The sequence below is a fragment of the Stomoxys calcitrans genome, chromosome 4, assembly GCF_963082655.1.
Source record: "Stomoxys calcitrans chromosome 4, idStoCalc2.1, whole genome shotgun sequence".
NCBI lineage: Eukaryota > Metazoa > Arthropoda > Insecta > Diptera > Muscidae > Stomoxys > Stomoxys calcitrans.
This window is the reverse complement of record NC_081555.1, coordinates 60,632,128-60,776,306: the sequence shown is the minus strand read 5'-3', so window position 1 is coordinate 60,776,306 and position 144,179 is coordinate 60,632,128. Positions and strand designations below refer to the sequence as shown.

Genomic DNA, 144,179 nt, shown 5'->3' with positions numbered 1-144,179 from the left:
TGACCAAAGAAGTCTACTTCCACATATTTATATCAATGCTCAAGAAATGGAAGAACGATCCAGAACGTTACTCCTACGTTGCTCATAACTGTCAGACTGGAAATATGGGCTTTTCAAATCAACATCCAATGCCTGCTGTATTTAGAATTTCTCCATATATATCCTCGACGACAAAATTCAGCGATCCTTTACGGTGCTGGATATCAAACTCAAAACTTTAAGCTCCACCTCGCCAGCCTTCCGGACAAATCAGTCTGGCCCATAAGCCATTAAAGGCTGGCGTGGTCCGTTATCACAGTAAAGTCCGTTATCCGTTATCACCCTTCAATCTCGAAAAATCTCCGTTCAAAATCCAGGTTTACCAGTACCGGTGCTGACGTCAGACTCGATTTGAGCCTGTCGAATGACCCCAAGGCCTCATTCGAAAGTGAAAACATCCTGACCTTCTCCTTACTCAAGCATTCGTGCAGTGGGGGGCAATAGACGCATAATCGCGAATAAATCGGCGATACCACCCGCACATTTCCAAAAATCTCCTAAGTTGCCGATATGTTTTTGGAACTGGAAAAGTCGTTATGGCCTCCACCTTCGTTTCGTCCGTCCGAATACAACATTCTCCGACCACGAAGCCCAAATAGCGGACCTCCTTATAGCAAAATTTACTTTTCTGTAGATTTATAGTAAGACCAGCACGGGATAAATTCTTGGCGACATCAGAAAGGAGAATCAAAATCGACAGATACCACCAAAAAATCGTCGAGGTAAACGAAGACGTTATTCCTGATCGCCGCAGGAAAAACTTTGTCCAAAAGCCTGCACACTCTCTGAGCGGCATTGAACAGTCCAAACGGCATGACCGTAAACTGGTACAACGGCCGTCCAGGGACTGTAAAGGCAGTCTTCTCCCTCGACGTCTCTTCAAGTGGAATGTGCCAAAATACGTCCTTTAAGTCTATCGCCGATATAAATATCGTGTCCTGTAGCCGATTCAGTATACCCTCTATGTGGGGTAGAGGGTAAGCATCCTTAATGGTTCGCGGGTTAACCTTGCGAGAATCGAGGCAAAGCCTGTTCTTTGTTTCTTTCCGCTGCTTTATGGGAATGTCCTTATCGGTTACCTCAAAAATGTGACTTTGACTTAACTTCCAGTAGCCTCGACTCCTGCTCCGTTGATAACACATGTCTGTTCTCGGTATCTGTAACTGCCTCAGTATCAATAATCTCGGAGATATCCACATGCCTCTCATTTTTTAACCCGACTTCACCAACCACGAAATAATATTCCTGTTCCAAGCCAGGTACATTAGAAAGACCACACATTCCGTTCGATTGCTCCATACCACTGGTAATGTGGTGTAACGATTTTTGTGCCGGATGGAAGGCAGTGTCATTCGGGTTCGCGGTTTTCTCTCTTTCTAATATTTCTATTTTGTGGTATCCGAGACTTGCGCCGTCTGACAGGGGTTCCCAGACAACTCTGCCACATTCTGATTTTTTTACACGAATTCACAAAAGAACTCATCTTTACCGCGTGTAAAGCACTTAATCTTTTGAAAGCTGGATCGACAAACATTCTCTGGTTTAATAATTTGAACATTTTTCTTATAAAAATCTCCTGGCATTCCACACGTAAAGCGTAAGTTAAGGTGAAATGGCGAGGAACGAAAACTTCGCCTAGAATTCATGAGTTCAGGTTTTCGTTCCAATGGGGTAATAAATGGTCTCTCTGCCGTATTTCCGGTATTGGAATTGCCGCTCTGAAAAGTCTTAGGCTGTCCTTCAAGTGTTGGTCTGGCTCTATCCATACTTCGACTTGGAATATTAATAGCGTCGATGGCCAGATCCTCTTCACATTAATTAGTTATTTCACTTACTTGTCTAAATTTCTGTCGACCTTCTTTTAATAACTTGTCAGCCCGCTTACATTCTTTTTTCAAGTCCGCCATAGTCGAAATGGTTGACTAAAATATAAGACTAGCTATGTAATTACGTATATTACCTCTAATAATCTTTACTAACTCTCTTTCGGGAATCATTTTACGTAATCGGAATATCAAGTCATGGATGTCTGAGTAAAACACTTCAAATGGTTCTCCTGGTAGTTGCTTTCGCTCCATAATTTCTCTAAATATCTCGTAATACGAATCGGACGATGTAAAGTGACTAAAGAGCTCCTCTTTAAGCGAAAAATTTCTGAAATCGACATCATCTGCGTTGTCTCCAAGGATCTGCCAGTACCACTGTACAGAACTTCCGGTTAATAGGGATGAAAAACAGAATAATTGATCAAAAGAGATGTTGTGGTTCTCCCTCATCCTCTCAATTCTCAATATGAAACTCTCTACAGTCATATCCCGTCCAGAGCCGTCAAATTTACTATGCCACTTATTCAGATCAACAGGCTTTCGACTATATAGTTCCCTTTGACTGTAAGAAACACCTAGGCACTTATTAGCATGTGATTTTGTCGCACCCCTTGCATCACAGGGCTCAGGACGATTATTCGCACGATCAGTACCGCCAGTACCACAATTACCGTATAGAAGTCTACGTAACTTCTGTTACCAGGGATATCTTAGTTCCAATCGGTTCTACCAGGAATAGTGGTACTGTAATTTTTATCAAAAAGCGGCTCAGGTAGGGTATAATCCACACTGCCTGTAACTTCCGATATTGTATTATGTATAACTTAGTGTCCGTGGGCGCCACATCACTAATGAGAAAGCTCCCTTAACCTCACGGCAGTAGTCGTTGCAAATTGGGTAGCCACAATGTCCAGAGGCATAAGAGGTAGCATTAAATACAGTGCATCAGATGGTGTCGTCCTCAGTGCGGCTGTGATGCACAAACAAGCCATCCTTTGGATCCGGTTAAGTATTGAGTAGGTGGATTTTTGAAGCGCCGTCCACCAGACCACAACACCATATAGCATTATAGGTCTGACGACTGCAGTATATACCCAATGCATGACACGCGATCTAAATCCCCAACTTTTGTCAATGAATCTCTTGCAGGTGTATAGGGCAAGAGTGGTCTTTCTTTCACTTTCCAAAATGTTGGATTTAAAGTTCAGTTTCCTGTCCAGAAAAACACTCAGGTATTTTGCGCTTTCTGTAAATGGAACATTCTCTCCACCCAAGGGGACAGGTACTACTGTAGGCAACTCGTATCTCCTGCTGAAAAGAACTACTTCTGTCTTGTACGGATCGGTAGCCACTTCGCTGTTGCACGTAGAGCTTCCTGAAGTATATCTTTTACGAGTGTTGGGAAACTTTCCCCTAACCCCAATTGCCACGCCATCAGCATACGCGACCACTTTTACACCTTTTTCTTCCAGAGACAATAATATATTGTTAATGGCTATATTCCTCTATATTCCTCTGCTGACCCATCTTTTTAGATCCACAGATCCCAAGCCTGCCGTAATGCATCTTTTAGTAAGTAAGTTTTTAATAAACTTTCTTACGGTAGAGTTGATGCGTAGAAACTCAACCTCCTTCATGATTGTCGTCGGTTTTACATTATTGAAAGCACCTTCAACGTCAAGAAATGCTACCATTGTATATTCCTTGACAGCGAGAGAACGCTCTATGTAGCCGACTAGATCGTAAGGGGCTGTTTCAGTGGATTTACCTTTACTATATGCATGCTGCTGCCGCGACAGGCGATCTCCAGGGATCTTTGCCCTAAGATATGTTTCTATCAACCTCTCAAGGGTCTTCTGCATAAAGGATAACAGGCTTATAGGACGAAAATCTTTCGCCTTCGTGTGGTAGGGTTTTCCTGCTTTCGGAATGAAAATTACCTTCATGTCCCTCCATCCCACAGGTACATATGACATTCTGACACAAGCAGAGTCTATCTCTCTACGCCAGGGAACCAGTCTATCAGACACAGCTTGTAATTCAACCGGTGATACATCATCAGGGCCTGGCGACTCAAAGGAGTTGAAACTGCTTATCGCACATCAGGGATATTCTCAGACACAATATCCATAATGGCCTCCAACGAATGCATATCAGTTACAACGTCTTCTGGCTCCACGTTGTCCGTTGGAGAATTTACCGGAAAATGTGTATCAACGAGTAGTTCTAGTGTTTCCTTACTAGACATTGGCCATTTATACTCTGATTTTTGGTTATACCCCACCGTAATAGGTCTCGAGGACAGAATCTTCCTTAGCCTAGAGGCCTCAGATATTGGGTTGCCCAAAAAGTAATTGCGGATTTTTCATATAGTCGGCGTTGACAAATTTTTTCACAGCTTGTGACTCTGTAATTGCATTCTTTCTTCTGTCGGTTATCAGCTGTTACTTTTAGCTTTCTTTAGAAAAAAAGGGGGAAAAAGTACAATATATTTGATTAAAGTTCATTCTAAGTTTTATTAAAAATGCATTTATTTTCTTTTAAAAAATCCGCAATTACTTTTTGGACAACCCAATATATCTTCCACTAAGCTGCAGAATTCCACCCAGGATTTGTTCTGAGCTTTTCTAAGTTCGCCCATATATTTTCTTTGCTAATCCTTGTAGATCTCCCAATCGTGTGGTGCTCTTGTGGCTTTTACTCTGTTGAAGTTTTCTGCATGCTTCCTTAGACCAACCAGCTCTGGGGTCCACCATGGCGGTCGCTGTTTGCCCTTGGCTTGGCACTAGGGCATGCTGACACAAACGAGTCATTCGGAGCCTTCGTGATCCGCTTGACCACTATGGCTATATCCTCCGTAGTTTGCTCTTCTTTTCTAGTCTGGAAGGGAAAATGGTGCCGAATTTGTGCCGAAATTTATCCCAATCCGCCTTTCTTCTGTTTAGCCGAGGGACCACTACTCCAGTATTTTCTCCAAGGCTAAAAATTATAAAACGATGATCAGAGAAGCTTTGGTCATCCAACACTTCCCAGTCGCATATTTTTCCACTTATATCTTCCGGTACAAAGGTAATATCTAGTACCTCCTGCTTGTTCCTGGTAATAAAGGTCGGTTTATCCCCTTTATTACAAATCGCCATATTGTATCTTATTATATATAGAATAAGCAGCTCACCCCTTTCGTTGACAACCGTGCTTCAACCAGCCACTTAAGGTTTGAAGGCGGCATCTCTGAATCGTGTGCCATATATAGGGAAGCCAGCCAGTAATGAGACTTGTTTAATTCAAGGCTGGCTACTAACAAATCTTCAGTGCTTAGGGACGGAAGAAGAAAAACATTTAGACTAATCTTTGCAAGAATACATTCTCTGTTTCTACCATTGCCCGTACCCTTGAGAAGTTTAAATCCCGAAATTCTTAGTCCACGTCAAATACCCTAGCCATCAGGAGGACCTTTAGTGCCGCCGAAGCGTGGCGGTGGAGATTTATCTGTAGAGGCCACCGTAGCGCAGAGGTTAGCATGTCCGCATATGACGCTGAACGCCTGGGTTCGAATCCTGGCGAGACCATCAGAAAAATTTTTCAGCGGTGTTTTTCCCCTCCTAATGCTGGCAACATTTGTGAGGTACTATGCCATGTAAAACTTCTCTCCAAACAGGTGTCGCAATGCGGCACGCCGTTCGGACTCGGCTATAAAAAGGAGGCCCTTTATCACTGCTTAAACTTGAATCGGACTGCACTCATTGATATGTGAAAAGTTTGCCCCTGTTCCTTAGTGGAATGTTCATGGGCAAAATTTGCATTTGATTTATCTGTAGAAACCGGACCATAGTCAGGATTCAGAACTTCCACCACTGTCGTGTTAGCCTCGTCTTCGGACTCCACTAGGAGTTTATCCTCACAAGATTCGTTAGAACTTGTCATGATGAGCTCATGAAAGCTCAGGACACTGTGCACTTGCGGTGTGGATGTTTTCTCCTTAGATTCTTCACTAATTGGTGCTGTCGAAGTACTTTCTGAGTTCCGTGCTTCCCCGCTGGCACGTCTTTTGAGCCCAGTCCAACTTTGTGACCCACCCATTTCGATGCCATCACCTCCTGTCTAGATTGTGGCAGGGGGATTTACAGTCTCCTGCAATCCGCCAGACTTTAGCGATGTGATCGATAATTCCTTAGGCAAGTGTTCAGCCACAACTGCGGAGTCGTCTCCTGATTCCCCAACCCCACCGCTTCTATAGACCTTCAGTTTCAACTTGTTGAATCCGTAGGATACAATCGCTTCAGACTTGTTGAGGTCTACGGGACAGCCAGAATTTGTTATGAATACTGAATGTCTCCGGTCAACATCAGCCTCATCCAATCTACCAATCTTCCAGTCGGTGGTTGAAAGATTGCGATTACATTCCCTTAGACTTCCAAATATCGCTTCAGGATCTAAGGGAATCCTTGGTATCCAAACATGCGCCATTGGCCGAGAAGGAATATCTTCCTTCTTGACTAAATCCAGTGCTGGACCTGGCCAGATCTCACCAATCTTTTTTTAGCGCACAACGATACATTCCAATTGAGCGTTGATCGCCGAAGGCAATTAGTTTGTATCGGCTTCGATACCAGCCTGCATCGTCACAAACTGGAGGAGACCCAGGAAACTCCGCAAGGACATCGAAGTATACTGATGTCAGTCCATTGACTATCCCACTCCAATTATTCCTAGGTATGCAGCTCTGTTCTTCTCCCTTGTCGACAACTGCCATCACCAAACTGTCCCTAGCGACATTAGCAAAGGTTCTTGGACCCATCTTACTGTAGTTTGCCTTAGTTCCTTTAGGCATGGGATGTCTCCAGGTAACCGCAGCCTTTTGGATGACTGCGTTGCAGTTTCCGAATCTAGACGTGTAATCTTTTTGGTAGCCTGTGCAGCAAATTCCAGAGCCCAATTTAGGAAATAAGCTATCCTTGAGTGACTTTAATTGTTCTTCCAAAAATAATGACCTATTACAAGTTCAGGAAAATTCTTGCGGAGTGAAATAACAATACGTCCTAGGTAGTAGGTTATAAATCTCCAAGGTGTAGTTTTGGCACGGTGGCTGAACCAGCTACTCGTCAGCATTGGGAGTTTCTTCAAAATCTGAGATTATTTCAACCATAACATAAACTATCGTGCCATAAAAGTGTAAATTCCTTTTTGTCTCATGCGACAAAAAGATTTGAAGAAAAAAAGAAGTAAGAAACGAACAACAAACAAGAACCTGTTCAAAGAAGATAAAAGAGAAGTAAACAGAGACCACTCAAGTAGTGTCTTTTTATCTGTTTGTCTGTGTCACTATGCCTCCCACTTCTCCTGTATTTCAGCGAACATACAGCCTACGTACTGTCTGGCCCAAAGAAATAAAACGATAGTAACCTTTCACACATGCTATCGATCACCACCTCACATGATGGTTAGTCTAAACAGGTTTATTATATATTACCCTCTTTTGACATCTACCATATGCAGCACCCCCTCTTTAACCAAAGAAGTCTACTCCCACATATCTATCCCAATACTCAAGAAAAAGAAGAAGACATAATTTGGACAGTCAATGTCATTACATATATATTTAATTCATTTAAAGTAGACAATATGATTATTGATAGAAAAAAATATGAGAACAATAGGTAAGTATATAAAATAACAATAAAAAAATATGCAATTTCCTATTGTTATGGTTCTTGTTCTTTTCCCATCCAAATGGGAGAGAAATCCCTTCTTTAAATTCCTTCTCTTTTCTTAATTTTTTCTTAGTACAGATTCTCCACTTCATTTTTACATTCTTTCTTCAGACTTCTTTATGTAAACAAATCTCACTTGGTGTCTTTCTCTTTTCTTAGACTAAAATTATAACTCACCAACAATACAGCGCTATATTATGTGAGTTTAGCATGCGCCCTCTAAAGGCTCAACAACTCAAATCGGAAGATGGCTTTATGTGGCAGCTATATCAGGTTATGGACCGTTTTGAACAATACTTAGCACAGTTTTTGGAAGTCATCACGAAAAACGTCATGCAAAATGTCAGCCACATCGGATAGGAATTGCGCCCTCTAAAGTTTTGGACCGATTTCAACCATGTTTGACACTGTTGTTGGAAATCATAACAACACAGGTCATGTATAATTTCAACCAAATCGGATAAGAATTGCGCCCTCTAGTATCTCAAAAAGTCAAGATCAGAGATCTGTTCATATGATAATAAAAATAGCAAATTCTCTTTTTTCTTTAATATATTCTTTTTTGTTATTTCTTTTATAGAATTTTTACTTAGATTTGATGCATGCAACCCTAGTTAATAAAAAAATGTGTATATAAATATGAAGATATAATTAACACTTTTTAGTAACAATTTATTTTTTTTTTTTTTTTTTCTTTTTATTGTTTCCATAAATTCAGTTCTGCGGATCTTCGTAAGGCCTTGAATCATCCCAATACGGGAAGGGGGCACAAGTTAGACATTAGTTTCGGGTTTTATATCTCGTCAGGTTGGGAATAGTTTAGTTTAAGTTGTGTATGAGTAGTCTAATGCTTCTTTGTGTTTTTTTGCTTTGATAACTTATCTTGTTTCTTCTCTTTTTCTTTAAATTCTTTTTCATATTTTTTTAAGTTACTTTAAAAACTACTTTTGTAACTGTTTTGTTTGATGCCAAAAGCTCTTTAACGGTGTTTTATATTTTTGTTCTGTTCCGTTATTTGTTAACTTTTAGCAGTTATTAGGTGGTGAAACAAACTATGGTGCTGATTGTTTCAGGCAATTTTTTGTTTCATGGGGGGAGTTTATACAAAATTTTTGTCCACTCTTTTTTATCTCTTTTACTTAATTTTTTTTTTCTTCTATTGAGATATTTTCCTTTCAAACACTTGAACGTTGTATTTATGCAATATTTCTGTTTAACGAGGGGATTTTAACTTGCATTGCATGTTTCTCATGTGCTTAAGTAATGTTTTCAACATTTTTTTGTTTGCAGTTTTTTTATAGTAAATACGTGTATTTGATTTATAATGTTTAATATATTAATTTAATATTTTTATAATATTTTTTTTGTAAGGTTATATGGGTCTTCGTCTTTTTCTTGATTTCTATAGAGATTCTATCAAACTTCTTTTCGTAAAATCTGCGCTTGCCTCATTTCCGCTTATAATTGAATTTCTTTCTCAACAGCAACTCCCAACAGCAAATTCCACTTTCCAAAAATCAGTTTTGCTCTCACTTCAATCTCAATCGATAACATCTCAGAAACTGGATTGTATTTTATGGGAATTAAAGTACTAACGTTCCTATTACGACAACGCTATGTATCAGAATGTCGAATGCTTTCGATAGGTCCAGTGCCACGATGACCGTCCTATTTCATGGCCCTATTAAAACCACGGCATGCAAAACAGTTGTTGTGCTATGCAGTCTTCGAAATCTATGCTGATGATCGGAAAATGGAAATTATCCAACGAAGCTCGAGAGGAATAGTCCCAAAAGCGTCCTGGCTACTGGTGAGAGTAGGGAGATCGGTCTGTACGACTTCCCATTACTCGGGTCTTTCCAGGCTTCAATAGCGGGATCAATGTGACCTTTTAACAGACATCGGGTACTATAAGAGTGTTCAAAGACAGATTGAGGACAGTTGTAAGGTAAATTGCGTCGGGGCTCAACGCATTGGATGATTTGGCGCTACAGATAACATTCGTAACTTCTTCCATGATAAATTTTGATGGGTGTTCTTCGTCACGGGGACCACGGGGATGACGAATGGTTCTCCTCCTAGCCATATCACTCTCAGGATGCACTATAAATTGACGATTGAACAACCCGGCGCACCCCTTTGGATCAGTCTCAGTTAAGTCGCCAAAAGTGACTGGGGTCCTGTCGTCCCGTCTACCGGGGTTCGAGAGTGACTTATTAGTCGACCACAGCTTACCTAAACCGGTACCTAAGCTACACTGTTCAAAGTGTTCCACCCACAAAATCCGCTTATGTTCTTTGACTACCCAGTTAATTTCCAGATTCAGCTGGTTGATTTTGGGGTTAGTGGGATTCATTCAACGAATCCCATCACTTCGTCTACGGGTACCACTACCCGTTAAAAATTTCTTGGAATTTCCTTTCGACAATTAGCAAATCCGAGAGGGGTGTCAGTTCACGGAAGCAGCAATTGCTGTTTTCTGTGAAGTCGACCAAATCGGCCTTCTTCTAATTGATTAACGTCCGGCGCTCAGAGGGGTGGTCGGTCGATGGTGAGAATTATGGGGAGATGGTCTGATCCCAAAGAAATGACGGCTTGCCATGTTACGTCACTCAGGAGAATAGGGGATGCAATGGAAATATCTAGCGAGCTGCTGCACCTCCTCGTAATCCTAGTGGGGCATCCTCATTCACCGTGCAAAACGTGGAGGGGAGAATGCCATGAAACTAGATGCGGATTAAAGTCTCCTAGAACCAGACGATTATGGCCAGGCGGAAGCCCTATTATGTCGGACTTGTAAGCCTGGCCATAAACTGGGTCACAACTACCAACCAGCATGTTCCTTAGGCAAATGTTCAGCCACAACTGCTGAGTCGTCTCCTGATTCCCCAACCCCACCGCTTCTATAGACCTTCAGTTTCAACTTGTTGAATCCGTAGGATACAATCGCTTCAGACTTGTTGAGGTCTACGGGACAGCCAGAATTTGTTATGAATACTGAATGTCTCCGGTCAACATCAGCCTCATCCAATCTACCAATCTTCCAGTCGGTGGTTGAAAGATTGCGATTACATTCCCTTAGACTTCCAAATATCGCTTCAGGATCTAAGGGAATCCTTGGTATCCAAACATGCGCCATTGGCCGAGAAGGAATATCTTCCTTCTTGACTAAATCCAGTGCTGGACCTGGCCAGATCTCACCAATCTTTTTTAGCGCACAACGATACATTCCAATTGAGCGTTGATCGCCGAAGGCAATTAGTTTGTATCGGCTTCGATACCAGCCTGCATCGTCACAAACTGGAGGAGACCCAGGAAACTCCGCAAGGACATCGAAGTATACTGATGTCAGTCCATTGACTATCCCACTCCAATTATTCCTAGGTATGCAGCTCTGTTCTTCTCCCTTGTCGACAACTGCCATCACCAAACTGTCCCTAGCGACATTAGCAAAGGTTCTTGGACCCATCTTACTGTAGTTTGCCTTAGTTCCTTTAGGCATGGGATGTCTCCAGGTAACCGCAGCCTTTTGGATGACTGCGTTGCAGTTTCCGAATCTAGACGTGTAATCTTTTTGGTAGCCTGTGCAGCAAATTCCAGAGCCCAATTTAGGAAATCTCTATCCCTATCAGTGAGAGTCTTAGGATCATTCGCACCAAGTCTCTCAATAAACCTGAGAGCGATGCGTCTTCTATTATTCCAACCTCTTAAAGAGCATGTTGGATTGCCGGGGAAGGACGATGGCCTAGGCAAATTATGGGCATGCGAAGAAGGAATAGTTTCGGCCTTGTCCTTTAGACTCGAACCAGGTATCTTCGTTGAAAGCCCCTGCTGACCAGTCGTGTGTCGGCTAGTGGAGCCTGGAGCAGCCGCTCCACCAGCCGAGGTTTCAGTAGCAGACAACATGCTACGGCCTGATACCACCAACGCAGCTGTTGGGTCTTTGGAGTCCATTCTAAGCCTACTCCCGGTCTCTGCAGCTCCACTGGAAACAGACACTGATCATCAACCGTCTAATAGATACCTCTATCGCAGCTATCCTTGAGTGACTTTAATTGTTCTTCCAAAAATAATGACCTATTACAAGTTCAGGAAAATTCTTGCGGAGTGAAATAACAATACGTCCTAGGTAGTAGGTTATAAATCTCCAAGGTGTAGTTTTGGCACGGTGGCTGAACCAGCTACTCGTCAGCATTGGGAGTTTCTTCAAAATCTGAGATTATTTCAACCATAACATAAACTATCGTGCCATAAAAGTGTAAATTCCTTTTTGTCTCATGCGACAAAAAGATTTGAAGAAAAAAAAGAAGTAAGAAACGAACAACAAACAAGAACCTGTTCAAAGAAGATAAAAGAGAAGTAAACAGAGACCACTCAAGTAGTGTCTTTTTATCTGTTTGTCTGTGTCACTATGCCTCCCACTTCTCCTGTATTTCAGCGAACATACAGCCTACGTACTGTCTGGCCCAAAGAAATAAAACGATAGTAACCTTTCACACATGCTATCGATCACCACCTCACATGATGGTTAGTCTAAACAGGTTTATTATATATTACCCTCTTTTGACATCTACCATATGCAGCACCCCCTCTTTAACCAAAGAAGTCTACTCCCACATATCTATCCCAATACTCAAGAAAAAGAAGAAGACATAATTTGGACAGTCAATGTCATTACATATATATTTAATTCATTTAAAGTAGACAATATGATTATTGATAGAAAAAAATATGAGAACAATAGGTAAGTATATAAAATAACAATAAAAAAATATGCAATTTCCTATTGTTATGGTTCTTGTTCTTTTCCCATCCAAATGGGAGAGAAATCCCTTCTTTAAATTCCTTCTCTTTTCTTAATTTTTTCTTAGTACAGATTCTCCACTTCATTTTTACATTCTTTCTTCAGACTTCTTTATGTAAACAAATCTCACTTGGTGTCTTTCTCTTTTCTTAGACTAAAATTATAACTCACCAACAATACAGCGCTATATTATGTGAGTTTAGCATGCGCCCTCTAAAGGCTCAACAACTCAAATCGGAAGATGGCTTTATGTGGCAGCTATATCAGGTTATGGACCGTTTTGAACAATACTTAGCACAGTTTTTGGAAGTCATCACGAAAAACGTCATGCAAAATGTCAGCCACATCGGATAGGAATTGCGCCCTCTAAAGTTTTGGACCGATTTCAACCATGTTTGACACTGTTGTTGGAAATCATAACAACACAGGTCATGTATAATTTCAACCAAATCGGATAAGAATTGCGCCCTCTAGTATCTCAAAAAGTCAAGATCAGAGATCTGTTCATATGATAATAAAAATAGCAAATTCTCTTTTTTCTTTAATATATTCTTTTTTGTTATTTCTTTTATAGAATTTTTACTTAGATTTGATGCATGCAACCCTAGTTAATAAAAAAATGTGTATATAAATATGAAGATATAATTAACACTTTTTAGTAACAATTTATTTTTTTTTTTTTTTTTTCTTTTTATTGTTTCCATAAATTCAGTTCTGCGGATCTTCGTAAGGCCTTGAATCATCCCAATACGGGAAGGGGGCACAAGTTAGACATTAGTTTCGGGTTTTATATCTCGTCAGGTTGGGAATAGTTTAGTTTAAGTTGTGTATGAGTAGTCTAATGCTTCTTTGTGTTTTTTTGCTTTGATAACTTATCTTGTTTCTTCTCTTTTTCTTTAAATTCTTTTTCATATTTTTTTAAGTTACTTTAAAAACTACTTTTGTAACTGTTTTGTTTGATGCCAAAAGCTCTTTAACGGTGTTTTATATTTTTGTTCTGTTCCGTTATTTGTTAACTTTTAGCAGTTATTAGGTGGTGAAACAAACTATGGTGCTGATTGTTTCAGGCAATTTTTTGTTTCATGGGGGGAGTTTATACAAAATTTTTGTCCACTCTTTTTTATCTCTTTTACTTAATTTTTTTTTTCTTCTATTGAGATATTTTCCTTTCAAACACTTGAACGTTGTATTTATGCAATATTTCTGTTTAACGAGGGGATTTTAACTTGCATTGCATGTTTCTCATGTGCTTAAGTAATGTTTTCAACATTTTTTTGTTTGCAGTTTTTTTATAGTAAATACGTGTATTTGATTTATAATGTTTAATATATTAATTTAATATTTTTATAATATTTTTTTTGTAAGGTTATATGGGTCTTCGTCTTTTTCTTGATTTCTATAGAGATTCTATCAAACTTCTTTTCGTAAAATCTGCGCTTGCCTCATTTCCGCTTATAATTGAATTTCTTTCTCAACAGCAACTCCCAACAGCAAATTCCACTTTCCAAAAATCAGTTTTGCTCTCACTTCAATCTCAATCGATAACATCTCAGAAACTGGATTGTATTTTATGGGAATTAAAGTACTAACGTTCCTATTACGACAACGCTATGTATCAGAATGTCGAATGCTTTCGATAGGTCCAGTGCCACGATGACCGTCCTATTTCATGGCCCTATTAAAACCACGGCATGCAAAACAGTTGTTGTGCTATGCAGTCTTCGAAATCTATGCTGATGATCGGAAAATGGAAATTATCCAACGAAGCTCGAGAGGAATAGTCCCAAAAGCGTCCTGGCTACTGGTGAGAGTAGGGAGATCGGTCTGTACGACTTCCCATTACTCGGGTCTTTCCAGGCTTCAATAGCGGGATCAATGTGACCTTTTAACAGACATCGGGTACTATAAGAGTGTTCAAAGACAGATTGAGGACAGTTGTAAGGTAAATTGCGTCGGGGCTCAACGCATTGGATGATTTGGCGCTACAGATAACATTCGTAACTTCTTCCATGATAAATTTTGATGGGTGTTCTTCGTCACGGGGACCACGGGGATGACGAATGGTTCTCCTCCTAGCCATATCACTCTCAGGATGCACTATAAATTGACGATTGAACAACCCGGCGCACCCCTTTGGATCAGTCTCAGTTAAGTCGCCAAAAGTGACTGGGGTCCTGTCGTCCCGTCTACCGGGGTTCGAGAGTGACTTATTAGTCGACCACAGCTTACCTAAACCGGTACCTAAGCTACACTGTTCAAAGTGTTCCACCCACAAAATCCGCTTATGTTCTTTGACTACCCAGTTAATTTCCAGATTCAGCTGGTTGATTTTGGGGTTAGTGGGATTCATTCAACGAATCCCATCACTTCGTCTACGGGTACCACTACCCGTTAAAAATTTCTTGGAATTTCCTTTCGACAATTAGCAAATCCGAGAGGGGTGTCAGTTCACGGAAGCAGCAATTGCTGTTTTCTGTGAAGTCGACCAAATCGGCCTTCTTCTAATTGATTAACGTCCGGCGCTCAGAGGGGTGGTCGGTCGATGGTGAGAATTATGGGGAGATGGTCTGATCCCAAAGAAATGACGGCTTGCCATGTTACGTCACTCAGGAGAATAGGGGATGCAATGGAAATATCTAGCGAGCTGCTGCACCTCCTCGTAATCCTAGTGGGGCATCCTCATTCACCGTGCAAAACGTGGAGGGGAGAATGCCATGAAACTAGATGCGGATTAAAGTCTCCTAGAACCAGACGATTATGGCCAGGCGGAAGCCCTATTATGTCGGACTTGTAAGCCTGGCCATAAACTGGGTCACAACTACCAACCAGCATGTTCCTTAGGCAAATGTTCAGCCACAACTGCTGAGTCGTCTCCTGATTCCCCAACCCCACCGCTTCTATAGACCTTCAGTTTCAACTTGTTGAATCCGTAGGATACAATCGCTTCAGACTTGTTGAGGTCTACGGGACAGCCAGAATTTGTTATGAATACTGAATGTCTCCGGTCAACATCAGCCTCATCCAATCTACCAATCTTCCAGTCGGTGGTTGAAAGATTGCGATTACATTCCCTTAGACTTCCAAATATCGCTTCAGGATCTAAGGGAATCCTTGGTATCCAAACATGCGCCATTGGCCGAGAAGGAATATCTTCCTTCTTGACTAAATCCAGTGCTGGACCTGGCCAGATCTCACCAATCTTTTTTAGCGCACAACGATACATTCCAATTGAGCGTTGATCGCCGAAGGCAATTAGTTTGTATCGGCTTCGATACCAGCCTGCATCGTCACAAACTGGAGGAGACCCAGGAAACTCCGCAAGGACATCGAAGTATACTGATGTCAGTCCATTGACTATCCCACTCCAATTATTCCTAGGTATGCAGCTCTGTTCTTCTCCCTTGTCGACAACTGCCATCACCAAACTGTCCCTAGCGACATTAGCAAAGGTTCTTGGACCCATCTTACTGTAGTTTGCCTTAGTTCCTTTAGGCATGGGATGTCTCCAGGTAACCGCAGCCTTTTGGATGACTGCGTTGCAGTTTCCGAATCTAGACGTGTAATCTTTTTGGTAGCCTGTGCAGCAAATTCCAGAGCCCAATTTAGGAAATCTCTATCCCTATCAGTGAGAGTCTTAGGATCATTCGCACCAAGTCTCTCAATAAACCTGAGAGCGATGCGTCTTCTATTATTCCAACCTCTTAAAGAGCATGTTGGATTGCCGGGGAAGGACGATGGCCTAGGCAAATTATGGGCATGCGAAGAAGGAATAGTTTCGGCCTTGTCCTTTAGACTCGAACCAGGTATCTTCGTTGAAAGCCCCTGCTGACCAGTCGTGTGTCGGCTAGTGGAGCCTGGAGCAGCCGCTCCACCAGCCGAGGTTTCAGTAGCAGACAACATGCTACGGCCTGATACCACCAACGCAGCTGTTGGGTCTTTGGAGTCCATTCTAAGCCTACTCCCGGTCTCTGCAGCTCCACTGGAAACAGACACTGATCATCAACCGTCTAATAGATACCTCTATCGCAGCTATCCTTGAGTGACTTTAATTGTTCTTCCAAAAATAATGACCTATTACAAGTTCAGGAAAATTCTTGCGGAGTGAAATAACAATACGTCCTAGGTAGTAGGTTATAAATCTCCAAGGTGTAGTTTTGGCACGGTGGCTGAACCAGCTACTCGTCAGCATTGGGAGTTTCTTCAAAATCTGAGATTATTTCAACCATAACATAAACTATCGTGCCATAAAAGTGTAAATTCCTTTTTGTCTCATGCGACAAAAAGATTTGAAGAAAAAAAAGAAGTAAGAAACGAACAACAAACAAGAACCTGTTCAAAGAAGATAAAAGAGAAGTAAACAGAGACCACTCAAGTAGTGTCTTTTTATCTGTTTGTCTGTGTCACTATGCCTCCCACTTCTCCTGTATTTCAGCGAACATACAGCCTACGTACTGTCTGGCCCAAAGAAATAAAACGATAGTAACCTTTCACACATGCTATCGATCACCACCTCACATGATGGTTAGTCTAAACAGGTTTATTATATATTACCCTCTTTTGACATCTACCATATGCAGCACCCCCTCTTTAACCAAAGAAGTCTACTCCCACATATCTATCCCAATACTCAAGAAAAAGAAGAAGACATAATTTGGACAGTCAATGTCATTACATATATATTTAATTCATTTAAAGTAGACAATATGATTATTGATAGAAAAAAATATGAGAACAATAGGTAAGTATATAAAATAACAATAAAAAAATATGCAATTTCCTATTGTTATGGTTCTTGTTCTTTTCCCATCCAAATGGGAGAGAAATCCCTTCTTTAAATTCCTTCTCTTTTCTTAATTTTTTCTTAGTACAGATTCTCCACTTCATTTTTACATTCTTTCTTCAGACTTCTTTATGTAAACAAATCTCACTTGGTGTCTTTCTCTTTTCTTAGACTAAAATTATAACTCACCAACAATACAGCGCTATATTATGTGAGTTTAGCATGCGCCCTCTAAAGGCTCAACAACTCAAATCGGAAGATGGCTTTATGTGGCAGCTATATCAGGTTATGGACCGTTTTGAACAATACTTAGCACAGTTTTTGGAAGTCATCACGAAAAACGTCATGCAAAATGTCAGCCACATCGGATAGGAATTGCGCCCTCTAAAGTTTTGGACCGATTTCAACCATGTTTGACACTGTTGTTGGAAATCATAACAACACAGGTCATGTATAATTTCAACCAAATCGGATAAGAATTGCGCCCTCTAGTATCTCAAAAAGTCAAGATCAGAGATCTGTTCATATGATAATAAAAATAGCAAATTCTCTTTTTTCTTTAATATATTCTTTTTTGTTATTTCTTTTATAGAATTTTTACTTAGATTTGATGCATGCAACCCTAGTTAATAAAAAAATGTGTATATAAATATGAAGATATAATTAACACTTTTTAGTAACAATTTATTTTTTTTTTTTTTTTTTCTTTTTATTGTTTCCATAAATTCAGTTCTGCGGATCTTCGTAAGGCCTTGAATCATCCCAATACGGGAAGGGGGCACAAGTTAGACATTAGTTTCGGGTTTTATATCTCGTCAGGTTGGGAATAGTTTAGTTTAAGTTGTGTATGAGTAGTCTAATGCTTCTTTGTGTTTTTTTGCTTTGATAACTTATCTTGTTTCTTCTCTTTTTCTTTAAATTCTTTTTCATATTTTTTTTAAGTTACTTTAAAAACTACTTTTGTAACTGTTTTGTTTGATGCCAAAAGCTCTTTAACGGTGTTTTATATTTTTGTTCTGTTCCGTTATTTGTTAACTTTTAGCAGTTATTAGGTGGTGAAACAAACTATGGTGCTGATTGTTTCAGGCAATTTTTTGTTTCATGGGGGGAGTTTATACAAAATTTTTGTCCACTCTTTTTTATCTCTTTTACTTAATTTTTTTTTTCTTCTATTGAGATATTTTCCTTTCAAACACTTGAACGTTGTATTTATGCAATATTTCTGTTTAACGAGGGGATTTTAACTTGCATTGCATGTTTCTCATGTGCTTAAGTAATGTTTTCAACATTTTTTTGTTTGCAGTTTTTTTATAGTAAATACGTGTATTTGATTTATAATGTTTAATATATTAATTTAATATTTTTATAATATTTTTTTTGTAAGGTTATATGGGTCTTCGTCTTTTTCTTGATTTCTATAGAGATTCTATCAAACTTCTTTTCGTAAAATCTGCGCTTGCCTCATTTCCGCTTATAATTGAATTTCTTTCTCAACAGCAACTCCCAACAGCAAATTCCACTTTCCAAAAATCAGTTTTGCTCTCACTTCAATCTCAATCGATAACATCTCAGAAACTGGATTGTATTTTATGGGAATTAAAGTACTAACGTTCCTATTACGACAACGCTATGTATCAGAATGTCGAATGCTTTCGATAGGTCCAGTGCCACGATGACCGTCCTATTTCATGGCCCTATTAAAACCACGGCATGCAAAACAGTTGTTGTGCTATGCAGTCTTCGAAATCTATGCTGATGATCGGAAAATGGAAATTATCCAACGAAGCTCGAGAGGAATAGTCCCAAAAGCGTCCTGGCTACTGGTGAGAGTAGGGAGATCGGTCTGTACGACTTCCCATTACTCGGGTCTTTCCAGGCTTCAATAGCGGGATCAATGTGACCTTTTAACAGACATCGGGTACTATAAGAGTGTTCAAAGACAGATTGAGGACAGTTGTAAGGTAAATTGCGTCGGGGCTCAACGCATTGGATGATTTGGCGCTACAGATAACATTCGTAACTTCTTCCATGATAAATTTTGATGGCTGTTCTTCGTCACGGGGACCACGGGGATGACGAATGGTTCTCCTCCTAGCCATATCACTCTCAGGATGCACTATAAATTGACGATTGAACAACCCGGCGCACCCCTTTGGATCAGTCTCAGTTAAGTCGCCAAAAGTGACTGGGGTCCTGTCGTCCCGTCTACCGGGGTTCGAGAGTGACTTATTAGTCGACCACAGCTTACCTAAACCGGTACCTAAGCTACACTGTTCAAAGTGTTCCACCCACAAAATCCGCTTATGTTCTTTGACTACCCAGTTAATTTCCAGATTCAGCTGGTTGATTTTGGGGTTAGTGGGATTCGTTCAACGAATCCCATCACTTCGTCTACGGGTACCACTACCCGTTAAAAATTTCTTGGAATTTCCTTTCGACAATTAGCAAATCCGAGAGGGGTGTCAGTTCACGGAAGCAGCAATTGCTGTTTTCTGTGAAGTCGACCAAATCGGCCTTCTTCTAATTGATTAACGTCCGGCGCTCAGAGGGGTGGTCGGTCGATGGTGAGAATTATGGGGAGATGGTCTGATCCCAAAGAAATGACGGCTTGCCATGTTACGTCACTCAGGAGAATAGGGGATGCAATGGAAATATCTAGCGAGCTGCTGCACCTCCTCGTAATCCTAGTGGGGCATCCTCATTCACCGTGCAAAACGTGGAGGGGAGAATGCCATGAAACTAGATGCGGATTAAAGTCTCCTAGAACCAGACGATTATGGCCAGGCGGAAGCCCTATTATGTCGGACTTGTAAGCCTGGCCATAAACTGGGTCACAACTACCAACCAGCATGTACACGTTGTGTAGCTCAATCTTTGCTGTTCCGGACTTGACTGCTATCCCCTTGCACTCCATGTTGGGGTGTGGGTGGTCACATAATCCAAAGTCGAGGGCGCAGATGGCGACGACGGCGACGCTTGTGACACACAGCTCTCTATGACGAAAAATGGACTGAGGCGGCAGTCCTTACCAATGAGGATTTAATCGGTTCTATCCGGTACGTACATCCGGCTGCCATAGGATTATTACTTGTTGTTGTAGCCACGTTTTCATGTGGGGGTGGCGATACTCCTCAGGTAAGAAAGCTCGATCCGGTCGAAAGAACCGCCCGCCGCGGGAACAGGTTGGCTATTTGTTATTTAAAGGCGCCAATAATCCGCCTTGTCGTATAGACCATCATAAGCACTCAGTATTTGCGCAGGAGCCGGTGCCGACATGGATTGTGATGTCGTGAAAGTAGTTGCAACATCCTCAAAAGTGCAATAGTCTAGCCAGCAGTTCTACCAACAACATCAAACGATTGCAAAAGGCAAAGTCTGGATGCCTCCTTTTAAACTCAAAATGTGGATATTTCGGATCAGTTCACACGTCTTACAAACCATACACCAAACAGCCAAAATAAATTTGCTATTCTAGATGTTAGAAATTAAATCTACACCCCAAGTAGGTTAGGTTGAAAAGAGGGTGCAGATATTAAACCGCCCCATGCCACTATGGACATACATCTAAGCCAGTAATCGGCTTGTTGTGCCCTCTTTAAAGTATAAAGTAACCTCTAAAAAGAAAATTTTTAAGTTAGGAATTCCGTGCTACACACAAAATCCTTAATTGTTTTTAATACCACTCCCCTAAGTTGGTTCATGTCTGATAGTACTGGTATCTGTCTTAGTACCGGTATCTGTTGGACGCGAAAGCCGGGCAATGACAAAGGAAATACTCCAACGTCTTATCTTCTTCCCCGCATGCCCTACACATGCTATCACTTGCCGCACCGATTTTACATAAGTGAGCTCGTAGTCCTATGTGTCCCGTTATGATACCAATAGCTATACTGACCTCCTCTTTGCTTCCTTTCAGTAATAGCCTCATCTTCTCACGATCTGAATCCTCCCGTAGGATTTTTGTCGTCCTACCGACCGTTTCGCTGTTCCACAACGTTGCATGTGCATTCTTCGCCCACTCTCTTAACTCGGACGGCGTCGAGCCGATAGGTTTCGGGTTAACCAAGTTTATTGACGGCAGTCCTCTGGCCTTCACCGCCAAATTGTCTGCTCTTTTATTTCCCCCTACTTCATTATGGCCCGGCACCCAAACTATGCGGATTTTGCCATCCTCAGAGAATGCGTTAATTTCCTTCTTACACTGCAAGACTGTTCGTGACCTTACCGTCCTGGTTGTTGTTGCCCTTATGGCAATTTTACTGTCGGTTAAGATATTCCCACTCGACGTCCTCACGTTAGCACCACACCAATGTCGAATACACCCCAAGTAAGCACAAACCAAACGGCAAGTGTTCAAGATGCAGGCAAAAACTCCGTGCCAAACATAAGATCTTGTACAACGTGAACATTAAAAATGACTTGCGTTCAAAAATTCCTGACTCGTCTTTTAAGGTTAATAACATAAGCACGCTTTTCTTTGCTGATATTCAAACTCATGCAACAATGATGGCTTTACTTCGAACCAAGAATATACTGTCACATCCCTTCACTCCAAAAGAAATAAGACAAGAGGCAGTCATATTACGACTTCATTCAAATTCCGAGCTCGAACAAATTAAGGAGGAACTGGAAAATCTGGTCCCAGACACCGTTGCAACTGCAACAAAGTTTAAAACTCCCGGATCGATCAAGAAGAATATAGAAACTGGCCTGTTTCTAGTTTATTTACTTCCCGGAATGAAATTGGGCGATGTTACTCATATTCGCGGTATACTCAATCAAATCGTCACTTGGGAAACACCAAAAAGAGAAGGCGAAATTCAATGCCACCGTTGCTAAAGATGGGGTCACATTTCACGCAATTGTAACTCGGCATACAATTGCGTGAAATGCGCAGGCAGCATAGTCCTGGGGAATGTCCTCGTGTGGAGAACGACCATCTGATCCCTTTTGCGCCAATTGCAATTAACCTGCCTGCTATTACCCCTGTGAAATCTTATGCCAACTTTTTTTATCCGAATAATAACAACAAAATAAGTCATCAATAATTGAACAATTCTTAAAACTTGTCAAGTTTTTCTCAGAGCCTGAGGAGCTCTCTATAGAAGAGGAGATAAATATATTTCTTATGGAATATCAAAAAATGCCAAAGGCCGAAGCAAAAGCCGAATTTTTATGTCTGCTTAAAAAGGTTAAGTCAAATGATCCATAAACATTTAAATTGTTTAACATTCAATGTGAGGTCTCTTGTGAACCGAAGCAAACAAGTTGACCTTTGCAACACACTAGTGAACAACAAGATTGATATTGGCTTAATCCAAGAATGCCATTTGAGCAGGTACAGGAATTCTCTGATTACAACTTTATATACGATGGCTCCCCCCTTGGCGTAGCGATTATACTTAAAAACAATACAAGCTATAATAGAATTGTGTTAACCGATTTGGGGTTCAATTCTTGTTTTGTATCTAATGGTACCAGGAAAAAATCTTAGTTTAAATAAGCTATTGGACTTAATTAGCGGTTTTGATGGTTTTATTATTGGCGGAGATTTAAATGCCAAAAGCCCTTCCTGGGGAGATTTATCGGAAAATTCAAATGGTGAAATACTTAAACAATGGCTTCTCGACCATGCCGTTGATGTCACATGACTTTGCGACTCTACTCCTTCTTACCCAAGGTCATGAAAACTTCTATTATGCGACATGTATAATTTGGAGAAAAACAAACGCTGAACTGATTCGGCTTATATGTCACCTGTTTCTATTATCCACGAACCTTTTAACCCCGACTCAGACCACAACAATATGCCTCAGTTCTATCTTAAAGCCTGTCCTGGATCACACAGAGGCTGACAAATGAAAAAAAAAAAAAACAACAACAAATTAGAGTGTTAATTATTCTATACACGAAATAGAATATATGTACATATGTAAAATATATATAAGAGTAATACTCACTTAGCTTTGTATAGAAACTTATGTACCTGTTAAAACAATTATATCGTATTATTAATCTTTTTTTACAAATTTAATACTAACATGAAATTCTCTGAGATACAAATGTGCTTTTTACATTCATTCAATGATCTTATAATTACGTTTTCATGTTTACTACATCACCGTTACTGTTAGCAGTTCGTTTTATTATCTATTTTTAAGTGTTTGGTAGTTTATTGTTTATTTATTTTTTAACAGACAAATTGCTCTGTATACAACCGTAAACGCCGAGAGAAAGCCTTGTATCTCGTGTTTCTAATACATTATCAATCTCATATAGCAAATAGCTTATATTCATTGACAAAAAAGGTTAGAACAAGACGTAAATTTATTTTTTTTTGTTTACCATTATGTTAACCATTCGATATGCATCGCTAATGTATTTTGACAAAGTAAGAAGAAGTCTCAATAAAAACATTCATTCATTAATTTTTTAATGCATAATTGTTTCTGTTTTGTTTAACTCCACGCTTGTTCAATAGCTGTAAGAGTATGTGTTAACCTGTCGAACATCGCGCTATGTATGCGTGTTTGTCAACGATGGTCAGCTAAGCAATAACCAATGGAGGAATTATCGCGAAGTTACCAAATTGGGTATTCTCGACACATCGATGTGGCCAGCAAGAAGTATATAGGCAGTGGCACAACGCAACACGTGTCAGTCTTACCTAAAAGCGCGTATTGTAAACGTATCAGCAAACAGCAGTTAGTGAGTTGTAAAGCAAATAAGCAGATCAATAAATCATTGTTGAGTAAAGTAATTGTAAAAGAACTGTGTTTTTATTGGAAGTAAAACGCCTATACTAAAAACGTAACAACTAGTGTCAGAAGTGAAATTACGAAATAAACGTATTCAATGAAATTCGCTAATCTACGCGTGGACGACTCGAAGAAAGAGCTTTGTAAAATGGAGCTAGCAACTACCGACAACAAGGCGGAACTACAAAAGCGGTTATTGAGCGCCGTAAAATTAAATAATTGAGTTCGACAGTAAGGGTGATCGATTCGATAAGGGGTGATGCCAGCGACGAGGAAGTTTCGAAAGTTACTGCAGGAGATGTGAGTTTCGCAGTAATGCTAGCCGACATAAGTAAAATGATGGAAGAATTCCAGAAAAATAATGGAAGACACTTCCAGAATTCTGGCTGAAAAATTGGATGCAAAATTCTCAGAAAACTCCACAATTCTGAACGAGGAACTCCAGAAAATATCTAAATTTATGGATAAACGAGTGGCAAACGTAGAAGGCCAAATAAAGGATCTGGATAAGATTAGTTATACTCATGACGAGAAACTTTTGTACATCGAGAAGAAAATTTCGGAACTGGAAATCAAAGATGGTCCATTGCGCGTTATCGACAGTGCCACTAAAATCAAAAATCCAGCGTTTGATAGAACTACAACATTTGATGAATTCGAGTTCCAGTTCGAGACTCTCGCCTCCCGAAATTCATGGAATGACAACGACAAGGCAATTGAGCTCCTGCTGGCGTTAAAGGGAAGTACTTACGAGGTAATACAAAGTATTCCCACTCCCTCTAGAAAAAACAATAGCGAAATTACAGCTGCACTTCAACGTAAGTACGGGGGAGAAGATAAGCAAGACATAAAGAGGATGGATTTGAGAGGACGAGTTCAGAAATCAAACGAGACGCTACAGGATTTCGCAACAGAGGTAAAGCAACTAGTGTTATTCACATACCCAAGAGAAAGCCATCCATTGATGGACCGAATGAAGATAGAGACTTTTGTGAACGATATCCGGGACCCTGAAATTAAATGTGCAACGTATGCGTCGCAAAAGTCTACGTTCGCAGAAACTGTGCCATTCTCGCTTGCACAAGACACGACGAGATTAATTGCAAAACCCCAGATTCACTAGATTGGCATTGGATACGGGATCATCAAAATCTCTCAATAGGGCAGATTTAGTAAAAGGAAGGATATCCCCGTAAATGGAGTCAGGTTGCGTACGGCCACAGAGGAGCCCGCAACAATCACCTGTATATCCTATGAGTTTATAGTGGCCGATATTGTAGATTTTGGTGCCGATTTTATGATCTTAACCTGTTTATGAAACATCGTGTGATGACCTGCAAACATCGAATTACCGTTGAATTTGGGTTATGACGAGAATACCCATATAAGGCGTCTAACTACAAACCATCCAGAGATAATACCTCCAAATGCCGAAACAATAATATGTGTGCCAATGAATGGAAAATGTGAAGCCGGTAATTTGTGGGTGGTTGGACTAGCAGAAATAAAAAACAACAACGTCCTAATAGCATGTGCCCTGGTAACGACCAACGATGAGGGACTAATCCTAGAACGAGTCCTAAACTTGGCAACCAATCATAAGAAAATTTACGAATTCTGCGATGTTGGGCAATAGTAAATTTAAAAAGCAGCTCACCAAATTCATCGTTTAAGGAAAAAAAGCATTTAGAGGAATACATCAAGGGCTGGACAAGCAGTCTTTCTCCTTCTGAGAAGAATTAGGCTAAGCAATTGCTTTATAAACATGTATCCACTTTTGCCTTTACGAATGAAAACCAAGGAAGAACATCGGCAGTAAAATATGAAATATATACCACAGAAGCAAGTCCGATAAAACAGGCCACAAGGAGTGTTTCCTTGGCAAAGAGGGACGAAGTCAGAACCTGTAAGTGATATGGAGAAAAGTGGTGTCATAGAACCATCATCAAGTCCATGGTGCTCCCCAGTGGTGCTGGCTAAAATACAGACAGAAGCACTCGATTCTGTGTTAATTATAGAAAGCTTAACGATGTCACCAAAAAGGACAGATATCCACACCCAAGAATTGATGACACACTGGACACCCTAGCCGGGACAAAATGGTTCTCCACACTTGATTTGCAAAGTGGTTACTGTCAGGTAGAGATCGCAGAAAAAGTCAAAGAGAAAACTGCATTTGGCGTTAATGACGGACCCTAGCAATTCAACGTTATGCCATTCAGACTCTGCAACACCCCGGCCACCTTTGGAAGTCTTATGGAGCGTGTATTGAAGCGGCTTCAATGGAAGTCGTGCTTGATATACCTAGACGATATCATAGTCATGAGAAAAACCTTTGACGACCATCTTAAGAACTTGAAGGATGTTCCCCAACAACTATCAACCGCCGGCCTGAGACTTAATGCGAAAAAGCGCAACTTTTTCCAGCGAGACGTGAAATATCTGGGACATCATGTCACGGCGATGGGTATATCACCGGATGAACACAAAGTCCGGACTCTAAGAAATTGCTCGTATCTTACACGAACTACGGAGCTTTCTTGGTCTCTGTACTTATTACAGACGATTCGTTTCAAATTTCGCCAGCACAGCAGCCAATCTACACAAATTGACACAGAAAGGCCAGAAGTTTCAGTGAAGCCAGACCCAAGAGGAATCATTCCTGGCGAGAAATTTGTTTTGGATACGGACGCTAGTGCATATGATATCGGAGGTATCTTGTCGCAGCAAGTCAACGGTCAAGAAAAGGTCCTCCGATACTACAACTAAGCCTGAAAGGAATTACTGCATAACGAGAAGAAAGTTGTTGGCAGTTGTAGAAGCCGTAAAACACTACCACAAGTACCTTTTTACCAGCACTTTTTGCTAAGGACAGATCATACAGGAAGTGGCAGTTGTCCAACAACAAAATATTGAGTGCACTATCTGTCAAAATCAGTGATAAGTGCAATTCTGATTTTGAGTATGTTCGATCAATTTTTTGTTGTTTTTGTGTGTTATGGTTTTTAACAGTATTACACACACATAACCAAACGAGTTGACAGATAGTGAACTTCGTGAAAAAAAATTGTACTCAGCTGTTCACGGTACACTACCTGGTAGTTATGTCATGGTCTTATCTAAAAACGAGTGTTGTAAACCATGACATAATTATCATGTACCATTAACAGCTAAATACAATTTTTTCTAGGGAAGTACACTATCTGTCAACGAGTTTTTGTTGTGTGTGTGTTATGGTTAAGAACCATGACACCCACAAACAACGAAAAATGGTACGAACTAGTAACATACACAAAATCAGAGTTGCGCTAATCACTAATTTTGACGGATAATGCACTCAATATTTTGTTGTTGGGCAACTGCCACTACCTGTAAATTAATATATCTTGTTGTAAACGTATCAGCAAACAGCAGTTAGTGATTTGTAAAGCAAATAAGCAGATCAATATATGATTGTTGAGTAAAGTAATTGTAAACGAATTTTGTTTTAATTGGAAGTAAAATGCCTATAGTAAAAACGTAACAATATAATAAATATTAGTAATAAATATAACTGATTAAATTATTATTACAAATAAAATAATAAATTTAATTTATAAATAATATACATATATACGGATAATAAATTTAAGTTTAATTCGAAAATTGCGGTTTGCGGAATAGGCCTTTATAATAGTAATAGACAATACCAGTGTTCAATAAAGATGGTAAAGTCACTTGCCCAGTCGATGAAATATTTCAATTTCAGAGTTGTATCCAAATACTCTCTTATGTCAAATGGTTTGTTTAGAATTTAATTGTTTTTTTTTAACATGTTGTGCATTTTTCAACATTTTTAATGTTTTAATTTATAATTTGTACGTTTGTAATCAAAAATCTTTTAATATTTTGGCTGCTGCACATGGCAATGCAAAAGTAATTGCGGATTTTTTAAAAGAAAGTAAATGCATTTTTAATAAAACTTAGAATGAACTTTAATCAAATATACTTTTTCTACACTTTTTTTCTAAAGCAAGCTAAAAATAACAGCTGATAACTGACAGAAGAAAGAATGCAATTACAGAGTCACAAGCTGTGAAAAAATTTGTCAACGCCGAATATATGAAAAATCCGCAATTACTTTTTGGGCAACCCAATATAATGTCAATTTGACAGTGTACAAAAGTTTAAGAGATGAGTGGGAATTTCTAGCCCCATCCCCACAGGATTGTATTGTTGATATCCCTGTTGTTGGGCAAGTAATGATACCTTCTATAATTGTACAAGGGACAATGCCGAATTGGGGAAGGGGCAACTGTACCTCCCCTTTAATACTATTGTATAGGTAAAGTTACATACCTCGTACAAAAAAATAAAATACAATAAATAGGTTGATTTGTATTGTGTGAGTTACACAATAATTGCACACACGCATCTGACGGAATAAGTTAACCAATTCTCAACTTTGAACGCGTTTCGGAGCGCAAAACATATGATTTGAATGTTTTTACTGTTCGAAGATTGTTTTGTAGTTCGTTAATTAGAGACATTCTTTTATGATTTTAATATTGAACCAAATTATTGACAACTTCCATTGAAATTAAATTTGGAAATGACTCAAAAAATGAGATTTTAAGAAATTCATATGAAGCAAAATGCGCATATGTAACTCAACCCAAAGAACGGATGTGGGTGCATTTGATTACTTAAGCACGCATAAGTGCTGCGCATGGTATGTAATTCCAACTTAAAAGCTGGTACTTTATTCGCTTTTCGGGATATTTTTCACCGGTTACCTTTTTTAGATAATAGATTTTAAAGCAAGTAGACTGGCTAATTTCATTCAGTAGGACTAATTACTTATGGTATTGTTATTTTTTTATTGTTATTTGTGTAGTGTTTCAAAAAGTAACCTTGAAAAACATGGGTTTTCAACGGTGAAACACGAACATAGTATCAGCCATAAGAAGACCGTTATTGTTGGTATTCTATTCTGCTCCGGAATAGTCGCGCAATTCTTTAATTGTTCCGCGAGCGGAATTTCACAGTTATGTATTGTTTTTATTTTCATACCAAAAGACGTTTTTTTTATCTGGTCTTATGGTTTTATTATTTTTTTCGCAAATAAATAAAATAACAAAAAAAGATCCATTGAAACCAATAAAACAAAAATGATGCCAACTATGATGTCAAGCGTTGCCACCAAAATTCTTTTCACCATTTTCCTCACTTTAACAGAGTACTACTTTTCCACCTATTTTCCTCCAGCTTTTCGCCGACTTTTTCATATGGAGTTTGACAGCATTCCGCCTGAGAAGCGCAAAGAGCCATAACACCCACCATGGTACAACTAAGAGGTATCATCATTATCACAACATCAAAAATGTACCCCCAACGAAACCTTGAGTGGCAATTGCCGTAAATTGAAATTTCAAAGTGGTTTTAAAATCTTATCTTCTTCAAATGTGTTTCATATTTGTACTTCGATTACTATAATACTGTTTGTTTATGTGTTGAATATCGGATCAAATAGAACATCTTTTTCAGATGTTAGGAAAATCACAGCTGCGTTATCAAGCCGTGCTAGTAACATACTCAAAATCAGAGTGCACGAAACACCGAATTTGACGATAGCAGAGTTCACTTAAGAAGGTTAGTTCATTTGCCCACCTGATGGAATTGTCCAATTATAGAGTTGGATCCAAATCCCACTAGAACGTCAAATGCTTGGTTTGGATTTCAAAAAATTGTTCACATGTTGTTCCCTTTTCACATTTTAATTGTTTTGATCTTGTGGCTGCTACACATGATAATGCAAATAAAACCTAAAACTCAATGTTGTAATTGTATCATAGAGGCGTTTTCGCAACAACCCGATTCAAATACAACCTACCAACGCACGGCCCATGAAGCCTTCACACCTAATATGGTTGAAAAGTCTTCTAACCAAAGACGAAACGCGTTTTATAGTGTTATCTCTGGCTTTCCTTTTCCATTTGCAAAGAAAATCTTCGATCATTGACCTCGTCTCGAAAGAGAAACAAACAAAAAATTGTAAAATTTACTGATCTTCGCCCTAACAGGCAAAAAAATTTGAAAATGGAAAAATTCGGCAGAGCACGTCCGGGATTCGAAACTGGGCACATGGAGGAACAGCGAGAGCCGTTACCGTTTTCTAACGTTCGAAGCCATCAACACAACTTTCAACAGATGCACAGAATCATGCGTACCACGGAAGTAGTGTAATTGTCACAGAAAAATAGTCTGTCATTACACAAAAATACATGCATTGGGAAAAGTACAGCTAATAGACAGGGTTGTTGAGCGTAGTTAAGGTGGTAATTGTTTCATAGATGCGTTTTCGCAATTAATACGACTCAAATACAACATACCAACGCACGGCCCTTGAAGCCATCACACCTTATATGGTTGTAAAGTCTTCTAACCAAAGACGAAACGCGTCCCATAGTGGTTGGTATGTTTTTCTATCTCTGGCTTTCCTTTCCATTTGCAAAGAAAATCTCCGATCAGAAATTTGACATTCTCTTAGGAATTTGCAACACCATCCCACAAGGTTGTTGTTGGGCAAATGAGCCAAATATCTTAATTCAACCACCTGCGTGAAGTTACCAAAGATAACTCGCAAGTTGACAGTAATACAGGGTAACACTAACCCAAAAAATTCAGCATGTACGGAGATTGTAAACCCTTTTAGATACTGCCGCCTGTGAATAAACTAATTCCATTCTGGAGGACGTAAATGGACTTCGATAAAAAAAAAAATTGCACACACCAAATTAAAGGGGAGATCAATATTTATTTTGGTACACCACACAAATCCCAGAACTGTTTTTCCTAAAACAAACCTTCCAGATTTCAATTCTGAAACTGGAGGGCAGGACACAAAATTCAGACTGGAAGCCATAAATGGACTTCGTTTAAAAAAGTGCATGCATCACAGTAGTGGGGAGATCAATACCTTTAATTTGGTATAGCACACTTACCCCAGAATTATTTTTCGTAGAACTAACCTTCCAGATTTCTGTTAAGAAACTAGAGGGGCGGGACACTAAGTCTGGAAGACATAAGTGACTTAGTTCAAAAAAAGTGCGCATGCCAAATAAAGGGAAGATCAATACCTTTAATTTGGTGTAACGCACATATGCCAGAACTGTTTTTCGTAGAACATACCTTCCTATTTCTATTTGCGAAACTAAAGGGGAGGACACAAAATACAGTCTGGAAGTCATAATATGTAGGACTTAGTTCAAAAAGTGCGTACACCAAATTAAAGGGAGATCAATACCTTTAATTTGGTATAACACACATACATATCTCTGAACTGTTTTTCGTAGAACAAAGCTTCCAGATTTCTGTTCTGAAACTGGAGGTCAGGACACAAAATTAAGTCTGAAAGCCATAAATGGACTTCGTTAAAAAAAGTGCATACATCAAACACTTGCCCAGAACTATTTTTCGTAGAACAGACCTTCCAGATTTCTGTTTAGAATCTGGAGGGCAAGACACAAAATTCAGTCTAGAGACCATAAATGGACTTCGTTCCAAAAAGTACGTATACGAAATTAAAGTACGTATACGAAATCAGTGTCCTGCCCTCCAGTTTTAGAATAGAAATTTGGAAGGATTGTTTTACGAAAAGCTGTTTTGGTATATGTGTGGTACAGCAAATTAAAGGTGCTAATCGTTCCTTGATTTTGGTATACGCATTTTTTTGAGCGAAGTCGATTTATGGTTTCCAGACTGAATTTGGTGTCCTGCCTCCAGTTTCTAAGCAGAAATCAAGAAAGATTGTTGTACGAAAAACAGTTCTAGAACATGTGTGGTATACCAAATTGAATGTGTTGATCTTCCCTTTAATTTGGCTTATGCACTTTTTTGAACAAAGTCCGTTCCTGGACTGGCAGGAGGAGGCTGGATTGAGTGTCCTGCACTCCAGTTTCAAAATAGAATTCTGGAAGGTTCTGGGTTATGTGTGGTACATCAAAGTCAACGTGTTGATCTCCCAAGTAATTTGGTATACGTGCTGTTTTGAATGAAGTTAATTTATGGCTTCCAGACTGGATCTTGTCCTGCCCTCCAGTTTCAACAAAAAATACGAAAGGATTGTTCTTCGAATTGTTACGAGGCCCCTATTTGCGGCCAAAAATGACTCGGGCACCTTCTAGCCTTCGCCGCCTTTTCAGGGGAGGTCCCATCCCATCATCTTTCGCCCTGGGGTCGTTTCAATAAAAAATTGCTCTAACAAACAAGACAACACTAACACACAAGCACAGAGTTCTTCCTAAGTGGGAGGTAGATGGAATCCTCCAGTCGCCCTTCCCTACCATGGTCATGTAGATATCCTCTCCCTCAAAACATGACCCCCGAAACCCACTCAAACCACCCTACTTACCTCTCGTAAACACCCCCCTTTTTCCGCAATTTAGCACAACATTATTTTTCTTAAGCAAGTCATAATATAATAAAAATTATTTAATATATGAAGGCCTAACACTAACACAAAATTCGTTTTATTATTTTTGTCCTTACTCAAAATAACTAACAAGAAACAGAGTCTATATATGCTTTTGACAAATCTATAATATTAAAACAATTCCTTAATATCCTGATCTCGCATTTTTTAATCAAATCAAATACCACAAAGAAAACGGTTAAGCCTGGCCTACCTAAGGGAGCTCTCTTAGAAGGGACACACTGCTGGGAATAAATACCCTACAAACGCGTATACATGAAACCTTTGCAAATAAAGGGTGATTTTTTTGAGGTTAGGATTTTCATGCATTAGTATTTGACAGATCACGTGGGATTTCAGACATGGTGTCAAAGAGAAAGATGCTCAGTATGCTTTGACATTTCATCATGAATAGACTTACTAACGAGCAACGCTTGCAAATCATTTTCAGTGAATGGGCCCTAGAAAAGTTGGCAGAAAATCCGCTTTTTTATCGACAAATTTTGTTCAGCGATGAGGCTCATTTCTGGTTGAATGGCTACGTAAATAAGCAAAATTGCCGCATTTGGAGTGAAGAGCAACCAGAAGCCGTTCAAGAACTGCCCATGCATCCCGAAAAATGCACTGTTTGGTGTGGTTTGTACGCTGGTGGAATCATTGGACCGTATTTTTTCAAAGATGCTGTTGGACGCAACGTTACGGTGAATGAACACATTTCGAACCGAACACTGATTTTGGTACTAAAATTCAATGATTTGCAAGCGTTGCTCGTTAGTAAGTCTATTCATGATGAAATGTCAAAGCATACTGAGCATCTTTTTCTTTGACACCATGTCTGAAATCCCACGTGATCTGTCAAATACTAATGCATGAAAATCCTAACCTCAAAAAAATCACCCTTTACTATTACATAAAATTAAATAAAAAATGTCAACGAAAGCAAACTTAAAAACAGGTCAAATGTTTTATAATAAATAAAAATAAAGGTACAAGAAACATTAATTAGTAGTAAAATATATATAATAATAATGTCTACGTCTATATGGACTTTTAAATTTGAAATTGTTGAAGGTATTCAAGTGGTGGTGTCTTTGGCTATCACCAAAACAAAATGTAATGCCGTATTCAGGCGTAGCTTCCGCGTTCAAAACCAATTGGGACAGTTCCCCTAATTTGGGCAACATAGTGACAACAATTGTCCCCCTCTGGATTAACATCGACCAACGATTTTTCATCTAACCAAACTGCTCGGTCTGGATGAAATGGGACTAGATTGTCACTCCCGTCTCTTTTATGGTCACAATAAAATAAAAAGCCAGACGAAAACGGTGGCGTTTGCGGGTATCACCGTTCAACATGGTTTTCCAAATGGGGGGAAATCACACTTGGGCTTAACTCAGCCACTTACACCAAAATAAGCGTTGCCTCCTGTCGTCTGTAAATAACAGGGTTTGAAACACCCATTGGCTATCGAAAAGTGACCTAAAAACTTACTTTATCTTTTTCGGTGTCTTCACTTATCTTCCGCAGTGTTGATTAAACAGCAAAATGACATCCTTTGATACACAAAACACCCACGGGAATATTCTAATACCAAAAAAAAACATTTCTTCAATGACCGTTGTTCAAGACTTTATTAAAATAACCAACACTAACCTCTTTTTTTTACAACTGGGAATTTAAAATTAGTTTTTTCTAAATACACGAATCTTAGTTATGATATCGCGCACTTTACTTCTCCACTGACGCCAAAATGCCTGATTAACCCTCTTTTATTACCTCGTTCTCACTCAATCATAAAAATTAGCCATCTTGAGTCAATAGTCATATTGATTTTATTGCATTAACTCTGGTTTTAGAACATTCGTAACCTTTAGATAACATTTCAATTCTCTAAAATTATTTGTATTTGGAGCGGTTAGTTTATCTGAATGAAACCCGCTTTATCGTCGTATAGCCGTCTACGCGCCAGCTGGGCAAAAAAAACAATTTGTTCACATCGTGGCTCCTGGCATAAGGTAATCGTTCCCGTATTTTTTTTTAATAATTTTTTAACATTTATTCTTTTCCCTTTTTCTAGGTACCCGGAAACCTGCTGCGGTGGCCTGCCTGATGTTGTGATTGCGGCTGCATGAAACACATCCTCTTGGGTATGGATGTTTTTCATAAATCCTGAAATCACTTGTATCAGGTCTGCAGTTTTTCAGCAGGTTCCCTCGCGGAGCTGGGGGTTAGCCATCGGCCACATTTAAAGAGGCAGCCTCCAGCTCTCCAACTTTCGCCCGGGGAAGCCGCCGTGAAATAAACACCGCTTCCCCTGTAAAAATGGGATCCAGTGATTGACCATTCCAACGAGGGACAATAATAAAAATAAAAATAAAACAAAACTTGCGCATGGCAGATCACACGTCCAACATTGTTGTCGCTGGTCTGCCGAACGGTGTGCGCAAGTTAATCCCAACTCCTCCTGTCCCAGGAAGGCATTAGGAGTAGGGAATGTAACGTGGATGTTTGGCCGCCACGCAGGCGCAAAGGCGTCTATATAGGGGACCCCCACGGTCATTTTTTTTTTCCTTTTTTCCCTCTTTAAAAACATCGTGGGCATATTGGGGAGTCCCGCAGCGCATTTTAGTTCCGTTCCACAAAAGGAACTAGTTTCTTTTCTCAGTTCCTTAGCTCCTTTTTCATTTGCGATTCCCTTTTTTGGTTCCTATATACAAAACGAAAAAAAGAGCTTTGAATTTTGTTTTGTTTTGAGATATATATACATACATAGATACAAACTTTCCGACTGCATATGTAATTGAATTTAAATTCATTTTTTGTACTTTGTTTTAACAAGTATTAAGTCTCGATGCTGAAAAAAAAAACACTAATCGAATCCCAGCAAAACAATTTAGATTTGCAGACAATAAAAAAATATTCTGTTTTGTTTCACCTAAATCACAACGTACACAATTGTTATCGATTAAAAAAGGTGACGCTTTTATTTATTGTTGTATGAAACTGAAAAATATGGCATGTCAATTAGTAAGTAAGCTTTTTTTTCTTCTTTACTGTGATAAATGAAAATATTTATAACGAATAGTTGTAATAAATAAATTTAGAACTGTTGTTGTCTTATTCTAATCCATTGATTTTGTGGGTATGGCATTATGTTAAATATGTATGTATGAAAGAGAATGCGCTTAGCTTACAGGCAGGTGCTGTCCATAGAGATAAACAAAGAGGCATGTCAATTAGCTGGTCTACAAATTAACAAAAGGGAGCAAAAGAAAATTGTACATGCAAAAAAGGAATTATGGAACTATAAGAAGGAAAGAAATGGAACCAGTTCCAGTAGTTCCTTACTTGGATAAGTTCCAATGAACTATTGTAGTTCCATCCGGAACTACCCAACTCTTGTTGCAGCCAAAACATTCATGTCGCCACTGAAAAATACTTGTGTAGAACACAAGATGGCGACAAACATCGATTTTGGCCGAATTCTATTTATTTTTCGCTAACAAAGGACATGTGTACTAAAATTATTATTTTTATTTGCAAATAACTCAATTGCACGTTGTATGGGCCCATCAAAAAATACATTTTCATTCGTAACATGGCGAAACGTTTAAAGGTAGTCTCATTTGTACAACAAAAACCACAAATTGTATCCGCCATCTTGCCGTCAAGCTGAGCGACGTTTTGCCAACACACACAAAGTAATTTGTGTTTGCATGTGTGTACATGTGTGCGTAATGAGCAGAGATTATACAAGAAAGTAGAAGACAACAAAGAGAATGCATACCAAAATCTGAAATCTTAATACCGTCAAACCTGCCCGGCTGTTAACAGCTATTCGTGAGAGACCACCTTTTAAATCCGGCTTTCATCCGTAATTGCAAGGACAAATTTTCCAATGCCTATTATGTCACCATGTCGTGAAAGAATATTTCATTTGAGCTGCATACCTGCAAGCGAAAATTTCGGTAACGGTATCAGTAAAGACGCTATTATATGTCGTCTAAAACATGTCACTTGTTTTATTCACTTGTAATTGAAAATGTTTGTCAAAATTTTCAATTTACATACGATTCATCATTTTTGCTATCGCACCTGTATTTTATTTTCGTATGACATAACCTACATATTTCGTATTTTTTATGCACAATAATTGCTATAGTTGTGAGAAAGCTGGTTAAATAATATAACATAAATTTGTAAAAACATTTAAATTTGGGGTTGCTTTCATTCGACTGACAGCAAAAACAGGTATAGAGCACGCTCTAATGGAAAAAATTACATGTGCTATTTTAAAAGTCATTTTCATATATTAGCTTCGTTTTTATCACACGACATGTAGAACTCAACATTTGCAAAATTTGACATGTCATAAGACAACAACATGCCGTGTATTAGAGCTTTAACAAAATTTTGTTTAGGATATATCAATGCATTTCTTATTGTGGCGAAAATTTCGCTAGAGGTGCATACTGCGCTTAAATCCATTTCTACTTTTTTTGAATTTTCGATTTTTATGACTTTAAAGTCGATTATTCGTATACATTTAACTCAGTAAAAGTTGACTTCGACTTTTTTAATCGATTTGTCGTAAGTCGAATTTTAGACCCTATTTTATATCCCATTATTCTCATAAGGTTGGTTAGTATATGAGTTGTTAATAAATTTATTAAACTTACTTAAAAAGTTTAGATTTTTTGATTTTTGTTTTTGTAAACTTAAAGTAGACGGAATGTATCAAGATTATTTGAAGAAAGTAGACGAGAATATAACGAGCTTTGTTCTTCTCTCTGAAACTTATGTAATGCATTAATTTTTTTCGTTCTTTGCTACTAGCGTTCATGGCCGGTAGTGCTGTTGCACGTCTGGCATCGAAATACGGAGCGGTTATATTCTTTCCTTCATTCACTGCAGCTACTATTTTTGCCGATTGGTCTCATACCCAGAACTGGAAGAAGACTCAAAGGGAAATCGCTAAAGTACAAGAACTTTTAAAGCATCAATAGAATAACACAATGGTTTTGGGTATCGATAAACGTTACGTCTGGGGAGTGCTTCCCTTCATTGGTTTTGCCATTGGTCATTTCTTAGACAAAAAGGAAACTGAACGCATGACCATGTTCAGAGACAAAAGTGTCCTGTACGGTCGACCAGGTGGAAGGGCGCAGCCAACTTGGTAAACGATTATAATCTTATAATTTCATTATTATAATAATACAATTTCAAAATAATGAAACCTTCGAAATAAAAATAAACTTCGCTTAAATCGAAAAAATGTTATTACTCATAAGCAAAGAATTTCAGATAGAAGAAACCTAATAGAAAAATATCAGCAAAAATCCCCATTATACCAATTAAAGAACTTTGGAAATAAAAGAACCCCCATCAGCAAAAATTTCCACTATACCAATGAACTTGAGATATGGAAGACCCTCCATCAGCAAAAAATCGCATTATACCTATAACCAAGATTACAGTACAACTTATACCAAATGGTTGTTTAATGCAATCTGCCAATCGAAATTCTTCGTAATTTTGTTTACTCATGATTTTGCAAGAAGTTGCGAAGAATTTCAATTGGCAGATTGCATGAAACAACCATTTGCTAGAGTTGTACCCTAATCTTCGCCATTGGTATAATAAAATTTTTGCTGTTGGAGTTCTTTTATTTCTCAAGTTCTTTGGCAAGATACAAACATCATAATTTATTTTTTTTATTTGCCATGCCATCACAACAAGATTCCCTTACAAATTAGTGTTGACTTTTACAGTGTAACTTTGTCAATATTTGTACAGAATTATGGCTAAAAATTACAGTTAAAAAAATTAAAATACAATAAAACACATTTAGTCTAAAAATTCCATAGCTCAAACATTTTAAATATAATTAGAAATATAAAACATACATAAACAATTTAAATAATAATTATTAATAAAATATTAAACTTGTGGGACTATAATGGATGGCAACCTTATGCGTCCATTATGAATAGCAACCAACGTTCAGTTGAGTGATTGCCTGACAACACAACCAAAATGTCATTTGATGCCGGTAATAATGATTTGGAAGTCACGGGTGGCACTATATTCGCTTTTAGCGAATTTTTTTCATGATTTCTTGTTTTGGATAATAGATTTTTAAGCAAAAAAACATCTAATTTCATTCAGTAAGACATTTTCATAAAAGCATTATGTTATCATTGATATTTTTGTAGTGTTTCAAAAAAGTAACCGTGAAAAACATGTGTTTTTACAGGTGAAAAACGAACATAGTACCAACCGTAACGCGTAAAGATCATTTTTAGTCGCCGTTTACTACTCTAATCAGTGGAATTATTTAGCTGCTCCAAACTCAGTATTTTTCAATAATTAAGCTCCTGCCTACTGGATTTATATCAAAGTTAATTTGTAATAAATCTGCTGCCGTCCGTATAATGGGAATACGTAGACACTCCTGGCTGTAGCCGACGGCTTGTGATTCCTTTTTTTCTTCTTTATTTACCAGCCAGTTTAATTTTTTCCTTGCCTTAAGATCTTTTCACAATTTTTGACGGTCAAATGTTCATACAATATTGAATGAATTCCTTAAGGTAAATACTATATTCGATTTTCGCGGTGAAACTCCATATAAAAAAAGTGGAAAATATTGATGAAAAGTGTTCATTTCGCTATAACTTGTTTTTTTCATCTGATGAAAATTTACATTTCACGACGCCCAAGAAGAGCACATCACAGTTGCTGCACAACAAGTTGTTTTGTTATGTAAAATAAACGCAATCGCCAAACTTCTAATTGTATCTAAGTGTTTGTTAATGTTAGCGATCTTGCTCACATGTACTTACTCGGGGTGGAAAAAATATTGTTTGTGGATGCATAAATAAGAAACTATTTGTATATAAATATAAAAATATAAATTAATATACTTCTAAAATAAATATTTTTTTCATAACAAAACGTAGATACTATATTCGATTTTCGCGGTGAAACTCCATATAAAAAAATGAGCGGAAAATATTGATGAAAAGTGTTTGTTAACTCTAACTTGTTTTTCATCTAGGGGAAATTTACATTTCACGACGTCCAAAAAGAACAAAACCAATGTCGCGGCGCAACAAGTCGTTTTCTTACGTAAAATAAACTCGATAGCAAATCTTCTAACTGTAACTAAGTGTTTGTTAGTGTTAGTGATCTTGCTCACATGATTGTGGATGCATAAATAAGAAACCATTTGTATAAAAATATAAATAAATATACTTCTACAATAAATGTTTCTTTCATAACTAGCTATTGCAATAAATCTATACGGAGTAATAATGATTATAAAAGAAAGCGTTTTGCTTTTTGTCTTGCTATTACAACATATTTTTATACAAGTGGAAGATGCTGGCAAAGGCTTTTGGAAGGTTGTGTTTATTTAACTTATACCAACGAAAATACACCAAAATCTAAATATTTTTACAAATGAAAGCAGAATTCGTTTCTTTTTAAATAGTTTTGTCTTCCATTATTAATTTCAAAGGGGAGGGTTTTGGTTGAAATTGCAACCAACATATATGAATTGGGGTACGGTCCACACACTCACATTTGTGTGTAAACACAACAACAACATTTTGGCCAAATTAGCCCAAAAAAATCAAATGTGGTAACCTTATGAAACCACCGAAAGAACGATTTAGGGAAATTTTTCCCAAAAAAAGGCTAGTATAAGCCTTAAGGTTTTCTCAATATCACGATAGGTAACATGCCGATCTTGCAATATCAGTTGGTGCACAGCATCAATGGTTTTTGGAACAACAACTGAATTTGGACGACCTTCACGAAATTCGTCTTGGAGTGAACTACAACAATTGAATTATGTACATCGATGCACTGTTGTTGAGGTAATCCACGTCGAAAGTTGTACAAAATAATGGCACGAAAATTTTCACGATTTAATTCCATTTTTTGGGCGAGATTAATCTTTAAAGGTACTGTAAACACCACAAATAGCGCTCGTATGGCAAAACGTATATCCTCAAAAATGTCAAGCTTTACGTTAGAGCTGTCAGTTTGCAGATTGCAATACAAGTGTTGTCCAATCCCGAAATATAAAAGGCAACCCTTGTACTAATTTGTCAACTGACAACGCTATTGAACTAAGATTTCCATACAGAATAGACCCATACCAATTGCCAAAATTGCATTACGAATGGCAACTTTCAACTGAAATTGCCAATGCCAGTTGCTAAAAATGGAATTTTTCGGCAACCAATTGTTTGTAGTTGCTCTGTTGTTTTTATCTGTAAATAAGCAGTACAATTATTTTTTTGTTTTCAAATTGTTCATTTGTTTGTTTATTACAAATGTATTAGTGGCTAAAATCCCCACCAATCAATAATTGCTGATGAAAATATGGAGGCAAACACAAATGCAGCCCGGGTTATGTGAGTGGAAAAAAATTAAGTTTGAAAAATTAAACTGGCGGGCTAAAAAAAAAAGGAATTACAGCCGTCGCCCACCGCAAGGAGTGTCTACGAATTTTCATTATACGGCAGCAGATTTATTGCTATTTACCTTGGATGTAAATCCAGTAGACGAGCTCTTAAGTGTTATAAAATATTTGGTTTGGAGCAGTTAAATAAAACCATTGAGAAGAGCAGGAAACGGCGACATAAAATGATCTTTAAAACGTTAATAAATAAAAAATAGTTCAACAGCGCTTTAAATGAAAATTAAAATGTTTATTCATTGTATTTCATAAATTCTAACATTTTTTGTGGTGGTTTAATTATTTGTTTAGATATTTTCTTGCTGTGGGACTGCCAAAACCAATCGAAAGTTGCCGCACATTAAACAAACTTTTATTTTGGTTGCGTTGCTATCCATAATCGACCCATAAATTTGTAATCTAATGGGTCGATTTTATATGGCAAACTTAGTTCAATTGCATTGTCAGATGACAATTTACATTACGAAAGTCAAATTTCATCTGATTTTGTCAACACCAGTTGCTAAGAATGGTATTTTTTTGGCAACCACTTTATTGTGGTTGCCCTGTTGTTTTGATAAGTAAATAAACAGTGAAATTAAAGGGAATTAATTTTTTGTGTTTATAATTTGTTCATTTGTTTCTATATTATAATTGTGTAGGAGTTTTGTAATTACAAATCAATAATTCTTGATGATAGAAAAAACTGTGTCAAACATCGCTACCGCGTACCTCTAGGGAATAATTGAAACTGGCGCAAAATACAAGATACCTTAACATCACAGGTTGTGGACCATCACCAGAAATGTCTACATCAATTAGATCACGCAGTAGACTTAACTTGGATGTAAATCCAGTAGGCGGGCTCTTTGGTGTTGAAGAAATTTTGAATTAAGAGCAGCTAAAAAAGTCATCGGAAAGGGCAGCAAACGTCTAACTAATGAAAAAACAAAAATTTTTTGCAAAAACGGAAAACATTTTCTGCTATTTTCATATGTTAAATGTCATTACATATGTATATTTCACCAATTTTCAATTTTATCAATTTTCTCAAACAAAATATCACGTAGAATAAAATTGTCAGAAATGTACTTAAATATGTAGGAAAATCTTTAATTATTGTTTAGAATCTCAAAAATTGAAACAGTTTCCTGCAATGTTAAAAATTTTATTATAAAATCAGCAAAGAGCATTTGCTGATACCAGAAAGCCTTCACAACTTCTTCTGGGTCTATATTCTGGCATTTTTTATGGCTTATCGTAAATCACTCCTCGATTTCGCACTCTACTGATATGGTCTTCTGAATGACTTTAATTAAAACCAAAATGTTATTATCGGGTTAAATGTCCCTTTATCAGTATTTTAAGAAGCGGTGGGTGCTCAGATGCTTGACTTTATGTGGCCAATGTCATTTCGTACTCTACTCTTAAACCCTTTTATTTGATACCAAGATTGACGGCCCTTGAGATACTTGGCCTAAAAAGTTGGATATCAAATTCGTACACTTACTTACTTTAATTGGCTATGACAGAACATTTGTTCTACTAGCCGAATGTAGAATAGCGTTCCAAGCGCCTCGATCTTCTGCGCTAATTTCATAATGTCTGACACCATTTTTGAGGTATCTCCCACCACACGATCTTTCCATTGAGCTTTTGATCGTCCCGGTTTGCGTGTACCACCATATTTGCCTTCAAAATACTTCTTTGCTGGATTTTCTGTCAGATTCGTTGTTCCATTTGCTCTGATCTACGACTTTCGACGCATAACCTCTAACAACCCCAAAGCAGACATTTACTTTTTGGGTATGCGCGTGGAAAAGCGACCTACCACATATCCGGTTTTTTTATTCACAGAAACGTTATTCACTGCGAAAATTTCAAGAAAATAAATTACGCCATATGGATATACAAAAAAAAAATTACATAATAAAGATGTGAGCCCATCACATATTGCAAAATACTGCATCCTCTCCCCTACTTCTTTAAACTTTCTACCAATTATTTCGTTCATTGAGTGCATAGTAAAGCCACACAATTAGTTACTTTGACTGAGCCGAATCACCATAGGATGGGGGTATACTAATCTAGTCATTCCATTTGTAACACTTCGAAATATTGACCTAGGGCCCCAAAGAGTATATATATTCTTGATCGTCTCCACATTCTGAGTCGATCTAGCCGTGTCCGTCCGAATTTTGCACAGATACTTAATATTGATATAGGTCGTTGGGGAAGATTTGGATATAATAGTTCCCATATAGACGGATCTCTTGATTTGACTTCTTGAGCCGCTGGAAGCCGCAATTTTAGTCTGAAATTTTGCACATAGTGTTATGTTATGACTTCCAACAATTGTGTTTTGTACGGTTCAAATCGGTCTATAGCCGGATATAGATCATATATAAGCCCACCTCTCGATTTGACTTCTTGAGCCCCTGGAAGCCACAGTTTTGCCCGATTTGGTTGAAATTTTACACATAAAGTTCTGTTATGATTTCTAATAATTGTGTGAAGTACGATCCAAATCAGTCAAGAAGATGATATAGCTCCCATATAGCTCTATCTCCCGATTTGATATCTTGAGCCCTTACAAGCCGCGATTTTTATCCGATTTGTCTGAAACTTTGCATATAGTGTTCTGTTATGACTTTCAACAACTGTACCAAATCCGGTCCAAATTGTCTATAACCAGATATAGCCCCATATTTTAGCAGAATTCATGGTGGTAGGTTCCCAAGATTCGGCCGTGCCGAACTTAGCACGTGTTTACTTGTTAATTTTCACTTCTAGGTTTAACAAAGCTACTTTGTTTAACAAAGCTACTTTGAACAAAGCCCGTAAAGTGCCCACCTAAAGATCGTATTCTGGGCGGTAGGTAGCCCATATTTGTTTAGGATCCCTTCTCGGATAACCTTAGCGTAAATATCAACTCCTAAGATGACATCAACGGAACAGGATTTGAAAAATTCTGTGTCCGCTAGCGAATATTGTGGAAATTTTTTCGGAATGATGCTGGGATAGATTCGCTAGGAGTTTGCATGGATATTCGATTTTTGACTTTAAGGATAGTTTGTAATTGAACGTTGTGATAATGGATAGAGATCATGGTAAGTGGACATATTGTTTCGTCTTCTAGCGCTAAGGTGGATAAATCTAATTTGTCTACAATTCTCGAAGTTATGCAGCTCGTACGGCAACCTGAGTCAAGAAGGCATCTCACCACACTATCCTCGGATTTGCAGCAAATTTTGACTAAGATTGTAAGAAGTAGTGTTATTGAATTGTGCTTAAGGAGAGCAGAGAGAGAGGTCTGGTCAACACTGGAATATGATCTGTTTGTAGATGGTTTTTCGTTTGTAGTGCTTTCCGTCATTTTTGTAGAACGATCACCAGATTTTTGTCGTGGAGGTGATTTCCTGGATCGGCACCTTGGGTGTGAATGCAGCAAGGTGTGATGCTTCTGGTGACAAACTTTATATCCGGTTTTTGTGAAGCATGTGCCGTCTGAGTGATTGTGAGCCAGACAGTTTACACAGTAACCATAGGTTTTCACAATGTTTTCCCGCTGCGTTATGTTCATTCCCAAAAAGCGGCTACACTTCCTTAGTGCATGTGGGTATCGGCATATACTGCAAACGTATTGTTGATCTCCTTTGGAATTTTTTGTACTTTTTCTGTTGTGGCGCATGGTGGACTATTAAATACAAAACGAAATAATTTTCAAATCAGGGTTTTGTTGGAGGTTTTCGTAAAATAGAGTGGGGTATTAGTTTTCTGTCGGTAGAATGACCAACTTTGTTATCGGTCTTGTAATTTTTCCTTTTTATACCCTCCACCATAAGATGGGGGGTATACTAATTTCGTCATTCTGTTTGTAACTACTCGAAATATTCGTCTGAGACCCCATAAAGTATATATATTCTTGATCGTCGTAACGTTTTATGTCGATCTAGCCATGTCCGTCCGTCTGTCCGTCCGTCCGTCCGTCCGTCCGTCCGTCCGTCCGTCCGTCCGTCTGTCTGTCGAAAGCACGCTAACTTCCGAAGGAGTAAAGCTAGCCGCTTGAAATTTTGCACAAATACTTCTTATTGGTGTAGGTCGGTTGGTATTGTAAATGGGCCATATCGGTCCATGTTTTGATATAGCTGCCATATAAACCGACGTGTCATTGCACGACGTGTTTTGTTATGATATCCAACAACTGTGCCAAGTATGGTTCAAATCGGTCCATAACCTGATATAGCTGCCATATAAACCGATCATGGGTCTTGACTTCTTGAGCCTCTAGCGTGCGCAATTGTTATCCGATCAGAATGAAATTTTGCACGACGTGTTTTGTTATGATATCCAACAACTGTAGTAAGTATGGTTCAAATCGGTCCATAACCTGATATAGCTGCCATATAAACCGATCTTGGGTCTTGACTTCTTTAGCCTCTAGAGGACGCAATTCTTATCCGATTGGAATGGAATTTCGCACGACGTGTTTTGTTATGATATCCAACAACTGTGCCAAGTATGGTTCAAATCGGTCCATAACCTCATATAGCTGCCATATTAACCGATCTTGGGTCTTGACTTCTTGAGCCTCTAGAGGGCACAATTCTTATCCGATTTGAATGAATTTTTACACGAAGTATTTCGTTGTGATATCCAACAACTGTGCCAAGTATAGTTGAAATCGGTCCATAACCTGATATAGCTGTCATATAAACAGATCTGGGGATTTGATTTCTTGAGCTTCTAGAGGGCGCAATTCCTATCCGATTTGGCTGAAATTTTGCATGACGTATTTTATTTTTACTTTTAACAACTGTGTCAAATAAATTCAAATCGGTTCATAACCTGATATAGCTGCCATATAAACCGATCTGGGATCTTGACTTCTTGATCCTTCGAGGTCGCAATTATTATTCGATATGCCTGAAATTTTGTACGACGGATCCTCTCATGACCATCAACAAACGTGTTTATTATGGTCTGAATCGGTCTATAGCCCGATACAGATCCCATATAAATCGTTCTCTCTATTTTACTTCGTGAGCCCCAATGGGACCAATTCTTATACGAATTGGCTGAAATTTTACACAGGTCTCCAACATATAATTTAATTGTGGTCCGAACCGGACCATATCTTGATATCGTTTTAATAGCAGAGCAACTCTTTTCTTATATCCTTTTTTGCCTTAGAAGAGATGCCGGGAAAAGAACTCGACAAATGCGATCCATGGTGGAGGGTATATAAGATTCGGCCCGGCCGAACTTAGCACGCTTTTACTTGTTCAGTAGTGATATCAGCAACTCTGACTCTGCCATCACTGCCTGAATAGACCTTTGAAATGCGACCAAGGCGCCAGGAATTGGGTGGAATGTTTTCTTCACAGATCACTACCAACATATCTTTCTTTAAGTTTTCTGTAGGTCTTTGCCACTTGTGGCGTTTGTGTAACTCCTTCAGGTACTCATCTTTCCAGCGAGTACAGAAGTGTTGGTGGATTGCCTTAAGCCTTTGCCAACGATTAACAATAGATATAGGAGCTTTTCGGATGTCTGGATCAATTGGGGCTAGGATTGGAGAGCCGATGAGGAAGTGCCCAGGAGTAAGGGCATCGAGATCAGATGGATTTTGGGACATTGGAGAAATTGGACGCGAATTCAGACAGGATTCTATTCGGGACAACAATGTTTGCAACTCCTCAAAAATATATTTAGAGCTACCAGCTACTTTACGAAAGTGAAGATTAAAGCTTTTTACACCCGCTTCCCAGAGACCTCCCATGTGAGGTGCACCAGGTGGGATGAAGTGCCAGGATATGTTTTGATGGGAATAATTGGAAAGAACGGCCTGATGGGAAGTTTGAATGAATTCCTTGGCAATAGTTTTAGAAGCACCCACAAATGTTGTTCCGTAGTCCGTATGGATATGCAAGGGACAGCCTCGGCGAGAGATAAACCTACTGAACGCCGCTAAAAAAGTGGAAGTAGAAAGTTCAGATGTAGAGGTGTATTGCTTTGGTGGAAAAGCACACAAATACACACACGTAGCCTTTTGTAATCAAGCAAGCTCTACCCGTATAATTCTTCACATCGAAAGGTCCAGCGGAATTTCTACCTGTATGGACGAATGGACGAGAGATTTCCACTCTCTTTGGGGGTAACGCTGCCATAAGTTGCACCTGACATCTGCGTTTGTATAAAATACATGGCTTGCATTTATTGATAGTGGATTTTATCAACGTGTGCTGCCCCTGTGAGCACATCTATCTTAGAGCCCAGAGAAGGCATCAATAGTGGTCGAAGGAAGGCTGCCTGATAAGTGCGGTACCACCAAAGCAGATGTCGAAATGTCTATGCTACTATCTGCGCAAGACCCTAGTGTAAATGTACATTCCTTGTGGACAGAAGCAGAAATGGAGTTATTCAAGCCGGAAAATGTAGCCGAAGTTCGCTTGAATTGGAGTTTCATGGCATTAGCCAGTTTCTCCGAAATGAGGGTACCCTCCGACCCTGAATCTACCAAAGCCCTAGCACTGTAAGTCAATCCATTGTGACTTACCTTAACAAGGGCGGTACCTAACAAAACACCCTTCGAATTCGTAGCGAAACAAGTCTGAATCAGCCCATCTTTGTGCGAATCGGTGGACTGTATAGGTGTAGAACTGAAAGGTGCAGAATTCGGATTCAGACCAGACGAAGGATTCGACGATGGGGGCGACGAAACATCCGCATCTTCCTTATGGAGGAGGGTGTTGTGCTTCTTGCCGCACTTGTGGCAAGAAAACTTGCTAGAACAGTTTTTCACAGTGTGAACCCTAGAAAAGCAATTAATGCAGAGGCCATTCTTCTTTATCTCCGTAAATCTTTGTCCTTGAGACATCCCCAAGAATTTCGGACACTTCCTGATAATATGGCTTTGTTTTGGACATAAATGACAAATAGGTTCTGTCATCTTATTCTGAAAGGCACGGATGCTGCCGGAGGAAATCTACGAATTGGGCTTTATACCATCCCCTGGACTAGGTTTGGAATTAAAGCCAGGCGCATGACCAGATTTTCTGACCTCTGAGACGGATTCCAGCGTCATGTGTCTGTTTGTCAAAAAACTGTCAAGTCTTGACCATTTAGGAATGCTACACTTATCAGCCAGTGTCTGCTCCCATAATGTCAGGGTCAAATCCGGGAGACAATTGGAGCACACAAATATAAAAATGGGGTCCCAGCTTTCAACGTCAATCTCGTATAACCTCAGCAATGAAATACATGAATTGATATCCCTTTGAAGAATTTTAAGACCCGAAGCCGACTCGTTAGGGATAGTAGAAAGACCGAAAAGTTTCTTCAACTGTATATTAAGGAGAAGCCTCTTGTTCTCATACCGAGAGCAAAGGTTGGCCCATGCTACCTGGAAATTCTCGTTAGTGAGGGGTAGCTTACTGACGATATCATTCGCCTCACCCTTGGTCTTCTGGTGCAAGTGGAAGAGCTTCTCCACCGAACTCAGTCGAGTATTTCGGATACAGACTGCCTCAAATATGCCCCTAAACGTGGGCCAGGACGAATACTCCCCATCGAAGAATGGAACTTCACACGGTGGAAGTTTGAAGCCAACCCCAATTGAATCGGTCCTAGGAGCCGGAGCAGGCGCAGAGACCGCTTTGACTAATTTGCGGAGCTTAGTGCTACACCTACAGTAGGTCACATACGCGCTTGTGTACTTATGCTTCACTGTAGCAAGATCCATATGCTCCTCCGCCATGTCCTTATCCACGTCCACCCCGTCCCCGCCAGAAAGTTCCGACTCAATGTCGGAGAGGCATTTCTCGTAGGACTGCTTAAGTCTCTCCCAGATCGACGCCAACTCCTCTTGGTGGATCTCAAGTGAAAAAACGGATGACATGGGAAAGTCCTTGTCGTTTAAACCAACTTCAAACACGACCAAATTGTCGTCATGACGGATAAACTTCTCCAGAGACATAGCGAACAAAAGGAAATAAAGAATGGACTAGAGTGATTATAATAATCAGTTGAAAGTGGATATTGGAAGTAAATAAGGATGGCTATCCGAAGGTGAAATCAAAGAATTGAGTCCAATATCCGATAGCGCCACCAACTTAGAACTCCAAAAAATTTGTATCAATAATGACAGGACCAAGGTCCCCGTTGGAGAATTTCAAAAAGAGGGAAAGAAACGGATCTTCTTCCTTAAGGAAATGGTCGAAAAAATGGATCCCTCTTCTTTGACAAATGGGAACAACAAAACAAACAGAAAAAATATTCTGTGCCAACTTCTCCTTCTCACCAGTCGCTAAAGTATTTTTTCAGACACCTCACAGTGTCATGGAACTTATAAATATAAATTTCGTATCAATCAATAAAAATCACTTTACGCCACTGAATATGTTTGCTTGGTTTCAAAGTAAATCCAATAGATACTGCAATCCGGAACAAAAAGCAATAAGTAGGGATAGTATTGGAAATAATGTAGATATCGTACAACAGCTGTTTTTTTTCTATTACCCCTTCACTGAGGAACAATACGGGATTCTGAACAAGACAGCAGGCCCAGAGTTCGTTGAACTTGTGTCTGTTATCACCTTTCTCCTTCACTTGAATCCGCGCCACAGAACAGAATGGAATTGTAAAACAAAACAGATTCCCACGACTATAGTAGTCTCGAGAGGTGGAGCTTGAAAAAAGTGTGTAAGCAGTGAATTGACAAACTCACCACCAAAAATGAAAAAGTTGTTGCTGACAACAACAAGAAAAGGAGCCTCGAGAGCGAAAGAGATCTCGTAAAGCAAATGTCTCCAACCAAAGTCGATTGAGTGAAAGAATGTAATGAGTGATGAGCGTGGTGCGGATTAGAATCCAATGTCACTCAATCGAGAGAATTGCCGATAGACTTGGAGAGTGGCGTAGATTACGCTCCAACTCGGCTCCAACAAGCACAAGAAGAGAGTAAATGTAAATAGTCTGGGTAAATACGAATGCATAAAATTTATCTCATGCGATTTGCGCCTGCCAAAGTATCACGGGGAACATGACATACCTGAAAAAAATGTCATACATGAGTGCGTCGCCGCTGACATCAACAGCTCTACAAAGGCAACGAAGGTATGGATTCCAGCACAAAGGCAGCGACTCGACGTAGGTGGTTAATCGCTGTTGCAAAGCTCCACGTGCTTATATTATAATTTGTTTAACACCACGAAATTATCTTCCATGAATAGTTGAAAAACTCACCTCAAATTCATATACATATATATGGGACTATCACCTTGTCTTTTAAAAAATTTCCACATTTATTTCCCAATCTCTGCAATGCTTTAGTCTTGTCTTCGGCAATCTTGGACTTATTTACGCATTCTTTTGTGTTTGACGACTTAGAATCTTCTCCAAAACAATTCCTTGTGTTTTTTTTTTGATTTTTTTGATTTTCTGTGACTTTACAAATTCTAAATTTATTTTTTTACACCAAAAGACATGGATGTATCTATGCTTATCACCACTTGCGCACTATGATATGACTAAACGAATTTACAAAGAAAAAATGTAAACTAACCTGTTTCAGCGTTATGCAAAGATGAAACTGGAGCTTGAATTCTCTCGAGTGTTTCCCAATATAAGTCTCCAAAACAACGCAGCAATCCGGTTCGAGCGGGACCAAAATGAATATTGTTGGAGTAGCAATCGACTTTGAATAATTAACTTTATTATATCTTTTATTATATTCACATAGATAGCATTGATTTTCAATGTATTATACATGCTGTCAATTCTAAAGAATATTTTTTCATTCTCAAACAAACCTTTGTATCATTCAATTCGTGTGTGTTCTTATTAACTCAATTCCACATATATAGAAGCATTTCCAATAGGTTTTGGGTCCAGCGCTATGGAGTATTTAAGAACATCTTTCGCGAAATTAAACGAGGACAACTACCATTTGTGGAAATTTAAGTTGGAGTTGATTCTACGTAAGGAAGGTTTGTGGGAATTCGTAACAAATCCGGTCCCAAGCGAACCAGACGAAATTTGGACGAAAAAGAATGAGGAAGCCACGGTCATTATTGGTTTATCCGTGGAAGATAGTCAACTTATGCTCATTAAAAAGGCTGGAAGTGCCAACGAATCCTGGGGAATATTGCGTTCTCACCATGAAAAGGACACGCTCGGAAGAAGCGTACGTATTATGAGACAAATTTGCAATTTGAAATATTCAATGGATGGCGATATAAATGAGCATATAATGGAAATGAAGCTATTGTTTGAAAAACTGGAAGCTGTCGGTGAAAATTTTTCAGAAAAATGGCTAGTAGCAATGCTGCTGAGTAGCTTACCACCATCATTCGATACGCTCGTGACAGCTTTAGAAGTTCGGAAAAAGGAAGAACTTACTGTGAAAGTCGTGGAAACTTGCTTAATTGAAGAATGTTTGAAAAATAAGGAAAATGTAGCTTCGAATTCAATACTTAAAATTTCAGACCGTGAAGGCGAACATCATGTGAAACGTTGTCATTTTTGTAAGGCAAAAGGTCACCTTAAAAAGGATTGCTGGAAGTTCAAGAAAGCAAAGAATAACTATAAAGTCAACGAAGTAAAAGAAGTTAATTCATCAGAGGGAAACTATTGTTTTTCAACTGGAAGTGATGTTTCGTCGTGGGTAATCGATTCTGGTGCAACTTGCCACATAAGTTCACAATGCTCGTTTTTCTCATCGTTGGATGCAAGTGTTCGAGAATAAGTAACTGTTGCAAATGGTGAGTCAGTTTATTGTGAAGGCAAGGGAACTTGCATTGTTCAAACTGTGAATTCCAAGGGCGATAGTTTTATTATAACTTTACATGATGTGCTGTTCATTCCGTCTTTTCAAGGCAATTTATTGTCTGTCAACAAAATGTTAAAGAAGGGCTTGAAGATAGTTTTTGAAAATTCAAATGCAAGTATCGTAGCGAAAGACGGAAAGGAAATTGGTTTTGCGGAAAGTATATCAGGGCTTTTTTATTTGCGTCAAAAACAAAAACAAAAAGTTTTGACTGCCTCATTTGATATGAACAATTGCCAACATTGTTGGCACAAGATTTTTGGCCATAGAGATATCGAAGCACTGAAGGAAATTCAGAAACAGAATCTTGTAAGTGGTATGAAAATAAGAGATTGTGGCACAAGCAAAATTTGTGATGTCTGTGACACATGTAAAATGTCCAAGAAGCCTTTTAATAAGAAATCTGAGAAAAACTCAAGTCGAGTTTTGGATTTTATTCATACAGACGTCAGTGGACCTATGCAGACAACGACTCCCGGTGGGAAAAAGTATTTCTTAACATTTATTGACGATTTCAGCAGATTCACTTACGTGTACCTATTAAGAAATAAAAATGAGGTTACTGAAAAGATAAAATGTTTTGCGGAACTAATGTACAATAAATTTTTACGATACCCTTCGATAATTAGATCTGATAATGGAGGGGAGTATACTCGAAACAATATTAAGACATTTTTGGAAAAGAAAGGAATTCAATGCCAAAACACAGTTCCATATTGTCCGCAGCAAAACGGGGTCGCTGAACGAAAGAATCGATATCTGGTGGAAATGGCGAGATCTTTGTTGGCAGAGGCCAAGCTTCCAAATATGTTTTGGGGGGAAGCTATCATGACATCGAATTATCTACAAAATCGGATATATACGAAATCAACAAATTCAACTCCGTATCAGCTATGGGAAGATAAGATACCTGATGTAACTAATTTGAAGATTTTTGGATCAAAAGCTCACGTTTATATACCGAATGAGAAACGGCGAAAATTGGATAACAAATCCGAAGTTTTGACCTTCATGGGTTATGATAAAAATTCTAATGGATATCGATTTGTGAATCTCGAGAGCCGAAAAGTGACCATTAGCAGAGATGCAAAATTCCTGGATGAATGCAAAATTGCTGAAACCAAAGATAACGTCGATAATAAAAGTTCGGAGAGTTCATTAGAGATCTTTATAAGAAGCAAGGAAGTAGAAAATTCTTGTGTAAATGGTGAAATAAGTAGCGAAGAAATATTTTCTGAAAATTTTCAAAATAATACAGATGCGCCCTGTGATGAAGATGAACGCAAAACAGCCGAGAGAAGATCTGAAAGGAAAACTATAGGTAACCCTCCTGATAGATATGGATACAGCGTACGCGCCGATGACAACTTCATTGAACCAAAGACATATAAGCAAGCTTTAGAATCCCCACAACGTAAACAATGGATCAGTGGTATGGAGGATGAAATGTCATCTCTAAAGAATTTAGAAACGTGGGATCTGGTTGTACCTCCTGAAAATGCCAATATCGTCAGTTGTAAATGGACGTATAAAATAATGAGAGATGCCGAGGGAAGAGCCCAAAGATTTAAGGCACGACTGGTGGCTCGTGGTTTTTCTCAAAAGTATGGGGTTGACTATGACGAAGTATTCGCTCCTGTTGTCAAACAGACAACCTTTCGAACCCTTTTATCTGTAGCAGGTGCAAAGAAAATGACAGCGGTTTACTTCGATTTCAAATCAGCGTTTCTAAATGGCGATCTTAATGAATCCATTTACATGGAGCAACCTGCAGGATTTGAAGAAGGCGGAAAAAATCTGGTATGTAAATTGAAAAAGAGCATATATGGTCTTAAGCAGGCTGCGCATGTTTGGAATGCAGCTCTTCATAATGTCTTGTGTAAAGGAGGGTATAAACAATCTGTTGCGGATCCTTGTCTTTATACAAAATGCACCAACGAGGAAGGGATCATATATATTCTTGTATACGTTGGTGACATTTTAGCTGTTTCAAAAAGCAAATCAGATATTAGAATGTTTGAAAAACTGATTCAATCGCATTTTGAGATAAGTAATCTCGGAAATGCAAAACACTATTTGGGCCTCGAAATTTTTCAAGACAAGAATTTCAACTTTTTCATACGCCAACGAAAATATATTACTGATATGTTGAAGGAATACGGTATGGAAAATGCAAAAGAATCAAAATATCCGTTGGATCCTTGCTACGGAAAAACCGAGTCTAATCTTCTGATAGACAACACCAAATACCAAAAATTGATTAGATCGCTTTTGTACCTTAGTGTTAATTCAAGGCCGGACATTGCTGCGAGTGTTTCCATACTTGCGAGAAAAGTAAGCTGTCCCACTCAGGAAGATTGGGCAGAGTTGAAACGCATCCTGAAGTACCTCAAGGGAACAATTAACAACAATTCTGAGGGTAACATATTGATTGGATACGCCGATGCGAATTGGGCCGAGGATAAGATAGATAGGAAGTCCAATTCTGGATATGTGTTCCAAATAAATGGTGGTTCAATAAGCTGGGCTTGCAGAAAACAAACTTGTGTTTCACTGTCCTCTGCGGAAGCTGAATTTATTTCCCTTTCTGAAGCTTGCAAAGAAGCAATCTGGCTAAGACGTCTATTGAGAGACATGATGATAATTCAAACTTTACCAACAATAATCTACGAAGAAAATCAAAGCTGCTTGAAACTTATTAAAGAAGTAACAGAACGAAACATATTGACACAAAGCTCCATTTTGTAAAGGATCACATCAAAAAGAAAGATGTTGAATGCAATTACTGTCCAACGGAATCTATGGAGGCGGATATAATTACTAAACCTTTAAAACCACCTCTATTTGTAAAATTTCGAAAATCAATTGGTGTTGAACTCGATTGAGGAAGGGGGTTGGAGTATCAATCGACTTTGAATAATTAACTTTATTATTTCTTTTATTATATTCACATAGATAGCATTGATTTTCAATATATTATACATGCTGTCAATAAACCTTTGTATCATTCAATTCGTGTGTGTTCTTATTAACTCAATTCCACATATATAGAAGCATTTCCAATAAATATGTGGGATGGGAGCGTTATCTCTGGAGTTAGAAATAAACACCGATGAGCTAAGAACAAAGACACAAACTATGGAGAATTTGTTTGCTTTGTTCCTCCAGTTGGGTATATATTTGCAAAACCCCGAATAAGTAAAGGGATAGAAAAATAAGAACACAACACTGAGTTAGGATGGGTGTAACAATTTTGGATTTTATTAGATGGACGGATAGACTATCTTACCAGTTGAATGGTTGAAAATGAACAAGAAGGAGTTTAAAAATGATTGTCAAATCTTTCGTCAATAATATATACTATCCTCATTGATAGCACGACGTTAAAGTTGACGTTAGAAAGCGAAAGTAATTGGGAATTTTGTTTAAAAGAGTGTACGGTTCGCATTGTTAGCTTAAAATCAAATGGGATTTCTATTTTTAAAAGAAAATAACGTGTTTCGACGTAAACACAAATGTTAACAACAAATGTGGGATCTAAAGTTCTTTGCAGTTTTACTGGTTTTATGCTTTTTTATCTTATATTATATATTGTTAAATATATAACTATTACAATAAGATTGCGTGTATTTTGATTTAGTTTACAATTTTGGTCGGCTGGGAAGGAATTTGGTAGGTTTTGTAAAAAATTTTGGTCGGAAATTTTTTTTGTAGTGGCAACCCTGATAGTGATACTCTTTCTCTCTCACCATTTGTTTTTCTTACTCTCACCACTAATACTCCCACATATGGCTCTGCATTCACACCCATGTCGAATGCTTGAAAACCCCCAACAACAATTGTGGTTATTTATGCTTCTTCATCTTTTGTTGAAAATTAATAGCTCATTTTCATAGATCTCTTAAAGGAAAATTAATATATACCACACAATGGGAAATGTAAAAGAAGTAATTTTTTTTTAATGTTCAAATTGTTCATTTAAATGTTTATTACAAATGCGTTCCACAAATAAATAAAAACAAACAAATAAAAAAACATCGCCGCGTACTTCGGAAGAATATTTGATAGCGTAAAAAGATTTAAAAACAAAGAAAAAATTAAACTGGTTGAAATGTAAAAGAAGTTAATTTTTTTTATGTTCAAATTGTTCATTTAAATGTTTATTACAAATGCGTCCCACAAATAAATAAAAACAAACAAATCAAAAAAAAACATCGCCGCATTCTTCCGAAGAATATTTGAGAGCGTAAAAAGATTTAAAAACAATGAAAAAATTAAACTGGCTGATAAAAAAAGAAAAAAAAATTAATTACAGGCCTTCAGCCAGCGCCTGGAGTGTCTACGTTATTGTTGTTCTTGTAGCAGTTTGTTGTGTTCTATCTTTCTTCTGCTTGATTCTGTTGAGTGTCAAGACCTAGGAATTCTGCGACTAAGATGGGGTGCGTCCACAGGGATCTGGATTTGAGTCGAGTGGGTCTGGCTGGGTAGTTAAACAGGTGACGTATATCGTATGGTCCCGGGTTACAATCGGGACATACATCTTGCACGCCAGCATCAATCCTTGCTCTTTAAGAGTTGAGGCGGCTGCATCTGCCGGAACGTATTTGAGCCAGAACTACTCTGGTTTGCCGGGGGAGGTCAATTTCTTCAGGTGCAATGGGAGGCGGTCGTTCTCCAAGGACTATATTCACACGGTATTTACCGCATCTGCCACCGTGTCTACTTGAATGTTGTCTAGACCTGCTTGATATGCCGCTTGATCTGGAGGTTCTCTCTTATAGTTCTAAACCTCAAGCTCTAGATCATCCAAGCTCTAGAAGATCCACCTTAAGGCTTCTGGGCGATGGATATCTATCCACAAGATGGTGATTTGGATGGTCTCTGCAATAACAGCCCAAAAGGTGTTGCTTGGACAGCATGTAGTTATGTCTTCGCACTGGTAGTATCTTTGTCTCCTGATGGAGGTGGTCCACATGAGAACTGAGGAGACAGCCCGTCGCAGTTTGGAGGGCGGCACTCTGACAGATCTGAATATTATTCCACTGCGTGTCACAAGCTGACGAGACCACATTGGCGCTGTATAACTTACCACAGACCGGCCAATTGCTTTGTACGTGGTCAACAAGGTTTCTTGCCCCCAAGTGCTGCCGGCAAGTGACTTGAGGACCTTGTTTCTACTTTGGCTTTATCGCAAATTGCTGTGGCATGTGGGGAAAATGTGTAAGAGCTGTCAAATGTGACACCAAGTATTTTGCGACACTTGATGGAATCATTCTCCAACGACCATCACATTCAGCCACATTGTATTTGTAGTGAACAATGTGGCTAGTTTGTTGAGGTAGACGTTTAACCTATCGCAGATGTCAACAATGGATGGGGGCCTGATGCCATGATCGTACAATCGTCCGCATATGATACGATCTCTATGCCGTCTGGGGGGTGGAATGGAGGATAGGTAGAGGTTAAACAGTTCCGGAGACATCACCCCACCTTGGGGAACTCCCTGTTTCACTCTACGGTGCTTCGACTTCTTATCCCTAAATTCCACTAATGACTCGCAACCACACAGATAATTCGCGACCCAGCGTTTCATAGGACTTCGATAGGACCGGTACCACGAGGACCGTCCTATCACATAGGCTGGACTGATTGAAGCCACGGCAAATGTGTGCGGTGATGGCATGCAAAGCAGTTGTTGTGCTATGCAGTCTGTAAGTTTCAATTTTAGGTTTTAGAAAAAAAGTAGTTTCGAATAAGTTCGATACTATAGAAACACAAATTGTTTAAAAAAGAAAACAAACTGAAAATATTAAAGATTTGAAAAAAATTTGGGAGAGACTATTTTTATCCATCAAAGAGAAAAGTCATAGAAAATTAATTGAAAATTAAAAAAAGAATGATTTTGTACGAGCATTACACCAAGCTTTTGGGTTGGTTTTGGAGATTTAGGCATCAGAATGATGTCATGAATTTGACTTTGATGTTAGGGACGATATCAGTCGTAGAAGGCAAAGGGCAAATGAGACTTTTGATTATTACTATGAAGCAATTACGATTTTGGCAGACAAATTACAGGTACCTATGAGCGAAGAGGAGTTGTGTGAGACAATACTGCGAAATCTTAAAAAGGACGTTAGACATGAATTACTACACGTTAGTATAAACAATGTATCGGAGTTAAGAAAAGCCGTGAAAAGACACGATAAAATCATCAGCGATATATTGGGTTGCCCAAAAAGTAATTGCGGATTTTTCATATAGTCGGCGTTGACAAATTTTTTCACAGCTTGTGACTCTGTAATTGCATTCTTTCTTCTGTCAGTTATCAGCTGTTACTTTTAGCTTGCTTTAGAAAAAAGTGTAAAAAAGTATATATGATTAAAGTTCATTCTAAGTTTTAGTAAAAATGCATTTACTTTTAAAAAATCCGCAATTACTTTTTGGGCAACCCAATACATCACGAGATCGCTACAAACAATACCGAGGCAGTAATAAATTGGAGCAGTTACACGAAGAGTCTTTTGAAGAGAAGGAAATATCAGACGAGGAAGTTTTAGAAATTCATAAGACGATGCTGGAATTGCGGTAAGTTTGGACACGGTTATAAGGATTGTGTAAGGAAGATGACGATCTTCTGCTTTGGTTGTGGACGAAAGCATACCTACAGACCTACTTGTCCAAACTGCAGTGTTCCGGAAAACTGCAAAAGTCATGTCCCTCGACAGAAGAGAACAATATACTGATTTAGAAATATACACGGATGTGACATACCAAGGGAATTCCTTAAATGGAATACTTCACGAATTACTCGGACTTACAAAACCAGGACGAATTTTAAAGAAAGCTTCACCAACTAGGAGTGCGATCCGAATGCCAACATTTTGGAAACGAGTGAAAATTTTTCGGAAATATGTTGTTGCAGCAATTGTGGCAAAGGATTCGGACACTTGTCCGTATATAATTTTGAACATGTCAGGAAATGTGTATTATGCACTTTTAGATAGTGGCGTTAATAAGAGTGTAATCGGAGGAAAACTTGCAGAAGAGATCCATAAGTTCGCAGAAGTTAAGAAATGTCGAGGAAACGATAAGACTGCTTATGGTCAAGAACAGGGAGTTTCCGGAATAGCCAATCTTAGCTTTTGGTATCAAAATCAGGATTGTAATTTTGAATTCCTTGTTATAGAGTCAATAAAGCAGGTTATAATCTGCGGGATTGATTGAAAATTTGACATCGCAATATCTCTGAATAGCAAAGTTGCCGAAATACAGATGGATGAAGAAAAATCGGATCATATTAAGCTTTCGAATGATCAGCACAAAAAGCTCGAAGCGACAATAAATATGTTTCCAAACTCCGATAAAGAAGGATTAGGGTGTACTCATTTACTAAAGCATAATATTGATACAGGCGATACAAAGCCTATAAAACAGAGGTACTATCCTATTTCTCCTGCTAGGGAGAAGATACTTATTACTGAAATTGATAGAATGAGGGCATTAGGGGTTATAGAAGAATGTCCACAATCATCTTGGTCTTCTCCAGGTGTTTTAATAGTCTAGACAGATAAGGTACGCTTTTGTTTAGACAGCAGAAAGCTTAACGCTGTTACTGCCAAGGATTCATATCTAATTCCAGATATTGAGGGGATTTTATCTCGTTTACCATCCGTTCAGTTTATATCCAAGGTGGATTTAAAAGATGCATTCTGGCAAGTGAAACTCGATGAAACATCTAAACCTAAAACGGCATTTAAGATTCCAAATCAATTCCAGATTCCTTTATCAATTCACGCGGATGCCTTTTGGGCTCTGCAATGCACCCCAGACTATGTGCAGATTAATTGATATCGTGATACCATACAATATGAAATCGCATGTATTTGTATATTTAATCGATCTTATTGTGTCAGAAAGTTTCGATGATCATCTACGACATTTACGAGAAGTAGCAACACAATTTAGAAAAGCCGGACTTACAATTAATGTCAAGAAAAGTAGCTTTGCGATAAAACGAGTTAAATACCTTGGCTATATTGTTGGTGAGGGTGCCATAAGAGTAGACCCAGATAAAGTTAAAGCAATTTCAGAATTTCCGACCCCACACTTCAGTCCGTTCTCTCCGCCGATTTTTATGGATTTCTCCACTCAAACATTTGCTCTTACTGAGCTTTTATCGAAAAAGAAATCTTTCAAAAAGGCTGAGGAGACTCAGAAAGCTTTCGAAGAATTGAAATCTAAATGATGTAGTGCTCCAGTTTTAGTGAATGCAGATTTTACCAAACCATTCGTGATTCAATGCGATGGTGTTGGTGCTGTTTTGGTTCAGGCTGATGAAGAAGGCATAGAGAGGCCCATCGCGTACATATCACAAAAACTAAATAAGGCCCAACGAAATTACTCTATATCGGAGTTAGAATGTTTAGCTGTGGTATTATCCGTTAAGAGATTTCGCGCGTACATAGAAGGTCACGAATTTAAAGTAGTGACAAACCATGCGAGTCTCAAATGGCTAATGGGACAAAAAGATTTATCGGGTAGATTAGCCAGATGGGCGCTGAAGTTACAAGGCTTCAATTTTAGCATTGAGCACCGTAAAGGAAAATATAACGTAGTACTCTATGCTTTGTCACGTGTTTTTGAGTCACCAAATATTTCCGAAATTGAAATCGAAGTACTGCCATCGATAGATTTGGAATCCAAAGCATTTCTTCTGACGAAGTACTCGAAGCGGCGCGAAGATTTAGAAAGATTTCCATTTCCCGATTTTAAAATTGATGGAAAATTTATTTATAAAATAGTGAAATTTTCGCCTGAATTGGAGGATGATCAAAGGAAGGAAGTTAGTCGTTCCGACAGAATTGCGTAAAGCTGTAATGTACGCAGCTCACAATTTGCCAAATTTTTCACACTGTGGCATTGAGAAGACAGTTGAAATAATACGAAGGCTTTTTTATTGGCCTAGGCTCGTAACTGATGCGATAGAGTATATCGCAAACTGTGACACTTGTAAAATTTCAAAGGTTCCAACTACTTTATTGCGCCCTCCAATGGGAAAAATGGTGATGACAGAAAGGCCATTTCAGCGATTATATATCGATCTGATTGGGCCATTCCCTAGAACTCGAAATACTTATAATTTTAGGTCACTATTCGAAATTTACTTTCCATAAACCTCTTAAGAAGTTTGCTTCTTCTTCTATAACACCGTATTTAAGAGATGAGGTTTTCTATTGTTATGGGGTTCTGGAGTTACTAATATCCGATAATGGAAGTCAATTCAGAAGTAGGGAGTTTAACGCTCTTTTAGATAAGTTTGGAGTGGAGCATCAATTTTTTTTTTTTTTTTTAAGCCCGTTGTGATAATTTGTAAGTTTCAATTTTAGGTTTTAGAAAAAAAATGTGGTTTCGAATAAGTTCGTTATTAAAGAAACACAAATTGTTTAAAAAAGTTAACAAACTGAAAATGTTAAAGATTTGAAAAAATTTTGGGAGAGAAAAGAAAAGTCATAGAAAATTAATTGAAAAATAAAAAAGAAAGATTTTGTACGAGCATTACACCAAGCTTTCCAAGCAATAAAACAAAGAACGGATACAATCTTAAGCCTTCGTCGCTGTTTGCGAATCGAGTTTTTCCTATCTCGCCAACGAAGCAATTTTGTTTTAATCTCAATTTTGTCGGACTCAAATTGTCAAATTTGTAAATGGAAAAAAATACAATCCGGAGAAATATTAAGACAAACGATGAAACAACGAATCTTCCTGCTGGAAAATTAAAGGAATATCAGTGACACTATAATTACTTTTTCAAAAACCATTACTAATTATTTATATACATATATCTACTCTTATTATTGAGCGACATAAGATTTTAGGAATCATTGTTAAATTTTCACGGCATTAAGTTCCTCCATCAACAGGCCTCGTGATAGTGAAGGAAATCTTGGGTAAGTCCAAATTAAGTTTGTCATGTCGCTCCACTTTTCATACATACATATACATAAACATATATATATTACATATAATCATAATTTAAAATAATCAACTAAATTACACACTCTATCCATTTTTCATATTTAGAATTAATTATACATTAAAAATACGTTAATTTTCACAGATATTAAATCATTCATTGTTAGTAGTTATTAATTAAATTTTAATAAAAAATTTAATTGCTAAATTTAGTTTAAAAGAAAATCGCGGAAGGTAATGATTATTGGATAAAGGATTATTAGAATGGGCTGACCTTAATAATATCAGCAGGTAGGGTGGGTTTAGAATTATGAGCGGCGATCAAACACCTATGCCAGTGATTGTGATTTTTAGCTTTTACCCCAGACAATAACAAATACAACCTATACTTACACATTAACATACATAAGAGCTACCTTACTTTTAACTTTTATGTATTCTGGTCCGAAATCTGTCTCTAAAGGAAAAGGAAAAAACTGCTCCAAGACTGAGCACGGCCGTGGCCAGAAGGTAGCCAATTCTGAGGAGATAGATCCATGAGGAGGATCGTTACAAGTCTTCGAAATCCAATTTAATGCTCGGCGAATGGAAATTCTCCTACGAGGCTCGGGAGGAGTAGTGCCTCAAGCGTCTTTGCTACTGGTGAGAGAAGGGAGATTGGCGTCAGTAGCGGGATAACTCTGCCCATTTTCCAGACATCGGGAATTAAAAGAGTGTTCAAAGACAGGTTGAGGACAGTGGTAAGGTACTCAACTCCAGGTGAATCCAGATTTTTCAACATCAATGTAGAGATTCCGTCGGGGCCCAACGCCTTAGATGATTTGGCGCCACGGATCACATTCGTTACTTCGGCCACGATAAATTGTGATGACTGTCCATCGGCTCGGAGACCACCGATACGGCGAATGGCTCTCCTCCTTGCCCTGTCGCTCTCGGGATGCACAATAAATTGACGATTGCACAACTTGGCGCATCTTCTCGGATCAGTCACAGTTATTCCGCCAACAGTGACTGAGGTCCTGTCATCCCGTCTACCGGGGTTTAAGAGTGACTTAACAGTAATGATGTCTCGGAATTTCCTCTCGGCCACTAGCACATCCGAGGGGTGGCACGTCACTCAGGAGATCAGGGGATGCAATGGAAATGTCTGGCGAGCTGCTGCACCTGCTCGTAATCCTAGTGTGGGCATCCTCATTTACCGTGCAAAACGTGGAGCCTTCAATCTGCTCTGCCAAAGCTATGCCACGCTGGTCGTTACCTAGGGGAGAATGCCACCACGTGTGATGCGCATTAATATCCTCTAGAACCAGACGATTATGGCCAGATAGCAACCCAATTATAGCGGGGTTGTAAGCCTGGCCATTAATCGGGGCACAGCTTCCAACCGGCGGTATGTACACGTTGTATAGCTCTATCTCGGCAGTACCGGACCTGACTGCTATTCCCATGCATTTCATGTAGGGGTCTCTAGCGCCATGCACAGGCGAGATAGTTGTATTACGAAGGCCAATCCCCCACCTCCATTCCTTGAACGATCCTTACGTAGCACATTGTAACCGTGACAACTGTGCAAGCTGCAGGTGTTGGTTAGCTCTGTCTCCTGGATCGCTGCGACCAATATGCTCTTCCGACTCAAAAAGTCCACGATCTCATCCATCTTGCCACAAAGTCCGTTGCAGTTTAACTGCAAGAACGATACACTTCCCGGCACTGGCCTGGCAATATTTGGGCTGGGATGCTGCTGTTGCGAAAATTGCCGTACGGAAGAGGTCGGGGGGGTCACATAGTCCGACGACGAGGGCGCAGAAGGCGACGACGACGACGATTGTGACCCGCTGCTGTGACCCAGTATGACTATTCTCCGTAGTGAAGTGAGGCCAGAGCAAGATCGGAAATATACCCACTTCATGCACCAGTTACACCTCACCGACACCGACCGATGATGAAGGCGGTTCTGGCAAACCGAACAGAACCAGGGTCCGGGGTTCTTTTCAATCCCGACACGGACCAGAAGCGTGCGGAGAAGGCACTCCGGGATGTGCCTCTCCCATGACGAAAAAAGACGAACACGTACACTGAGGCGGCAGCCCTTGCCGATGAGGATACCATCGGGTCAATCCGGTGCGTACAATCGGCTGCCATGGGATTGTGTCATTTTGTTCATAGGTTATGTGAAAATTGACAAAGTTGACAAATATTTCCGTTTTGTATTTGTATAATTAAAAATCCGAAAAAATTTAAAATTAAAAATAAATTTTTTTTCAAAGTGATTTGTGAGTAGACTTTTTTTAATAATTAAATGGAATAAGGGTTATTTTAGCCATTGAAAGGCAAAACTTCTTTCACAGAAAATAATTTTTAAGAAAAAGTCATCATAGTGTACACGTTGTATAGCTCTATCTCGGCAGTACCGGAACTGACAACTATCCTCTTGCATTCCATGTTGGGTTGTTGTTTTTGTAGCCACATTTTCATGCGGAGGTGGCGATATTCGCTGTAAAAAGGACCGATCGCCGCGGGGACAAGATGGCCATTGGTTAGTTAAAGGCGTCAATAACGGCTTGCCATATCGAGCATTATAGGCACTCAGTATTTGTCCCTCTATACCACTGATTGTCCGCGGCTGCCGTTGAAGCTACTCTGTATGCAGCATTCCACTATCCGCAACCTGTGGACGAGCCCGGTAGCTCGCAGCTAAGCTTTTCGTCCGACGAGTTTGGGTGGTTCCAAACGAAATCACGATCTAGGAAACCAGTCAAATGCTATTACAAAGCAAAGAACATATTTTTCTGCTTAACTTTAAAAAACAATGGAATTTTTGTGTTTATTTGTAATAGAAATAGATTACCCAACGTTCTGCAGCCGGGCAATATCCGATTATATGGATTATTTCAAGACCAAATAATTTTAGCGCAAAATATGAGGATAGACAGGGGGGCACACTGCGAACAGTGTAGGCTGCAAATATACTTACATTGAAAACTTACTCTTATGGCTATCGACGATTACTTAGAGTAGCAGTTGCGTGTGTTTTTTTGTATTAGTTGAATGTCTTCATTTGGTAGAAACATATGAAGTGCGCTACAAATGAAAATAGTCTTAAGAGCATAGTTTCAACCTAGAAGACATGCCCTTTTTGACAAATTCTACAAATTCTAATTCTACCAAATTACGAGGAGGTGCAGCAGCTCACCAGACATTTCCATTGCATCCCCTGATCTCCTGAGTGACGCATCCTGGCAAGCCGTCATCTCTTTGGGGTCAGACCACCTCAGCAAGCTAAATCTGGAAAAAAAAGCAGCGTAGTCAACGAACACAGGCGGAATTTGTGGCTGAAACACTTAGAGCAATGTTACTTAGGCGCCGGTTTAGGTAAGCTGTGGTCAACTGTTAAGACGGGATGACAGGATCTTAATCACTTTTGGCAACGTAACCGTGACCGATCTGAAGAGATTCGCCAGGTTGTTCAACCGTCAAATTATTGTTGTTGTTGTAGCTGTGTGTTATACACTGAGGCGGCAGCCCTTGCCGATGAAGAACTCCATCGGGTCAATCCGGTGCGTACAACCGGCTGCCATGGGATTGATCAATCCCGAGAGTGATAGAGCAAGAAGGAGAGCCATTCGCCATATCCGTGGTCTCCGAGCCGATGGACAGTCATCACAATTTACCGTGGGCGAAGTTACGAATGTCATCTGTGGTGCCAAATCATCTAAGGCGTTGGGCCCCGGCGGAATACAATGATGCTAAAGAATCTGGATTACCATGGAGTCTTTGTTCCCGACGTCTGGAAAATGGGTGATCTCGCTACTGAAGCATGGAAAGGACCCGGGTTTGGGGGAGTCGTACAGACCGATCGGATTGGACCGATTGGATTCCGCTTAGGCGGAATACTATGATGCTAAAGAATCTGGATTACCATGGAGTCTTTGTTCCCGACGTCTGGAAAATGGGTGATCTCGCTACTGAAGCATGGAAAGGACCCGTGTTTGGGGGAGTCGTACAGACCGATCGCCCTTCTCTCACCAATAGCAAAGACGCTTGAGGCAACACGTACACTGATTGCCGTGTTGCCGTATCGTTCTTGCAGTTAAACTGCAACGGACTGCGTGGCAAGATCGATGAGATCGCAGACTTTATGAGTCGGAAGAGCATATCGGTCGCAGCGATCCAGGAGACAAAGCTGACCAACACCTGCAGCTTGCACAGGCGTCACGGTTACAATGTGCTACGTAAGGATCGCTCAAGGAATGGAGATGGGGGATTGGCCTTCGTTATACACCATTCCGTGCAGTATAGACCTATCTCGCCTGCGCTTGACGCTAGTGACCCATACATGGAATGTATGGGGGTAGCAGTCAGGTCTGGTACTGCCGAGATAGAGATATACAACATGTATATACCGCCGGTTGGTAGTTGTGTCCCGATTAATGGCTAGGCTTACAACCCCGACATAAGTGGGTTGCTATCTGGCCATAATCGTCTGGTTCTGGGGCACCTTAATGCCCATCACACGTCATGGCATTCTCCACTAGGTAACGACCAGCGTGGCATAGCAGAAAGATAGCTCCACGTTTTGCACGGTGAATGAGGATGCCCCACTAGGATTACGAGGAGGTGCAGCAGCTCGCCAGACATCTCATTTGCATCTCCTGATCTCCTGAGTGACGTCTCCTGGCAAGCCGTCATCTCTTTGGGTTCAGACCACCTCCCCATAATTCTCACCATCGACCGACCACCCGACTTCATAACCTCTGAGCGCCGGACGTTCATCAATAATAAAAAGGACGATTGGACTGGCTTCAGAGAGTATACCAATCGCCGCTTCAGTGAACTGCCACCCCCCTCTGATGTGCTTGTGGCCGAGAGGAAATTCCGAGACATCATTAAATCAGCAGCCGCTCGCTTTATACCAGCCGGTCGAATACCCCAAGTGCGGCCCAATTTCCCGGCGCAAGCAGTGCCACTCGCAGATGAGCGTGATCGGATTCGTGCTATGGACACCGCTAACCCCAGAATCAGCGAGCAGAATCTGGAAATAAACAGGGTAGTCAACGAACATAAGTGGAATTTATGGCTGGAACACTTGGAGCAATGGAACTTAGGCACCAGTGTAGGCAAACGGTGGTCTACTGTTAAGTCACTCTCGAACCCCGGTAGACGGGATGACACGACCTCAGTCACTTTTGGCGAAATAACCGCGACTCATCCGAAGAGATGCGCCAGGTTGTTCAATCGTCAATTCCTTGTGCATCCCCATAGAGACAGGGCAAAGAGGAGAGCCATTCGCCGTATACGTGGTATCCGAGGCGATGAACAGCCATCACAATTTACCGTGGGCGAAGTTACAAATGTCATCCGTGGCGCTAAATCATCTAAGGCGTTGGGCCGTCGTCCGTCGGATCTCTACATTGATGTTGAAAAATCTGGATTCACCTGGAGTTGAGTACCTTACCACTGTCCTCAACCTGTCATTGAACACTCTTATAGTTCCCGATGTCTGGAAAATGGGCAGAGTGATCCCGCTACTGAAGCCTGGAAAAAGCCCGAGTTTGGGGGAGTCGTACAGACCGATCTCCCTTCTCTCAGTGGCAAAGACGCTTCAAGCGTCTCGTAGGAGAATTTCCATTCGCCAAGCATCAACATGGATTTCGATGACTGCACAGCACAACAACAGCCTTGCATGCCATCACCGCACACATTTGCCGTGGCTTCAATCAGACCAGGCCATGCGATAGGACGGTTCTCGTGGCACTGGACCTATCGAAGGCATTCGACACGGTTAGCCATGCCAAATTATTTGAGGACATCGCCAACACGTCCCTCCAGCCAGGCCTGAAACGATGGGTCGCGAATTATCTGTGTGGTCGCCAGTCATTTGTGTTCTTTAGGGATAAGAAGTCGAAGCACCGTGGAGTTCCCCAAGGTGGGGTGATGTCTCCGGCACTGTTTAACCTCTACCTATCGTCCATTCCACCCCCTCCAGACGGGATAGAGATCGTATTATATGCGGACGATTGTACGATCATGGCATCAGGCCCCCACCCATTGATGACATCTGCGATAGGTTGAACGTCTACCTCAACGAACTTGCCTCGTATTTCGCTGCAAGAAATCTGAAGATATCCGCCACCAAATCTTCAGCCACATTGTTTACTACATATACGCGGGTGAGGTGAATACTGAGCTGACTGTGATGGTTGATGGAGAAATGATTCCGATCATCAAGTTTCCCAAAATACTTGGCGTCACATTTGACAGCTCTTACACATTCTCCCCACATGCCACAGCAATCTGCGATAAAGTCAAAAGTAGAAACAAGGTCATCAAGTCACTTGCTGGCAGCACTTGGGGTGCAGACAAAGAAAGTTTGTTGACCATGTACAAAGCAATTGGCCGGTCTGTGGTAGGTTATGCAGCGCCAGTGTGGTCTTGTCAACTTTGTGACACGCAGTGGAATAATATTCAGATCTGTCAGAATGCCGCCCTCCGAATTGCGACGGGCTGTCTCCTCAGTTCTCATCAGTGCGAAGACATAACTACATGCTGTGCAAGCAATACCTTTTGGGCTGTTATCGCAGAAACCATCCAAATCATAATCTTGTGGATAGATATCCACCGCCCAGAAGCCTTAAGGTAGATCTACATGATCTAGAGCGTGAGGTTCAGCGCTACAAGAGAGAAACTCTAGATCAAGCGGCATATCAAGCGGATCTAAACAACATTCATGCAGACACGGTGCAGATGCGGTAATTGGCTACCGGGTGAATGTAGTCCTTGGAGAACGACCGCCACCCATTGCACCTGAAGAAATCGACCTCCCCCGGCAAATCAGAGTAGTTCTGGCTCAATTACGTTCCGGCAGATGCAGCCGCCTCAATTCCCACAGAGCTAGGATTGATGCTGACGTGCAAGATGTATGTCCCGATTGTAACCAGGGACCGCACGATACACGTCACCTGTTTAACGGCCCGGCCAGACCCACTCGACTCAGACCCAGATCCCTGTGGACGCACCCCATCTTAGTCGCAGAGTTCCTGGGTCTTGACACTCAACAGAATCAAGCTGTCGAAAGATAGAACACAATAAACTGCTACAACAACGTGAACTTATTCAATCCCATAGCAGCCGGTTGTACGTACCGGATTGCCCGAAGGAATCTTTCATCGGCATAGGCTGCCGCCTCAGTATACAACACACTGCTACAACAACAATATCGTGAACTTATAGTTTGTTTAGGTCCACATATAAATGAGTAGAAAAAATTAATCGTTTCTTCTAATAATGCCTTAGAACTTCTCGTTGCGAAGAGTGTTATACAACCAGCTTTTTCTATTTTGTCAATTAAAAGTCCTCCTGTCGTATAAAAGCGACATAATTTAATTTCATTTCGCTTTTATTTAACGCAATTTAATACTATATTAGAATAAAAATTTAAAAATAGTACGAACATAGAATATAAATATATATTATCATTTTAAAATTAAGAATCATAAATTAATGTAGAAAAAGGGGAAACATAAGTGTGAGAAAAACAAATGAATTCAACATACATTTATCGTGTAACATTAATCCAGTTACTGATCACTACTTGATTTAAGAACTTGCAATGCCCAATGCAACACCTCCTACGAAAGCAGTTAGGAAGATGTGTAGGTCATTTATTTTCGGTCCATTCTCGTCTCCAATGAGTGAACTATACCATTTTCTTGCTTTCTTAGTTTTCTTTCTAATCAAGTCCTCGGCGAGATCCAATTTGCGATCCACCATACGTTCTGCTTTATCCACCCATGATCTTTCTTGGCCGGTAACAGCTTCCTCAACTTTGTCGGTAACTTTGTTTAGTTTTCGAGTTATCTTTGACCAGTCAATCTCAATGACACCTTCCTGATGGGCAATCTCCATTAGTATAATTCCACCTCCTATGGCAAAAGCTGCAAACTTGCCAACTTTCATTGTAGCAAAGCCGGTTGCCCATCCTGTAGCTGCTCCAATACCAATCTGTGCATATGCGGACCTGGAACTTATGTCGCCCAAAATGCCACCCAAAAATTTAGATGCGTCATCGGACATTTTCTCTATATTCTTATTCGTCTGATTTTTCTGTGATTTAGCCCAATCGCTCATAATAAAGACTGATTTAGACACACAAAAATCACTTCGTTTCAATCTTTTACAAATTATTCTATTATTTATATCAATTATTGATTCTCTGAAAATAATGTTGGTGACTTAATAGGGTTGGTACTCTACTCGGCTTTTCACGTGAACAACCGTCAAACTCCACATCAAAATAAGTTTAATGCTGAGTATGCACCTCTAGTGAAATTTTCGGTTGCCGCTATGACATCATTAACAGGTAGTGTTCCGTAAACAGCTGAGTACAATTTTTCTCGCGAGTGCACTTTCTGTCAACAAGTTTTGGTTGTGTGCGAGTATTATAGTTAAGAACCATAACACGCACAAACAACAAAAAGTGGCGCGAACTAGAAACATACTCAAAATCAGAGTTGCACTAATCAGCGATTTTATAATATTTGATATAATTACCAGATAGTGTACCGTAAACAGCTGAATAAAATTTTTCTCGCGGAGTGCACTATCTGTCAAGCAGTTTTGGTTGTGTGTGTATATTTTGTTGTTGGGCAACTGCCACTACCTGTAAATGAATATATCTTGGTATAAACGGGTTTTATGCAACGAAAAATTCGCCAGAGTTGCATACTGCGCTTTAAGCGCATTGCAATGCATTGACATATCGTCGGCCTAACCATGATAGTGTCACCAGGTAGAGTACCGTAAACAGCTGAGTACAATTTTTTCTTCGGAAGTGCAATATCTATCAACGGGATTTGGTTGTGTGTGTATTATAGTTAGGAACCATTGCACACAAACAACGAAAAATGGCGCGAACTAGTAACATACACAAAATTAGAGTTGCACCAATCACTGATTTTGACAAATAGTGTACTCAATATTTTGTTGTTGGGCAACTGCTAATACCTGTGAATGAATATATCTTGGTCCTAACGCTATCTTAGGATGCACTTACAAGCCGAATTCATGCGAACAGCTCAATACATTGTTTTTTTTTATTTTTTAGATTTTGCAGTAAATATAAATGTCAAAGGCTTGATATCACATCTGTGATATTTTTCTAAAATCTTAAAAAGGTGTTCTATTTGGACACATGGTACAACTAAGAGGTAGTGTCATTAGCACAACAATAAAAAACTACCCCAACGAAATTACCTTTAGTGGCAAATGCCGTAAAATGTGGTTTTAGAAATAAACTAGTAGTTTTAGAAATAAACTATGTTTTACAGCTTATCTTTTGCAAATGTGTTTTATATTTGTATTTTCATCATTATAACATTGTTTTGTTGCTTATGTGTGGAATATCGGTCCAAATCAGGTCCAAGAATTTTTTCTTGCAACTACGAATGAAAATGTATGTTTTAATTTTTATGATTTTTCCATTAATATAATAAAAATTTTCGTAACATTTATGAACAAAAGATTATGAGACCCAATCTTTACATTAATGAAAGAAAATTTCCTCTTTGTAGACTGATATCTATTGGGGGATTTACAAAACTCGCGCTGCACTCATGCGTGCTTACGCGTGTATGTCAGAAAAAACTAAAATAGGTATGTTTGCATTGTGTCAAGGCACATTTAAAAAGATGGTCAGGTTTGACGGTATTAAGATGTCAGATCGTTTGCATCCTGTTTGTTGTCATCTTCTTTCTCCAATATTTTCTGCTCGTGTACGCACACGTATATACACGCGCACACAAATTTTTTGGCGGATTGCACCACATGATTTGTGGTTCTTGTACAAATGAGAAAACTTTAAATGTTTCGCCACAGTATTGTGTGAGTTACAAATGCACGCACGCAACTGACAGAATAAGTTAACCAACTTTCAACGTTGAACACGTTTCAGGGCGCAAAAGACATAAATTGAATATGGGTAGAGAAATCATTTTATTAAAATCATTTTAAACCACATCATTGCCAATTTCCATTGAAATTAACTTTGGAACTTACATAAGCTGATTTTTAGAAATTCGTGTGCAGCAAATGACGCATGGTATGTAACTCAACCCAAAGAACGCATGAGGGTGCATCATATTGCTTATTCACGCATAAATGCCTCGCTTGTTATGTAAATCCAGCTTCTGAGCAAGATATGAAGATATCAACTTTTATATCTTGAAGACAAGCGTTCGATGCGAATGGGATTTAAAAAGGTGGTCTCATGGGAACAGCTATTAACAGACGGCCAGGTTTGACGGTATTAAGATGTCAGATTTTTTTGCCTTCTCTTTGCTATTATCTTCTATCTCCCATATTCTCAGCTCACGTATACACACGCACACAAATTTTCTTTATTGTGTTTGTGTTTGCGTTTGTTGTACAAATGGGCCAACCTTTTATTGTTTCGCCATGCGTTCGATGGTTTTATTTTAGTATTGAATAGATAAGCCGTGAAGAGCAAAAAAAGAACGCAATAAAAGTCCCCAGTTCCAAACAATAAGAGGAATAAAATGCACATATCTGTACAATTTATAACTAAAATATGCAAACCCTATGTGGGCATAACAGTCTAGTCAAATGTTTTAAGATTTGTACATGCAATTATATAAATAATTGGTTTTAATTTTATTAATTAACCAATCACATACAGCGGTCAAAAAAAGTATTCATCATTCAATGTTTTTTTTTTATTAAGTCTACAAAAGACAATTGGAATAAAAACATATTAAACTAATGATGCAGTAGTGCTTGTGTGATATATATGTACACAATTTCATTGTTTTTAAAGAAAAAAATAGTATTTATTGGAACAAAAAGGGCCATTTTACAGCTGAACACAAAAAATTAAACAAAAAAAGTATTCATCATTGCAAAAAAACAAAAAAATAAATAACATAATTTAAAAAAAATTAATACTTTGTTATTCGACCACCGCGTCTTATAACTTCTTTTAAACGGTTTGACATCGATTGGACTAATTTAGCGGTTATATTTTGGTCTATATTAGTCCATTCCTCCATTATCACCTGTTGCATTTGACTCTTGCTCGAAAAATTGCGCGTTCTCAATTTGCGTTCGAGATGTTCCCAAAGATGTTCAATTGGGTTCAAGTCGGGACTTTGAGGAGGAGTTTTAATGACTTTGGGGCAGTTATACAGCATCCACATCTTGGTATTTAAAGCAGAATGTTTGGGGTCATTATCTTGATAATATTGAAAGTTATTACCAAGCCCAAGTTTTACAGCACTATCTTTTAAATTCCTCTTTAAAATGTCAATGTAATACTTATGATCCATTACTCCATTAATAATTTCAAGATTTCCCGCTCCTGAAGCCGCCATACACCCCCAAACCATTAAACCACCTCCACCATGTTTTACAGTAGCAACTGTGTTTCGTTCTTCAAGCTCTGAATTTGGTTTTCTGTACACTATGACCTTTCCATCGCACCCAAAAAGATTAAACTTGCTCTCGTCTGCAAAAATGACTGTTTTCCAAAATGATTCGGGCTGTTTTACATACATTTTTGCGAAGTTTAGCCTTTTCACTCGGTTTATTTTATTTATAAAGGGCTTCTTACGTGCAGTTCTTCCTCTGTAACTATGCCTTTTGAGTGTATTTCGAATTGTTTGTGTAGTAACTTCCTTCCCTAAATATTCCATAGTGTTTTTACGAAGAATGGTCGCATTTGTCTTCGGAGTTTTCTGAACTTGCCGCACTAGCCAACGCACATCTCCAACTGAAAGTGCTTTTGGTCGACCAGATCTTGGTTTATTGTCAACAGTTTTCGTTTCTGTCCACTTTCTGATGATGGATTGTATAGTAGATCGTGGTCTATTTAATATTTCACTGATAGTTTTTTGAGTTAAACCATTCCTGTGGTGTTTTATTATCAAAACTTTTACCTCATCAGAAACCTCGTTTTGCTTACGACCCATTTTGACAAAAACTATATTTTCAATGAAATTAAATATTTGCTGTCAAGGGCAAAGCCTCCTTTACTAAATAAAACAGAAAAGGGGGATTCCCAAATAATATTTGAATTTGACTTTGATGATAGCACATCAATGATGAATACTTTTTTTGTTCTGTTTTTGGTGTTATTATATAAAATTGCATTTTTTGCGCTAATTAAATTTATTTTTTGAATTTATTTTAAAACATATTACGAAAAATAAACTATTGCATAAAACTGTATTATTTGTTTACTTTAAATTTTCTTCAATTACCCAAAATAAGTGAATTTATTATCAATTTTGCTAATGATGAATACTTTTTTTGACCGCTGTACATAACATGTCAATCCTGATAACAGATATTCTACATAATACCGCACTGGTAATTTATCCAGAATTTCGTTGCCCTGGATAGATTTTATTTTCATACAAATCTCTTCACTGCAATAGGATATGTTAGGTTAGGTTGAAAAGAGAGTGCAGATATTAATCGGCTTGTTGTGCGCTCTAAAAACTATAAAGTAACCTATAAAAAGAATATTTTATGTTAGGAATTCCGTGGTGCTTACAAAATCCTCTATTGTTTTCAATACCACTTCCCTAAGTTGGTTCACGTCTGGTATTGTGTCTCCACCTAAGTGCCGGTATCTGTTAGAAGCGAAAGCCGGGCAAAGACAAGGGAAATCCTCCAACTTCTCACCATCCTCCCCGCATGCCCTACACATGCTATCACGTGCTGCACCGATTTTACATAAGTGAGATCGTTGTCCTATGTGTCCCGTTATGATACCAATAGCTATACTGACATCCATTTAACTTCGTTTCAGTAATAGCCTCGTCTTCTCAAGATCTGGATCCCTCCATAGGATTTTCGCCGTCCTACCGACCTTTCGCTGTTCCACAACGTTGCATGCGCATTCATCGCCCACTCCCTTAACTCGGACTGCTTCGACCCGAAATGCTTCGGGTTAACCAAGTGTATTGACGGCAATCCTCTAGCCTTCACCGCCAAATCGTCTCCTCTTTCATTTCCCCTTACTCCGTTATGGCCCGGCACCAAACGATTCGGATTTTGCCATCCTCAGAGAAGGCGTTAATCTCCTTACACTGCAAGACTGTTCTTGACCTTATCGTCCTGGATGTTATTTCCCTTATGGCAATTTTACTGCCGCGACGTCCTCGCGTTAGCACCACACCACTTCACGCATTCCGTGATCTCCCCGATCTCCGCCTGCAGGACCGTATTATGGTCAGGCAGTCTGAAACAGATCACAGTCCCTGGGTCCTCAATGTAGACCCCAGGCCCACTCTGTCCTCTAGCTCTAGCTCAATGACTGACGGAACCCACTCGACTTCACGGTTCATCTTAGGTATCGGATCGGAATCCTCTTCGCCTGGAGACTATTCTAGATATACGACCATTGACATACAGATTAAGTGTGAGGCAGCAACTGCGGTTAAGAGACTTAAGGCGATGAGAGAATGGATTGAGGATGGGAGCAGCTCATACCATCGCGGCATAATCGAGGCGACAGAAGTCTCAGTGTTACTTAGAGAAGACAGATATGCTTGCTTGAGGTTCGCGAGAAAGACGAACTCAGTCATATGCAAAACCCTTTCTGCCCTTCTGCATAGTTCGTTCGGATCCTTACTCCTTAGAAGTATTATAACATCGTCTATAAGTTAATCTATGATGAGTTAAGCGAGTCTCATAACGCATCGCTAATTTCAGAAACATGTATGCTGCGACAGCTCCAACATCCCAACATTGTACAATACTATCATCATTTGATTTATCATGAGGCAAAGTCTATTTTCATCGTAATGGAATACTGCGAAGGTGGAGACTTGTCCCAGCTGATAGCCAAGGCAAAGGCGGAAAATAAACGCTTTGAGATATGTTTTATATGGGGTATGCTTTTCCAAATTTTTTGTTGTTGTAGCAGTGTGTCGTACACTGAGGCGGCAGCCCTTGCCGATGAAGGACTTCATCGGGTCAATCCGGTACGTACAACCGGCAGCCAAATTTGTCGTGCTCTTCAGCTGTGTCTCAATTAAATAAAAGATGGCACAATTCTGCATCGAGACATAAAACCAGCCAATTCTTAGACATGAAAGGAAATGCTAAGCTAGGTGATTATGGTTTAGTCCGCATGCTTAGACGAAATGAAGCGTTTGTAGAATTATTTGTTGGTACGCCCTACTATATAAGCCCTGAAATAGTAAAGGGTTCCAAATACAATCATAAATCCGACGTTTGGGCCGTGGGCAGCTTGATTAATGAAGTGTGTGCTCTCCGCCAAACTTTCAAAGGGAAAGAATTTCCTCAACTTTCCGCTAAATTCCCCAATATTCCCAAAATTTATTCGAAAGATCTCCAGGAAATAATTGCGTGCATGCTGGATGTTGAACACGAACAAAGGCCCAGTATTGATGTAATTACTAGGCATCCGACACTAGTTTCGTAACCGATGAGGTTTGGACAAAAAATTTCCTCGCCTAATTGACAGTACTACGTTTTCGGAGCAAAACAGTTTTCATGAAGGATGCGGCCAAACACGTCTTCATGCACTGCGTGCCCAAGAATTTTTGCATCAACAAAAAGAAGAAACCCTTATCGCAAAAGAGAAACAATTGAATGAGAAAGACAAACGTTTATTAGCGCGTGAGCAACGTTGAAGTAAACCCCGGAATGCCACCACCCATACCACCGAGGAAACCTATAAGTCACGATGAAACATATTGTACTATAGAGCTGAATGATAGTTTCTTATTACAGCTACCTACGGTAGCCAAGTTGGATTTGTCCGCATTGTCTGCCCGAAAAGCCTTTCACGGTTTGCACAAAGTCACTTTTCAATCACCCAAAAAATGTATTACCTACGAAATGTCGGTCTACTGAAGTGACGAATATTTGGACCAAAGAACACAAAAAAACAGCTTTCGAAATGTTGGCCGAATTGAATGGTTCTGGTCGTTTCGAAGATGGGTCCAACAATGCAAATATTGCATGGTACTTTACAACGTAATCGTATGCGGCGCTCTTTAATGGCGCATTATCAACATCGTACAATGGACCACCGGAACAGATTGTTCTTTAAAACGTATTTGGACGAATATGCTAGACTATGTTCTTATAGGAATTAAAATTTGCTCTTGTGATTTGGAAATTATTCCTCACGTTATATTATAAAAATTTGTTGCACATAGAAATTAAAACTGAAAAAACAATATTATTGAAAATAAGAAAATTAAAAACAAGATATTTTTTATCATCACATAGGATAGTTTGAAAAGAGGGTGCGGATATTAATCCGTTCCATGCCACTATGGACTTACATCTAAACCAGTAATCGGCTTGTTGTGCTCTTAAAATAATAAAAAGTAACCTCGAAAAAGAAGATTTTAGTCAGGAATTCCGTGCTGCTTACAAAATCCCTAATCGTTTTCCATACACTCCCCTTAATTGGTTTATATCTGGTATTGAGTCCACCTAAGTGCCGTGTCTGTTAGGGGCGAAAAGCAAGCAATGGCATAGATAATGCCCCAACGTCTCATTTTTCCCACATGCTGTCACTTGCCGCACCGATCTTGCATAACCGAGCTCGTGGTCCTATGTGTCCTGTTATGATACTGAAAGCTTTACTGACCTCTTGCTTACCTCCTTTCAGCAATAGCCTCGTCTTCTCACAATCCGGATTTTCATCGTCCTACCGAGCATTTCGCTATTCCATGCGCGTTCGTAGTCCACGTTCTTAACTCTGATTGCGTCGACCCGAAAGCCTTCTAGTTAACCAAGTTTATTGACGGCAGTCCTCTGTCCTTTTCACTTTATAGGGCGCATCTCCGATATCGCTGAAATTTGGTATGTCGATGTGGGTTGACCCCACGAACACGAATCTGATGTCCTTTTTTGGGGCAAACGCTTCTGGACATCCCTATGGGGTATATATATACCCCCTAAAGGGGTTTTTTTGTTTTTGCTGTTGTTGAAGCAATGTATGTACGATGTAAAGAGCGCCGCATACGATTACGTTGTAAAGTACCGCGTTCACGCACCGATTGACGTATTTTATGACGGGGAGCAATATTTGCATTGTTGGACCCATCTTCGAAACGACCAGAAGCATTCAATGCGGCCAACATTTCGAAAGCTGTTTTTTTGTGTTCTTTGGTCCAAATATTCGTCAATTCTGTAGTCCGACATTTGGAAAGAACACATTCTTCTCTCAATATTATCCGATCTTGGATAGCATTGGGTGGGACTTTGGATGGAATTGTCCGCGTTTTCATTGGATGATTGTTAACCTCTTTACTTCTGCGACTTAAACCAAAAAGAGAAAGAATCGATTTACGGCGATGTTTTGATGACGATGTTGTTGAGGAACTCTCAGTCGATTCGTCGCTTCCTTTACTCGATACACTTGTCTGCATTTGATTTGTAGTAGGAGGAGCTGTTACCTTACTCGTTTCGGAATCAATATCGTAGGTAATACATTTTTTGGGTGATTGAAAAGTGACTTTGCGCAAAGCGGAAAAGGCTTTTCGGGCTGGCAATGCGGACAAATCCAATTTGGCCACCGTAGGTTGCTGTAATAAGGAACTATCGTTCAGCTCTATAGTACAATATGTTTCATCGTGACTTATAGGTTTCCTCGGTGGTATGGGTGGTGGCATTCCGGGGTTAACTTCAAATTTTGTCAACGATATGCGGCAGGATTCGGTTAGACTTTTAGGTGGTCGAGTAGTGCAATTCATTTTCATAGATTGTTCTTCGTTAATGGCCTTATACTTTGCCACTAAACGTTGCTCGTACGCGAATAAACGTTTTTCTTTCTCATTCAATTGTTGCTCTCTTGCGATAAGGGTTTCTTCTTTTTGTTGCAGCAAAACTTCTTGGGCACGTAGTGCATGAAGTCGGTCTTGAATTACGCTATCAAAAATATGGCGAGTTTTCATCACACTCCTTCGTGGCAAGTTTTATGGTTTCATCTATAATGGCATACTCTTGTCTTCGAATGGTTTCATACAATTCCGGATCGGACACTTGTAGCTTAAAATTAATTGGGAAAATCCTTTGTTTGGCAGAGTAAAAAAGTTTTGCCCTTAAGTCTGGTGTGAAAACGCCAGTAATACTAAGACTTCTTTGGCCGCATCTTTCATGAAAACTGTTTTGCTCCGAAAACGTAGTACTGGAGAAGTCTCGTAGTCGGCTGTACTCCAAATTACACCAACCTTCAGTTTCATTTGTAACCACATGTAAAATCTGCTCAACATTCTCTATGTCAATTAGGCGAGGAAATTTTTTGCCCAAACCGATGATGTTACGCACTAGTGTCCGATGCCTAGTAATTACCCAATACTGGGCCTTTGTTCAACATCCAGCATGCACGCAATTATTTCCTGGAGATCTTTCGAAAAAATTTTGGGAATATTGGTGCATGAAATATTAGCGGAAAATTGAGGAATTTCTTTTCCATTAAAAGGTGGGCGGAGAGCACACATTTCAATAATCAAGCTGCCCACGGCTCAACGTCGGATTTATGATCGTATTTGGAACCCTTTACAAATGATTCTGCAAACGCTTCATTTCGTCTAAGCATGCGGGCTAAACCATAATCACCTAGCTTAGCATTTCCTTCCATGTCTAAGAATATGTTGGCTGGTTTTATGACTCGATGCAGAATTGTACCATTTTTTATTTTTTATTTTGTTGCGACACAGCTGAAGAGCACGACAAATTTGGAAAAGCGTACGCCATATAAAACGTTCTTCAAATCGTTTATTTTCCGCCTATGCCTGGGCTATCAGCTTGGACAAATCTCCACCTTCGCAGTATTCCATTACGATGAAAATAGACTTTGCCTCTTGATTAATCAAATGATGATAGTATTGTACAATGTTGGGATGTTGGAGCTGCTGCAGCATACATGTTTCTGAAATTAGCGATTCCTTATGGGACTCGCTTAACTCATCATAGTCTATACCTTTCCAAACATATAAACCGCCTGTTTCCTTGTTGCGAACTTTAAAACAAGTTCCAAAGCACCATTAGCAATAACCGAAATAACTTCATAATCTTGTAACGTTTTTATACCATCCACCATAAGATGGGGGGTATACTAATTTCGTCATTCTGATTGTAACTACTCGAAATATTCGTCTGAGACCCCATAAAGTATATATATTCTTGATCGTCGTGAAATTTTATGTCGATCTAGCCATGTCCGTCCGTCCGTCTGTCTGTCGAAAGCACGCTAACTTCCGAAGGAGTAAAGCTAACCGCTTGAAATTTTGCACAAATACTTCTTATTAGTGTAGGTCGGTTGGTATTGTAAATGGGTCATTTCGGTCCATGTTTTGATATAGCTGCCATATAAAGCCATATAAACATCCAACAACTGTGCCAAGTATGGTTCAAATTGGTTTATAACCTGATATAGCTGCCATATAAACCGATCTTGGGTCTTGACTTCTTGAGCCTCTAGAGTGCACAATTCTTATCCGATTGGAATGAAATTTCGCACGACGTGTTTTGTTGGATATCCAACAACTGTGCCAAGTATGGTTTAAATCGTTCCATAACCTGATATAGCTGCCATATACACCGATCTGGGGTTTTGACTTCTTGAGCCTCTAGAGTGCGCAATTCTTATCCTATTGGAATGAAATTTTGCACGACGTGTTTCGTTGTTATATTCAACAACTGTGCTAAGTATGGTTCAAATCGGTCCATAAACTTATATAGCTGTCATATAAACCGATCTTGGGTCTTGATTTCTTGAGCCTCTAGAGGGCGCAATTCTTATCCAATTTGAATGAATTTTGGCACGTAGTATTTTGTTATGATATCCAACAACTGTGCCAAATATGGTTCAAACCGTTTCATAACCTGATATAGCTGCCATATTAACCGATCTGGGATCTTGACTTCTTGAGCCTCTAGAGGTCGCAATTATTATCCGATTTGCCTGAAATTTTGTACGACGGATTCTCTCATGACCATTAACATACGTGTTTATTATGGTCTGAATCGGTATATAGCCCGATACAGCTCCCATATAAATCGATCTCTCTATTTTACTTCTTGAGCCCACAAAGGGCGCAATTCTTATTCGAATTGGCTGACATTTTATACAGGTCTCCAACATATAATTTAATTGTGGTCCAAACCAAGCAGAGCAAATCTTTTCTTATATCCTTTTTTTTGCCTAAGAAGAAATGCCGGGAAAATAACTCGACAAATGCGATCCATGGTGGAGGGTATGTAAGATTCGGCCCGGCCGAACTTAGCACGCTTTTACTTGTTTTGGCTAACTCTGAACTGTTGTCCATGTCTTGAGAGGACAATGTTGTTGTCATGCTTACAACCGTACCATACGAAATTCAAAAATCAACTAATCCCGAGAGCATTGTTGTGTGCATTCTTTTTTCTCTACCTATGTGGCGACGACAGAAACGCTAGGTTTAAGTGGTAGAAACGTTTTTCCATCTTTCTGTTTGTTTCAAAAATTACTTTGTATTCCTCCATAAACAGGTATTTGATATATATATATATGTATATATATATATGTATATATATATATATATATATATATATATATATATATATATATATATATATATATATATATATATATATATATATATATATACATATATATATATATATCAAATACCTGTTTATGGAGGAATACAAAGTAATTTTTGAAACAAACAGAAAGATGGAAAAACGTTTCTACCACTTAAACCTAGCGTTTCTGTAAGTTTCTGTAAGCATATATATATATATATATATATATATATATATCAAATACCTGTTTATGGAGGAATACAAAGTAATTTTTGAAACAGAACAGAAAGACTTTGATGGAAATACGTTTCTACCACATATATATTTATATATATATATCAAATACCTTCTTATGGAGGAATACAAAGTAATTTTTGAAACAGAACAGAAAGACTTTGATGGAAATACGTTTCTACCACTTAAACCTAGCGTTTCTGTCGTCGCCACATAGGTAGAGAAAAAAGAATGCACACAACAATGCTCTCGGGATTAGTTGATTTTTGAATTTCTTCTCCTCAAAGATGATTCGCACTTCAGTACGACGTTTGGACTCGGCTGTGTGAGAAGTTTGACCCTGTTCCTTAAGGGAATGCTCATGGGAAAATTTGCAACACCGCTTAAAACAAAAACCTTTAAAATTCTTTGCATTTTGTGCAACTCTTATGCGAGAGGGACAAAGGACTGCCGTCTATAAACTTGGTTAACTAGAAGGCTTTCGGGTCGACGCAATCAGAGCTAAGAGCGTGGACTACGAACGCGCATGAAATAGCGAAACGCTCGGTATGACGATGAAAATCCATACTTTGAGAAGACGAGGCTATTGCTGAAAGGAGGTAAGTAAGAGGTCAGTAAAGCTTTCAGTATCATAACAAGACACATAGGGCTACAAGCTCGCTTATGCATGATCGGTGCGGCAAGTGACAGCATGTGGGAAAAATGAGACGTTGGGTCATTACCTATGCCATTGCCCGTTTTTCGCGGCTAACAGGCACTTAGGTAGACTCAATACAAAACATAAACCAATTTAGGGGCGCGGTATGGAAAACGATTAGGGATTTTGTAAGCAGCACAGAATTTCTGACTAAAATTTTCTTTTTCGAAGTTACTTTTTATTATTTAAAGAGCACAACAAGCCGATTACTGGTTTAGATGTAAGTCCATAGTGGCATGGAACGGATTAATATCCGCACCCTCTTTTCAAACTAACCTATGTAATCATTAAAAATATCTTGTTTTAAATTTTCTACTTTTCAATATTATATTTATTTCAGTATTAATTTCTATGTGCAACAAATTTTTATAATTATAACGTGAGGAATAATTTCCAAATCACAAGAGCAAATTTTAATTCCTATAAGAACGTAGTCTAGCATATTCGTCCAAATACGTTTTAAAGAACAATCTGTTCCGGTGGTCTCATTGCACGATGTTGGTTATGTGCCATTAGAAAGCGCCGCATACGATTACGTTGTAAAGTACCGCGTTCACGCACCGATTGACGTATTTTATGACGGGGAGCAATATTTGCATTGTTGGACCCATCTTCGAAACGACCAGAAGCATTCAATGCGGCCAACATTTCGAAAGCTGTTTTTTTGTGTTCTTTGGTCCAAATTTTCGTCAATTCTGTAGTCCGACATTTGGAAAGAACACATTCTTCTCTCGATATTATCCGATCTTGGATAGCGTTGGGTGGCACTTTGGATGGAATTGTCCGCGTTTTCATTGGATGATTGTTATCCTCTTTACTTTTGCGACTTAAACCAAAAAGAGAAAGAATCGATTTACGGCGATGTTTTGATGACGATGTTGTTGAGGAACTCTCAGTCGATTCGTCGCTTCCTTTACTCGATACACTTGTCTGCATTTGATTTGTAGTAGGAGGAGCTGTTACCTTACTCGTTTCGGAATCAATATCGAAGGTAATAAATTTTTTGGGTGATTGAAAAGTGACTTTGCGCAAAGCGGGAAAGGCTTTTCGGGCTGGCAATGCGGACAAATCCAATTTGGCCACCGTATGTTGCTGTAATAAGGAACTATCGTTCAGCTCTATAGTACAATATGTTTCATCGTGACTTATAGGTTTCCTCGGTGGTATGGGTGGTGGCATTCCGGGGTTAACTTCAAATTTTGTCAACGATATGCGGCAGGATTCGGTTAGACTTTTAGGTGGTCGAGTAGTGCAATTCATTTTCATAGATTGTTCTTCGTTAATGGCCTTATACTTTGCCACTAAACGTTGCTCGTACGCGAATAAACGTTTTTCTTTCTCATTCAATTGTTGCTCTCTTGCGATAAGGGTTTCTTCTTTTTGTTGCAGCAAAAATTCTTGGGCACGTAGTGCATGAAGTCGGTCTTGAATTACGCTATCAAAAATATCGCGAGTTTTCAAATGTGGAGAGTTGTCATCGCGATTGACATGATCACTCTCCTTCGTGACTAGTTTTATGGTTTCATCTATAGTGGCATACTCTTGTCTTCGAATGGTTTCATACAATTCCGGATCGGACACTTGTAGCTTGAAATTAATTGGGAAAATCCTTTGTTTGGCAGAGTAAAAAAGTTCTGCCCTTAAGTCTGGTGTGAAAACGCCAGTAATACTAAGACTTCTTTGGCCGCATCCTTCATGAAAACTGTTTTGCTCCGAAAACGTAGTACTGGAGAAGTCTCGTAGTGGGCTGCACTCCAAATTACACCGACCTTCAGTTACCACATGTAAATTATGCTCAACATTCTCTATGTCAATTAGGCGAGGAAATTTTTTGCCCAAATCGTTGATGTTACGCACTAGTGTCCGATGCCTAGTAATTTCCTCAATGCTGGACCTTTGTTCGTGTTCAACTTCTAGCATGCACGCAATTATTTCCTGGAGATCTTTCGAATAAATTTTGGGAATATTGGTGAATTTACCGTTTGAAATATTAGCGGAAAGTTGAGGAAATTCTTTTCCTTTGAAAGGTGGACGGAGAGCACACATTTCATAAATCAAGCAGCCCAAGGCCCAAACGTCGGATTTACGATCGTATTTGGAACCCTTTACAATTTCAGGGCTCATATAGTAGGGCGTACCAACAAACGATTCTGCAAACGCTTCATTTCGTCTAAGCATGCGGGCTAAACCAAAATCACCTAGCTTAGCATTTCCTTCCATGTCTAAGAATATGTTAGCTGGTTTTATGTCTCGATGCAGAATTGTACCATTTTCTATTTTGTTGTGACACAGCTGAAGAGCACAACAAATTTGGAAAAGCGTACGCCATATAAAACGTTCCTCGAATCGTTTATTTTCCGCCTTTGCCTTGGCTATCAGCTTGGACAAATCTCCACCTTCGCAGTATTCCATTACGATGAAAATAGACTTTGCCTCATGATTAATCAAATGATGATAGTATTGTACAATGTTGGGATGTTGGAGCTGCTGCAGCATACATGTTTCTGAAATTAGCGATTCCTTATGGGACTCGCTTAACTCATCATAGTCTATACCTTTCCAAACATATAAACCGCCTGTTTCCTTGTTGCGAACTTTAAAACAAGTTCCAAAAGCACCATTGCCAATAACCGAAATAACTTCATAATCTTGTAACGTTTTTTTGGCTAAATCTGAACTGATGTCCATGTCTTGAGAGGACAATGTTGTTGTCATGCTTACAACCGTACCATACGAAATTCAAAAATCAACTAATCCCGATGGCTTTGACTGTGTGCATTCTTTTTTTCTCTACCTATGTGGCGACGACAGAAACGCTAGGTTTAAGTGGTAGACACGTATTTCCATTCAGTATTTTCTGTTCTGTTTCAAAAATTGCTTTGTATTCCAAGAAAGGATTTGTTGCAGGTAGATTGTAGGGAAGACAAGAACAGCGTACACAATATTTCAATGTATTCCCTCCATAAACAGGTATTTGATTTGTATATGCATATGTACCCAACGGCGGAATGAGGAATGTGATTGTCGAATTCTGGCGTGTTTAATGCCTTAAATAGCAATTTGTTCCGTTCGTAATGCCGTAAGGCATTGTTTTCTTTCTTTTCTTCATTTAGTTTTTATTAATGTTTTTAATTTCTGTTATAGTTAAACCAATATAAGACTTGGCGAACGACATAATTTAAGCTTGCAATAAAAAATATGTCTTCGCTGAAGAACTTTCGCCAATAAAAATATTTTTCAGAGAAATGGGAGACTAAAATAGTTAATTAATTAATTAAATTGAAAATAATTTGTTTTAAATTTAATTAATTCCCTTTCTATGGAAATCATCAATAAGGCCTGATTTCCTGGCTACTAATTTGCCCATGAAACAGGCAATACTCCTGTGTGCAATCCGAATGAAGTTTAAGCTCAATGATGAGAGGCCTCCTTTTTATGCTGAGTCCGAATGGCGCATCATATAGCGACTCCATGTGGTAGAGAAGTTTCAGCATTCCAGCATACCTCACAAAGATAGCCAGGGAATAAATATACGCCTAGATTTGAACCCAGGCGTTCGGCGTCATAGGTGGACGCTATGTAAAATGGAAAGGAAGGTGCAATGTGCTAAGCAGGCCTCTGACACGTCTAGATAAACATGAAAAGAGGCCTTCTAAGGATGTGAATTCCGCCACTGGGTATGTACATACATACATGTATATGCACTGATATTTAGGAATCATGTGCTGACACTGATTTGTAGGTGTAATCCTACAAGCAGCGGCTCGCTGTTAAGCCGCTATTACACGGCATGTAGTTGTCTTATGAAATGCCACTTGTTGTATTCACATGTAATTTAAAATGCTTTTCAAAATTTGTCAATTTACATACAATTCATCATATTTGCTATGACACCTGTGTCATTTTCGTTTAGCATACCCCAAAAATGTGAGCAAATTGATTTTTTGTGTAAAAGTTGTGAAAAAGGTTAAATCATAAATTTGTGAAACAATTTAATTTAAGGTGGCTTTCATGACAACAATAACTGTTCATAAAAGAGGAATAGAGCAAGCTCTAAACCAAAAAATTAGTTATGCAATTTTGAATATAGACTCTCAAATGTTAGTTTCATTTGTATCAAACGATATAATATGTGATAACTTTGACTTGACATAAGACATTTAGCATCTGTTAAGTTGTACATGTCGTGTGATACAAACGAAACTATTATATGAAAATAACTTTTCAAAATAGCACATGTAACTTTTTTGCGATTAGAGCGTGCTCTATTCCTTCTGACAAAAACATAAGAAATCAGCGGTTTTTATTGTCTGTCGAATTAAAGCAACCACAAATTAAATTGTTTTCACAAATGTACAATTTAAACAGCTTTCTCACATTTTTTATCAATTTTTACGCATAAAATAATAAGATTTGCTCACATTTATAGGTTATGTCATACGAAAGTAAGATGCAGGTGTGATAGCAAAAATGATGAATGGTATGTAAAATGACAATTTTGACAAACATCTTAAATGGTGTATGCGTCATACGTACACATAACCATCAGTAATGGCTGAAAATTCAAAATCATTTGATTTTTTTTTTCGTTTAATGGCGTCTATCGATTGCCGTTTACAAAGAAATGTGTAATCATTAATTGACAGATTTTGAAATACACGTTATGTGCAAATAAAGTTATAAAATGAGAAGTAAAGTATAAAAAATTAAATAAAAGAATAATAGATGTACCGTTTTTGGCAAAAGCTGTAATCAACATGTACACACGATGAGTACGATCATAATGTGCCGTCTAAAAGGCCAATAAAAATGACGTACAGGGTGTTTTTTTACACTGGTGAGAAAAAAATCACATTTTTCTGCTCCAAGCTAAATTTCTCAATACAAAAATTTTTCAAATTTCTGCCTGACCAAAAACAAGCCAAACCATTTCAATTAAATAAAATTTATTGAAAATTATTAATTAAATAAATATGCAATAAAAACAAACAATTGGACATTATTCGCAGATAAAGGTCTATTTGGACTAATGCTGATGACGATAGTAAACAAGATATATTTATTTACAGGTTGTGGCAGTTGCCCAACAACTGTCTGTCAAAATCAGTGATGAGTGTAACGCTGATTTTATGTATGTTTGTGATGATGCAGTTTGTGATGATGCAGTTTGTGATGATGCATGCTGTAATCGAGGCCGATACAAACTAATTGCCTTCGGCGATCAACGCTCAATTGAAAAGTATTGTTGTGCGCTAAAAAAGTTTGGTGAGATCTGGCCAGGCCTGCACTAGATTAAGTCGAGAAGGGAGATATTCCTTCTCGACCAATGGCGCGTACATGGATACCAAGGATTCCCTCAGATCCTGAATCGATAATTGGAAAACTAAGGGAATGTAATCCCAATATTTCAACCAACGGCAGAAAGACTGGTAGATTGGATGAGGCTGATGGTGACCGGAGACATACAGTATTCGTACTTAACTCCGGCTGTCACGCAGACCTCAACAAGTCTGAAGGGGTTGTATCTTACGGATTCAACAAGTTGAAACTGAAGGTCTATAGAAGCGGTGGGGTTGGGGAATCAGGAGACAACTCAGCAGTTGTTGCTGAACACTTGCCTGAGGAACTATAGACCATATTGCTAAAGTCTGGCGGATTGCAGGAGGCGGAAAATCTCCCTGCCACAATCGAGATAGGAGGGATGACATCGAAATGGGACCCGACAAGACCTGCGAGGAAGCAAGAACTCAATAAGTACTTCGACAGAAGCAGTTAGCGATGAATCTAAGGAAAAATCGTCCACACCGCAAGTGCCCAGTATCCTGAGGAAGAGTGGTTCCACAGCTTTCTCACGTGCCCCTGGATACGTACGGAGGCTCATCATGACAAGTTCTAACGAATCTTGTGAGGATGAAGTCCTGGTGGAGTCAGAAGACGAGGGTAACACAACAGTGGTGGAAGTTCTGAATCCTGACTATGGTCCGGTTTCTACAGATAAATCTCCACCACAGTAAAGCCGCTTCGGCGGCACTAAAGGTTCTCCTGATGGCAGGGGGATTTGACGTTGTTCTTTTCCAGGAACCATGAGTGTGTGGAGGAATTGTACGTGGACTAAGAATTCCGGGATTTAAATTTCTTAAGGATCCGGGGAATATGAGACACAGAGCCTCTTCTCTTGCAAAGGGCAGTCGAAATGTTTTTCTTCTTCCGTCGCTAAGCACTGAAGATTTAGTAGTAGCCAGCTATGAAATAAACAAGTCTCATTACTGGCTGGCTTCCCTATATATGGCACACGATTCAAAGCTGCTTCTGTAGGGAAGAAAAGCCTTGCTGGGATGTGATGCTAATGCACATCACCAGATATGGGAAAGTTCGGATGTCAACGAAAGGGGTGAGCTGCTTACCAGGAATAGGCAGAAGGTAATAGATATTACCTTTGTACCGGAAGATATAAGTGGAAGAATATGCGACTGGGAAGTGTTGGATGACCTCAGCTTATCTGATCAACGTTATATTAGTTTTACCCTTGGAGAAAATACGGAAGTAGTGGTCCCTCGGATAAACTAAGAAACGCGGATTGGGATACATTTCTGCACAAATTCTGCACCACTATCCCTTCTAGACTAGAAAAGGAAGTGGAAACTACGGAGACATAGTGGTCAAACGGATCACGAAGGCCCTGAATGACTCACTTGTGTCAGCATGCCCTAGTGTCAAGGGGCAAACAGCGACCACCATGGTGGACCCCAAAGGTGGTTGGTCTAAGGAAGGGCTGCAGCAAACTCTTCCACAAGAGCACCACACGATTGGGACATCTATAAGTCTGAGCTAAGAAAATATAATGGCGAGCTTAGAAAGGCTCAGAAAAAATCCTGGCTAGAATTCTGCAGCTCCGCGGAGGATACATCTGAGGGCTCTTGGCTAAGGAAGATTCTGTCCACGAGACCTATTATGGTGGGGTATATCCAGAAGTCAGAGAATGGATGGACCATGCCTAGTGAGGAAACACTAGAACTACTCGTTGATACACATTTCCTGGGAAATTCTCCAATGGAAAAAGTGGCGTCAGAAGAGGTTGTCACTATTATGCATTCGTCGGAGGCCATTCGGGAAATTGTGTCTGAGCCGAATATCCTTTGGGCGATAAGAAGTTTCGACTCCTTTAAGTAGCCAGGCCCTGATGATGTATCACCGGTTGAATTAAATGCTGTGTCTGATAGACTGGTTCCCTGGTTTAGGGAGATATACTCTGCTTGTAGCAGAATGTCATATATACCTGTGGGATGGAGGGACACGAAGGTCATTTTCATTCCAACAGCAGGAAAATCCTACCACACGAAGGTGTAAGATTTTCGTAATATTAGTCTGTCATCCTTTATGCTAAAGACTCTTGAGAGGTTGATAGAAACATATCTTAGGGCAAAGATCCCTGGAGATCGCCTGTCGCGGCAGCAGCATGCATATAGTAAAGGCAAATCCACTGAAAAAGCCCTCCACGACGTAGTCGGCTACATAGAGCGTTCTCTCGCTGTCAAGGAATATGCAATGTTAGTATTTCTTGACATTGAAGGTGTTTCAATGTAAGAATGATGTAAAACCGACGTCAATCATGAAGGAGTTGGAGTTTCTAGGTATCAAATCTACCGTAAGAAAGTTTATTAATAACTTATTTACTAAAAGATGCATTACGGCATGCTAGAGAGCCATAGGCAAAAGTTGGGGATGTAGACCGCGTGTCATGCATTGGGTAAAAACTACAGTTGTCAAACCTATAATCTCATATGGTGTTGTGGTCTGGTGGACGGCGCTTTAAAAATCAACCTACTGCTCAATACTTAACCGGATCCAAAGGATGGCTTGTTTGTGCATCACAGCCGCACTGAAGATGACACCATCTAATGCACTGAATTTAATGCTGCATCTTATGCCTCTGGATGCAGCATTAAACCTCACGACCACTGCCGTGAGGTTAAGGGAGCTTTCTTATTGGTCATGTGGCGGATACGGACACTGTGTTATGCTTGATACAATATCCGATGTTCCAGGCAATGTGGTTTACACCCTACCTGAGCCGCTTTTTGATAAACAAAAATACTGTACAACCGGTTGGAACTACGATATCCGTGGTAACAGAAGTTACATAGACGGATGGTTCCAAACTAAACGACCAGGACAACTAAACGACAACTGGTCATATCGAAAATGTTACTCGACTACTGCAGTGTGTATCAGACAGAGGTCCTTGCAATTAAGGAAGTGGTGGAATGGCTAAGATATAATGTCATTACGACTATTGGCATAAATATCTTCTCAGACAGCCAGGCAGCCATTAAATCCCTGGAGAAAGTATTTATGAACAAAAAACCGCCCTCGACTGTCGCAGATCTCTCAACGAGATGGCTGAACAGTTCAAAATTCACCTGTTCTGGGTGCCGAGCCACAGAAATATCCCAGAGAATTCTAAAGCAGACGAGCTTGACACTGGAATCTGTGGGTATGGCTCTAGCGACATGTAAGCTAAGTTTTCAGGACCAGGCCCGAAGGGCAACGAATGATGGTCACAAAGAGGAGGCTGTGACCATTCCAAAACTATGTGGCCTAATCTATATTTGAAGAGGGATACCGCTTTGCTGTCATTGGCTAGAACAGAGGTTTCAGTCATAGTGTCCGTCATGGTAGATCACTGTCTAATCGGAAAACACGCTGACGGACTGAAGCAACGACTGCCAGCAACGACTTTTGCAGAAGCTGTGAGGACATCGAATAAGAAGAGATAATAGAACCCCTTCTTAGTGTGTCCCGCACCAGCAGTTAGATGGAGTTCCACTTTAGGTTCTCATCTCTTTGAGAACCTGTCTTATTTATCGGATGTGAAAATTCGCAAGTTATTGGGCTTTTTAAAGCGATCTGGATGGTGCAAAGGTAAGAACTAGAAGGCATCTTCCTTCTTCTGTTCCTGTGGTATAACAATAGACGAAAACGTCTAAGTGAGTCTGATGGCTGACTGCCACTTAAACCTAACCTAAAATAATGACAATGTGAAAATATAATATTGGTTGCCCAAAAAGTAATTTTTCATATAGTCGGCGTTGAAAAATTTTATCACACCTTATGACTCTGTAATTGCATTCTTTCTTCTGTCAGTTATCAGCTGTTACTTTTAGCCTGCTTTAGAAAAAAAGTGTAAAAAAAGTTTATTTGATTAAAATTCATTCTAAGTTTTATTAAAAATGCATTTACTTTCTTTTAAAAAATCCGCAATTACTTTTTGGGCAACCCAATATATTGGGTTGCCTTTACGATTGACCAATTCTGGTCGCTTCTCCTTGATGGCTGTATTCAATTTGTCCAATTGTTGACAGTAAACATCCGCATCAATCGTTTGGTTCCTTGGAAGCAGCTCAAAATATACCACACCCTTCCAATCCCACCAAACAGACAGCATAACCTTCTTTTGGTGGATATCAGCCTTTGAAGTGGTTTGAGCTGGTTCACCATGCTTGGACCATGATCGTTTTCGACTAATGGTGTTGTGAACAATCCATTTTTCATATCCAGTTATGATTCGTTTTTAAAACGGATCGAATTCACTGCGTTTAATGTGCATATCACAAGCGTTGATTCGGTTTGTTAAATGAATTTCTTTCAATACATGTGGTACCCATATTAAAATTGACGCCAAACAAATATATGTAAACAAAATTTCGCGCACTTTTTTTCTAAAGCAAGCTAAAAGTAACAGCTGATAACTGACAGAAGAAAGAATGCAATTACAGAATCACAAGCCGTTGAAAAAAATTTGTCAATGCCGACTATATTACTACTATATTACCGACAATTACTTTTTGGGCAACCCAATATTTAACAAAATCATCTATAAACCATAAACAAATAAATATGTGTCTGTAAAGGCTCTATCACACTACATGTTATTATCTTATGACATGCCATTTTTTATGTATCATTGGTATTTCATTATGTGTGTCAAAATTGTCAATTTACATTCGATTCACCATTTTTGATATTACACTTGCATGTTATTTTTGTACGACATAACCTAAAAATTAGAGCAAAAGATGATTCTTTATAGCTACAAGTTGTTGAGTTGTGAAAACAATTTAATTTGGGGTTTCTTTCATTCAACTTACAACAAAAACAGCAGATTTCTTTATGTTTTTTTTTTCAGAAGGAATAGAGCACCGCTCTAATCGAAAAAATAACAGTGGTGTTTTGAAAAGTGATTTTCTTGTGTTATTTTTATTCGTATCACACTATGCGTGCAACTTTAACAGCAGCAAAATTTGACATCTCATAAAGCAAGAACATGTAGTGTGATGGTACCTTAAAGGCTCTATTACACTACATGTTCTTGTATTATGAGAGATCACTTTTTATGTATTATTGGTATTTCATTTTATGTGTCAAAATTGCCAATTTACATACGATTCATCGTTTTTGCTATCACACTGGTATCTTATTTTTGTATGACATAATCAACAAATGTGTTCAAAAGCTGATTTTTTATGGCTACAAATTGCTAAAGTTGTGAAAGTTGAAAGTTGTGCGCGACCTAGTAGCATACTCAAAATCAGAGTTACACCAATCACTGATTTCGACAGATAGTGCACTCAGTATTTTTATTTTTTTTGGGCAACTGCCGCTACCTGTTAATGAATATATCTTGGCCGCACGCAAATTGAATTAGACCCAACAAGATATTGTTTGCAGTTGCCCACAATATCTGTCAAAATCAGTGATTAGTGCAACTGTAATTTTGTGCATGCTACTAGTTTGCACCATTTTTCGTTGTTTGTGTGTGGCGTGGTTCTTAACTTTAATTCACACACACAACCAAAACTCGTTTACAGATAGTGCACTTTGCGAGGAAAAATTGTACTCAGCTGATTTTAAAACTAAATTAGGAGCTAATCTGAAAATTGTAATACAAATTAATGTTTAACATCGGAGTTACATGCCAAGTTTAAAGGCTGAATTACACGCTAAAGTTAAAAGCTGAACTACAAAAGTGAATTACACACTAACTTTATCCTAAGGCTAAACAAGCAAATACAAAATTGAATTACAAGCTAAACCACATTGCGGAACTGAATTAAGAAATAAATGAAACATAAAAAATTAAATCAGCAGATCGGTAACCCAAAGGCTCACCTCCTCTGTACCATCGTGGGACATCAGTAAAGGCACTGGCAGTCCGCAGTGCCCCAGGTGATTGCTCGCGACTCATACCCAATACATCACACGAACTTTTGAGAGGAAACCCATAACTAAAAAGAAAAAGCACAAAGAAATTAGTTTATAAAGAAAAAGGCAGGGAGTTTTCTCCCGATGCTCATCTTTTATTAGACCCTTCTCGTTAATTTACGATCCTTGCCCTCTCTAGGCAGGTAGGAATTTTCCACGGGGGGTTTTGTTCCGATCGAGTAGGTAGAGAGTGTATTCCTTTTTGGTATTGGAAATAGCCTAAAAAGAAAAAAGGATAAGAGTAAACTAATTTACCATTTACCCTTTTTTATTTTTGAAACAACTAATACTTACAATAAACGTTACGATCTACGGACGGAAAGAGGCGGACGAACGGAGAGTAAGAGCCCAATTGGGGCTAAACTTCAGTATTGGCGGCAGGAGCTCTGAAATGGACGAGAATGCAGATCCCATTAGTTTCATGGAGATAAACACTTAGGGGTGGTATTCTATTTAGCTTTCGGAATAGTGGCGGAAATTAATATTTGTTCTGCGAGCGGAATTTGACAGTAATTAAATGTTTTTGTTTCCATACCAAAACATGTTTTTTATCTGCTTATTGTTTTCTCTATTTATTTATTTTTTTTCGCAAATAAATAAAGAACAAAAACGATTGAAACCACTAAATGCTCAGCTTTATACGCCTTTGTCCGATATGAATGATTTTTATTTAAAGCTAATTTTTGCATGCTTAGGCCAAAAAACGTTTTTTTAATATGACCGGATTGGTAATAGATTGTTTTCTGCTAAATGGAATTGCAATTATTGAATTTAGTAATGAAGACATTTTATAGCAAGTAAATACGTTCTTGAGAAATATTTATAACGTTTAACGGAACGCATGTTTTTCTCTGAGATCATGTTGGTCTTAAGGAGGGGATAAGATGAAGAGGTAGGTAGGAGCAACAGATTGGAAAGTTGCTATGGTTGAGCTCTCGGTCCAGAGGGAGGGCTATTCATCGCCATGAGACCAGCCGTGAAGGCATTCCACCAGGTAGGTGTGGTGCTTCCTCTTTTTTGTTGGACATATTGTATTTCGTTTCTTTTTCGGGCCAAATATATTTTTTTAGATAAGCCTGGCATGGAAAACTTTAGTTCCTGATAATTGATCCGCTTGCGCAAGAACCACTCCATCCGGCGAGCACTAGCCGCGCATACGCCACCATGCCAGCTACAACTTGTCAGAAAATACCTAGAAATCATTGAAACAGGACAGGACAATAAACATCCACAACCAAAACTCGTTGACAGCTGTTTACGGTACACTGGTTGTGCTGCCATTATTAGACCTGCGTTTCTATTTGCAACTAGTAACTTGAAACGTCAAAATATGTTTTGCTTCTGTCAAAAATCATTCTAGCACCTCAGGATTCACTTAATAAGGTTAAGCCAAGCGTTCAGCAAACATAATTTTTTTAGCTTTTGGCATTGAGGATATCAACTTGTTCTCTTTTTACATTATTTCTTTGTTTACGTTTTCTCCTATCTAATAACATTTTCAATCGACATAATTGACATCCTTAATGATGTTCATGGGGCCTATCCACTTTATGTTTTCGTAAGTGTTCTAACTTTCTATTAGTGATTCCTGCTAGCACCTGGGCTACTCAAAAATTATTCACCACAATAAACGTCATATTTTAATTTAATCTTCTCTTCATCTTTGCGATCAATCTGCACACAGCCCAGGATTCACTTAACAAGATTAGGCCAAGCGATCAGTCGACATGCAATTTTTTTTTTTAATTTTCGATTAATTTGTCATACTTGTCATTGTTTACGTTTATCTTTCTTGCTCGCAATGTGCGTTTGTTCATATCTATACACAAAATTGAAATATTTCAAGCCGTATTTTAAAAAGATGTGAAATAAATAGAAAAAAAATTAAACTTTGTAAGAGAAAAACATTTTTACTTACATTTGTTAACATTTACAACAGACAGGTTTTGACAATCTTAATGATGTTCATCAGAACATCTTAATAATGTTCTGATCGATGTTTTGCCAACACACGCATATAAATTTATGTGCGTGTGTGTATACGTGTGCGTAAATGAGCAGAGAATATGCGAGAAAGAAGATAACAACAATACCTAATACCTTAATTAATAATTAATTCTTAATACCGTCAAAACTGGCCGGCTGTTAACTGCTGTTCGCGTGAGACCACATTATTAAATTCGCCTTAATACATGCATAATTCCTTCAACAAAGAAGTTTTCTCTTTAAATTTAGAAATGTTAATCAAAATTTTAAACATAATCTCGATCGATAGTTTTGTGGCAACACAGCAGATAACTTTTTAAACCCTTATTTGCTCATGGACAAAGTAGGCTAAAGGACGGAACTTGATATGTCAAAACTTGTAAACAGGGCGAAGAAAATTTAATTCACCGTGACATTAAACATTTTCGGCAAATTGCTTCGACCAATTAGAGCAAGAAGAAATAAGTTTATTAATTTATTGAGTGTGAAACAAAAAAAAAAACAATCTTAAAATTGTTCAAAATTCCTATTGGCTCCACACAAAACCATCAAGATGCCGTAAACCAGCTACCAACAATGCACTGAACCTTCTACGGAAGACCAAGATAGTTCAAGCTCAATTCCATTGGGGCTGGGATTGAATTAAACGTCATAAATGTTTGTCTCTATTATATAATCAGGGACCACACATCATATGTGTAAAATGCATGACTCTCTGGTGGATACGAGGATTCCTCCTGAATTGAGTTCATACGATGCTGATGGACATGATAATTAGCGTACCACTAGCAAAGGGCTCTAATAGGAATATTGTAGCTAGAGCTCAAGGACGGTTTTTGTAACCTTTTTTGGGGCCTTGGATAATTGTGGGATTTTTAGTTAATTTGAAAAAGAGGGGGCTAAGTTGGTTGGCTACGAAGATGAGAGCATATAGTATGCTACCAAGATTGGGGACAGGGGACCTCTACTAGACGGGGAGGAGCTATTGCTCTCACTACTGATAGGGCTTCTAACAAGCAATTGCAATGTCAGAACTTTGAAGTCGCGTTGGTTGACGGTTGTTCACCTATTGTGTCACTGCCTGAATTGGTTCAGTATTATTAAATGAACACTGTTTATTAGCAGACCTTTGTTTTATCCGTTTGTATGGAAAAGCCAGAATTTAAATTAAAATTTGATTATTGTTTTATTAGTTCTTGCTAGGTATATTTCACAGTGCAATATATTGTAGGTTAAGTATATATGTAGGTATGTATATAGACTTTTTATATTCACAATTTCAACGTAAGTATAGCAATTAAGGAAAGCTTTAGGTTTTCAAATATTCTCAATTTCAAGGTTTAAATGCAGGTAAGTATATCTTTAGATAGTAGGTAGATTTAACTTTTACACAATTTAAAGCTGTAAGTCTCTTTTGGGTTAAGTCACATTTTGGGTAAGTATGTATATAGCAAGATCTTTTTTCTAGGTGGTAAGTATTTGTTACACAGGTAGGTATTTTCAAGGGTAATGTGCAATTTTAGTATTAGTTAGATAGTCAAATTTACAACTTTCACTTTTTTTTAAGAAAATTTACACTTTTATGTTTTATACAATTTATCTTTACACGCATATGTGCGTGTGTGTATGTTCATATGATGGTTGGTCCGCAAGCTACAGTGCTGAAATTCAAAATAGGACTACAGTCGACGAAAAAGTTTAGGACAATCCTAAACAAACACCTTTTTTCCTGTCTAAATTATTTTCAGGCATGTAGTCCTTTCGCCATTTTTGATTGCAATAGGGGCTTGAAATTTCAGATTGGAGGGAACTTCTTCAGCCCGCCTGGCCCCTTTTATTATCATGCTTGTCTTTGTTCTTCAGCGCAATATTTCGGGGGCGACGCAATAATTCTAAGTTCCCTGAGTGAAGCTGATAGCGACTAAGTATGTTAAACGCGTACCATTATATAACCTAAGTTTGAGAACCAAAACATCAGCAACCACTTTGTCTAATAACCATACACAACCCAAAAAGCATGACGGTAAAATGGTAAAGTCGCCTCCCTGGCTCTGGATTGTTCAAGGGGTATCTGTCTGAAAGCATCCTTTAGGTCGGCACTGGATGTATAATAGGTATCACCAAGTCGGCTTAGGTTAGGTTTAAGTGACAGTCTGCCATCAGACTCACTTAGACGTTTTCGTCCATTGTGATACCACAGGAACAGAAGAAGGAAGATGCCTTCTAGTTCTTACCTTTGCACCTTCCAGATCGCTTTAAAAAGCCCAATAACTTGTGAATTTTCACATCCGCTAAATAAGTCTCTTCTTCTTCGATGTCCTCACAGCTTCTGCAAAAGTCGTTGCTGGCAACCTTCAGTCCGTCAGCATGTTTCCGATTAGACAGTGACCTGCCATGACGGACACAATGACTGAAACCTCTGTTCTAGCCAATGACAGCAAAGCGGTATCTTCAAATCTAGGTTTGGCCACATAGTTTTGGAATGCTCACAGCCTCCCTTCGGGCCTGGTCCTGAAAACTTAGCTTACATGTCGCTAGAGCCATACCCTCAGATTGCAGTGTCAAGCTCGTCTGCTCTAGAATTCCCTGGGATATTTCTGTGGCACGGTACACACACACAGAAGGGGTTCTATAGTCTCTTCTTCTTCGATGTCTTCACAGCCTCTTCAAAAGTCGTTGCTGTCAGCATGTTTTCCGATTAGACAGTGATCTGTCATGACGGACACAATGACAGAGACTTCTGTTCTAGCTAATGACAGAGGGCAGAAAGCAAGTCTATATTAGGCCACAAAGTTTTGGAATGCTCACAGCCCCCTATTTGTGACCATCTAACATTTGTTTTCCTTCGCGGAAGGTTTGAAAAATTAGCTTACATGACGCTAGAGGCATACCTTCAGACTCCTGTATCCCTGGAATGTGTAGGGTGTTCCTACAATTCCCTGGAATTTTTCTGTGGTCCGGCACCCAGAACAGGTGAATTTTGAACTGTTCAGCCATCTCGTTGAGGGATATCATAGTTCCAATCGGTTCTATCAGGAATAGTGGGACAGTAATTTTTATCAAAAAGCAGCTCAGCTAGGGTGTAATCCACACTGCCTGGGACATCGGATATTGTATCAAGTATAACACAGTGTCCGTGGCGGCCACATGACCAATGAGGAAGCTCCCTTAACCTCACGGCAGTGGTCGCTGCAATTTGGGTAGCCAGAGGCAAAAGATTTAGCATTAAATTCAGTGCATCAGATGCCACCATCCTTAGTGCGTCCTTAGTGCGGCTGTGATGCACATAAAAACCCTTATTTGGATTCGGTTAATAATTGAACAGTAGGTGGACTTTTGAAACGCCGTCCATCAGACCTAACACTATATGGAATTATAGGTCTGACAACTGCAGTATATACCCAATGCATGACACGCGGTCTAAACCCCCAACTTTTGCCAATGGCTCTCTTGCAGGTGTATAGGGCAAGGCATTTCTTGCCCTTTCCAAAATGTTGGATTTGAAGTTCAATTTCCTGTCCAGCAAAACACCCAGGTATTTTGCGTAAATGGAACATTCTCCACCCAAGGAGTCAGGTTCCACTGTAGGCAACTTGTATATCCTGAAAACAAATGAAAACAACTACTTCTGTCTTGCACGGATTTATTCCTAGACCACTTTTGGTAGCCCTCTTTGCTGTTGCACGTAGTATATCTCTAATAGTGCTGGGAAACTTTCCCCCAAACCGCAATTGCCACGTCGTCAGCATACGCGACTACTTTTACGCCTTTTTCTTCAAAGTAAGGGAGACAGTACACCTCCTTGAGGAGTTCCTCTGCTGACCCATCTTTTTAGATCCACAGATCTCAAGCCTGCAGTAATGCATCTTGTAGTAAGTAAGTTATTAATAAACTTTCTTACGGTAGAGTTGATGCCTGAAACTCCAACTCCTTCATCATTTGGCATAGGTTTTACATTATAGAAAGCAACTTCAATGTCTAGAAATGCTACTATTGTATATTCCTTGACAGCAAGAGAACTCTTTATGTAGACGGCTAGGTCGTGAAGGGCTGTTTCAGTGGATTTGCCTTTACTGTACTCCAGGGATCTTTGCGCTGAGATATGTTTCTATTAACCTCTCATGAGTCTGCAGCATAAAGGATATCAGACTAATAGATCGAAAACCTTTCGCCTTCGTGTGGTAGGGTTTTCCTGCTTACGGAATGAAAATGACCTTCGTGTCCCTCCATCCCACTGGTATATATAACATTCTGGCGACTGAAAGGAGTCGACAATTTTTATCGTCCAAAGGGTTTTCGGTTCAGACACAATTTCCATAACAGCCTCCGACGAATGCATACCAGTGACAACCTCTTCTGGCGCCACTTTGTCCGTTGAAGAATTTTCCGGGAAATGTATATCAACGAGTAATTGACATTGTCCATATATTCTTTGACTTCTGAATATAACCCAACTTTATAGTTCTCAAGGACGGAATTTTCCTTAGCCTAGAGGCCTCAGATGTATCCTCCACGGAGCTTCAGAATTCTAGCCAGGATTTGTTCTGAGCCTTTCTCAGCTCGCCCTTATATTATCTTAGCTCAGCCTTATAGATGTCCCAATCATGACCTGCTCTTGTGGCTCTTCCTCTGTTGAAGAGTTTTCTGCAGCCCTTCCTTAGACTAGCCAGCTCTGGGGTCCAACATGGCGGTCGCTCTGGGGTGCACCATGCCCCTTGGCTTTGCACTAGGGCATGCTGACACAAGGGAGTCATTCAGGGCCTTCGTGATCCGCTTGACCACTATGTCTATATCCTCCATAGTTTCCATTTCATTTTCTGGTCTAGAAGGGATAGACGTGCAGAATTTGTGCCGAAATTTATCCCAATCCGCCTTTCTCGCCGAGGGACCTCTACTTCCGTATTTTCTCCAAGGCTGAATCTAATATAACGATGATCAGAGAAACTGTGGTCACCCGACACTTCCCAATCGCATATTCTTCCATTCAAATCTTCTGATACAAAAGTAATATCTAGTACCTCGTGCCTGTTCCTGGTGATAAATGTGGATTTATTCCCTTAATTACAAATCGCTAGATTGCAACTTATAATATATTTAATAAGCAGCTCACCCCTTTCGTTGACATCCGAACTTCCCCATATCAGACAAGTGTTCAGCAACAACTGCTGAGTCGTCTCCTGATTCCCCAATCCGATCACTTCTATAGACCTTCAGTTTCAACTTGTTGAATCCGTAGGAGACCCAGGAAATCCCCAGGAAAGGGTATAGGAGTATACTGATGACAGTCCATTGACTATCCCACTCCAATTATTCGTAGGTATGCAGCCCTGTTCTTCTCCCTTGTCGACAAACGCCATCACCAAACTGTCCCTAGCGACATTAGCAAAGGTTCTTGGACCCATCTTACTGTTGTTCGCCCTAGTTTATTTTAGGCATGGGTGGGGTAAACGACTCAGCAGTTGTTGTCGAACACTTGCCTGAACTATCGCCCAAGTCTGGCGAATGGCAGGAGACTGAGAATCCTTCTACCACAATCGAGACAAGAGTGGATGGTATCGAAACGGGACCCGAAAAACATTGTGTGGGTGGGTCATCCGGTTGGAATCAAGGTGTGCGCCAGCAGGGAAGGATGAAACTCAATAAGTACTTCGATATCAGCAGCTAGTGTAGCATCTAAGGAGGAATCGTCCACACCGCAAGTGTCCAGTGTCTTGAGGAATAGTGGTTCCACTGCTTTCTCACCTGCCCCTGGATGCGTACTGAAGCTCATCATGACAACATCTTACGAAACTTGCGAAGATGAACTCCTGGCAGAATCAGAAGACGAGGCTAACGTAACAGTGGTGGATGTTCTGAACCTGACTATGGTCCGGTTTCTACAGATTGTCTCCACCATTGTAAGGCACTAACGGTCCTCCTGATGGCAAGGGGATTTGACGTGGTTCTTATCCAGGAACCATGGGTGTGTGGAGGAATGGTTCTTGGACTAAGAACTTCGGGATTTAAACTACTCACAGGTACCGGAAATAAGAGACACAGAGCCTGTTTTCTTGCAAAGAGTAGTCTAAATGTTTTTTCTTCTTCCGTCGCTTAGCACTGAAGATTTAGTAGTAGCCAGCTTTCAAATAAATAGGTCTCATAACTGACAGGATTTCCAATATTTGGCACATGATTCAGTGATGCCGCCTTCAAGACTCAAGTTGCTGTTCAAAGCCGCTTCTGCAGGGAAAAGAGCTTCATTGTAGGAAGTTATGCTAATGCACATCTCCAAATATGGAGTAAATACTGCAGAAGTGGTGCCTCGGCTAAGCAGAAGAAAGGCGGATTGGGATAAATTTCGGTACAAATTCTACACGTCCCTTCTAGACCAGAAAAGGAGGTGGAAACTGCGGAACATATAAACATAATGTTCAAGCGGTTTACGAAGGTCTGGAATGACTCGCTTGTGGCAGCGTGTCCTAGTGTCAAGCCAAGGGGCAAATAGCGACCGCAATGGTGGGCCCCAAAGCTGGTTGGTCTAATGCTATGTCTATACTAACTTGTTCTGCTTCACTGGTTTTGGGAAACATCTCAACCGTTCACACCAGTTGAGATATTTTGCAAATTTAATTTTTTCACACTTCAATTTGAATTTTATGGCAGCTTATTGTAAAGATTTATTTTCTCTTATTATTTCTGTAAAATGTTGGTTTTTTACAAATTCTTTGGGTACAAATTTGATTTTTTATTTTTCGACGTTATTCAAGGCTGCATTTATTTGGGCTCACATGGTTTGAATGACTTGTTTTTGTGGCAAACGGGTCGTTTTGCCTGATATAAAACATGTCGTTTTCAGAGCATTATAAAGGGAAAACGAGTCGTTTGCTCATAATAGATTTGGTCTGAACATAGTATAAAGAATAACTGCAGAAAACTCTTCTATAAGGGCGAGCTGAGAAAGGCTCAGAACAAATCCTGGCTGGAATTACGCAGCTCCGAGATTTCTAAGCTAAAGAAGATTCTGTCCTCAAGACCTATTGCGGTAGGGTATATTCAGAAGTCTGAGAATGTATGGACAATGTCTAGTGAGAAAACACTAGAACTACCCATTGATACACATTTCCCCGGAAATTCTCCAACGGACAACGTGGCGCCAGAAGAATTTGTCGCTGGTATACATTCGTCAGACGTATTGTTTTTAATTTATTTATTTATTTTATGAACTCAAATACAATAAGACTTTACAATATTTTGTTTAGAGTATGTGAATTTTAATGGCATAAAATTTGTGTGCCCAGCATTTGATTACGTACTAACTAATTTCATGAACTAAAATGTATTTTGTATTAATAATAATTCCTAAACAAAAATGTTAAGTTGTACAAATGTTTAATACATATTGAAAAGGGATATATTCAACTTGCTTGCGTTGTTAAAATAAACCCCTTGCAATTATTTTTATAAATTGCGAGCAGCTTTCATTTTTTCTCAGGCCATAGACACATCTTGTGATGGCATTATAAGCTGTTTGCAATCTGCACTTGCTTTTTGAGCCACATTTGTCGAACAATTCAGAACCATACATCAATGTTGACAGTTAGTAAGATTGGGCAATGCTCAACTATATATCCGTGCATGTTCCTTTGTCACCGATCCAGAATAAACTTCACCCACAACCGGCAGATTCCAAATAAAAACACAAGGCTTAAATTCCGTTTGGCAAATTAAAAGATTTTATTTGATGGTTAATGAGTGATCGTTGTTGTTAACAATGCCGTTGATGTTCACGTTGTTGATGTTGTTAACATAGGGGTTGTTTATTCTCTTTAAGCAAATATTAAATTGAAAGAAAAACAGGTAATAATAAACATTTTAAAATGAATTTAACACAATAAAATTATGAAAATTTAAACTTTATACAAAGCACTTGACTCACTTATTTTTTTTACTATGGCGACAAAAGAGGCTAATAAAGGGCTAACCGGCTTATTTATACCAATGAGATGATCATAAATTACAACAAAAAATAAATAAACAAAATGACGTTGTTGGCTGGGGAAATTTCTCCATTTCTCCGAATTGTTGACAGTTGATTCAAATATTGGTAACACCAGGGTTACCCTCACCAACAGTGCATTTGTTTGTGAACTATGCGCTCAAACTCTTGGAAAGAAATGACAAGATAGAAATTGGGCGATAATCGTTTTCTGTTTTAGACTTAAGGATAGGCACTATTTTCGATTGTTTCCATTCCGCAGGATACTGGCTTGTAGTTAAAATGTTGTTAAAAAGATGTGTCAAACATGGCGAAATATCTGGCAGTATAATTTTTAAAAATGTGGGATGAATGCAGTCAAAGCCATCCGCATTAGACTTTACAGATAAAAAATATTCAACGACATCCTGTGGTGACATGCTGAAAATTTCGAATTCTGAAGATTGAGGAAAAGGAGGTATTGCTGCTGAGGGTAAGACGAAACGCTCCGACATGTAGCTGAATTCAAACTTTGCGGAAACATTGAGGAATAATTGATTGAATGTATGTGGGTTCTCATCAGTTCAAGAATACCTGGATTTGTATATTCCGATTTCTCATATTGCTTTCCATTTTCTATTAGTATTGACAGCATTTTGAAAATTAGCTCGATAATAATTTGCTTTGGACCTTTTCATCATCCTATTAACCTCTGCTCCGTTTTGAATTTTTCCCACCTTTATAAGCCATATCTATGCTATGATTCAATCATTCTTTATGGTCTTGCTGATTTTAAAAATTTGTTGGGGAACTGAAGAGTTTAGAAGGTGCAGAACATTTCCATTAGTTGTTCATCAACTATTAAATGAAATATTTGATTCCAGACTATGTTGACAAAATCTGATTGAGTACAGAATAATCCAGTTTTTTAAATTGTAGAAGTAACCAGGTTCTGCTGGGGACGGTGGTGGGATATCGTACGACAATTAGATTAAATTATGTTTGGGTAAACAAGGAAAAATCAGCTAGTCATATAGCAAGACATTGTTAGTGGTATTGACTATAAAAAGGTCATGTTAGGTACTCCGACTTGAGGTATAACCGGTAGGTATGGAATTGTTCACGTGCATCAACCTATAGAGTTAATTGCATCTGTGAGCTCAGATTCATTTATAATGTTTGATTTAGTCAACTCCAACTATCACGCCATCATATTGCGCAGAAACATCCATCACCTCATATACAAGGCTATCAAATTTAATATGTCGGTTTGGTCTTTAAACGTATCTAACGAGAAATTTTCGATCATTTATACTTAGTTATAGAAATATTGTTAAAATTTCAAATTCATGCTGCAGCGAAGAAGACGTTTGAATGCGATCACGCAAACCAGGACGGCTAAGAGCCCGATGGAAAGATCAAGTGGTAAGAGACACCTCGAAACTTATGCCCAAGAAGAACAAAGCGCTGATTTTGCTGTCGACACTACATTATACTTGCGGTGTGGACATACAAACTGAAAAGAAGAAGCCGTTTGCTATTTTGGATTACAATGCCAACAAATCGGGTTGATACAATGGACCAGATGCTTTGCACATATACATGCAAGCGCTAAACAAACCGCTTGCCATTGACCATGTTTTATAATATGGTAGGCATTGTTGCATTAGATGCATTTTTTCATACAACGATATGAAGCCAATAAAAAGAAGTGGAGGACGACGGTCATTCCTACCGATAAAACAAAATTGGCACTACCAAACAAAGAAGAACGAACAGACCATGCCGATCTGAGTACGGACCGAAGCGGAAAACAATGGTCTATTGTCATATCTGTAATAATCCAGTTTGCGCAGAGCATTCAACATTTATGCATCGACGATACATCTGCACAGATATTTTGGACGAGAGACAATTTACACTACAATAGTTTTTTTTTACCTTTTCCTTATAAAAAATATGAATGATATGGTTAAAAAATCTTTTTTCTAAAAATAATGATACATGTATAATTATTATATAATAATAAATCGAAACAAAAAATTAAAAAAAAAATACGTTTTCATATAAAATTTCATACAAAAAGTACCTTGGACCTTGTACTTCGTATAAGGGCAACGGATGGCTCAGCCGTCGGAGAGTTACAGGTGCCAATAATAAGCCTTTTCATATCAAGCATCTTAAGCAGTCAGTATTTAAGCAAAAGCCGGTGCCATCCGGCCTCTCCGACCGATACTGCTGATTGTTTGCGATTGCAGTTGCAGCTACCTCGTATGGAGAATTCCACTATCCGCTACCTGCGGAAGCGCCCGGTAGATCTCAGCTGAGCTTCTCTGATATCGATGAGCACCACAGAAAAGGCGCCAAAAACTCACCTTGTCACAATGAGCATCATAGGCACTCAGTATTTATGCAAGAGCCGACGCCACCCGGCCTCTCACTGCGACTCCCCGCTCCATACCGCTGATTTTCCGCGACTGCAATTGCAGCTACTCTATATGGATCATTCTACTATCCGCAACCTGTGGACGCACCCGGAAGCTCGCAGCTAAGCTTCTCGTCATAACAATGAACACCACACAGATCGGAGCTCAAAGTTCCACCCGGTGTGGAGCTCATAGTTATCCCGTGCTGGGAGAATTATTGGTTGTTGTTGTTGTAGCAGTTTATTGTGTTCTATCTTTCATCTGCTTGATTCTGTTGAGTGTGATTGAGGAACTCTGCGACTAAAATGGGGTGCGTCCACAGGGATCTGGGTATGAGTCGAGTGGGTCTGGCCGGGCAGTTAAACAGGAGACGTGTATCGTGCGGTCCCTGGTTACAATCGGGACATACATCTTGCACGTCGGCATCAATCCGTGCTCTGTAGGAGTTGAGGTGGCTGCATCTGCCGGAACGTAATTGAGCCAGAACTACTCTGGTTTGCCGGGGGAGGTCGATTTCTTCAGGTGCAATGGGAGGCGGTCGTTCTCCAAGGACTACATTAACCCGGTAGCCATTTACCGCATCTGCTACCGTGTCTGCCTGAATGTTGTTTAGACCTGCTTAATATGCTGCTTGATCTAGAGGTTCTCTCTTGGAGCGCTGAACCTCACGCTCTAGATCATGTAGATCTATCTTAAGGCTTCTGGGCGGTGGATATCTATCCACAAGATGATGGAGGAGGGCGGCAGCTGTCAAATGTGACCCCAAGTATTTTGGGGCACTTGAAGTTCGAAATCATTTCTCCATCGACTATCACAGTCAGCTCAGTATTCACCCAAGCGTATTTGTAGTGAACAATGTGGCTGAAGATTTAGCGGCAGATATCTTCAGATTTCTTGCAGCGAAATATAAGGCAAGTTCGTTGAGATAGACCGTCCCATCGTAGATGTTATCAATGGGTGGGGGGCCTGATGCCATGATCGTACAATCGTCCGCATATGATACAATCTCTATGCCGTCTGGAGGGGGTGGAATGGAGGATAGGTAGAGGATAAACAGTGCCGGAGATATCACACCACCTTGGAAACTCCCTGTTTCACTCTACGGTGCTACGACTTCTTATCCCTAAATTCCACAAATGACTGCCGACCACACAGATAATTCGCGACCCAACGTTTCAGGCCTGGCTGGGGACGTGTTGGCGAAATTCTCAAATAATTTGGCATGGCTGACCGTGTCGAATGCCTTCGATAGATCCAGTGTTACGAGGACCGTCCTATCAAATGTCCAGGGCTGATTGAAGCCACGGCAAATGTGTGCGGTGATGGCATGCAAAACTGTTGTTGTGCTGTGCAGTTTTCGAAATCCATGTTGATACTCGGCGAATGGAAATTCTCCTACGAAGCTCGGGAGGAGTAATGCCTCATGCGTCTTTGCCACTGGTGAGAGAAGGGAGATCGGTCTGTACGACTCCCCCAAACTCGCGTCTTTTCCAGGCTTCAGTAGCGGGATCACTCTGCCCATTTTCCAGACATCGGGAATATAAGAGTGTTCAAAGACAGGTTAAGGACAGGTTAAAGACAGGTTAAGTACCCAACTCCAGGTGAATCCAGATTTCTTCTTCAGATTTCTTGCAGCGAAATATGAGGCAAGCTCGTTGAGGTAGACTTTCAACCTATCGCAGATGTCATCAATGGGTGGGGGGCCTGATGCCATGATACGATCTCTATGCCTTCTGGAGGGGGTGGGATGGAGGATAGCTAGAGGTTAAACAGAGCCGGAGATATCACCCCACCTTGGGGAACTCCCTGTTTCACTCTACGGTGTTTCGACTTCTTATCCATAAATTCCACAAATGACTGGCGGCCACACAGATAATTCGCGACCCAACGTTTCAGGCATGGCTAGAGGGACGTGTTGGCGAAATTCTCAAATAATTTGGCATGGCTGACCGTGTCGAATGCCTTCGATAGGTCCAGTGCCACAAGGACCGTCCTATCACATGGCCTGGGTTGATTGAAGCCACGGCAAATGTGTGCGGTGATGGCATGCAAAGCTGTTGTTGTGCTATGCAGTCTCCGAAATCCATGTTGATGCTCGGCGAATGGAAATTCTCCTACGAGGCTCGGGAGGAGTAAGGCCTCAAGCGTCTTTGCTACTGGTGAGAGAAGGGAGATCGGTCTGTACGACTCCCCCAAACTCGGGTCTTTTCCAGGCTTCAGTAGCGGGATCACTCACATCGGGAACTATAAGAGTGTTCAATGACAGGTTAAGGACAGTGGTAAAGTACTCAACTCCAGGTGAATCCAGATTCTTCAGCATCAATGTAGATTCCGTCGGGGCCCAATGCCTTAAATGATTTGGCGCCATGAATGACATTCGTAACTTCGCCTACGGTAAATTGGCTGTTCATCGGCTCGGAGACCACAAATACGGCGAGTGGCTCTCCTCCTTGCCCTGTCACTCTCGGGCTGCACAATAAATTGACGGTTGAACAACCTGGCGCATCTCTTCGGATAAGTCACGGTTATTTCGCCAAACGTGACTGAGGTCCTGTCATCCCGTCTACCGGGGTTCGAGAGTGACTTAACAGTAGGCCACAGTGTGACTATTGGTTGTTGGGCATTGCTATAATTTGGCCATACTAACAGAAATAAAAACGGGCCATGTTTCGAAACGGAGCGTATACCAATGGCTACTATGTCTATGTCCAAGGATCTGTTGATAAGGCAATTTCTTCTCATAACATAATTCTTAATGTCATTAAGATCGACTCCACTTTGAAGAAAAACAAATCAAGTAATCATATACATGACGGGTCTGTAACAGGCTTATAAATATGATAGCAAAATAATATTGAGCTTAAAACTTATATCGGACAAAACTCATCGATATGTGAGAAGTTTGCCCCTGACCTTCATGGAATGTTGATGGGCACATTTACATTTGCAACAGGAATAATAACACGAGATGATTGTGAAACAATTTAAATTTGAACCTTTATACTATTAAATTAATTTAACAAAATGCAAATTTAAAACGTTATTATTCTACTACCATTCTATAACATCGTTGTCTAAGACGTGCAATAATTCTTTAATATTACGAAAGCCATGCGTTGGTTGAGCCTTGTTAAGATCGATTTCGTTCGGTGTTATTAGAATGCTGGACCAACCAGCATTGCGAGCACCCAAATAATCCAGGGCATACATATTTCCTATATGTAAGGCTTCGTGGGCTTCAACTTTACTAATTGCCAGCGATGCATCATAAATCTCCTTGCTCGGTTTTGAAAACCCCACTTCATAAGATGTCAATATGAAATCAAACTTATCCGCTAAATTTACTTCAGATAAAACTTTTTTCAGACTTGGGTCGAAATTCGAAATAACACCCACTTTCTTGCCAGCATTACGTACTCTGTCGACCAGTTCCCTGCCACCTTCGATGTGACGATAACAATCACTTGTTCTATAAGTACGAACTAAAATGTTCGTCAGTTCTTTGAGTTTGTGTTGATCAATGTCAGGTTTGGCACAATAGAAAATATTGGATACCAGGGTTGACCACCATTGCTGCCATGTGAAGTTTGGTATGTTGCAACCCCAGTTGGGATACTGTCTATTCATGGCCATGAATTCCTTTTTAAAGCATCTTTCCATTGCTACTTGATCAATATCGGTAACTCCTAATTGCGCGGCCGTCTTCGCATACTGAACAGCCGGGGCTCTGCTAAAGCGGATCAATGTATCTGTTATGTCGAATGTTACTAAGCGAAAACGGTTAAGGTTAGCTAAGCACTTTATACTAGCCATAACTAAAAACTTGCAAAAATATTTTTATCTCTATCTTTTTAATTAGAAGTATTATGAAAACATATGTTTACATTTATATTAGCTGTGTTCGAGAACTCAAAAATTTTTGCAAATTTTCACAAATTTTTATTAGAAGTCGTTCGCGTACTTTATTTGCCAGCAAGAGAGCGCGAGAGCAAGCAAATTTTGACAGTTAGAAAATAGAGAAACCTACAAAATTACTACTGGGACTTTTTTGCCAGCAGAAATTTGCAACTTAGAACAGCTGTTTTATGAAAATCAGCCTTTACATTACAATACAAAAGCTAATTGATTACAATAAAATTAAAAGCTAACGTCAAAATTGATAAAAAGGTAGAGGTATGTAAGTAAAATATATAAATATTGTTTATTAGTAATTATTAAATTTGTTTCATTTTTATTTATTTTTAATGAAGATTCAAGGCAGCAGCTAATGTTCAGGTACAGAAAACTCGACAAATGATGTTCTACATTAGAAGGTAAGTGCAAAATTAGGGGAATTATTTGGAAATTCTTGAAAAATTAAAACATTGTATCCTTCCAGAAACCAAGAAAATAACAATTATCGGTTTCTTGAGTGTTTTAATGGAATCATCCTCATCGGAGAGCTACGATGAAACCAACACCGTTCGTTTCTTTGAATTTCTTAAGGAGGGAAGATGCTGCCTGGGGATTGAGTGGGTCTAGCTGGGCAGTTAAACAAGTGACGCACAGTGGGCTTAGAAAAATTTAGTGAAAATTAGTCTGCCAATTGTGAACGGATATCTTCAATGGTAACAATTTTTCCGTAGCCGCCATATGAGCAAATAGAAAGCTCCCTCAGCCTCACATCAGTGGATGTAGCAATTTATCTAGCCACAATATCCAAAAGCATTAGATGGTTAGTCCAAGGTATCTTTTTGAGTACAACAAGTGTACTTTTGTATACGGTGAAGGCATGTAAAGCAGTTTTAGTTCTATGCAGCATTCGAAAAGCATGCTGATGCTCGGCGAATTGAAATTGTCTAACGAAAGGAGAGGAAGGAGTAGTCTCTCATTCGTCTTGGCTACTGATGAGAGAAGGGAGATCGGTCTGTACGACTCGCCCATGCTCGTGTCCTTTTCAGGTTTCAGTAGCGGGATCAGACTGCCTATCTTCCAAACATCGGGTACTATTGGGTTGCCCAAAAAGTAATTGCGGATTTTTCATATAGTCGGCGTTGACAAATTTTTTCACAGCTTGTGACTCTGTAATTGCATTCTTTCTTCTGTCAGTTATCAGCTGTTACTTTTAGCTTGCTTTAGAAAAAAAGTGTAAAAAAAGTATATTTGATTAAAGGTTATTCTAAGTTTTATTAACAATGCATTTACTTTCTTTTAAAAAATCCACAATTACTTTTTGGGCAACCCAATACAAACAACATGTCTATGTCAAGGGAAGGTCGGTGGAGACTGCCCTGTACGAGGTTGTGCATAAAATAGAACAATCCTTCGATGCCAAAACGTACACACTGGCGGTATGCATTGACATCGAGGGAGCTTTTGACAATGTGCGGACCGACATACTGATCCAATCCTTAGACCAGTACTGGGTGGACCCGGTCCTTAGAGACTGGATAAACCATATGCTAAGGAAGAGGTAGATAAATTTTGTGTCCCATGGCATAAATATAAGGGAGAAAGTGGCACAGGGGGCATTTTATCGCCATTCCTAAGGGTGACCACTATAAATGACTTATTATGAGAGTAAGGATCCGAACGAGCTATGCAGAAGGGCCGAAAGGGTTTTGCATATGGCATACGACTGGGCGAGACCCAGAGTTTTCATTGTTAACCCTGAGAAGACTGAAATATGACTGTTCACGAGGAAGACGAAGGAGGGCCAATTTAACGCAACACGTTTCCTCAATAGGACGATTTCGATATCTGACAAGGTCAAATACTTAGGTGTGATCTTGGACAGGATACTTAATTGGAAGTGTCATATTCAGGCTCGAAATTGGGCCTGAATCCGAGGATAGTCCAATGGTTTTACAGGTGCGTGATTAGACCAATACTTACTAACGCCTCAGTAGTTTGGTGGACTGCTAAGAAAAAGTGTAACATTAAGACCATACAACAGGTTTAGAGAACATTTTGTCTTGGCATAGGCGGAGCGATGAGGACCACCCCCACTAGGGCACTGGAGACTATTCTAGATATCCGAACCATTGACATACAGATTAAGTGTGAGGCAGCCACTGCGGCTATGAGACTTAAGGCGATGGGAGAATGGATTGAGGATGGGAGCAGCTCATACCGTCTCGGTATAATGGAGGCGACGATAGGAAACCTGGAAGGAAGAGAAGAGGTTTCCGATCGGATACCTGAGATGAACCCTAAAATTGAGTGCCAGGCACTGCTGCCATCGGCGCAGTTTTTGATTGACGGAACCCTAGTATTGCCCTCTGGAAGATCATGGCCTTGGGGTTTACATTGAGAACCCACGGACTGAGATCTGTTTAAGACTGCCTGACCATAATACGGTCCTGCAGCGGAGATCCGGGCGATCACGGAATGCGTGAAGTGGTGTGGTGCTAACGCGATGACGTCGAGTGTGAACATCTTTACCGACAGTAAAATTGCCATAAGGGCAATAACAAGCAGGTCACGAACAGTTTTGCAGTGTAAAAAGGAGATTAACGCCTTCTCTGAGGATGGCAAAATCCGCATCGCTTGGGAGCCGGGCCATAACGAAATAAGGGGAAATAAAAGGGCATACGATTTAGCGGTAAAGGCCAGAGGAATGCCGTCAATAAACTTGGTTAATCCGAAGCCTCTCGGGTCGACGCAGTCCCAGTTAAGATATTGGGCAACGAATGCGCATGAAACATTGTGAAACAGCGAAACGGTCGGTAAGACGGCGAAAATCCTATGGGGGGTCCAGATCGTGAGAAGACGACGCTATTACTGAAAGGAAGTAAGAATTTAGTCAGTATTGCTATTGGTATCATAACGGGACACATAGGACTACGAGCTCACTTATGTAAAATCGTTGAGGCAAGTGATAGCAGGCATGCGTTGGAGCATTTCCTTTGCCATTGCCCGGCTTTCGCGTCCAACAGATACCGGTAATTAGGTGGAGACACAATATCTGACATAAACCAACTTAGGGGAGTGGTATTGAAAACATTTAAGGATTTTGTAAGCATGCACATAAAAAGTGCAATAATAATGCAAATCGGAGGAAAATAAATATATAAAGGAATTATTTCCAAATCTGAACCGATTCCCAATTAAAAAAATTGTCTGTGCCAAATATGAAGACGATCGAATAAAAATTGCGACCTGTAAATCAAACAAATCAATATAGGCAATGAGACGGACAGACAAACACACGGACAGAAAGAGGGTCATGAAATAAGAGAGTGATTCTGAGTTGATCCATATACTATGGATCTATCTCTCCCTCTTCCTTTCAAAAATTGACCCACCCTAGTGCATATGAATTGAAGCCACACCATTAAATAACTTGAGAGTAGTAAACTCATATCGGGAATGGGATTCATATGGGGAATCCTTCTGACCGGATTTGGTATGTACTACAAGAGCATTTATTGTGCTCTCAAGGATCCTCCAAAATGTATGTGGGAAGTAACTTTATGTTCAATTGCTCAACAAAAAGCAAAATTGAGACCCTAAGGTCGCTTAGCAGGATACACTTCTGGTTTAGTTATCAATAAAGGGGTTCTTAGTTTTGATATGAGAGAAATATGGTCACTGTTTCTTAACAACAACTTTATTAAAGGGTATGTGGAGTCCAATTCGATCATCATTTATGTAAGTCATCAAATATTCTATATCGTATCTACAATAGGTTATCATGACAGATACAACATTATTTTTTTATTTATCGTTTAAAAAATTATAAATATACTTACCGGGTGATAATTCAGACACAGGCGTACTTGAAGGCGTCGGACTATGTCCGGGAGGTAGATAATGTGATGGTGAACCACTGTTTGAACCGCCACCGTTATTACCGCCTGAAATAGTCAAAAAGATATTGAAATTATATAATTATGTTATTTGTATTGTTCTAACATGTGTATAAATATTTTATATGTATATATGTTTGGATTGGGCGGTCCCCAAATTTTGATATTTGATCTGTGTGTGTTTGGGTAACTATTACCAATTACAATTAAAAATCAATCAAACCCATGGCAGCCGGTTTTGAGCACCGGATTGACCCGATGGAATCCTGCATCTTCAAGGGCTGCCGCCCCAGTGTATGTGTTCGTCCTTTTTTCGTCATAGGAGGGACACACACCCCGGAGTGCCTTCTCGCCACGCTTCTGGTCCGTACCGGGAATGAAAAGAACCCCGGACTCTGGTACTGTTTGGTTTGCCAGAACCGCCTCCATCATCGATCGGTGTCGGTGGGAATACAGTCACAGTGAACATGTTGCAAGGTGCTGTGCGAATATAGACATTAGTGGGTCACAAGTGTCGCCATATCTTCTGCGACCTCGTCGTCGAACTTTGTAACTCCCCATCTCTCAATATATGCAACAGATTTCTAGCCTTTATATTGCCAGCTCAGTGCAGAGAAGTATATCTCTGCGCATCACTTTTCATGGCATTCTCCCTTACGTAACGACCAGCGGGGCATACCTTTGTGCAGAGCAGATTGAAGGCTCCACGTTTTGCACGGTGATTGAGGATGCGCCCACTAGGACTACGAGGAGGTGTAGCAGCTCGCCAGACATTTCCATCGCATTCTTTGATCTCCTGAGTGACGTATCCAGTCATTTCTTTGGGATCAGACCACTTCCCCTTTGATAACCTCTGAGCGCCGGACGTTTATTAATCAAAAAAAAAAAAAAATGACACCCTCCTCAAGTGGGCTAGTTGCCGAGGGGGAATTCCGAGACATCAGCAGCCTTACTACACAGCTCGCTTTATACCAGCCGGTAGAATACTCCAAGTGCGGCTCAATTTCCCGGCGCAGGCAGGGGTACTCGCAGACGAGCGCGATGGGATTCGTTGCACAGACTCCACTAGCCCCAGAATCAGGGAGCTGAATCTGGAAATTAGCAGGGTACTCAACGAACATAAGCGGAATTTTTGACTGCAACACTTGGAGCAATGTAACTGGTTTAGGCAAGCTGTGGTCTGTGGTCCCGCCTCGAACCCCAGTAGACGGGACGACAGTAACTCAGTCACTTTTGGCGGAGTAACCGTGACTGATCCGATGAGGTGCGCCAGGTTGTTCAACCGTCAATTTATTGTGCAGCCCGAGAGTGACAGGGCAAGGAGGAGAGCCACTCGCCGTATTTGTGGTCTCCGAGCCGATGAACAGCCAATTTACCGTAGGCGAAGTTACGAATGTCATTTATGGCGCCAAATCATTTAAGGCGTTGGGCCCCGACGGAATCTCTACATTGATGCTGAAGAATCTGGATTCACCTGGAGTTGAGTACTTTACCACTGTCCTTAACCTGCCATTGAACACTCTTATAGTTCCCGATGTCTGGAAAATGGGCAGAGTGATCCCGCTACTGAAGCCTGGAAAAGACCCTAGTTTGGGGGAGTCGTACAGACCGATCTCCCTTCTCTCACCAGTAGCAAAGACGCTTGAGGCCTTACTCCTCCCGAGCCTCGTAGGAGAATTTCCATTCGCCGAGCATCAACATGGATTTCGGAGACTGCATAGCACAACAACAGCTTTGCATGCCATCACCGCACACATTTGCCGTGGCTTCAATCAACCCAGGCCATGTGATAGGACGGTCCTTGTGGCACTGGACCTATCGAAGGCATTCGACACGGTCAGCCATGCCAAATTATTTGAGAATTTCGCCAACACGTCCCTCCAGCCAGGCCTGAAACGATGGGTCGCGAATTATCTGTGTGGCCGCCAGTCATTTGTGGAATTTATGGATAAGAAGTCGAAACACCGTAGAGTGAAACAGGGAGTTCCCCAAGGTGGGGTGATATTTCGGGCACTGTTTAACCTCTACCTATCCTCCATTCCAGCCCCTCCAAATGGCATAGGGCATCGTCATATGCGGACGATTGTACGATCATGACATCAGGCCCCCCACCCATTGATGACATCTGCGATAGGTTAAACGTCTACCTTGATGAACTTGGCTCTTACTTCGCTGCCAGAAATCTGAAGATATCTGTCCCAAAATCCTTGGTGTCACATTTGACAGCTCTTACAAATTCTCATCACATGCCACAGTAATTTGCAATAAAATCAAAAGAAAAAAAAAGTCCTTAAGTCACTTGCCGGTAGCACATAGGGTGCTGATAAAGAAACCTTGTTGATCACATGCGAAGCATTTGGCCGGTCAGTGGTAAATTATACAGCGCCAGTGTGGTCTCGTCATCTCTGTGATACGCAGTGAAATAACATTCAGATCAGTCCGAGTGCCACTGTTCGGACTGCGACGAGCTGCCTCCTCAGTTCTAACGTGGACCACCTCCATCAGGAGACAAAGATCCTACCCGTGCGAAGACATAACTACATGCTGTTTAAGCAATACCTTCTGACTGACACGGTAGCAGATGCATTGAATAGCTAATGGGTGAATGTGGTTTTGTTGAACTACCGCCTCCGATTGGACCTGAACAACTGACCTAGTGGCATGGGGTGGATTAATATCTGCACCCTCTTTTCAACCTAACCTAACCAAAATGGCTCTTACTCTCCTGTAAATTATTACTGGAAAAGTACGCTAACAGACTTAATATAACTATCAGGTAGTGTACCGCAAAACAGCTGAGTACAATTTTTTCTCGCGAAGTCCTTTATCTTTCAACGAGTTTTGGTCATTATTGTTAAGAACCATAACAAACACAAACGAAATATGGCGCGAACTAGTAACCATGACCTAATTAACAGGTAGTGTACCGTAAACAGCTGAGTACAATTTTTTCTCGCGAGTGCACTTTCTGTTAACAAGTTTTGGTTGTATTTTGTAAGTATTATAGTTAAGAACCATAACACACACAAACAATGAAAATGGCGCGAACTAGTAACATAAACAAAATCAGGGTTGCACTGATTTTGACAGATTGTGCACACTACCTGTAAATGAATATATCTTGTCTATACAAAGTCATATCAATGAACTTACGTTTATGAGCTCTTTTATGAGCATCTTTGTTTTTATTATATATTTATTGCCTGTCCAGTAACAGCAAGGGCCGCGGGGAAGCCTTTTCTCCCGCTTGCTGTTTTATATGTAATACATCATATTATACATTTCAATATTGCAAGTAGCATTTCATAACAAGTCCAATGTGTAATAGAATAAGACAACAATAGTTCTATATGTTCATGTTAACCACTCGTTTATACCATTGTCAATTCATTGAAAAAGAAGAAGACTCAATAAAAACCTATTACTACTACTACTACTACATATATCTGGTCTATGTGTCTTTGTTTGTTTGTTTTCTTGTTATGAAATCCTCTGCTTGCCTTGGCTTCATATGACACTCATCTAAATAGTTCTTATTCGCAAACAGCATACGATGTCCGACACTCAAATTGAAAAGCACATCCACTGAACGATTGCTGAATCGTTCGATCAACTCTTGCTCTATTGTCATATGAAGAGCATTTCTAGTTAACATTGTTTTGATGTGGCATGCATAACAGGCGCTTGTTTTGGCACGAGTGGCATTTGAGTGCCAAATTTAGGGTCTCATGCAGTTCTCTGGTGCATACCAAGCTTTGCCATAAAAATGCATTGACATATCCCGAAATGCATTGACATATCGTTACTGTGACCGAAAATTTCGCTTGCAGGTACGCAGCTAAAATGAAATTTTCATTGCACAACAAGGTGACATAAGAGGCATTTTTTCTTGCGACTACGAATGAAATTGTATGTTTTTAAAGCTCGATGCTAAATGGAATAAAGTTATATGTAAATAAAAACGATTAATTACGGCACACATATACCATATTGAAGCCACTACCCGTCAAAATCAGGGATTAGTGCAACTCTAATTTGTTGTTGTTGTTGTAGCAGTTTATTGTGTTCTATCTTTAGTCTGCTTGATTCTGTTGAGTGTCAAGACCCAGGAACTCCGCGACTAAGATGGGGTGCGTCCACAGGGATGTGGGTCTGGCCGGGCAGTTAAACAGGTGACGTGTATCGTGCGGTCCCTGGTTACAATCGGGACATACATCTTGCACGTCGGCATCAATCCTAGCTCTGTGGGAATTGAGGCGGCTGCATCTGCCGGAACGTAATTGAGACAGAACTACTCTGGTTTGCCGGGGGAGGTCGATTTCTTCGGGTGCAATGGGTGGCGGTCGTTCTCCAAGGACTACATTCACCCGGTAGCCAATTAACGCGTCTGCTACCGTGTCTGCATGAATGTTGTTCAGATCCGCTTGATATGCCGCTTGATCTAGAGGTTCTCTCTTGTAGCGCTGAACCTCACGCTCTAGATCGTGTAGATCTACCTTAAGGCTTCTGGGCGGTGGGTATCTTTCCACAAGATGATGATTTGGATGATTTCTGCGATAACAGCCCAGAAGGTATTGCTTAGACAGCATGTAGTTATGTCTTCGCACTGGTAGGATCTTTGTCTCCTGATGGAGTTGGTCCACATGAGACAGCCCGTCGCAGTTCGGAGGGCGGCATTCTGACAGATCTGAATATTATTCCACTGCGTGTCACAAAGTTGACGTGACAACACTGGCGCTGCATAACTTACCACAGACCGGCCAATTGCTTTGTACGTGGTCAACAAGGTTTCTTTGTCTGCGCCCCAAGTGCTGCCAGCAAGTGACCTGAGGACCTTGTTTCTACTTTTGACTTTATTGCAGATTGCTGTGGCATGTGGGGAGAAAGTGTAGGAGCTGTCAAATGTGACGCCAAGTATTTTGGGACACTTGATGGTCGGAATCATTTCTCCATCGACCATCACAGTCAGCTCAGTATTCACCCAAGCGTATTTGTAGTGAACAGTGTGGCTGAAGATTTGGTGGCGGATATCTTCAGATTTCTTGCAGCGAAATATGAGGCAAACTCGTTGAGGTAGACGTTCAACCTATCGCAGATGTCATAAATGGGTGGGGGGCCTGATGCCATGATCGTACGATTGTACGATCATGACATCGTACAATGATACGATCTCTATGCCTTCTGGAGGGGGTGGGATGGAGGATAGGAAGAGGTTAAACAGAGCCGGAGATATCACCCCACCTTGGGGAACTCCCTGTTTCACTCTACGGTGTTTCGACTTCTTATCCCTAAATTCCACAAATGACTGGCGGCCACACAGATAATTCGCGACCCAACGTTTCAGGCCTGCCTGGAGGGACGTGTTGGCGAAATTCTCAAATAATTTGGCATGGCTGACCGTGTCGAATGCCTTCGATAGGTCCAGTGCCACAAGGACCGTCCTATCACATGGCCTGGGTTGATTGAAGCCACGGCAAAAGCGTGCGGTGATGGCATGCAAAGCTGTTGTTGTGCTATGCAGTCTCCGAAATCCATGTTGATGCTCGGCGAATGGAAATTCTCCTACGAGGGTCGGGAGGAGTAAGGCCTCAAGCGTCTTTGCTACTGGTGAGAGAAGGGAGATCGGTCTGTACGACTCCCCCAAACTCGGGTCTTTTCCAGGCTTCAGTAGCGGGATCACTCTGCCCATTTTCCAGACATCGGGAACTATAAGAGTGTTCAATGACAGGTTAAGGACAGTGGTAAAGTACTCAACTCCAGGTGAATCCAGATTCTTCAGCATCAATGTAGAGATTCCGTCGGGGCCCAACGCCTTGGAAGATTTGGCGCTACGGATGACATTCGTAACTTCGCCCACGGTAAATTGTGATGGCTGATCATCGGCTCGGAGACCACGAATACGGCGAATGGCTCTCCTCCTTGCCCTGTCTCTCTCGGGATGCACAATAAATTGACGGTTGAACAACCTGGCGCATCTCTTCGGATCAGTCACGGTTATCTCGCCCGCCTGCCGGGGTTCGAGAGAGACTTAACAGTGGCTCACAGTTTGCCTGCACCGGTGCCTAAGTTACATTGCTCCAAGTGTTCCAGCCACAAATTCCGCTTATGTTCGTTGACTACCCTGTTTATTTCCAGATTCAGCTCGCTGATTCTGGGGTTAGCGGGGTCCATAGCACGAATCCCATCACGCTCGTCTGCGAGTAGCACTGCTTGCGTCGGGAAATTGGGTCGCACATGTGGTATTCGACCGCCTGGTATAAAGCGAGCGGCTGCTGCGTTGAGGATGTCTCGGAATTTCCTCTCGGCCACAAGCACATCAGAGGGGGGTGGCAGTTCATTGAAGCGGCGATTGGTATACTCTCTGAAGCCAGTCCAATCGGCCTTCTTATAATTGATGAACGTCCGGCGCTCAGAGGTTATGAAGTCGGGTGGTCGGTCGATGGTGAGAATTATGGGGAGGTGGTCTGACCCCAAAGAGATGACGGCTTGCCAGGATACGTCACTCAGGAGATCAGGGGATGCAATTGAGATGTCTGGCGAGCTGCTGCACCTCCTCGTAATCCTAGTGGGGGCATCCTCATTCACCGTGCAAAACGTGGAGCTATCTGTCTGCTCTGCCAAAGCTATGCCACGCTGGTCGTTACCTAGGGGAGAATGCCATGACGTGTGATGTGCATTAAAATCCCCCAGAACCAGACGACTATGGCCAGATAGCAACCCACTTATGTCGTGGTTGTAAGCCTGGCCATTAATCGGGACACAGCTACCAACCGGCGGTATATACACGTTATATATCTCTATCTCGGCAGTACCAGACCTGACTGCTACCCCCATACATTCCATGTATGGTTCACTAGCGTCAAGCGCAGGCGACATAGGTCTATACTGCACGGAATGGTGTATAACGAAGGCCAATCCCCCACCTCCATTCCTTGAGCGATCCTTACGTAGCACATTGTAACCGTGACAACTGTGCAAGCTGCAGGTTTTGGTCAGCTTTGTCTCCTGGATCGCTGCGACCCATATGCTCTTCCGACTCATAAAATCTACGATCTCATCAATCCTGCCACGCAGTCCCTTGCAGTTTAACTGCAAGAACGATACAGTTCCCGGCGCTAGCCTGGCAGTAGTGGGGCTAGGGTGCTGTCGTTGCATAAATTGCCGTACGGGAGAGGTCGGGGGGTCACATAGTCCGACGACTAGGACGCCGAAGGCGACGACGGCGACGCTTGTGACCCACTGCTGGCTATGTTCGCACAGCACCTGGCGACATAGCCAGTATGACTATACTCCCGTAGCGAAGTTAGGCCAGAGCAAGAACGGAAATGTACCCACTCCAAGCACCGGTTACACCTCACCGACCGACCGATGATGAAGGCGGTTCTGGCAAACCGAACAGAACCAGGGTCCGGGGTTCTTTTCAATCCCGGCACGGACCAGAAGCGTACGGAGAAGGCAATCCGGGATGTGCCTCTCCCATGACGAAAAAAGACGAACACGTACACTGAGGCGGCAGCCCTTGCCGATGAGGATTCCATCGGGTCAATCCGGTGCGTACACCCGGCTGCCATGGGATTGACTCTAATTTGTGCATGCTACTAGTTTGCGCCATTTTTCGTTGTTTGTGGGTGGTATGGTTCCTAATATATTGGAGGCCACCGTAGCGCAAAATTTAGCATGTCCGCCTATGACGCTGAACGCCTGGATTCGAATCCTAGCGAGACCACCAGAAAGAAAATTGTCACCGAAAGTTTTCCCCTCTTAATGCTGGCAACATTTGAGAGGTACCATGCCATGTAAAACTTCTCTGAACTTCTGAGTTTGAATCATGACGAGAATATCAGCGGTGGTTATCCCCTCCTAATGCTGGCGTCAGGTGTGAGTTAATATGCTATTAATAGAAGTCAAGGAAGCCATGTCGCACTGGGGCACGTCGTTTGGACTCAACTATAAAATGGAAGTCCCTATCATTGAGCTAAAACTTGAATCGGACGGCACTCAATTATATCTGAGACGTTTGCCCCTGTTCCTCAATGGAATGTCCATGGGCTAATTTGCAATAATGTAAGGCAACGAATACGATGTTGTTGTGTTGTACATTTTGTATGCTTATTTCCGATGAATATCCAGATCCAGAAACTGCGTCGAGTCGAGTTGTTTGGCTGGGTTGTTAAACAGATGACGTGTGTCGTGTGGTCCCAGGTCACTATGCGGACACACGTCGGTATCAATCGGTGCTCTGTAGGAGTTGATGCGTCTACATCTGCCGGATCGTTATTGAGCCAGAACTGCTCTGGTCTGCCAATTTCTTCAGGTGCAATGGGAGGCGTACGTTCTCCAAGGACTACATTCGCCCGGTAGCTATTTACTTCATCTACTACCGTTTTTGCATAAATGTTGTCTTTTTTCATAGCTTGTGACTCTGTAATTGCATTCTTTCTTCTGTCAGTTATCAGCTGTGACTTTTAGCTTGCTTTGGAAAAAAAGTGTAAAAAAAGTATATTTGATTAAAGTTTATTCTAAGTATTATTAAAAATGCATTTACTTTCTTTTATAAAATCCGCAATTACTTTTTGGGTAAGCCAATAGTTATGTCTTCGCATGGGTAGGAACTTTTTCTCCTGATGAAGGTGGTCCACGTGAGAACTGAATAGACAGGCCGTCGCAGTTCGATGAGCGGCATCCTGCACATCTGAATATTATGCCACTGCGTATCGAAGCCAACGATACCGTTTCAGCAAAAATACATACGGAACTGCTTAACGAAACGGGAAATGTTCATATAGACTCTACACATTGGCTACAACCTACAGAAGGGCTAAATATTCATGAAACCAGCAATTCTACGGATGGGCTATCCCAAACCATTGACTTTTCCTATGACGATATTTATATATATATATATATATAAATATATATATATATATATATATATATATATATATATATATATATATATATATATATACATATATATATATATATATATATATATATATATATATATATACATATATATATATATATATATATATATATAAATATAAATATATATATATATATATATATATATATATATATATATATATATATATATATATATATATATATATAATTCTCACCATCGACCGACCACCCGACTTCATAACCTCTGAGCGCCGGACGTTCATCAATTATAAGAAGGCCGATTGGACTGGCTTCAGAGAGTATACCAATCGCCGCTTCAATGAACTGCCACCCCCCTCTGTTGTGCTTGTGGCCGAGAGGAAATTCCGAGACATCCTCAACGCAGCAGCCGCTCGCTTTATACCAGGCGCTCGAATACCACATGTGCGACCCAATTTCCCGACGCAAGCAGTGCTACTCGCAGACGAGCGTGATGGGATTCGTGCTATGGACCCCGCTAACCCCAGAATCAGCGAGCTGAATCTGGAAATAAACAGGGTAGTCAACGAACATAAGCGGAATTTGTGGCTGGAACACTTGGAGCAATGTAACTTAGGCACCGGTGCAGGCAAACTGTGAGCCACTGTTAAGACTCTCTCGAACCCCGGCAGGCTGGCGAGATAACCGTGACTGATCCGAAGAGATGCGCCAGGTTGTTCAACCGTCAATTTATTGTGCATCCCGAGAGAGACAGGGCAAAGAGGAGAGCCATTCGCCGTATTCGTGGTCTCCGAGCCGATGATCAGCCATCACAATTTACCGTGGGCGAAGTTACGAATGTCATTCATGGCGCCAAATCATTTAAGGCGTTGGGCCCCGACGGAATCTCTACATTGATGCTGAAGAATCTGGATTCACCTGGAGTTGAGTACTTCACCACTGTCCTTAACCTGCCATTGAACACTCTTATAGTTCCCGATGTCTGGAAAATGGGCAGAGTGATCCCGCTACTGAAGCCTGGAAAAGACCCGAGTTTGGGGGAGTCGTACAGACCGATCTCCCTTCTCTCACCAGTAGCAAAGACGCTTGAGGCCTTACTCCTCCCGAGCCTCGTAGGAGAATTTCCATTCGCCGAGCATCAACATGGATTTCGGAGACTGCATAGCACAACAACAGCTTTGCATGCCATCACCGCACACATTTGCCGTGGCTTCAATCAACCCAGGCCATGTGATATTGGATTTACTTTAACAATAACACTTTGTTACTTTCATTTATTATTTTTTATGTTTTACCAAGGTAGTCTTTGAAGTAATTTCTCACATAGTATACATATTTTTCATTTGTGAAAAATCTTCTTGTTACTTCTAATAAAACCTTTGAATTGAAAACAATTCGAAACATTCTTCGTCTTCTTGCATTAGCTGACCTCTTAATAGGTTATGGGCCTACGCTAAAATCTTTCGGGAACAATAATCATCAAAGGAAAAATATAAAAGGAAGCTGAAAATGGATTTAAAGCTAACATTTCCCAATTTAAGTACCAATAATTACCATTCCTGGAAATTTAATGTTGAAATGGTTCTCTTGGAAAGGGAATTGTGGAATCATATTACGGACGCCATACCTGAATCCCCGAATGCAGCATGGACTCTAAAAGATGGTAAAGCTCGTGCTGTGATTGGATTGTCCATAGAAGATTCACAAAAAATTCATATAAGAAAGCTAACATCGGCAAAAGCATATTGGAATGCCCTCAAGACACAACATGAAAAGTCAAATTTGAGCAACCGTGTCAGTCTCCTCCGACAGCTATCATCGAAGCGTATGAACGAAAGCCAGTCGATGGAGAGTCACATCTCAGAATTCTTGGAAATTGTGGGTAAATTGGAGGATCTCGGAGAAGAATTTCCCGAGCATAAGGTCGTGTCTTTCCTTCTTGGAAGCTTGCCGGAAGATTATAATATCTTGGTGTCAGCCTTGGAAGTTCGCCCGGAAAAGGATTTAACATTGGAGATGGTAAAAGAAAAATTAACGCAAGAGGCAAAACGGAGAAATGGTGCATTTATCGGACAAGAAGCTGTGCTGAAAATCAGAAGCAAGAAACCAAGTTATAACCCGAAATGCTATCAGTGTGGTAAGAACGGACACATTAAAAGAAATTGCAATCAACGTCAAAATAAGCAGAGAGAAAATGCTAAATATACGTCAAAAGTGGACTCAAATGCGTGTTTTGTTGCCGCTTCATCTAGAAATGAGAACATGTGGTTCATAGATTCGGCTGCAACTTGCCATATGACGTGTAACGAGAGTTTTTTCACGGAGCTTGATAAAAATTGTGCCAATGATGTTTATCTAGCTGATGGTACAATTTTGAAGTCCAATGGTGTTGGCGAAGGAATATTTTATGGTTTACATAAGGAAATTAAAATGAAAAACGTTCTTTTTATGCCGAAATTAGAGGGAAGCTTGTTATCAGTCCCAAAGTTGACAATGCAAGGCTTCACAATAAAATTCGTAGGACAGAAGTGTTTGATAACTCTGAAAGGTGAGTTGTATGCTAGTGCTACATTAAGCGGAAATCTATTTGTAATGGATGAAAAACATACGGCTATGATGACGTCGTGTATTCACACTTGGCACCGTCGATTTGGTCACCGTGATATGAATGCAATAAAATCTGGTGTGAATAAGTCACTAATGGCTGGGATACAATTGGAGAGATGCAATTGTGAAAGTAAGTGTGAAGTGTGTTTAAAAGGGAAGATGACCCGGAAACCCTTTCCGAAGATTGCAGAAAATCGCGCAAAAAGCACACTCGACTTAATACACAGTGACTTGTGTGGTCCCATGCGAAATTGCACACCAACTGGTAATCGCTATGTTCTGACCCTAATTGATGACAAGAGCAGATATTGTACTGTTTATTTTTTGAAAAATAAAGGGGAAGCAATTCATAAAATCAAAGATTTTGTGGCATACACTGAAACAAAATTTGGTAAGCGTATGAAAACCTTGCGGACAGACAGAGGCAGAGAATTTTGCAGCAAGGAGATGAAATCATTTCTAAATAGCAAAGGGATTCATCACGAGTTAACTGCTCCATATACACCCGAACAGAATGGTGTAGCTGAAAGGAAAAACAGAAGCCTAATGGAAATGGCAAGATGCATGCTCTTTGATGCGGATATGGATGTGAAATATTGGGCAGAGGCAGTTAACACTGCAAATTATCTACAAAATCGTCTACCAACGTTTGCAACCGAAGTAACACCCTATGAGGAATGGCATTCGAAAAAGCCAAGCATGAAACATATTAAGATTTTTGGTTCTGTTGCATATGCTCACGTCACAAAGAAGAAGCGCCAAAAGCTGGATGCTGTTGCAAGAAAATACATCTTCGTGGGATATTCTGATGAAACAAAAGGTTATCGTCTGCTGGATCCCAATGATAACACCATTATCATAAGTAGAGACGTTAGTTTTTTGGAAGAAGACAAGTCGAAAGTTGAATTTGCTGAAACTACATTCGAAGAAAATTGCGAAATCGGGCAAACATCAAATGACAACAAAGAAGTTATAAATGAGATACCAGATGCCATCGAAATTGCATCAGGAGATGAACCATTCGAAACCGCAAGTGATTCATTTACTTCCGAAGAAGATGAAGAAGAAAATGCAGTTATCCCAAAAAGGGTTGCACTAAGGTCAACAAAAGGTAAGAAGCCCAAGCGATATGAAGCGAATATGACAGCAATGAAATCAGAACCTCAAACGTACGAGGAAGTTATGAACCATCCAGAGAAAGAAAAGTGGATTCTTGCAATGAAAGATGAAATCCAGTCCATGTACAACAATAACACCTGGGATTTGGTAGAATTACCCAAAGGCAGAAAAGCTATAAGTTGCAAATGGATTTTTAAAATAAAAACTTTGGTTGACGGAGGAAGTCGATATAAGGCACGACTTGTTGCAAGAGGTTTTTCACAGAAATATGGTGAAGACTACGACCATATTTTTGCTCCAGTTGTGAAACACACAACCTTTCGAACATTACTTGCTGTTGCTTCACATAACAATTTGAAAGTTCATCACATTGATATAAAAACGGCGTTTTTGAACGGGAATATTGACAGAGAAATTTTTATAAAACAGCCAAAAGGTTTCATCGAGGAAGGAAAAGAGAATCTGGTTTGTAAGTTAAACCAAAGTATTTACGGGCTCAAACAATCCGCTAGATGTTGGAATCAAAGAATTAATGATGTGCTCACAAATTTCGGATTCAGAAGGGGAAAAGCGGATAATTGTTTGTACGTGAAGGAAGTGTCTGGTAATTACGTATACGTCCTAGTGTACGTAGATGATATACTTGTAGCAGCCAACTGCGATGATATTGTTCAAGAAGTAATATCTTATATATCGTCAAAATTCAAAGTAACAGACATGGGAGAACTTAAATTGTATCTAGGGATGGAGGTATCAAGAGATGATAATGGATTATTTTATATATCACAAACTAGATATATAGACAAAATTATTAACCAGTATGCCCTTGATAAAGCAAAACCATCACTTATCCCGCTAGATACAGGCTACTTCAAAGAAATAAAAGATGAAGATTTATTGGAAACCGACAACAAATATCGCATGACTATTGGTTCACTACTTTACTTGGCTGGTAATTCCAGGCCAGATATTTCTGCTGCCGTTTCTATTTTATCGCGCAAAGTAAGCAAGCCGTCCAAAAGGGATTGGAATGAAGTGAAACGTGTGTTCAAATATCTGAAAGGGACTCGATGTGAAAAGCTTTGTGTAGGCACAAAAGACGTAAAGTTGACGGGTTATGCAGATGCCGATTGGGCAGGTGACAACAAAGATCGCAAGTCAACTAGTGGATATTTATTCAAACTTGGTCAAGCCACTATCAGCTATGCAAGCCGAAAACAAAACATCGTATCACTTCATCAACTGAAGCAGAGTTGGTGTCACTTGCGGAAGCAACACAAGAGTGTATATGGTTGCAGCAATTGCTGAAGGATTTCAAAATTGATCTTATCGAAAAGCCACTTATATTTGAAGATAATCAAAGCTGTCTAAAAATACTAGACTCGGAAAGAATTAACCCACGCTGCAAACATATTGATATTAAATACTTTTATATTAAAGATGTTAAGAATTCCAATGAAATAGAATATAAGTACTGTCCTACGGCTACTATGATTGCCGATATGTTAACTAAGCCATTAGGCAACATAAAATTGAGAACACTCAAAGAACTTGGCGGATTAATTATATAATATTTATATAGTGTTATTGAGAAGGGGTATTGGATTTACTTTAACAATAACACTTTGTTACTTTCATTTATTATTTTTTATGTTTTACCAAGGTAGTCTTTGAAGTAATTTCTCACATAGTATACATATTTTTCATTTGTGAAAAATCTTCTTGTTACTTCTAATAAAACCTTTGAATTGAAAACAATTCGAAACATTCTTCGTCTTCTTGCATTAGCTGACCTCTTAATATGTGATAGGACGGTCCTTGTGGCACTGGACCTATCGAAGGCATTCGACACGGTCAGCCATGCCAAATTATTTGAGAATTTCGCCAACACGTCCCTCCAGCCAGGCCTGAAACGTTGGGTCGCGAATTATCTGTGTGGCCGCCAGTCATTTGTGGAATTTAGGGATAAGAAGTCAAAACACCGTAGAGTGAAACAGGGAGTTCCCCAAGGTGGGGTGATATCTCCGGCTCTGTTTAACCTCTACCTATCCTCCATCCCACCTCCTCCAGACGGCATAGAGATCGTATCATATGCGTACGATCATGGCATCAGGCCCCCCACCCATTGATGACATCTGCGATAGGTTGAACGTCTACCTCAACGAGCTTGCCTCATATTTCGCTGCAAGAAATCTGAAGATATCCGCCACCAAATCTTCAGCCACACTGTTCACTACAAATACGCGTGAGGTGAATTCTGAGCTGACTGTGATGGTCGATGGAGAAATGATTCCGACCATCAAGTGTCCCAAAATACTTGGCGTCACATTTGACTGCTCCTACACTTTCTCCCCACATGCCACAGCAATCTGCAATAAAGTCAAAAGTAGAAACAAGGTCCTCAAGTCACTCGCTGGCAGCACTTGGGGTGCAGACAAAGAAACCTTGTTGACCACGTACAAAGCAATTGGCCGGTCTGTGGTAAGTTATGCAGCGCCAGTGTGGTCACGTCAACTTTGTGACACGCAGTGGAATAATATTCAGATCTGTCAGAATGCAGCCCTCCGAACTGCGACGGGCTGTCTCCTCAGTTCTCATGTGGACCACCTCCATCAGGAGACAAAGATCCTACCAGTGCGAAGACATAACTACATGCTGTCTAAGCAATACCTTCTGGGCTGTTATCGCAGAAATCATCCAAATCATCATCTTGTGGAAAGATACCCACCGCCCAGAAGCCTTAAGGTTGATCTACACGATCTAGAGCGTGAGGTCCAACGCTACAAGAGAGAACCTCTAGATCAAGCGGCATATCAAGCGGGTCTGAACAACATTCATGCAAACACGGTAGCAGACGCGTTAATTGGCTACCGGGTGAATGTAGTCCTTGGAGAACGACCGCCACCCATTGCACCCGAAGAAATCGACCTCCCCCGGCAAACCAGAGTGGTTCTGGCTCAATTACGTTCCGGCAGATGCAGCCGCCTCAATTCCCACAGAGCTAGGATTGATGCCGACGTGCAAGATGTATGTCCCGATTGTAACCAGGGACCGCACGATACACGTCACCTGTTTAACTGCCCGGCCAGACCCACATCCCTGTGGACGCACCCCATCTTAGTCGCGGAGTTCCTGGGTCTTGACACTCAACAGAATCAAGCAGACTAAAGATAGAACACAATAAACTGCTACAACAACAACAACAAATTAGAGTTGCACTAATCCCTGATTTTGACGGGTAGTGGCTTCAATATGGTATATGTGTGCCGTAATTAATCGTTTTTATTTACATATAACTTTATTTCATTTAGCATCGAGCTTTAAAAACATACAATTTCATTCGTAGTCGCAAGAAAAAATGCCTCTTATGTCACCTTGTTGTGCAATGAAAATTTCATTTTAGCTGCGTACCTGGAAGCGAAATTTTCGGTCACAGTAACGATATGTCAATGCATTTCGGGATATGTCAATGCATTTTTATGGCAAAGCTTGGTATGCACCAGAGAACTGCATGAGACCCTAAATTTGGCACTCAAATGCCACTCGTGCCAAAACAAGCGCCTGTTATGCATGCCACATCAAAACAATGTTAACTAGAAATGCTCTTCATATGACAATAGAGCAAGAGTTGATCGAACGTTTCAGCAATCGTTCAGTGGATGTGCTTTTCAATTTGAGTGTCGGACATCGTATGCTGTTTGCGAATAAGAACTATTTAGATGAGTGCCATATGAAGCCAAAGCAAGCAGAGGATTTCATAACAAAAAAACAAACAAACAAAGACACATAGACAAGATATAGTAGTAGTAGTAGTAATAGATTTTATTGAGTCTTCTTCTTTTTCAATGAATTGACAATGGTATAAACGAGTGGTTAACATGAACACATAGAACTATTGTTGTCTTATTCTATTACACACTGGACTTGTTATGAAATGCTACTTGCAATATTGAAATGTATAATATGATGTATTACATATAAAACAGAAAGCGGGAGAAAAGGCTTCCCCGCGGCCCTTACTGTTACTGGACAGGCAATAAATATATAATAAAAACAAAGATGCTCATAAAAGAGCTCATAAACGTAAGTTCATTGATATGACTTTGTATAGGCAAGATATATTCATTTACAGGTAGTGTGCACAATCTGTCAAAATCAGTGATTAGTGCAACCCTGATTTTGTTTATGTTACTAGTTCGCGCCATTTTCATTGTTTGTGTGTGTTATGGTTCTTAACTATAATACTTACAAAATACAACCAAAACTTGTTAACAGAAAGTGCACTCGCGAGAAAAAATTGTACTCAGCTGTCTACGGTACACTACCTGTTAATTAGGTCATGGTTACTAGTTCGCGCCATATTTCGTTTGTGTTTGTTATGGTACATTCGTAGTCGCAAGAAAAAATGCCTCTTATGTCACCTTGTTGTGCAATGAAAATTTCATTTTAGCTGCGTACCTGCAAGCGAAATTTTCGGTCACAGTAACGATATGTCAATGCATTTCGGGATATGTCAATGCATTTTTATGGCAAAGCTTGGTATGCACCAGAGAACTGCATGAGACCCTAAATTTGGCACTCAAATGCCACTCGTGCCAAAACAAGCGCCTGTTATGCATGCCACATCAAAACAATGTTAACTAGAAATGCTCTTCATATGACAATAGAGCAAGAGTTGATCGAACGTTTCAGCAATCGTTCAGTGGATGTGCTTTTCAATTTGAGTGTCGGACATCGTATGCTGTTTGCGAATAAGAACTATTTAGATGAGTGTCATATGAAGCCAAAGCAAGCAGAGGATTTCATAACAAAAAAACAAACAAACAAAGACACATAGACAAGATATAGTAGTAGTAGTAGTAGTAATAGGTTTTTATTGAGTCTTCTTCTTTTTCAATGAATTGACAATGGTATAAACGAGTGGTTAACATGAACACATAGAACTATTGTTGTCTTATTCTATTACACATTGGACTTGTTATGAAATGCTACTTGCAATATTGAAATGTATAATATGATGTATTACATATAAAACAGAAAGCGGGAGAAAAGGCTTCCCCGCGGCCCTTACTGTTACTGGACAGGCAATAAATATATAATAAAAACAAAGATGGTCATAAAAGAGCTCATAAACGTAAGTTCATTGATATGACTTTGTATAGACAAGATATATTCATTTACAGGTAGTGTGCACAATCTGTCAAAATCAGTGATCAGTGCAACCCTGATTTTGTTTATGTTACTAGTTCGCGCCATTTTCATTGTTTGTGTGTGTTATGGTTCTTAACTATAATACTTACAAAATACAACCAAAACTTGTTAACAGAAAGTGCACTCGCGAGAAAAAATTGTACTCAGCTGTTTACGGTACACTACCTGTTAATTAGGTCATGGTTACTAGTTCGCGCCATATTTCGTTTGTGTTTGTTATGGTTCTTAACAATAATGACCAAAACTCGTTGAAAGATAAAGGACTTCGCGAGAAAAAATTGTACTCAGCTGTTTTGCGGTACACTACCTGATAGTTATATTAAGTCTGTTAGCGTACTTTTCCAGTAATAATTTACAGGAGAGTAAGAGCCATTTTGGTTAGGTTAGGTTGAAAAGAGGGTGCAGATATTAATCCACCCCATGCCACTAGGTCAGTTGTTCAGGTCCAATCGGAGGCGGTAGTTCAACAAAACCACATTCACCCATTAGCTATTCAATGCATCTGCTACCGTGTCAGTCAGAAGGTATTGCTTAAACAGCATGTAGTTATGTCTTCGCACGGGTAGGATCTTTGTCTCCTGATGGAGGTGGTCCACGTTAGAACTGAGGAGGCAGCTCGTCGCAGTCCGAACAGTGGCACTCGGACTGATCTGAATGTTATTTCACTGCGTATCACAGAGATGACGAGACCACACTGGCGCTGTATAATTTACCACTGACCGGCCAAATGCTTCGCATGTGATCAACAAGGTTTCTTTATCAGCACCCTATGTGCTACCGGCAAGTGACTTAAGGACTTTTTTTTCTTTTGATTTTATTGCAAATTACTGTGGCATGTGATGAGAATTTGTAAGAGCTGTCAAATGTGACACCAAGGATTTTGGGACAGATATCTTCAGATTTCTGGCAGCGAAGTAAGAGCCAAGTTCATCAAGGTAGACGTTTAACCTATCGCAGATGTCATCAATGGGTGGGGGGCCTGATGTCATGATCGTACAATCGTCCGCATATGACGATGCCCTATGCCATTTGGAGGGGCTGGAATGGAGGATAGGTAGAGGTTAAACAGTGCCCGAAATATCACCCCACCTTGGGGAACTCCCTGTTTCACTCTACGGTGTTTCGACTTCTTATCCATAAATTCCACAAATGACTGGCGGCCACACAGATAATTCGCGACCCATCGTTTCAGGCCTGGCTGGAGGGACGTGTTGGCGAAATTCTCAAATAATTTGGCATGGCTGACCGTGTCGAATGCCTTCGATAGGTCCAGTGCCACAAGGACCGTCCTATCACATGGCCTGGGTTGATTGAAGCCACGGCAAATGTGTGCGGTGATGGCATGCAAAGCTGTTGTTGTGCTATGCAGTCTCCGAAATCCATGTTGATGCTCGGCGAATGGAAATTCTCCTACGAGGCTCGGGAGGAGTAAGGCCTCAAGCGTCTTTGCTACTGGTGAGAGAAGGGAGATCGGTCTGTACGACTCCCCCAAACTAGGGTCTTTTCCAGGCTTCAGTAGCGGGATCACTCTGCCCATTTTCCAGACATCGGGAACTATAAGAGTGTTCAATGGCAGGTTAAGGACAGTGGTAAAGTACTCAACTCCAGGTGAATCCAGATTCTTCAGCATCAATGTAGAGATTCCGTCGGGGCCCAACGCCTTAAATGATTTGGCGCCATAAATGACATTCGTAACTTCGCCTACGGTAAATTGGCTGTTCATCGGCTCGGAGACCACAAATACGGCGAGTGGCTCTCCTCCTTGCCCTGTCACTCTCGGGCTGCACAATAAATTGACGGTTGAACAACCTGGCGCACCTCATCGGATCAGTCACGGTTACTCCGCCAAAAGTGACTGAGTTACTGTCGTCCCGTCTACTGGGGTTCGAGGCGGGACCACAGACCACAGCTTGCCTAAACCAGTTACATTGCTCCAAGTGTTGCAGTCAAAAATTCCGCTTATGTTCGTTGAGTACCCTGCTAATTTCCAGATTCAGCTCCCTGATTCTGGGGCTAGTGGAGTCTGTGCAACGAATCCCATCGCGCTCGTCTGCGAGTACCCCTGCCTGCGCCGGGAAATTGAGCCGCACTTGGAGTATTCTACCGGCTGGTATAAAGCGAGCTGTGTAGTAAGGCTGCTGATGTCTCGGAATTCCCCCTCGGCAACTAGCCCACTTGAGGAGGGTGTCATTTTTTTTTTTTTTTGATTAATAAACGTCCGGCGCTCAGAGGTTATCAAAGGGGAAGTGGTCTGATCCCAAAGAAATGACTGGATACGTCACTCAGGAGATCAAAGAATGCGATGGAAATGTCTGGCGAGCTGCTACACCTCCTCGTAGTCCTAGTGGGCGCATCCTCAATCACCGTGCAAAACGTGGAGCCTTCAATCTGCTCTGCACAAAGGTATGCCCCGCTGGTCGTTACGTAAGGGAGAATGCCATGAAAAGTGATGCGCAGAGATATACTTCTCTGCACTGAGCTGGCAATATAAAGGCTAGAAATCTGTTGCATATATTGAGAGATGGGGAGTTACAAAGTTCGACGACGAGGTCGCAGAAGATATGGCGACACTTGTGACCCACTAATGTCTATATTCGCACAGCACCTTGCAACATGTTCACTGTGACTGTATTCCCACCGACACCGATCGATGATGGAGGCGGTTCTGGCAAACCAAACAGTACCAGAGTCCGGGGTTCTTTTCATTCCCGGTACGGACCAGAAGCGTGGCGAGAAGGCACTCCGGGGTGTGTGTCCCTCCTATGACGAAAAAAGGACGAACACATACACTGGGGCGGCAGCCCTTGAAGATGCAGGATTCCATCGGGTCAATCCGGTGCTCAAAACCGGCTGCCATGGGTTTGATTGATTTTTAATTGTAATTGGTAATAGTTACCCAAACACACACAGATCAAATATCAAAATTTGGGGACCGCCCAATCCAAACATATATACATATAAAATATTTATACACATGTTAGAACAATACAAATAACATAATTATATAATTTCAATATCTTTTTGACTATTTCAGGCGGTAATAACGGTGGCGGTTCAAACAGTGGTTCACCATCACATTATCTACCTCCCGGACATAGTCCGACGCCTTCAAGTACGCCTGTGTCTGAATTATCACCCGGTAAGTATATTTATAATTTTTTAAACGATAAATAAAAAAATAATGTTGTATCTGTCATGATAACCTATTGTAGATACGATATAGAATATTTGATGACTTACATAAATGATGATCGAATTGGACTCCACATACCCTTTAATAAAGTTGTTGTTAAGAAACAGTGACCATATTTCTCTCATATCAAAACTAAGAACCCCTTTATTGATAACTAAACCAGAAGTGTATCCTGCTAAGCGACCTTAGGGTCTCAATTTTGCTTTTTGTTGAGCAATTGAACATAAAGTTACTTCCCACATACATTTTGGAGGATCCTTGAGAGCACAATAAATGCTCTTGTAGTACATACCAAATCCGGTCAGAAGGATTCCCCATATGAATCCCATTCCCGATATGAGTTTACTACTCTCAAGTTATTTAATGGTGTGGCTTCAATTCATATGCACTAGGGTGGGTCAATTTTTGAAAGGAAGAGGGAGAGATAGATCCATAGTATATGGATCAACTCAGAATCACTCTCTTATTTCATGACCCTCTTTCTGTCCGTGTGTTTGTCTGTCCGTCTCATTGCCTATATTGATTTGTTTGATTTACAGGTCGCAATTTTTATTCGATCGTCTTCATATTTGGCACAGACAATTTTTTTAATTGGGAATCGGTTCAGATTTGGAAATAATTCCTTTATATATTTATTTTCCTCCGATTTGCATTATTATTGCACTTTTTATGTGCATGCTTACAAAATCCTTAAATGTTTTCAATACCACTCCCCTAAGTTGGTTTATGTCAGATATTGTGTCTCCACCTAATTACCGGTATCTGTTGGACGCGAAAGCCGGGCAATGGCAAAGGAAATGCTCCAACGCATGCCTGCTATCACTTGCCTCAACGATTTTACATAAGTGAGCTCGTAGTCCTATGTGTCCCGTTATGATACCAATAGCAATACTGACTAAATTCTTACTTCCTTTCAGTAATAGCGTCGTCTTCTCACGATCTGGACCCCCCATAGGATTTTCGCCGTCTTACCGACCGTTTCGCTGTTTCACAATGTTTCATGCGCATTCGTTGCCCAATATCTTAACTGGGACTGCGTCGACCCGAGAGGCTTCGGATTAACCAAGTTTATTGACGGCATTCCTCTGGCCTTTACCGCTAAATCGTATGCCCTTTTATTTCCCCTTATTTCGTTATGGCCCGGCTCCCAAGCGATGCGGATTTTGCCATCCTCAGAGAAGGCGTTAATCTCCTTTTTACACTGCAAAACTGTTCGTGACCTGCTTGTTATTGCCCTTATGGCAATTTTACTGTCGGTAAAGATGTTCACACTCGACGTCATCGCGTTAGCACCACACCACTTCACGCATTCCGTGATCGCCCGGATCTCCGCTGCAGGACCGTATTATGGTCAGGCAGTCTTAAACAGATCTCAGTCCGTGGGTTCTCAATGTAAACCCCAAGGCCATGATCTTCCAGAGGGCAATACTAGGGTTCCGTCAATCAAAAACTGCGCCGATGGCAGCAGTGCCTGGCACTCAATTTTAGGGTTCATCTCAGGTATCCGATCGGAAACCTCTTCTCTTCCTTCCAGGTTTCCTATCGTCGCCTCCATTATACCGAGACGGTATGAGCTGCTCCCATCCTCAATCCATTCTCCCATCGCCTTAAGTCTCATAGCCGCAGTGGCTGCCTCACACTTAATCTGTATGTCAATGGTTCGGATATCTAGAATAGTCTCCAGTGCCCTAGTGGGGGTGGTCCTCATCGCTCCGCCTATGCCAAGACAAAATGTTCTCTAAACCTGTTGTATGGTCTTAATGTTACACTTTTTCTTAGCAGTCCACCAAACTACTGAGGCGTTAGTAAGTATTGGTCTAATCACGCACCTGTAAAACCATTGGACTATCCTCGGATTCAGGCCCAATTTCGAGCCTGAATATGACACTTCCAATTAAGTATCCTGTCCAAGATCACACCTAAGTATTTGACCTTGTCAGATATCGAAATCGTCCTATTGAGGAAACGTGTTGCGTTAAATTGGCCCTCCTTCGTCTTCCTCGTGAACAGTCATATTTCAGTCTTCTCAGGGTTAACAATGAAAACTCTGGGTCTCGCCCAGTCGTATGCCATATGCAAAACCCTTTCGGCCCTTCTGCATAGCTCGTTCGGATCCTTACTCTCATAATAAGTCATTTATAGTGGTCACCCTTAGGAATGGCGATAAAATGCCCCCTGTGCCACTTTCTCCCTTATATTTATGCCATGGGACACAAAATTTATCTACCTCTTCCTTAGCATATGGTTTATCCAGTCTCTAAGGACCGGGTCCACCCAGTACTGGTCTAAGGATTGGATCAGTATGTCGGTCCGCACATTGTCAAAAGCTCCCTCGATGTCAATGCATACCGCCAGTGTGTACGTTTTGGCATCGAAGGATTGTTCTATTTTATGCACAACCTCGTACAGGGCAGTCTCCACCGACCTTCCCTTGACATAGACATGTTGTTTGTATTGGGTTGCCCAAAAAGTAATTGTGGATTTTTTAAAAGAAAGTAAATGCATTGTTAATAAAACTTAGAATAACCTTTAATCAAATATACTTTTTTTACACTTTTTTTCTAAAGCAAGCTAAAAGTAACAGCTGATAACTGACAGAAGAAAGAATGCAATTACAGAGTCACAAGCTGTGAAAAAATTTGTCAACGCCGACTATATGAAAAATCCGCAATTACTTTTTGGGCAACCCAATAGTACCCGATGTTTGGAAGATAGGCAGTCTGATCCCGCTACTGAAACCTGAAAAGGACACGAGCATGGGCGAGTCGTACAGACCGATCTCCCTTCTCTCATCAGTAGCCAAGACGAATGAGAGACTACTCCTTCCTCTCCTTTCGTTAGACAATTTCAATTCGCCGAGCATCAGCATGCTTTTCGAATGCTGCATAGAACTAAAACTGCTTTACATGCCTTCACCGTATACAAAAGTACACTTGTTGTACTCAAAAAGATACCTTGGACTAACCATCTAATGCTTTTGGATATTGTGGCTAGATAAATTGCTACATCCACTGATGTGAGGCTGAGGGAGCTTTCTATTTGCTCATATGGCGGCTACGGAAAAATTGTTACCATTGAAGATATCCGTTCACAATTGGCAGACTAATTTTCACTAAATTTTTCTAAGCCCACTGTGCGTCACTTGTTTAACTGCCCAGCTAGACCCACTCAATCCTCAGGCAGCATCTTCCCTCCTTAAGAAATTCAAAGAAACGAACGGTGTTGGTTTCATCGTAGCTCTCCGATGAGGATGATTCCATTAAAACACTCAAGAAACCGATAATTGTTATTTTCTTGGTTTCTGGAAGGATACAATGTTTTAATTTTTCAAGAATTTCCAAATAATTCCCCTAATTTTGCACTTACCTTCTAATGTAGAACATCATTTGTCGAGTTTTCTGTACCTGAACATTAGCTGCTGCCTTGAATCTTCATTAAAAATAAATAAAAATGAAACAAATTTAATAATTACTAATAAACAATATTTATATATTTTACTTACATACCTCTACCTTTTTATCAATTTTGACGTTAGCTTTTAATTTTATTGTAATCAATTAGCTTTTGTATTGTAATGTAAAGGCTGATTTTCATAAAACAGCTGTTCTAAGTTGCAAATTTCTGCTGGCAAAAAAGTCCCAGTAGTAATTTTGTAGGTTTCTCTATTTTCTAACTGTCAAAATTTGCTTGCTCTCGCGCTCTCTTGCTGGCAAATAAAGTACGCGAACGACTTCTAATAAAAATTTGTGAAAATTTGCAAAAATTTTTGAGTTCTCGAACACAGCTAATATAAATGTAAACATATGTTTTCATAATACTTCTAATTAAAAAGATAGAGATAAAAATATTTTTGCAAGTTTTTAGTTATGGCTAGTATAAAGTGCTTAGCTAACCTTAACCGTTTTCGCTTAGTAACATTCGACATAACAGATACATTGATCCGCTTTAGCAGAGCCCCGGCTGTTCAGTATGCGAAGACGGCCGCGCAATTAGGAGTTACCGATATTGATCAAGTAGCAATGGAAAGATGCTTTAAAAAGGAATTCATGGCCATGAATAGACAGTATCCCAACTGGGGTTGCAACATACCAAACTTCACATGGCAGCAATGGTGGTCAACCCTGGTATCCAATATTTTCTATTGTGCCAAACCTGACATTGATCAACACAAACTCAAAGAACTGACGAACATTTTAGTTCGTACTTATAGAACAAGTGATTGTTATCGTCACATCGAAGGTGGCAGGGAACTGGTCGACAGAGTACGTAATGCTGGCAAGAAAGTGGGTGTTATTTCGAATTTCGACCCAAGTCTGAAAAAAGTTTTATCTGAAGTAAATTTAGCGGATAAGTTTGATTTCATATTGACATCTTATGAAGTGGGGTTTTCAAAACCGAGCAAGGAGATTTATGATGCATCGCTGGCAATTAGTAAAGTTGAAGCCCACGAAGCCTTACATATAGGAAATATGTATGCCCTGGATTATTTGGGTGCTCGCAATGCTGGTTGGTCCAGCATTCTAATAACACCGAACGAAATCGATCTTAACAAGGCTCAACCAACGCATGGCTTTCGTAATATTAAAGAATTATTGCACGTCTTAGACAACGATGTTATAGAATGGTAGTAGAATAATAACGTTTTAAATTTGCATTTTGTTAAATTAATTTAATAGTATAAAGGTTCAAATTTAAATTGTTTCACAATCATCTCGTGTTATTATTCCTGTTGCAAATGTAAATGTGCCCATCAACATTCCATGAAGGTCAGGGGCAAACTTCTCACATATCGATGAGTTTTGTCCGATATAAGTTTTAAGCTCAATATTATTTTGCTATCATATTTATAAGCCTGTTACAGACCCGTCATGTATATGATTACTTGATTTGTTTTTCTTCAAAGTGGAGTCGATCTTAATGACATTAAGAATTATGTTATGAGAAGAAATTGCCTTATCAACAGATCCTTGGACATAGACATAGTAGCCATTGGTATACGCTCCGTTTCGAAACATGGCCCGTTTTTATTTCTGTTAGTATGGCCAAATTATAGCAATGCCCAACAACCAATAGTCACACTGTGGCCTACTGTTAAGTCACTCTCGAACCCCGGTAGACGGGATGACAGGACCTCAGTCACGTTTGGCGAAATAACCGTGACTTATCCGAAGAGATGCGCCAGGTTGTTCAACCGTCAATTTATTGTGCAGCCCGAGAGTGACAGGGCAAGGAGGAGAGCCACTCGCCGTATTTGTGGTCTCCGAGCCGATGAACAGCCAATTTACCGTAGGCGAAGTTACGAATGTCATTCATGGCGCCAAATCATTTAAGGCATTGGGCCCCGACGGAATCTACATTGATGCTGAAGAATCTGGATTCACCTGGAGTTGAGTACTTTACCACTGTCCTTAACCTGTCATTGAACACTCTTATAGTTCCCGATGTGAGTGATCCCGCTACTGAAGCCTGGAAAAGACCCGAGTTTGGGGGAGTCGTACAGACCGATCTCCCTTCTCTCACCAGTAGCAAAGACGCTTGAGGCCTTACTCCTCCCGAGCCTCGTAGGAGAATTTCCATTCGCCGAGCATCAACATGGATTTCGGAGACTGCATAGCACAACAACAGCTTTGCATGCCATCACCGCACACATTTGCCGTGGCTTCAATCAACCCAGGCCATGTGATAGGACGGTCCTTGTGGCACTGGACCTATCGAAGGCATTCGACACGGTCAGCTATGCCAAATTATTTGAGAATTTCGCCAACACGTCCCTCCAGCCAGGCCTGAAACGTTGGGTCGCGAATTATCTGTGTGGCCGCCAGTCATTTGTGGTATTTATGGATAAGAAGTCGAAACACCGTAGAGTGAAACAGGGAGTTCCCCAAGGTGGGGTGATATCTCCGGCTCTGTTTAACCTCTACCTATCCTCCATCCCACCCCCTCCAGACGGCATAGAGATCGTAGCAAAGAGCTTGCCTCATATTTCGCTGCAAGAAATCTGAAGATATCCGCCACCAAATCTTCAGCTATATATATATATATATATATATATATATATATATATATATATATATATATATATATATATATATATATATATATATAGATAGATATACATATATATATGATATTCATACATATATAGATTCTATTTATACGAACCCAAGATATTTTCCTTAGTCTATTATTAAAATTGCTTGGGTGAAGGATGATCATGAAGGCGGCCCTGCTACGAATTGCGCCAAATAAATGCTCCAATATATTCTGGTTTAATCACTGTGTTAAAATATATTTCATTGGGTACCTTTCTTGGACATAATTAAACACCATTAACAGTGTATTTGTCATAATTATATCCTATTGGAAATAATCCACAGATTTTTAATTGAGAATAATGGGTTGTGGCTTCACCTCGGTCATTTCACGCAAAAATTTGCTTATTTATCTAGGTTAAGACCAAATGTTTCCTTAGAAATAAATAATTTTAATCAATACTCATAAATCGTTAAAAGCAGTTTTGTTTTATTATATCATTAGACTTATTTTCAAATTCACAACAAACTTCCATAGACTTCATTTGATTCCCATATTGACTCGATCGACCTGCATGCCAGTTTCAGGCAATTCGGTTCAGCCGTACGGATCAAACACCTTTTGGATTTTAAATATATGAAATTTACTTTTTAATTTACAGGGAATAGGGTTCATATTTTTCTAAGTTTCTCTCCACATTTTTATCCTAAATCCCTTTCTATTTCAGAATACATCGGTTACATATCTTTGCCTGCCTCAACAAGCTTGAAGCAGTTAGGTCCCTACAATAGAATAGTTTCCTCCCAATTCGAAAAAAAAATCCTTAAGGCTGGTAACATATCCGATTTTCGCGACGAAAATTAAAAAAATTCCCGGATTAATTTTTTTAGGTATTACAAAAATCTCAATAATAACTTAATACTTTATTTAAATTCTATCATAAGTAATTATTTTGGTTTTGAAATCTTTTATCCATACAAAAGGATTCGTAAAAATTTTGATTTTCATCGCGAAAAGCGGTATCAGTCTTATTAAAAACTTGTAATGTGTTGTTTGTTTTGTATCAATCAGTAAAATTAGATTTAAGCACAAATGTGCAATATATGTCCATTGGTTGGTTCTTAATTTTGTTCTTAAAATAAAATCGGGACTGTAAACACTTCCATATTCATAATTACCACTAGCTCTCAAAGGATTAATGTCAACGTCAAGGATGTATGCCCCACTTATAAAAAAAAACCACACCACATACGTGGCTGTCATATACTACCGTCAGTGGGCTCAATTCGAAAACTGTTGATGAGGAACATTAAAGATCTTGGCCATCAATGTGATTCTTATGTCTATTGAACAGTATGCTGTGAAGGTTGTTGCCTAGGCAAATAGCGTTATTATCATGGACGGTAACCGATTCCTTTCTACTAATACACATGCTATTGAAAGAGTATTGAGGAACTGTCTAGATGAGCTATGGTCAATGGTATTGGCATAAACAATACACTAAGCTTGTACTGTTCACGGATGGGTTACTGCGGACAGTCACCGATTTCGAGGGGAGAGTCTCAGGGAAGAGCTGAGTGACCAAGCAATTTGTTTGTCTATATATATAGTATGGCCTGGCAGACTAACGTCTAAAATTATACCTACTGGGATTGTGTTTCCTTGTCCTTTAATTCCAAAAAATATCGTCGAAGTAAGAAAGCTCCCTGAAAATTAAAAAATAATATTTTAGAGGGTCCATATCTTTGTTAAATTATTCTAATACTTACTCAAAAAGAGACATCCATTTCTTCAGAATTATTAATTTTTGGTACTGAAAGCTGGGGGCTTGGTAAGGAATACTCATTTAGCTCGGGTAAAACACATGGTAAAGCATTTGGAAGCAAAAGCCTGCGACCACCTACAACACCATTGGCCAAAAAATGATCTTGGCAAACAAATTGCGTGCTCTTTAGTGGTAAACAGCAAGCTTGTAAATGCAAAGTGCCAATATTTGACACTTGAGTTTAAGTCATGTATTAAAAAAATTTACTACGCTGTTCGCATGACTTCACCTTATAAGTCTACCCTGGATCCAAATGCAAGTGATCCAACCTTGTTAATTTAACCATGTGATATACAATTACAAGAAATACTGCTTGTTCTTGTAGGGGTGTGCTGTACACTGAGGTTGCAGGCCTTGCCGATGAAGGATTCCATTGGGTCAATCCGGTACATAAAATCGGTTGCCATGGGAGAAATACTGGGATGTGCACATACCGAAATTTTAGTTATCATATAGATAAGAAAATAAATGACGTCGTATATCGCATCCAGAACGATGGTGGGGCATCGCGTAGACACTTCCTAATTGACATTTTAGTTTTTATTTGCATTATCATTTGTAGCAACCAAAAGTTCAAAAGATTTGTTAATATAAACGTGAAGAAAGGAACAAATTTAAAAATCTAAACATAGGATTTTGTATTCTAGTGTGATCTGTAATTGGATAATTCCATCAGCTGGGCAAGTGACCTAACTTATTTTAGTGAACCCTGTGACAACCTTTTTAAATTAGCCTTGCAATTTTACTATCAATTGGCACGCAGCCAAATTAAATAAAACATATGTGATTATATTGTATTTGGAAAATTTAACTGACTACTAGATTAAAATGTACCAAGGGGAAGAAGTACCTCACAAAAAACATAAACCTGACTCCGACGGCATTCTTGTCGAGAAGGTTGACTCAGCACATGCCGCGCCGTGCTCAAATCCAACTTTACCCTCAACATCTGTACTGCAGCGACCTAAAATTTTATGCAAAAACACCAAGTTTAGCTATTTTGAAACTTGTGGAAAAAGATTTGTTTGGAAATCATTGAAACAGATTATAACTCAGGAGAGATCACTTATTTGGCCGGATGATATAATTTTGTGTAAGTTTTTTTTAGTTGGCCTAACTGATCTGAGTTGATTCTTATATCCTTGCAGATAATTCTTTGAATGCACCTCCGTCTCTAAAACCACCTAAGAAGTATTCTGATATATCCGGATTACATGCACCCTACACCGATCCGCAAACGAGACTGCACTACCATAACTCTGACGAATTCCGAATTATTCGCACTTTACCGTCCGACATAGTACAGGGTTATTTAGCACTTAGAGGAGCCACAAATATTGTAGGTTAATAATACTTTTAAGAATTTTGACAACATAAAATTAATATTGTTTAACAATTTTTAAAACGGTTATTAAATTGGATGAATATTCGAGATGTCACTTTTTTGAAAATGCATATTGTAATGTAATTGAACTTATGGACAAACTATAGACAAGCATGCGAATTAAAACTAGCAAATTTATATGCGGTTGAATGTTGAAACTGGGTCGAAATGAAGAATGAAATGTACAATAAGTATTGAAATACCTATCTTTAGGTTTTGTTGCGCAAAATTTTTAAATCCAATGCAATGGGTAGAGTTCTAAAAGACTTACCTATTGTTGTTGTTGTAGCAGTGTGTTGCACACTGAGGAGGCAGCCCTTTGCCGATGAATGATTCCGTAGGGTCAATCTGCTACGAACA

General features: G+C 39.9%; 6 protein-coding genes, 3 long non-coding RNA genes and 2 pseudogenes across 13 annotated transcripts; 5 read left to right on the top strand and 6 right to left on the bottom strand.

Moving 5' to 3' along the window:
* Positions 1 to 17,027: 17,027 nt before the first annotated feature.
* Positions 17,028 to 27,420, bottom strand: LOC106095765 (uncharacterized). Its single transcript, XR_001222787.2, has 3 exons — positions 23,202 to 27,420; positions 23,121 to 23,146; positions 17,028 to 23,011 (listed from the first exon to the last, which is right to left on the bottom strand). It is a non-coding gene; the product is annotated as an uncharacterized LOC106095765 (long non-coding RNA).
* A 9,503-nt stretch (positions 27,421 to 36,923) lies between these two features.
* On the top strand, positions 36,924 to 37,379 carry LOC106095754 (uncharacterized). Of its 2 annotated transcripts, none has more exons than XM_059367484.1 (2): positions 36,924 to 37,010; positions 37,210 to 37,379. In XM_059367484.1, the coding sequence occupies exon 2, from the start codon at positions 37,215 to 37,217 to the stop codon at positions 37,377 to 37,379; it is 165 nt and encodes a 54-aa protein (XP_059223467.1). In that variant the 5' UTR covers positions 36,924 to 37,010; positions 37,210 to 37,214. The 2 variants fall into 2 exon arrangements, with proteins under 2 accessions (XP_059223467.1, XP_013118537.1); XM_013263083.2 differs by having other exon boundaries at positions 36,924 to 37,014.
* Positions 37,380 to 37,388: 9 nt separating this feature from the next.
* LOC106095753 (NADH dehydrogenase [ubiquinone] 1 beta subcomplex subunit 1) lies at positions 37,389 to 37,639 on the top strand. Its single transcript, XM_013263082.2, has one exon. It carries the CDS (start codon positions 37,389 to 37,391, stop codon positions 37,551 to 37,553), a length of 165 nt encoding a protein of 54 aa, XP_013118536.1. The 3' UTR covers positions 37,554 to 37,639.
* A 31,379-nt stretch (positions 37,640 to 69,018) lies between these two features.
* Positions 69,019 to 70,101, bottom strand: LOC106095764 (FUN14 domain-containing protein 1). Its single transcript, XM_013263090.2, has one exon. It carries the CDS (start codon positions 69,765 to 69,767, stop codon positions 69,237 to 69,239), a length of 531 nt encoding a protein of 176 aa, XP_013118544.1. The 5' UTR covers positions 69,768 to 70,101; the 3' UTR covers positions 69,019 to 69,236.
* A 1,361-nt stretch (positions 70,102 to 71,462) lies between these two features.
* LOC106095749 (serine/threonine-protein kinase Nek2-like) lies at positions 71,463 to 76,798 on the top strand (annotated as a pseudogene).
* LOC106095755 (serine/threonine-protein kinase TAO3-like) lies at positions 76,635 to 79,801 on the bottom strand (annotated as a pseudogene).
* A 2,701-nt stretch (positions 79,802 to 82,502) lies between these two features.
* Positions 82,503 to 84,982, bottom strand: LOC106095752 (serine/threonine-protein kinase Nek2). The gene has a single exon (XM_013263080.2). It carries the CDS (start codon positions 84,856 to 84,858, stop codon positions 82,603 to 82,605), a length of 2,256 nt encoding a protein of 751 aa, XP_013118534.2. The 5' UTR covers positions 84,859 to 84,982; the 3' UTR covers positions 82,503 to 82,602.
* A 6,933-nt stretch (positions 84,983 to 91,915) lies between these two features.
* On the bottom strand, positions 91,916 to 122,431 carry LOC106095763 (uncharacterized). Of its 2 annotated transcripts, XR_009398161.1 has the most exons (6): positions 122,107 to 122,431; positions 121,660 to 122,034; positions 113,505 to 113,609; positions 93,700 to 93,791; positions 93,313 to 93,624; positions 91,916 to 93,248 (listed from the first exon to the last, which is right to left on the bottom strand). XR_009398161.1 is itself a non-coding variant. In XM_059367952.1 (4 exons), the coding sequence occupies exons 2-4, from the start codon at positions 121,970 to 121,972 to the stop codon at positions 113,421 to 113,423; spliced, it is 429 nt and encodes a 142-aa protein (XP_059223935.1). In that variant the 5' UTR covers positions 121,973 to 122,034; positions 122,107 to 122,430; the 3' UTR covers positions 112,832 to 113,420. The 2 variants fall into 2 exon arrangements, 1 of the variants encoding a protein (XP_059223935.1); XM_059367952.1 differs by lacking the exons at positions 91,916 to 93,248; positions 93,313 to 93,624; positions 93,700 to 93,791 and adding an exon at positions 112,832 to 113,431 and having other exon boundaries at positions 122,107 to 122,430.
* On the top strand, positions 109,861 to 110,832 carry LOC131997273 (uncharacterized). Of its 2 annotated transcripts, none has more exons than XR_009398166.1 (3): positions 109,861 to 109,944; positions 110,022 to 110,084; positions 110,150 to 110,832. It is a non-coding gene; the product is annotated as an uncharacterized LOC131997273 (long non-coding RNA). The 2 variants fall into 2 exon arrangements; XR_009398165.1 differs by having other exon boundaries at positions 109,861 to 109,948.
* Positions 122,432 to 137,769: 15,338 nt separating the features above from the next.
* On the bottom strand, positions 137,770 to 138,167 carry LOC131997274 (uncharacterized). Of its 2 annotated transcripts, none has more exons than XR_009398167.1 (3): positions 138,080 to 138,167; positions 137,944 to 138,006; positions 137,770 to 137,878 (listed from the first exon to the last, which is right to left on the bottom strand). It is a non-coding gene; the product is annotated as an uncharacterized LOC131997274 (long non-coding RNA). The 2 variants fall into 2 exon arrangements; XR_009398168.1 differs by having other exon boundaries at positions 138,084 to 138,167.
* A 77-nt stretch (positions 138,168 to 138,244) lies between these two features.
* On the top strand, positions 138,245 to 139,284 carry LOC106095762 (rhythmically expressed gene 2 protein). Its single transcript, XM_013263089.2, has one exon. The coding sequence runs from the start codon at positions 138,444 to 138,446 to the stop codon at positions 139,203 to 139,205; it is 762 nt and encodes a 253-aa protein (XP_013118543.1). The 5' UTR covers positions 138,245 to 138,443; the 3' UTR covers positions 139,206 to 139,284.
* The last annotated feature ends 4,895 nt before the right edge of the window (positions 139,285 to 144,179 follow it).

Bases quoted from the DNA above. Each gene is read 5' to 3' on its own strand.
- LOC106095754 (XM_059367484.1), top strand. From the start codon at position 37,215: ATGGCCGGTAGTGCTGTTGCACGTCTGGCATCGAAATACGGAGCGGTT.
- LOC106095753 (XM_013263082.2), top strand. From the start codon at position 37,389: ATGGTTTTGGGTATCGATAAACGTTACGTCTGGGGAGTGCTTCCCTTC.
- LOC106095764 (XM_013263090.2), bottom strand. From the start codon at position 69,767: ATGAGCGATTGGGCTAAATCACAGAAAAATCAGACGAATAAGAATATA.
- LOC106095752 (XM_013263080.2), bottom strand. From the start codon at position 84,858: ATGACAACAACATTGTCCTCTCAAGACATGGACATCAGTTCAGATTTA.
- LOC106095763 (XM_059367952.1), bottom strand. From the start codon at position 121,972: ATGAAAAAAGACAACATTTATGCAAAAACGGTAGTAGATGAAGTAAAT. The intron at 113,610-121,659 runs GTACAACACAAC...TGACTATTTCAG, and splicing joins CGGAAATAAGCATACAAAAT to GCGGTAATAACGGTGGCGGT.
- LOC106095762 (XM_013263089.2), top strand. From the start codon at position 138,444: ATGGCTAGTATAAAGTGCTTAGCTAACCTTAACCGTTTTCGCTTAGTA.